Source organism: Coregonus lavaretus (assembly GCF_964263955.1).
Source record: "Coregonus lavaretus genome assembly, chromosome: 2".
Classification (NCBI taxonomy): domain Eukaryota; kingdom Metazoa; phylum Chordata; class Actinopteri; order Salmoniformes; family Salmonidae; genus Coregonus; species Coregonus lavaretus.
The window spans coordinates 9602273-9746451 of NC_139989.1; the positions used below are offsets into that span (position 1 = coordinate 9602273).

Consider the following 144179-nt stretch of genomic DNA (forward strand, 5'->3'; position numbering starts at 1 on the left):
GAGATATGAAAACATCTTACTAACTTTGATTTGGGGCTGAACTATCCCTTTAAATTTGTGGTCAATCTATTATATTACAGTGGGATATAGCCTTGTAGTTTGCTACACTCAGATGTATTTTTGAGGAACAGGCTGCAAGGGGACAATAGGGGGCAGTAGAGGACCATGAAGAAGTCAGAGTCACCAACTCAACAGCAGAGAAGGTCTACTCTGGACTATGACCTCATCTCTCTCTCTCCTGGATTGACATCATTGTGCCTGGCTGGCAGAAAAATCACATCTGATCTCATGGCTGAATTACTCAATACAATTAACTGGTGGTTAGAAGGCGCGGGGGCTGTGCAGCCTGTATCACTGAGTCACACAGCACCAATGTAGCTTTGGGCTGCAATAAACAAAAGCAAAAGAGGCAGAGGTCAATGTTGTGGTACATGGGGTAATGGTGACCTCAGCCTGTTTCTCTGCTGAATGCAGACCAGACCAGGGGACAGAATAGTGAGTGTCCATGTTTGGCAGTGGTGTAAAGTACTTAAGTAAAAATAATTTAAAGTACTACTTAAGTCATTTTTTGGGGTATCTACTTTACTATTTATATTTGACTACTTTTACTTTTACTTCACTACATTCGTTAAGAAAATATTGTACTTTTTACTCCATACGTTTTCCTTGACACCCAAAAGTACTCATTACATTTTGAATACTTAGCAGGACAGGAAAATAGTCAAATTCACGCACTTATCAACCGAACATCCCTGGTCATCCCTACTGCCTCACATGCTTTGTTTAAGCAATAAGGCCCGATATACACTGCTCAAAAAAATTAAGGGAACACTAAAATAACACATCCTAGATCTGAATGAATGAAATAATCCTATTAAATACTTTTTTCTTTACATAGTTGAGTGTGCTGACAACAAAATCACACAAAAATTATCAATGGAAATCAAATTTATCAACCCATGGAGGTCTGGATTTGGAGTCACCCTCAAAATTAAAGTGGAAAACCACACTACAGGCTGATCCAACTTTGATGTAATGTCCTTAAAACAAGTCAAAATGAGGCTCAGTAGTGTGTGTGGCCTCCACGTGCCTGTATGACCTCCCTACAACGCCTGGGCATGCTCCTGATGAGGTGGCGGATGGTCTCCTGAGGCATCTCCTCCCAGACCTGGACTAAAGCATCCGCCAACTCCTGGACAGTCTGTGGTGCAACGTGGCGTTGGTGGATGGAGCGAGACATGTCCCAGATGTGCTCAATTGGATTCAGGTCTGGGGAACGGGCGGGCCAGTCCATAGCATCAATGCCTTCCTCTTGCAGGAACTGCTGACACACTCCAGCCACATGAGGTCTAGCATTGTCTTGCATTAGGAGGAACCCAGGGCCAACCGCACCAGCATATGGTCTCACAAGGGGTCTGAGGATCTCATCTCGGTACCTAATGGCAGTCAGGCTACCTCTGGCGTGCACATGGAGGGCTGTGCGGCCCCCCAAAGAAATGCCACCCCACACCATGACTGACCCACCGCCAAACCGGTCATGCTGGAGGATGTTGCAGGCAGCAGAACGTTCTCCACGGCGTCTCCAGACTCTGTCACGTCTGTCACATGTGCTCAGTGTGAACCTGCTTTCATCTGTGAAGAGCACAGGGCGCCAGTGGCGAATTTGCCAATCTTGGTGTTCTCTGGCAAATGCCAAACGTCCTGTACGGTGTTGGGCTGTAAGCACAACCCCCACCTGTGGACGTCGGGCCCTCATACCACCCTCATGGAGTCTGTTTCTGACCGTTTGAGCAGACACATGCACATTTGTGGCCTGCTGGAGGTCATTTTGCAGGGCTCTGGCAGTGCTCCTCCTGCTCCTCCTTGCACAAAGGCGGAGGTAGCAGTCCTGCAGCTGGGTTGTTGCCCTCCTACGGCCTCCTCCACGTCTCCTGATGTACTGGCCTGTCTCCTGGTAGCGCCTCCATGCTCTGGACACTACGCTGACAGACACAGCAAACCTTCTTGCCACAGCTCGCATTGATGTGCCATCCTGGATGAGCTGCACTACCTGAGCCACTTGTGTGGGTTGTAGACTCCATCTCATGCTACCACTAGAGTGAAAGCACCGCCAGCATTCAAAAGTGACCAAAACATCAGCCAGGAAGCATAGGAACTGAGAAGTGGTCTGTGGTCACCACCTGCAAAACCAGTCCTTTATTGGGGGTGTCTTGCTAATTGCCTATAATTTCCACCTGTTGTCTATTCCATTTGCACAACAGCATGTGAAATTTATTGTCAATCAGTGTTGCTTCCTAAGTGGACAGTTTGATTTCACAGAAGTGTGATTGACTTGGAGTTACATTGTGTTGTTTAAGTGTTCCCTTTATTTTTTTGAGCAGTGTATTTTACATTTACATTTTTAGTCATTTAGCAGACGCTATTATCCAGAGCGACTTACAGTTAGTGAGTGCATACATTTTCATACTGGCCCCCCGTGGGAATCGAACCCACAACCCTGGCGTTGCAAACACCATGCTCTACCAACTGAGCTACACGGGACCACGTGTATATGACCAATATACCACGGCTAAGGGCTGTTCTTATGCACGACGCCATGCAGACTGCCTGGACACAGCCCTTAGCCGTGGTATATTGGTCATGTATCACAAACCCCCGAGGTGCCTTATTGCTATTATAAACTGGTTACCAATGTAATTAGAGCAGTAAAAATAAATGTTTTGTCATACCCATGGTATACGGTATATACCACAGCTGTCAGCCAAATCAGCATTCAGGGCTCGAACCACCCAGTTTATAATTGTATTTTACCTTTTTTTAACTAGGCAAGTCAGTTAAGTTAAGTCCAGCCAAACCCGGACAACGCTGGGACAATTGTGCGCCGCCCTATGGGACGCCCAATCACAGCCAGTTGTGATACAGCCTGGAATCGAACCAGGGGGTCTGTAGTGACGCCTCATGCACTGAGATGCAGTGCCTTAGACCACTGTGCCACTCAGGAGCCCAATAAATGATGTCTGAATGTTGTGCCCGTGGCTTTTTGTACATTTTAAAAACAAGAAAATGGTGCCATCCAGTTTGCTTAATATAAGGAATTTGAAATTATTTATACTTTTACTTTTGATACTTAAGTATATTTTAGCAATTACATTTACTTTTGATACTTAAGTATATTTTAAACCAAATACTTTTAGACTTTTGCTCAAGTAGAATTTTACTGGGTGACTTTTACTTGAGTCATTTTCTATTAAGGTATCTTTACTTTTACTCAAGTATGACAGTTGGGTACTTTTTCCACCACTGATGTTTGGAGCGAGAAGTCATGGCTGCTGGGCCAGACATTGTGTTTCATGTTCTAGCCCTGAACTAAGAAAACTGATATTACCAGTGTAAACCCTTAGCCAAGATAATTATTGGTTCCTTATTTTACTACTTGTTTTTTAGGTAATTTACCATTTACTTTCCATATCCTGCTAAGGCCAAAGGTAGACGTCACTGCACTGTGCAACATACCCACTGACCAGTACCCACAGCATCAATGATCAACTCTCTACTGTTGTCACTTCAGAGGGGAGGGGACTGAAATGCGTCACAAATTGAATGTTGAAATGTTTTGACTTGGAAAACAATCGTATGTCCATATATCTGTTGGGTTGTTGGTGTGGTATCTAGGTGATAGGTTTGTTGTGAAACCCTGGTATGTCACATGGGCCAGTCAGCATGTGTGTTTGTGGAAAAGGAACTCCCCCGTCGCTGTACTGGGGACAGAACACACACATACATACACAGTTATGGAACATACACACGACACACACAGGCATACAACCACACATGCCACACGTTCCTGTACACACGAGGGACTTGTAAGAGTTATCAGGGCGAACAGAGTTTTTTTCATGCTTTTTTTCATGCTTACAATGTGACACCACACTGCCAATGTTCCATTAATCGATCAAGGCTCACTGCCAGAGAGATGGGGAGGCAGGGAGACAAGCTGATCGGGAACAATCAGTTAGGGTAAAAATATTTACAAGAGGTCAGCCAACGTCACTGCATATTTAACAAATGAGCTATGTTTAATTATTGAGAAGCATAAATCTGCCAAAAGTGAATTGTGAGATTAAATGTGTGGTAACATACCCTTTTGACCCTCCAGAAAGTTAGCGCTTAAGCTCGTCAATTTGGCGTGTAAATAGGATCACTAGGCGTTCACACACACACCAGGGAAACCATTTTTAACATTCTTTAAGTGCAAACTTTTTGTTGCATGTTTTGTCCTACAAAACATTCACCTTGAAACACTAACCGTGGATACATTGGCAGTGGTATGATTCACAAAAAGGAGTCCCCTGAGTTGATAGCACGCACACAGGCACGCACACAGGCAGCAGGTAGCCTAGTGGTTAGAGTTGGGCCAGTAAGCAAAAGGTTGCTAGTTTGAATTCCCAAGCAGACTAGGTGAACAATCTGTGGACCTGCCCTTGAGCAATGCACTTAACCCTAATTGCGCCTGGGTTGCCGTCAATAATGGCTGATCCCTGGCCATGACCCCACTGTCTCAGTGGGATATACATAAAACATATTTCCATTTCACACCACACACTTGTGTGAAACAGGACAAATATTAGCACCCCCTATTTGACCTTTTACACACGAAGAACAGCATGAATACAAAGACAGAGGAGAATCCCCTTGCAATAAAAACATGTCAGTCCATCAGCCAGCCGGTGACAGTCTAATAATCCTTGCATCTGACTGTCACATTACACACATTCACACTGACCGTTTAAATCAGCAGGAGGGAGAGAACAAGCCTGCATGTACCACCACACAGGCCTTCAGTCTCTACTACTCTGCTCAGAGAGGAGGAAAAAGGACCTGTTGTCATTCTGAACCATCCCCCTCAAGTTATCACAGACACGCTTTTCTATTCTTCTGACCAAAGCAACTGGAGAAGTAACTGAAGACTACAACAGCCTACTACTGGATAGATACTGAGTGGCAAATAGAGAAAGAAAAATAATAGACACCCAACTAGAATAGAAAGACAGTAAAGGAGTTGTCAGATTTTAGATAGTGGTCTGTTTTTTCAGTCAGGCTAGCCGAAGACACTGACATGGCGGGGGAAGAGAAAAACCATACATTACATTTACATTTTAGTCATTTAGCAGACGCTCTTATCCAGAGCGACTTACAGTTAGCGCATACCTTGGAGCCCGAGAAGGGACAGACCCAGAAGGGACAGACCAATGGAGAGCCACACAGTCCCACAGACTCCCCCAGCCTGCGGAACATTGTACGCACCAAGCTGGAATGGGACGTGCCAATGAGTGTCCCTTTGCCCATCGAGGTCATCAGTGCTGACCAGCCTCTCCCATTCCTGGACACCACGCTGGCAGACTTGGGCATCAAAGAGCGAGTCCGCTAGGTTGCAGGTTTGAGTGTGTGTGTTGTTGACACGTGTACATGATCAGTGAGATGATCAGTGTGCACTCAAATGCTGCAGGACATTTGCTACCACATAATAACGCATAATATACATTCTGAGTATGTTGAGATGATGTTGATGTTGTCTGTGTGTATTTTCCTTTTTTTGGTTTAAATTGTGCTAGTGCTCAGATCCTCAGTGAAAGAGCGGGTGGTGTGGGTGGACACCAAGCAGACGCAGGTGAAGAACAAGGAAGGCAAACTGAAGGAGAAGGAGATCACCATCCTGGAGGTGCGGGTCAAGGCCCAGATCCCAGGACATAAGAAGACCCAGGAGGTCCTCTACAGCACTGTGACCCACACAGACCGCTCCTTCTGCCGGACCGGAGTTGACATCCTGCCCTGGAAAAGTCACATGCAGACAGGTCTGAGATACACCTCACGCTCTACACTCTCTCTTGTCAACAGCTGTACAGTTAGTCTGAAGGAACCAGATATGAGAAACATGGTGATGCCTCTACGTAGTCTTCATGAAGCTTCGGCTGTCTCGGTTTATACCTATCCAGTTCCTTCAGGATGTGTAAACACTGATGGAATAGGGCAATGGCAACATTGGTTTAGAACCAGGCATAGGCCTATGCTTTGTTGTCAAACTCAAGGCACCACTGTGTTCTCGATGGCCCCGAATCCGACCAAGTTAAGCGTGCATAAATGGAATGTAAATCCCTTTTTATGCACTCTTCTCTCTATGCTTTATTCTGGCCTTGAACTTAAGCATGATAATAGCATGCTATTTCACCCGCTTTTCGTTCGGGGTTTAGATCTAAGAAATGAAGGTGTGGCAGAGGTGTGTTTACAGATTCCCCGTATTCTGACCTTGATTTAATTGCCTCATAATTCCACCACCTTTATGCAAGAGGAAACCATGAATAAGGTCGAGCAAACCTGCCGGTTCCAAGTGGGAAAATAATCTACTTTCTTTTTCCGATAGAAATAACAGCATTCTCCATGCATTGTAATTTACAACTTGATAAGAGCTAGGTAAATGACTAATCCGTTTGGATAAGGGAATTGTAAATATAAATGACACTTGTTTTAGATCTATTTTATCTTATAAATCGCTGGAGACAAATGTGAAACCTGTCATATGGCAGCAAACTGAAGCATATCAACATATATTTCTATCATGTTAAATATTAGCCACTATCAGTATCGTCCATCAGTAGGCCTAATAACAACACATATTCAACTGCCAATTTACTGTTAGTTCCCTTCAGTTGGTATAGCCTACATGATCCTTCCATTTAATTCCATTGTTTCGTTTACCTTCATTTTCTTCCTCTGTAAACGCCTTCAAGGGCATGTGGTTGTTGCTAAGGATTATTAGTAACAGTTGATATATATATATATATATATATATATATATATATATATATATATATATATGACATATTGGCTAATTACAAGCCGAAGTTTGAACCCGACGCATGGCACAATACTTCGCTGTCATCACACATGGTTAGTGCAGGCAATAGAGAGTATAGCCTGCGATTGTACACTATTCTCCCTATTATAATTATATGTATACTAATCTTCCAACGTTACCATTGGTTAAATAACTGAATGTGGCAATTTTCTGAATGAATCAAACCATTGTATTTTTGATTCATCAATATATTTTGTGCATAAAGACTCTCCAAACAATTTTTACAAAAATGATTCATACATACTTTCCTAAACCTAAAATGTGCCTAAATAATCTACAAAATCAGAGTATTTTTAAATCTACCAAGCTGGTGTTGAAATGGCAAAAGGAAAAATAGGCTTTTTTTAAATTCTCCTTTTGATTTTGAAATGGTAAAACGATTAATTTTCTCGTTTGGCCTTGCCGAGATGAAAGGGAAATATGAATTATCCATAAGCACATGGACCCATATATTTAGATGGCTTTCTTTCATGGATCCCTATTTTCTGAATCCGCTCTCTCAATATATTCTAGTCTGTTGATAACATTCTAATTAAAAAAGGTACACAAAATTTAAAAGGATGGCTTAAGATAAATATAACGAAAACCCTATTGAATGAAAATTCTAATCGGCAAGTGGGAGGGTTTTCAGCAGTTGGATTACATTTATTCAGCACATACAACGGAACAACGCCTGCAAAGCCCTTTATATGTGGTCCTCTGTAGCTCAGCTGGTAGAGCACGGCGTTTGTAACGCCAAGGTAGTGGGTTCGATCCCTGGGACCACCCATACACAAAAAAAAATTTATGCACGCATGACTGTAAGTCGCTTTGGATAAAAGCATCTGCTAAATGGCTTATTATTATACACCTTCATAAAGTAAATCTGAATACCAACTACTGAGAAGTGCTTAGGAAAGGTGTGCTTAAGAAAGGCGTAATTTCCTAAATCATAATCGGGCCCAATATAAATGTCTCAATTTAACCATGCCACCTGTACCCCTTTGGCAGCCACCTGTACTATACTTTACTATTTATAATTTGACAACTTTTACTTCGCTACATTCCTATAGAAAATAATGTACTTTTTACTCCATACATTTTCCCTGACACCCAAAACTACTCTTACATTTTGAATGCTTAGCAGGACAGGAAAATGGCCCAATCCACACACTTATCAAGAGAAAATCCATGGGCATCCCTACTGCCTCTGATCTGGTGGACTCATTAAACACAAATGCTTCATTTGTAAATTATGTCTGCGTGTTTTGTGGTGGGCTATCCGTAAATAAAAAATGTAATAAAAAATGTGCTATCTGGTTTGCTTAATATAAGCAATTTGAAATGATTTATAAATTTTACTTTTGATACTTAAAAGTATATTTTTGCAATTACAGTTACTTTTGATACTTAAGTATATTTAAAACCAAATACCTTTAGACTTTTACTCAAGTAGTATTTTACTTGGTGACATTCACTTTTACTTGAGTAATTTTCTATTAAGGTATCTTTACTTTTACTCAAGTATTGTCCCACTCAGCATAGATATTTTCCATCATCGACTGCGGTTCCTTTTTGATATGAGCAAAAATGTTGCCCTCATACAACATTCCTTACATGGCAAAGCAAATTCCTCAAGACGACACCCAGGCGAACTCATAAATGTTTTTTAACTTAATGTATTGGCATGTCTGCAGTGAAGTCTTTTGTCTGTTTCAGTGGAGAATGGCTTCCAGCCAGTGGAGATGACCATGGCCTTGGACATCGAGTCACAGCCCAAAGAGGAGATTCGAGAGGTGCGAGGGAACACTTGGGATAATCGCCAGCAAAAGCAATAACATATTAAACATGGCTCAGCCACTACACTGCTGAATCAGACGTGCTCCAGTGATGTAACGTTTACTGTTGAAAAGTGATATCCCAAGTATAAATACAGTAAAAGTAAACACACTAATGGGTAAAAAATGTGTTTTCAGCAAAACTTCAAGGAGTAGGGCTTTCAAGGAGTTGGTTTGATGGGAAGTAGTTCTGTCTCCGGACTCTCCCCCCCCCCCCTTGGTTGAGGAACAATAGAGGAAAGGTCCCCCCACCCCCTGTGCTGTCATTACTTACCTGGACCACCTACTGAGATGTGCCTTTTAAGTAAATCAGGTGTTAAATGAGGTGAAAAGGAGACTGGAGTGCCTCTACGTAGACTCAATAGACTTGGTTTGTCCAGCTATTGCCGGTAATATGCACATGCAAGATGGTTTGAGTAGGTGATGTAACTAGTAGTAGTTACTGATTGTGGGCCAAAATAACTGTTGATAGAATGAAATAAATAATAATGATAAATGGGAAGATATGTTAGAAGATTTGATTGCTGAACCCAGCAGAAGCTGTTAAGCAAGTGTGTTGAGTGTTTATCTGCCAGAAAGCATATGATGCCAATTATGTCAGATGTAAATAAAATACGAATAAAAAAATGCTGCCTTTTCATGAGAGAATATATAATCCTGTAGTTTGGTCATAAAGGAAGAACGGGAGATGCTATGCAATACGCACCACACTGGAGTTCAGATGAGTGCATTGTGGCTGATTTGCCCCGATTCACAAAACCACCTTACTAATCACAAAACCACCTTACTAAGCACGATGGGGAGCTCTCTGAATGAGGGACAGCTGAGAGAGAAACAATTGTACCGGAAAAGGGGGGATTGTACGATGAGTGCAGGGAAAGGCAAAGAACAGTGCATGACACTGACAAGTCTGCAAAAAAGGCATTTATCATGAGTTCAGTTCATTGCTCCACACTCAATACTAGCCTAGCCAGAAGTTCATTAAATTTGTGGCAAAAGGGGGACAGCAGCAAATAGATAAGAGGCTCTCAGGTACAACAAGGGTAGCAAGTAGCAGACTAAAAAAAAGAACCCAACGACATACAGGTGATGCACACAAAATGAAATCTCATTAAAATAATAAAAACAGACCGTATAAATAAAAAAGTTAATACTGGGAACATAACCTCTGAATAATAATAGAATACTAATAATAGAATGGTTCAAGTGCCGTAGTTTGCAGGAGTTTGGCCAATTTGAATGTCCCAACTACGGTCCCATTTGTCATCTGTAGTTATAAAAAATAAAAATAAAAATAAAAAATAAAAAATCACTGGCGTGGAGTGGAAGAGTTGCTTGGTGTGGTGTGTTACGATTGGCTGACGGCTGCAGTCAGCTTCATCTTCTGCTCAGCAGGAAGTGACCTCACGGCGCCCTCAAATGCCTGGGAGTGGCGCTGAGCGATGTCTCGGAGCAGCATGACCAGGGTGTTCTGGGTTTCTGGATGACCAACATTGTCATAACGTTTCATATCTACATACGACAACTTAGCTACATGAAGAGGAAAGGAAACCTGTCACGATTTAAGGTTCTCTTACCTGCATCAAGGTCCTTCGTTCCCAGGACATGGCTAGAAGCAGATACTATTGGCTTAATTTGACTCACCACCTAAGGAGACAACACTTATTACTACTAAAATACAGATGAGTAGTTGACAGTTACTAGCCAACATTGTGGAATTACACAATTAGATATAAATTCTAGATCTGTGCGTATTACCATGGAAATGGACAATAAAGTATCATATGACATGATCAGTTTAAGAAAGCCAAACAGGCAAAATAAATGAGTGGGAACATACCATTGCAGGGTTCTGTGAGTAGAGCATGGCCAGGCAGCTGTACACAGTCTTATTCTCCTCCATGTCCTCCTTCAGAGGGAGGCAGGCCAGGAGGGCAGGGAACACCTAGGACAGAGATAAGAGGAGTTATCCATGTCAGCATCACTGAGGACACTCAGCTTTTCAACTCATGCGTCTGTCAATAAGCCTGTGGCACACTCACATTGTAAATCTAATATACAGCATTTGGGACATTGAAGAATTGGAGACAAGGCCATAGACACAGGTCACAGATATTCTCAGCGGACCCAAATCCTATCATCAGAGCAATTCAAAGTTGCACACAAATCTTCCAGAGTCATGCAAACACCTCGAGTTAGGCATTGAACCGGCATAAAATCCCATGCATGAAAATGCACAGACAGTACCTGTTCCAGAGGAACACCCTCCATGTTGCTCATGATCATCCTGCAGAGGGCAGCACACAGGTTGTCAATTACCCTCCTGTCCTGTTCTTTGGACAGCAGGTTGGAGAAGAGGGACAGCATCATGGGGTAGTCTCTGGGAGGGACAGGAGTTGAGGAAAAGACCCTGGCCTACTGGGAAAGTCAGTACCACAGTAATATAATCTAAATAATATGGTCAGTGCTGGTCAATGTGCCTAGCTACTCATGTGAACCATAGCATTGAGTTAAAGAGATTCTCCTGTATTTTGTATACTTTTTAGCCAGTAGTTCTTAGTCGCCAAAGTACCGGAGCATGTCTTTAACAATGCTCAAACACAATCACACACATACATATAGAGAGCATATAGACACACACAACCATTATTGAGAGGGATACTGAGCGACCAGTGGTCCAGCAGCTTGGGCTAGAGCTCCCAGTCCAAACACGCTGTTGTTGCGAACCTCGCTGTCGCTGTCTCTCACCCCGGCCACCAGCACAGGCAGCAGCCGATTGGACAGTTTACCAGCACAGGCCCTTCCCCCAGACACATTGACCAGGGATTGCAGGATCTCTCCGAGCGTGCCCACGGAGAAGGAACGGTCAGCCACCGTGCACGACGATTTCTACAGAGGAAGAGGAACAGATCCATCCTCATTCAATACATATCGAACTAAAAAGTTTATCCTTTCTTATGCTTTTGTACTTACGCTGACATTTTTCGCTAAATAAAAAAAATAAAAAACGGAGGAAATAGTACAATTTCAACACAAAATAAATTAGGAATCAGGTCTATTTCTATATTGTTAGATTATCAACTGGAGTAAATGACTTGGGTTATTTTAACCCGATGCTAAGGGTCTAGTGGGAGTTTGACTCACAGCCTTGTTCATGATGAGGGGCAGAAGCTCATTGAGATAGGGCTGGAAGGTGTCCGCTGGGACGGCAGAGGCCAGCAGAGGGATCCCCTCACCGGCAAACTCCTGGAGCATGGCGTCATACTCCGCCTAGAACACACACACACACACACACACAATGATCATATCATTTGTACCATACACTTGGAAGTACATCCAATCCTGCCAGTACTGGACAGTGTGAGAAAAGAAAAAGAGGAACTCCCACCTGCTGCTCATCATCTTCTGCCTCATCTCCTCCTCCGTCCTGACAGACAGTCTGTAGACCGACAGGGTAAGGGGAGGGTCAAAGAAATGTTATGCTAGGACACCCTTTAACCCCTTACATTTGTGGGAATTGGCCAATATGGATAGGGCCAAATTGAAATGTTTTAACAGAAGAACTGTAAAAAGCATATGCATGACTATGGTAGCAGTTGGAAGAGAACACTTGAGATTACAGGGAAATTATCAGACCAAAAGGTGAAGACAAGAGTTAAACCTGACAAGACTGAATCTAAACATTACATGTTTGATTTTATGCGCATTTTACATTTACTGCACTCTGGATACATGCAGTAACAGAATATTCATTGACATTTTGGAGTATGTGCAAGATAAGAAAAAACTATTACAAGGGTTTGAGTTGATAGGTCTAATTGGTGTCTCCAAGTGCCTACACCTCTCCAAACTGTGCACAGTTCTTAAGTAATTTGATTGCACTTTCATGACTCAAGGAAAGAGCCTTCAACTAAATTATAAGGTGCTCTTTTGAGCACTCCTAGCTTTGCCATTGAGGAACTGAAGCAAGCATGCTTGTAGTTTTCTGTTTGGAACGTAGCCCTGCGTCCCCACCATTACACAATTACTGTTGTTCACGTAATCAGGGCCTAAAATTAACACCCGCCACCCACCAAATGCAGATAGATTTTGGCATTGGTGTATATTTCACCAGCCACGTTGGCGGGTGGTCAGGGCTCCACATTGCGAGCCTTTCACTTGCACTTGTGAATAAAAAGTCAAGTATGATCACATTTATAGCAAAATAAATGCTGCAGTAGCGGTTTTCAAAGTATTTCTGCCTCGCGCTGCAACACTGCCTGGCTGGGGGCTGTCATGAAGCACATGAAGAGCTGAGTGACAAATTCATTTTTCGAAGCGCACAGGCATAGAAGTTGGTCTAATTTGCTTGAAACTAAAGTCTATTGAATTGAGACTGTCGTTGTGTTTCTTGGCCATTTACATTGTTATGTTCACAAGCTAGGTTGTTTTTCAATCTGTGTCAGGTAAGCATAATTTTAAAGCTTATTCTATTGCCAACATGGCTAGCTTAGTTATAAAATATGATCTCAGTGTTAGGCTTTCAAAAGGCACTTCTGACAAACAAATTGGACTCATGAGTGCATTCAAGTGCGTGCTCCGAGGCAAATGTTCTTCACAATACGACAAACATAAGCTCATTCTGTTCAGGACATCCCAGGGTATAACGCATGTCATCCTTGTAACTGTGGATCAAACATAGCAATCATAAATGTTGATCATGTAAATTACATTGTCAAATACGGAAATGTGATGTGCACATTTGGACTCGTGGATTGCTTGTATGACATCGAAGCACTATTTATTATAATTCTCAACGTTTCATTTTTCAGAACACCGACTCCTCTCAATTTTCAGCATTTCCATCACTCAGACAAAAGTATCCCAATTAGCGGGAGGGACGGGGGCATCTTCTTGTCGCGCGCAGCGCTGACGTCATCTATACCATGTTACTGTACAGCCACTGGGTTCCGATTTAGGCACTTATCAATGACAAAATCGGCCATTTTCAACCCGTTTATGGGATGACAGGGGCTGTGAGTGGAAAGAGCTACGTCCACACTAACACATATCCTGATATCAGATATCCTAAATGAATAAATGGGGGAAATCCTGTCTGAAGAGCACTCAGGCCCAGCTCAGCTTGGTTTGTGTCAGCTCACCCTCTTCTTGAGCACGTCTCGGATGGCCTGACTGATCTCCTGCAGGCGCCCGGGGCTCTGCAGCGCCTCCCCCTGGCAGGCCTTCAGCACAGCGTTCATGGCCTCTAGCACACCCATCACTACCTGGCGCTCACGCTCACTGCGCACCGCTTCCAAGAAGCTGGGAAGCACCACCCCCAGAAGCTTCTGCAGGGCTGAGGTACGGATGGAGGGAAGGAAGCTTAATTTTGTTTTAAGTTTTAGACAAGCCTGGCTAATTCCCAGAATGAATGTCTAAATTATTATCTAATTTGATACATTTAACAATCATCTTTGAAAAACTCTACAATAGAAATTCAAAGAGACAAAGCTCTGATGAGGTAGAGGTTGAGCGAGCGCGAGTTACCCTGGTGGTTGGTCTCAGTGGGATTCTCCTGCCACACTTTGTGTTGAGCTCGGCAGAACTGGCCCATGGCCCCGAAGGCAGCCCTGCGTACGTCCTCGTGGGGGAACTGAGGGGAGGACGCAACGCATGGTCAGAGATAGACAACACTAACCAACATACAAACTAGCCATTACACAGAGGGAGAGGGGGATAGATGAGCAGTGCTACAGTACTTACATCACGCAGCTCATAGACCTGCTGAAAGCTGGACTCCAGGAAGGGCTGGAAGGCAGCACTGAAGGGGTGAAAAGGATAAGGAGACATCAGTGACTGTGTAGGGACAACACAAACATTTGCATACTGGAAGACAGTGGAAGTTAAATGAGGAAAAGTTGCTGAGGAGTGAAATGATTGTATCGACATATATCAGGACTCTAGGCACAGAGAGGCCAACCGGAGTAGTGGCTAGCTGCAGATACCATGCAATGCTGAATGAATATAGAACCCAGATAGTCTGTGACATACAACACTCAAAATATCTGTATGCTCTTGAGTCTTTACCCGGTGTTGAAGGCAATCTCTCCCAGAGCGTCACAGGCGTCCTCCTTCTCGTCAATGTAGGCATTTTCCACACTGAACCTGGGGAATGGAGAGAGCACAGAGAATCAAATGGAGAAGGACAGAGGGAATCCCCATCCATCTAGCTCTGTAGGCACAAGGCTGACAAACAAAATGGCTTCCATTTGATTTAATTGACAACTTTTATGTCAGCTGCTTTGAATGCTGCTTTGTGTCCTTACTCCTGCCGTAAAAAAAAAACCCATTAAAAAGGTCATAAAATGTAAGATAATCAGATGAGACAAGTACCCGGCGGTGTCGGTCCCCTCGTCATCCAAAATGGCATCTCCCTCAGCGTCGTCATCATCATCATCGTCATCCAGCAGGACAAACGCCTTGTCCTCCTCAAGGTGAGCCTAAGGATGAATAGAATATACACTACCAGTCAAAAGTTTGGACACACCTACTCATTCAAGGGTTTTTCTTTATTTTTCCTATTTTCTACATTGTATAATAATAGTGAAGATATCAAAACTATGAAATAACACATGGAATCATATAGTAACCAAAAACGTGTTCAACAAATCTAAATACATTTTATATTTGAGATTCTTCAAATAGCCTTGATAACAGCTTTGCACACTCGCATTCTCTCAACCAGCTTCATGAGGTAGTCACCTGGAATGCATTTCAATTAACAAGTGTGCCTTCTTAAAAAAGTCCTTCTTAATGCGTTTGAGCCAATTAGTTGTGTTGTGACAAGGTAGGGGGGTATACACAGGATAGCCCTATTTGGTATAAGACCAAGTCCATATTATGGCAAGAACAGCTCAAATAAGCAAAGAGAAACGACAGTTTCAGTCAATAGTGAAAATTTCAAGAACTTTTAAAGTTTCTTCAAGTGCAGTCGCAAAAACCATCAAGCGCTATGATGAAACTGGCTCTCATGAGGACCGCCACAGGAATGGAAGACCCAGAGTTACCTCTGCTGAGTTACAGACCTCAGAAATTGCAGCCCAAATAAATGCTTCAGAGTTCAAGTAACCGACACATCTCAACATCAACTGTTCAGAGGAGACTGTGTGAATCAGGCCGTCATGGTCGAATTGCCGCAAAGAAACCACTACTAAAGGACACCAATAAGAAGAAGAGACTTGCTTGGGCCAAGAAACACAAGCAATGGACATTAGACTGGTGGAAATTTGTCCTTTGGTCTGGAGTCCAAATTGGAGATTTTTGGTTCCAACCGCCGTTTCTTTGTGAGATGCGGTGTGGGTGAACGGATGATCTCTGCATGTGTAGTTCCCACCGTAAAGCATGGAGGAGGTGTTATGGTGTGGGTTGTGCTTTGCTGGTGACACGGTCTGTGATTTATTTAGAATTCAAGGCACACTTAACAAGTATGGCTCCCACAGCCTTCTGCAGCGATAGGTCAATTTGTAAGTCGCTCTGGATAAGAGCGTCTGCTAAATGACGAAAATGTAAATGTCATCCCATCTGGTTTGGGCTTAGTGGGACTATCATTTGTTTTTCAACAGGACAATGACCCAACACACCTCCAGGTTGTGTAAGGGCTAGTTTACCAAGAAGGAGAGTGATGGAGTGCTGCATCAGATGACCTGGCCTCCACAAACCCCCAACCTCAACCCAATTGAGATGGTTAGGGATGAGTCGGACGGCAGAGTGAAGGAAAAGCAGCCAACAAGTGCTCAGCATGTGGGAACTCCTTCAAGACTGTTGGAAAAGCATTCCAAGTGAAGCTGGTTGAGAGATGCCAAGAGTGTGCAAAGCTGTCATCAAGGCAAAGGGTGGCTATTTGAAGAATCTCTAATATGACATATATTTTGATTACTACATGATTCCATGTGTGTCATTTCATAGTTTTGATGTCTTCACTATTATTCTACAATGTAGAAAATAGTACAAGTAAAGAAAAACCCTGGAATGAGTAGGTGTCCAAACTTTTGACTGGTAGTGTATATAATATATTTGTTGGTCTGATGTGATTAATAAGGAGCATCCAGATGCTGCACTTGATGAATTTATGAAATTGCTTCTACCAATTATTGATAAACATGCACATGTTAGGAAACTGACTGTTAGAACTGTTAAGGCTCCATGGATTGATGAGGAATTGAACAATTGTATAGTTGAAAGCGATGGGGCAAAAGGAGTGGCTAATAAGTCTGGCTGGTTGACTTACTGTAAATTGAGAAATTATGTGACTAAACTCAACAAAAAGAAGTAGAAACTGTATTATGAAGCCAAGATCAATGATATAAAGAATGATGGAAAAAAACTTTGGAGTACTTTAAATGAAATTATGGGTAGAAAGACAAATTAAACTCCATCTTTCATCGAATCAGATGGCTTATTCATCACAAAACCATTTGATGTTGCCAATTATTTTAATGATTATTTCATTGGCAAAGTGGGCAAACTTAGGCAGGAAATGCTAACAATGAACAGTGAGCCATCGTATTCATGCATTAAAAAAAACAAATAATGAATGAAAAGCATTGCAAGTTTGAATTTTTTTTAAAGTTAGTGTGGGAGAGGTGGAAAAATGAAGGAAGCCAAAGTAATTCCGCTACCCAAGAATGGTAAAGCGGCCTTTACTGGTTCTAACAGTAGACCTATAAGCTTGCTGCCAGCTCTTAGCAAACTGTTGGAAAAATACAATGCTATTTCTCTGTAAACAAATGAACAACAGACTTTCAACATGCTTATAGCGAAGGGCACTCAACATGTTCTGCACTGGCACAAATGACTGATGATTGGTTGAAAGAAATTGATAATAAGAAGATTGTGGGAGCTGTACTGTTAGATTTCAATGCAGCCTTTGATATTATTGACCATAACCTGTTGTTGAAAAAATGTATGTGTTATGGCTTTTCAACCTCTGCCATATTGTGGATTCAGAGCTACCTATCTAATAGAGTTTTCTTTAATGGAAGCTTCTCTAATGTCAAACATGTAAAGTGTGGTGTACCTCTACTCTTTTCTATGTTTACCAATGACCTGCCACTGGCATTAAACAAAGCATGTGTCCATGCATGCTGATGATTCAACCATATACGCATCAGCAACCACAGCTAATGAAGTCACCGAAACCCTTAACAAAGAGTTGCAGTCTGTTTTGGAATGGGTGTCCACTAATAAACTGGTCCTGAACATCTCTAAAACTAAGAGCATTGTACAGTGGGGAAAAAAAGTATTTAGTCAGCCACCAATTGGGCAAGTTCTCCCACTTAAAAAGATGAGAGGCCTGTAATTTTCATCATAGGTACACGTCAACTATGACAGACAAAATGAGGAAAAAAAATCCAGAAAATCACATTGTAGGATTTTTAATGAATTTATTTGCAAATTATGGTGGAAAATAAGTATTTGGTCACCTACAAACAAGCAAGATTTCTGTCTCTCACAGACCTGTAACTTCTTATTTAAGAGGCTCCTCTGTCCCCAACTCGTTACCTGTATTAATGGCACCTGTTTGAACTTGTTATCAGTATAAAAGACACCTGTCCACAACCTCAAACAGTCACACTCCAAACTCCACTATGGCCAAGACCAAAGAGCTGTCAAAGGACTCCAGAAACAAAATTGTAGACCTGCACCAGGCTGGGAAGACTGAATCTGCAATAGGTAAGCAGCTTGGTTTGAAGAAATCAACTGTGGGAGCAATTATTAGGAAATGGAAGACATACAAGACCACTGATAATCTCCCTCGATCTGGGGCTCCACGCAAGATCTCACCCCGTGGGGTCGAAATGATCACAAGAACGGTGAGCAAAAATCCCAGAACCACACGGGGGGACCTAGTGAATGACCTGCAGAGAGCTGGGACCAAAGTAACAAAGCCTACCATCAGTAACACACTACGCCGCCAGGGACTCAAATCCTGCAGTGCCAGACGTGTCCCCCTGCTTAAGCCAGTACATGTCCAGGCCCGTCTGAAGTTTGCTAGAGTGCATTTGGATGATCCAGAAGAGGATTGGTAGAATGTCATATGGTCAGATGAAACCAAAATAGAACTTTTTGGTAAAAACTCAACTCGTCGTGTTTGGAGGACAAAGAATGCTGAGTTGCATCCAAAGAACACCATACCTACTGTGAAGCATGGGGGTGGAAACATGCTTTGGGGCTGTTTTTCTGCAAAGGGACCAGGACGACTGATCCGTGTAAAGGAAAGAATGAATGGGGTCATGTATCGTGAGATTTTGAGTGAAAACCTCCTTCCATCAGCAAGGGCATTGAAGATGAAACGTGGCTGGGTTCGTAAGAAGCATTTCAAGGCCCTGGAGTGGCTTAGCCAGTCTCCAGATCTCAACCCCATAGAAAATCTTTGGAGGGAGTTGAAAGTCCGTGTTGCCCAGCGACAGCCCCAAAACATCACTGCTCTAGAGGAGATCTGCATGGAGGAATGGGCCAAAATACCAGCAACAGTGTGTGAAAACCTTGTGAAGACTTATAGAAAACATTTGACCTGTGTCATTGCCAACAAAGGGTATATAACAAAGTATTGAGAAACTTTTGTTAGTGACCAAATACTTATTTTCCACCATCATTTGCAAATAAATTCATGAAAAATCCTACAATGTGATTTTCTGGAAAAACAAATCTCATTTTGTCATAGTTGACGTGTACCTATGATGAAAATTACAGGCCTCTCTCATCTTTTTAAGTGGGAGAACTTGCACAATTGGTGGCTGACTAAATACTCCCCCCCCCCCCCCCCCACTGTATTTGGTACAAATCATTCCCTAAATTCTAGTCCTCAGCTGAATCTGGTAATGAATGGTGTGGCAGTTGAACAAGTTGAGGAGACTAAATTACTTGGCGTTACTTTAGATTGTAAACTATCATGGTCAAAACATATAGATTCAATGGTTGTAAAGATGGGGAGAGGTCAGTCTGTAATAAAGAGATGCTCTGCTTTTTTGACACCACACTCCAAAAAGCAAGTTCTGCAGGCTCTAGTTTTGTCTTATCTTGATTATTGTCCAGTCGTGTGGTCCAGTGCTGCAAGGAAAGACCTAGTTAAGCTGCAGCTGGCCCAAAACAGAGCAGCGTGTCTTGCTCTTCATTGTAATCAGAGGGCTGATATAAATACTATGCATGCCAGTCTCTCTTGGCTAAGAGTTGAGGAGAGACTGACTGCATCACTTCTTCTTATAAGTAACATTAATGTGTTGAAAATCACAAATTGTTTGCATAGTCAACTTACACACAGCTCTGACACACACACTTACCCCACCAGACATGCCACCAGGGGTCTTTTCACAGTCCCCAAATCCAGAACAAATTCAAGAAAGTGTACAGTATTATATAGAGCCATTATTGCATGGGTTCCATCTCAAATTGCTCAAATAAACAGCAAACCTGGTTTCAAAAAACAGATAAAGCAACATTTGACCCTATTTGACCTAGATAGTTTGTACAGTGGGGGGAAAAAAGTATTTAGTCAGCCACCAATTGTGCAAGTTCTCCCACTTAAAAAGATGAGAGAGGCCTGTAATTTTCATCTTAGGTACACGTCAACTATGACAGACAAAATTAGATTTTTTTCTCTCCAGAAAATCACATTGTAGGATTTTTAATGAATTTATTTGCAAATTATGGTGGAAAATAAGTATTTGGTTAATAACAAAAGTTTCTCAATACTTTGTTATATACCCTTTGTTGGCAATGACACAGGTCAAACGTTTTCTGTAAGTCTTCACAAGGTTTTCACACACTGTTGCTGGTATTTTGGCCCATTCCTCCATGCAGATCTCCTCTAGAGCAGTGATGTTTTGGGGCTGTCGCTGGGCAACACAGACTTTCAACTCCCTCCAAAGATTTTCTATGGGGTTGAGATCTGGAGACTGGCTAGGCCACTCCAGGACCTTGAAATGCTTCTTACGAAGCCACTCCTTCGTTGCCCGGGCGGTGTGTTTGGGATCATTGTCATGCTGAAAGACCCAGCCACGTTTCATCTTCAATGCCCTTGCTGATGGAAGGAGGTTTTCACTCAAAATCTCACGATACATGGCCCCATTCATTCTTTCCTTTACACGGATCAGTCGTCCTGGTCCCTTTGCAGAAAAACAGCCCCAAAGCATGATGTTTCCACCCCATGCTTCACAGTAGGTATGGTGTTCTTTGGATGCAACTCAGCATTCTTTGTCCTCCAAACACGACGAGTTGAGTTTTTACCAAAAAGTTCTATTTTGGTTTCATCTGACCATATGACATTCTCCCAATCCTCTTCTGGATCATCCAAATGCACTCTAGCAAACTTCAGACGGGCCTGGACATGTACTGGCTTAAGCAGGGGGACACGTCTGGCACTGCAGGATTTGAGTCCCTGGCGGCGTAGCGTGTTACAGATGGTAGGCTTTGTTACTTTGGTCCCAGCTCTCTGCAGGTCATTCACTAGGTCCCCCCGTGTGGTTGTGGGATTTTTGCTCACCGTTCTTGTGATCATTTTGACCTCACGGGGTGAGATCTTGCGTGGAGCCCCAGATCGAGGGAGATTATCAGTGGTCTTGTATGTCTTCCATTTCCTAATAATTGCTCCCACAGTTGATTTCTTCAAACCAAGCTGCTTACCTATTGCAGATTCAGTCTTCCCAGCCTGGTGCAGGTCTACAATTTTGTTTCTGGTGTCCTTTGACAGCTCTTTGGTCTTGGTCATAGTGGAGTTTGGAGTGTGACTGTTTGAGGTTGTGGACAGGTGTCTTTTATACTGATAACAAGTTCAAACAGGTGTCATTAATACAGGTAACGAGTGGAGGACAGAGGAGCCTCTTAAATAAGAAGTTACAGGTCTGTGAGAGCCAGAAATCTTGCTTGTTTGTAGGTGACCAAATACTTATTTTCCACCATAATTTGCAAATAAATTCAATAAAAATCCTACAATGTGATTTTCTGGAGAAGAAAAATCTTATTTTGTCTGTCATAGTTGACGTGTACCTATGATGAAAATTACAGGCCTCTCTCATCTTTTTAAGTGGGAGAACTTGCACAATTGGTGGCTGACTAAATACTTTTTTCCCCCACTGTATTGATATGTAGGCTACATGTGCCTTTAAAAAAGAAATGTATGTAGCTCTGTCCTTGAGCTGTTCTTGTCTATTAATGATCTGTATTATGTCATGTTTCATGTTTTGCGTGGACCCCAGAAAGAGTAGCTGCTGCTTTTGCAACAGCTAATGGGGATCCTAATAAAATACCAAATATGGAAACTATATTTTTCAGCAATTTCTCAGTGGTGTACGGGAATAGGACGTGAATATAATAGAATGTGAATAGGCGCTATAGCACAGTGTCTGTCAGACTGACCGTGACTCCCTCGGTGGACTTGAGGGACAACAGCATGATGGTGGTGATAGCTGTGAGGTGGGGGTTCAGACAGTCTGGACTCACTGTGGACACGGCCGAGAACAGGCTGTACCTGCACACAAAGAGAGACAGAAGGAGAGAGGGGGAGGAAAAACAGATGGGTTCAATACAAAGTCATCAAAATGTCAGAAAACAGCCATGCACTCTGAAAGCCAAACCCAATAGGCTGGCAGGACTTCTATTAGAGTGTGAGCATCTCAGACACATGCCCACTACATACGTGCAGCGGCGCAGGTCGGGGTCGTCGATGGCGTTGGTGAGGTTGAGTCCCAGCTGAACACACTCGGCAGCCAGGGGGCTGAACACATCCTTGCCTATGGTGCGGGCCAGCACTGACAGAGTGTCTGACAGAATAAAGGAAAACCCATTCACCATCTAGACGTGACTCAGGTTAAATGGATCTCTATGACGCAAGACAGGTTCTGATAGATCAGCTCCAAACTGTCAATAGTATTGACTACAAGTGTCTGCTGAATGACCACATCAAACTGACTAAGCCTTAGAGATAGTTAGCCTACCCAGAGCCTGTGTCTGCAGAGCCCTCATCTCATCCCTGGTGTCAGTGAGGAAGCCCTTCAGACTCTCAATGACAGGCGGGAAGTAAGGAACTAGCTTCTCTTTGGCTGCATTGGCTGAAAGGAAGAGAAGGGATGAAGGGTTAATACAGTTACAGTGATATACGCTCCAGTCTTTTAAAATGTCTAAAATGGACACTTGATGCATCTCAATAGTCTCAAGCGGCCTCCTCTCCTTGTGTCCTACCGATCTGCACTGATCTGAAAGATAGTTTTCAAAGCAACTGGGACTACTTTTGACTTTGTCCTTTCAGATAAGTGTGGATGAAGGAAGACAAGAGGAAGCCACCCTAAATTATTAAGTAACATGCTCTATTGAAAGGACTTGCAGTGTTACCTATAGCTCCTATGGCACTGACAGCCAGCTCTTTGAGCTTCAGGTTCTCTGCGTTGCTGAGGGCAGACAACATGGTCTCCATCAGAGTGGGCAGGTAGGGCTCAATCTCCAAACCTGATAGGGGATGGAACAGTTAATGAAAACATCAGCACAGAACAGAGGGGGTTGAAAAGATTCTTCCCCCAAATGACATTCAATCTCATCTTATATTATGGGTACCTTGAAAGTAGTCTAGGTGCGAGACTACAGAGCAAAAGAGAGTCAGTGGCTCAACATTTGTTTACCTAGCTACAGCTTAGCATTGTAGCATCCTCCAATTAGTATAGAATAGAACCAAACAGACTTGGGTTGAATATTGGAATGTATTTGGAAATACAGTAAAATACACAGACTATTTGAAAATACTTTCAAATCTCGAGTGGCGCAGTGGTCTAAGGCACTGCATCGCAGTGCTAGCTGTGCCACTAGAGATCCTGGTTCGAGTCCAGGCTCTGTAGCAGCCGGCCGCGACCGGGAGACCCATGGGGCGGCGCACAATTGGCCCAGCGTCGTCCAGGTTAGGGGAGGGATTGTCCCATCGCGCACTAGCGACTCCTGTGGCGGGCCGTGTGCAGTGCACACTGACACGATCGCCAGGTGTATGGTATTTCCTCCGACACATTGGTGCGGCTGGCATTAAGCGGGCATTGTGTCAAGAAGCAGTGCGGCTCGGCTGGGTTGTGTTTCAGAGGATGCACTGCTCTCGACCTTCGCCTCTCCCGAGTCCGTACGGGAGTTGCAGCGATGGGACAAGACTAACTACCAATTGGATACCACGAAATCGGCGAGAAAAAGGGGTAAAATAATAATACAAAATCAAATACAATTTGAAATACTATTTGTTTCAAATAAAAGTACTTGAAAACACTCAAAAACACAGAAGAAGTATTTAAAATAACAAATACACATTTTACTGAACCCAGGTCTGGAACCAAATAACAGCAAGACAGTTGGGTATGGATCAGGATGAGGTGAATGGGAGGACCCTCACCCAGGTTTTCCAGGAAGTTCTCCAGGGCGTAGAAGGCCTTGGTGACGTGTCCGATCTTGGCTTGGTTCAGACCCGACATGTAGCCCAGCAGAAGTGGCATCAGCTCGGCACAGTACTTACTGACCTCGGGCTGCAGGTGCTCTGAGAACTGGCCCAGGGCAAAGAGGCCGGCGCTGCGGACTACCTGATTATTGTCTGACAGACTCTGGCACACCGTCTGCAGCATGGAGGACAGCAACCTGACACAGACAGACGGACAGTGGGATTAGCAGGAAAAAAGACACTTCCATTTGAATGAGAGAAAATAAGACAAAAACATTCCTCTGGATTATTATAGCTACAAAACACACTAAAGGACTGGAGATTGACAAATGTAACAAATTAAATCAAATGGTTTTTGGACAGGGAGCCACTGAATAAGAGACATCAGAATGCAGCATTGACTCACTTGGTCCGTATGTGGTCGGCACAGCCCTCAGCCAGCACTGCCATACACATCAAGCCTGCCTTCCTCTCATAGGGGTTCTCACTGGCCAGGCACACCTGGATCAGGGGCATCTGATGGGCACGCCATGGGTCAGACATACTTACTAGAACCATTTGTACTTCTATGCATGGAAATGTGTGTACAACTCAGTATGCCTGCGAGTTATAAACACTGCAGCTACTACTTCTACTACTCCTAATACAATTATGGCTACATACCGCTGCATCACAGAGAGAACATCATGAAGTGACTGATTGAAAGGCAAATTATAGCATTCATATTTGAAGCGAGTGAGTGTGTTTACTAACCAGCTGCTGGAATAGTTTCTCAGGGGGCATGTGAAGAGCCATGGTGTCAATAACCTGCAGACAAACAGATTCTATTTTAGGCACAAAAAAACATCACAAAAATACACCCCTTCTGTTCTGTGCATGTGGTTATTTCTCAAGGGAAGTTAACCTGAGCAGCAAAGTGTTTAGGACTCTCGTTGTCGGTGTCGCCCTCGTCGCCGTTCTCCTCGTCCTCTGGGTCCTCCTCCCCAGGTGGGGGCGCTGCACTCAGCACAGGGAACACTGTCTGCAGGATGGGATTCAGCAGCTTCTGCTTTAGCACCGTCTGCAGGGGGCAGAGAGAGAGCACAGCATACATCACTGACAAGCGCCACATATTTTAACTGACAAAAGGATAAAAGGGCACAGTACTCGGGGTGCATCTCAAAAGTCTAAAATGGCTTTCTCTCCTTTGTCTTAATTGACCTGAAAACAAGGGTAGGCAATGGCAAAATGGGGGACGCCTAAGAATTTGTGCTCACCTGTCCATATATTTAATGTTCGTGCAGATGTAGGGCGGCAGGTAGCCTTGCAGTTAAGAGCGTTGGGCCAGTAACCGAAAGGTTCGCTGGTTCGTATCCGCGCGCAAACTAGGTGAAAAATCTGTTGATGTGCCCTTGAGCAAGGCACTTAACTCTAATTGCTCCTGTAAGTCTCTCTGGATAAGTTACTAAAATATGAATGTAAAATGTAGGAGAGGAATCTACTTTAAACTATTGAATGATACCTCAGTGTAAGGGCAAAAAGGCTTGAATGTAGGCCATGGCATCCATTTATAACTGGGTGACTTTACCTTGCTCTTGAGTCGGATGAGAAAAGCGATGCAGGAGAGAGCCTTTACACGCAGGGAGTCAGTCAGGGTGGTGTCTGCACTGACCTGAGACGAACATACACACATTTCATTGTCAACAAGACAACCCATCACATTCCCTGCAATGTAAGCAAAAAGTCATTAAATATTATTAGAAGCGCTGTTCTCACCTCCAAGCAGAAATTGACAATTTCAGCAATGTGTGGCACAATGATGGACACCTCACTCTCCATCAGCTCATCAAATACCTCCATGGCCTCACTGGCCTGACCCTGGTCAAGACATAGAAACACTCCAATCAAGGGACAATAGTGTTTGAAGCTCCATTTAATAGTCATCCCTGAAGACTGGTGCAATCATCAGTGCAATACAGCAGTGGTGCTAGAAGGGGCTGACATATTGAATTATCCCCTACCTGGTCTGCCTTGATGAGGTGTTTGAGAGAAATGATCAGTCTTGGGATGAGGGAGCGCATGAGGTTCTGAAAGACACAAGACATTTCTTTCAGCACAGCAATGAAGGATGATGGTAGACTACATTACTGTTCACTCCAAAAAGGCATAAAATAGATTGATTCTGGCCTCACCATCTCCTCTGTGCCAGTGTAGGCAGTCATAGCAGTGAGGGTGAGGATGCTGTAGTACATGGCTGTGGGGTTGTCCAGGTCTTGCAGCACGGTGCCAAACAGCTGCAGCAGTTGGCGGTAGTGGGGCTTGAAGGGCTCTGGGTTGGACTCCACCACTTTGCTGAGCAAGAGTAGACCCACCTGAGAGAGACAGGGGTATTTACTGATTGGCTGAGGGTACCTAAGATCCACATACTTAGAATGTATTCAAAATATTTTGATCTATGTGTATTCTGGCCAATCAGTGAGCAACCATCAAGAGCTCAAATCAAAGCCACATACTGCAAAACCTCTCTCTGTTCATGTACGACTGTAAGTCGCTTTGGATAAAAGCGTCTGCTAAATGGCATATTATTATATTATATTATGTACAACAAACACATCACTGTGTTTTAGTTATATCTATAAAAGCTGATACCTGTCTGTCCGTTGGGTTGTTGCTCTTGGTGGACTGGTTGAGGAGTGTGAATAGAGCAGGCCAGCGGTCTGGCGTCTCGTGTTTGACCATCACTGCACTGAGCTGCGAGAGGGAGTGGCGCACTGTGTGTCTGGAAACAGAGGAGGGTTATTGTCAAGTTCAGATTTAACAAGTTTAATTGGTGTGTTGGATGGGTTAGTGGTTATGGTCAGATAGGTTGTAGCTATAAAACTATTATAACCCATTGATATTCTAGTAGGCTATGCCTAGTTTTCCACCTCAAAAGCTACGTGACTGTGTTTTTATGTAAAGGATAAAAGATGCTTACTCTGTCTCCTGCTGAAAAGCTTGTAGTACCACTGCTTTCAGACTAAGAAGCAAGAAAAAAAATAAAAAATAAAAATACAATGGAAAATTATAACAACTAACACTCAGTGGGAATTCATTCAACAGTCCAATACATAAGACTGGGATATGGCTGATTGTGGGGGAATTAGACAACAAAGGGCAGCCAACCTCTCTCTGTGATCAGGGCTAATCTTCTTCCAATGCTTCTTTACTCTCATCCGCAACATCACTGCAGCTGACTGGCGGATCTGAAGGGAGAGAGGAAAAACAATGAATGCACTGATGAGAGCCGGCGATAAGCCGCACAAATAGAACACATAGAACCAAGTAGGGCAAACCCCTGGGTTACACATATACCTTCAGAAAGTATTAACTAGATAGAACTGCCAAAGGGGGCGGGGTTGCAATCTACTGTAGAGATAGCCTGCACCCATCATCACTGTCAAACGCTCCCTAAAACACTTCAGCGAGCAGGCCTTTCTAATTGACCTGGCCCGGGTATCCTGGATGGTGGTCCTCTGTAGCTCAATTGGTAGAGTATGGCGCTTGTAACGCCAGGGTAGTGGGTTCGATCCCCGGGACCACCCATACGTAAAAATGTATGCACACATGACTAAGTCGCTTTGGATAAAAGTGTCTGCTAAATGGCATATTATTATTATATTGACCTCAATCCGTCAGTAGAGGATGCCTGGATGTTCTTCAAAAGTGCTTTCCCCTCCATCTTAAATAAGCATGCCCCATTCAAAAAATGCAGAACTAAGAACAGATATAGCCCCTGGTACACCCCAGACTTGACTGCCCTTGACCAGCACAAAAACATCCTGTGGCATACTGCATTAGCATCGAACAGCCCCCGCGATATGCAACTTTTCAGGGAAGTCAGGAACCAATATACACAATCAGTTAGGAAAGCAAAGGCTAGCTTTTTCAAACAGAAATTTGCATCCTGTAGCACTAACTCCAAACAGTTTTGGGACACTGTAAAGTCCATGGAGAATAAGAGCACCTCCTCCAAGCTACCCACTGCACTGAGGCTAGGAAACACTGTCACCACCGATAAATGTACGATAATCGAGAATTTCAATAAGCATTTTGCTACGACTGGCCATGCTTTCCACATGGCTACCCCTACCCTGGCCACCAGCTCTGCACCCTCCGCTGCAACTTGCCCATGCCCCCCCCCGCCCCCCCCGCTTCTCCTTCACCCAAATTCAGATAGCTGATGTCCTGAAAGAGCTGCTAAATCTGGACCCCTACAAATCAGCAGGGCTAGACAATATGGACACTTTCTAAAATTAGCCGCCGAAATTGTCGCAACCACTATTACTAGCCTGTTCAACCTCTCTTTCGTATTGTCTGAGATCCCCAGAGATTGGAAAGCTGCCGCGGTCATCCCCCTCTTCAAAGGGGGTGACACTCTAGATCCAAACTGTTACAGACCTATATCCATCCTGCCCTGCCTTTCAAAAGTATTTGAAAGCCTTCAAAAAGAAAGGAGGACCAAGGCACTCTTCATATAATTAATTAAAATGCCTTTATTTGTATGGCATGTTCAATAGAAACAAGTTTTTTTTTTTTTTCTGACGCATTTCGGCTGCATGACCTTCGTCAGGGAGTACAAAGAAATAATACAATGTCCTCTATTTGAAAGCCTAGTTAACAAACAGTTCACCGAACATTTTGAATCCCACCGTACCTTCTCCGCTATGCAATCTGGTTTCCGAGCTGGTCATGGGTGCACCTCAGCCACGCTCAAGGTCCTAAATGATATAATAACCGCGATCGAGAAAAGACAGTACTGTGCAGCAGTCTTCATCGACCTGGCAAAGGCTTTTGACTCTGTCAATCACCGCATTCTTATTGGCAGACTAAATAGCCTTGGTTTCTCAAATGACTGCCTCGCTTGGTTCACCAACTACTTCTCAGATAGAGTTCAATGTGTCAAATCGGAGGGCCTGTTGTCTGGACCTCTGGCAGTCTATGGGGGTGCCACAGGGTTCAATTCTCGGGCCGACTCTATTCTCTGTATATATCAATGATGTCGCTCTTGCTGCTGGTGACTCGCAGATCCACCTCTACGCAGACGACACCATTTTGTATACATCTGGCCCTTCATTGGACACTGTGTTAACAAACCTCCAAACGAGCTTCAATGCCATACAACACTCCTTCCGTAGCCTCCAACTGCTCTTAAACGCTAGTAAAACTAAATGCATGCTCTTCAATCTAACGCTGCTTGCACCCACCCGCCCGACTAGAATCACTACTCTCGGCGGGTCTGACTTAGAATATGTAGACAACTACAAATACCTAGGTGTCTGGTTAGACCGTAAACTCTCCTTCCAGACTCACATTAAGCATCTCCAATCTAAATCTACAAATCGGCTTCCTATTTCGCAACAAAGCCTCCTTCACTCATGCTGCTAAAAATGCCCTTGTAAAACGGACTATCCTACTGATCCTTGACTTTGGCGATGTCATTTACAAAATAGCCTCCAACACTCTACTCAGCAAATTGGATGTAGTCTATCACAGTGCCATCCGTTTTGTCACCAAAGCCCCATATACTACCCACCATTGTGACCTGTACGCTCTCGTTGACTGGCCCTCACTACATATTCGTCGCCAAACCCACTGGCTCCAGGTCATCTATAAATCACTTCTAGGCAAATCCCCGCCTTATCTTAGCTCATTGGTCACCATAGCAACACCCACCCGTAGTATGCGCTCCAGCAGGTATATCTCACTGGTCATCCCCAAAGCCAACATCTCCTTTGGCCGCCATTCCTTCCAGTTCTCTGCTGCAAATAACTGGAACGAACTGCAAAAATCTCTGAAGCTGGAGACACTTATCTCCCTCACTAACTTTAAGCATCAGTTGTCAGAGCAGCTTACCGATCACTGCACCTGTACACAGCCCATCTGTAATTAGCCCACCCAACTACCTCATCCCCATATTGTTATTTACATTGTTATTTATTTTGCTAATTTGCACCCCAGTATCTCTATTTGCACATCATCTTCTGCACATCTATCACTCCAGTGTTAATACTAAATTGTAATTATTTTGCACTATTATTGCCTTACCTCCATAACTTACTACATTTGCACACACTGTATATAGATTTTCTATTTTGTTATTGACTGTACATTTTGTTTTTGTTTATTCCATATGTAACTCTGTGTTGTTGTTGTTTTTATCGCACAGCTTTGCTTTATCTTGGCCAGGTCGCAGTTGTAAATGAGAACTTGTTCTCAACTGGCTTACCTGGTTAAATAAAAAAATTATAACACCCCTTGACTTTTTCCACATTTCGTTGTGTTACAGCCTGAATTTAAAATTGATAAAATGTAGATGTTTTTGTCACTGGCCCCATAATATCAAAGTGGAATAAGTTTTATTTTAAAATTTCTACAAATGTATTAAAAAAGAAAATAAGTATTCAACCCCTTTGTTATGGCAAGTCACATAATAAGTTGCGTGGACTCACCGTGTGCAATAATAGTGTTTAACCAGATTTTTGAAATGACTACCTCATCTCTGTAACCCACACACGCAATTTCACACCGATTCAAACACAAAGACCAGGGAGGTTTTCCAATACCTCACAAAGAAAGGCACCTACTGGTAAATGGGTAAAAAAAAAAAAGCTGACATTGAATACCCCTTTGAGCATGGTGAAGTTATTAATTACAATTTGGATGGTGTATCAATACAGCCAGTCACTACAAAGATACAGGTGTAATTCCTAGCTCAGTTGCCTGAGAGGAAGGACACTGCTCAGGGATTTCACAATGAGGCAAATGGTGACTTTAAAACAGTTACAGAGTTTAATGACTGTGATAGCAGAAAACTTAGGATGGGTCAACAACATTTCATTTACATTGTAGTTACTAACCTAATTGACAGAGTGAAAAGGAAGCCTCTACAGAATAAAATATGCATCCTGTTTACAACAAGGCACTAAAGTAATATTGCAAAAATAAATTGGCAAAGCTATTTACTTTTTGTCCTGAATACAAAGTAAAAATAAAAAATAATATGCCATTTAGCTGACGCTTTTATCCAAAGCGACTTACAGTCATGCGTGCATACATTTTTGTATATGGGTGGTCCAGGGGATCGAACCCACTACCTTGGCGTTACAAGCGCCGTGCTCTACCAGCTGAGCTACAGAGGACCACCAAAGTGTTATGTTTGGGGCAAATCCAATACAACACTGAACACCACTCTCCATATTTTCAAGCATAGTGGTGGATCTGAAAATGGTTGTCTAGCAATGATCAACAACCAATTTGATAGAGCTTATAGAATTTTGAAAAGAATAATGGGCAAATGTTGCACACTCCAGGTGTGGAAAGCTCTTAGAGACTTAAGCAGAAAGACTCACAGCTGTAATCACTGCCAAAGGTGCTTCTACAAGGTATTGACTAAGGGGTGTGAATACTTATGTAAATTAGATATGTCTGTATTTTATTTACAATAAATTTGCTAAAATTTCTAAAAACATATTTTCACTAGGTTATTGTGTGTAGATGGGTGAGAGAAAAAAATAAATTTGATCCATTTGGAATTCAAGCTTTTGGAATAAGTCAAGGGGTATGAATACTTTCTGTATCTATCACACTGATGATAGGTATTTGTGTAACTAATATGTAGCCTAGTTACATACCTGTGGGTTCTGGGACCCAGTCATAACAGCACACAACGCTGGGATGATAGCTGGGTCTTTAAAAGCCAGCTTCAGCTGGGCGGTGGCCTGTAGGGGAGAAAAACACATGTTGGATATGGTGAATACTGACTGCAATAAAGAAAGCTAGCCAGCCAGGCAGGCAGCTTAAACGTTATCAAACTGTCAAGTTTATGAAGTGACAAAGAGTGTGTATGAAAAGCAGTGATCGTTAGCCACACTGGTTCGTGACGTCACATAATTTGGCTAGCAACAGGTGTCCATTTTCATTAACAGTTAGCTTAGTTAGTTCGTTAGCTAGCTAATGTTAGCTACCGGTGCTTGTTATCAAAGTATGTCAGGGTAAATCCCAAATTCATTAAGGAATCATTACCTGCTGAATAATCGCATTGTCAGGCTGCGTGAGTTGTAAGAGAATTTGTTCTAGTTCCCCAGACATCTTGGCTCTTCCAAAAATCTCAGTTTCTGAGAGTTTGTTATTATTCAAAATTATGCGCAAACTGTCACGCTAAAAGTTGCCCATTAACAGGACTAAACCGGGAGAGCGTCGTCTTAATTATCAAGTCTAGACAGTGAACTAACTCGACTCATATGACAAATTATCTCTAGCTAGTTAGCAACTTTGCTAGCTAGCGTATCAAAATCTTTATGGATACTTTTTTCCACCGGTTTAGTAAGCCAAATCGGCGGCGGTTGAGATTCGAGTGTCGCTCCCAGTCTGGTTCGATCCATCAAGTCACCACGTGGGACAGAATCATACACATTATAACCAGGGACAGAACCCTGGGAGTTCCACGTGAACCGCGTTGTTAAAGGGACCACATTGAAATACACATAAACACAGGCTGCACAAATGTACAGCGCCTGCTTTTGGACGGAGGGCAAATCATGATCAGTTATTGTTAGCGAACAAACAGTACAAACTACAATTCTTGCATGACTAATTCTAAACGTTTTCAAGTTCGTTGTTGTAGTTGAAAATGTTTCAATTGACATGCATAGTAGTATGGGGTGACAATCTGCACCTTCTTTAGGAAACAAAAGAGGGAGTACCTCGTCCCACACTGTGACACTAAAGACATCGATTACCTAAAAAACAACTTGCCTGACTGATCTTCCTGTTCCTAGCTGTTGTTTTCAAGGTGGACAATGCGAGGTCACTTACTTTCTTATTAAAGATGAAACATTTTCTGTCATCACAAATTCTCAAGTAAAGGTTTATCTACAATAATATTTGGTGCCACAGTCTAAACAGAATTATGATGTAGACCTTAATTAAAATGATTTGAAATGGGCTATCTATTTCCTAAGATACATATAATACGTATTTCTCCCTTCATTTATGAGGTAAAACAAAACAATACTTTTTTACAAACAAATAAAGAACTGCCCACGAATATATGCAACGTATGCCATATTCGTATGCCATAACATACACTTGTCCACGCATGTACATTTATCTGTGCATCTACAAAGGATACAAAATGCATTTAGTGTACAAATAGGCCTAGGATTTAGAATAAAATCGCATTTAGGATACTGGCTTAGCCCCCCCCCCAACATCAATTAAAATGTCAATGCAGCCAAGGAGGTGGACCACAAACAAGCATTTGAATGGTAATGCTTGGGCCAGTTTGTGAAAGCATTGCTACCGGGGTTGACCATACACCCGCATTTACATGTCCAGCCATTGTGCACGAATTGTGTTTGAGGAGGGGAAAGGCTCAAGTAGAAAGAGATCAGTGATCACCTCCCTTGTATTTGAGGTGTCCTAACAGCATGATCAACAACATGCTGTGAGAGACATGTAGATGTGGTTAGAATTTGCACGTTTAAACCAAACAACAAAGACACATTACAAGACCTATAGATTCAATAATGGAGTGATAATCACATCTAACCAAGATGAGTTGTCCCCTGACCCTGATCTATGTCTGGACAAAAACATTGTGAGTGTAAAGTAAAAGCATAGTCTTTAGGCTACATACTAAATTATTGTCCATTGCAATTTTGGAATTTAATTCCAAGAGCAAATTCAATACATTTCTGGAGGTTAAATTAATACATCTATTTCTACCATTCACAGCGATTTAGGCCACCATTGCTAAACACATTTTTGTAGGTAAAAGGAATCCATCTATTTCTACCACTCACAGCCACCACTATTGCTAAAAATGTTTTGTCTCTCTCCACAATTCAAGCATAATGCAATCCTTGGTTAGATAACTGTTAACTTGGTTGAATAACTGTTAAGGTCAGCACTACCCTGAGGGTACCTGAACCACAATGTGACAGATCTGAAGATAAACTTTATGGCACAGATGTGAGGGAATTAACATTATGGTCCAAGGAGAGATAAACATGTTTGATAAATTAATAAATGAGGCCTACATAGAAGTGATAGGCTATGACACTATGATTGATAGATATGTCAATTATAGTGATTACCCACTGGTCACAGACGTCAATTCAACATCTATTCCATGTTGGTTAAACATAATCTCATTGAAATGAAGTGAAAACAATGTTGATTCAACCAGTGTGTGCCCAGTGGGTACAATTCAAGAGTTGACAATAAAAAGGTCCTAAATGTTTTTAAAAATGAGATATGAGATAAGCAGACAGAGCACAACACTGTACTCATTAAACTTCATTACCACATTTAATCAAATGTAGTCTTCTCAAGGTGAAGAAAGGATCAAACTTATCAATCAAAATGGGAACACACAGTGGCACTGGCAACAATATTGTAAATAACTGTGGCTATTAAGTGTGCACTCTGCAATTAGCTAGTTCAATCTTTAAAAATCTAAATGGTGACAATTTTATGAATATCCGATATATATCCGATAAAGATTAATAAATTGCACCAAAATAAATAAACCATTCATTAAATTGTTTCTGCCAAATACTTTTTTTTAGCATCTTTCTGTAAAAACTATTTTGCTTGTACAAATTACTATTTAGTTAAAAATTTGGGTATACTGAAAATACAGTAAAACTTTTGGGAGTGATTTCTACTGAATGGACCGTTCCAAGGGGCGCGGCCTCACTGCCAAGATAACTGACTGGAAGACTGATTGGCTTCGACCTTGACCCACACCCATATAAACAGCACCCCAGATTTGATAGTTTTGTCAATTCTCTATAAAAGCTGTCACTGCTACAACTTAGTTGTTTTCGCTGAGTAGGTAAAGTAAATTTGCTAGCTAGCTACACCAAGTAGCGTTCAAACTTCTGGAAGGGTGGCTTCCGCGTTCTCGATCTTTGGGCTGCTGCGTGACAACTTGTTTGGACATTTATTGTTCACAAAGAAGAGGCCTAACTTTACAGTGGAAGATATGGCAGACTGGAAGGTACCAGTGAGCTACAACCCATCCTACCACGCTTTTGCCTATGGTCTCATGTACCAAGCAGGGGCTGAGCAAAATCATCCCAACTTCTCCAGCTGGGCAGAGGCCACATACAACTCTGGGGTCAGCGGCAGCTACTACTCACAAGCGCAGCATCATCAATCACCACCCTGGAGTCCTGAACAAAACAATGCTGGCACGAGCAATGGCCACTACCCGGGTTCTATGGTATATCTTGGTGACCCTCACAGCCATACCCAGAGTGGCCGCCTTTTCATTTCCCACAACCGGGCTCAGCATGATCCGCGGACGAAGGAGACCGAGCGGCCAAGTAGCGACACTCAGAGCGACTCGGAGACTCATACCTCACCAGGTAAATAGCTAGCCAAGTTACAAGTATGTAGCTAACATTAGCTAGTTCTTGTTTTGTGCTAGGTAATTGCCGAGTAAGTCTCTCCGTGTAACTGCGTTCTACCGTGCTCTAGGTAGTTAGTTTGTCTATGAAACGGGCTGTATCGCCGACATAGTGGTAGTTATTTCACTGTATTTGTTGGGTCTCTGGCTAAAGCTACGATCTCCCTCTCAAACGAGGCCCATGTGTTTGTATCCAACGCCATCTTGCTGGTTACATGTTCTTTGTTATGAACCGCCAAAAGTTCCCACTGGCGCGAGGGTGTACTTTTGGTCAGATTGCTTGGACAATGGCGCAACCATGTGGCTTGCTCGTGAATAACTTAAAATTAAACCAAGCCAAAAGCAGACTTCACATGCCAGCAAGTGTATATACTTTTCTCCTTTCCTCACTCAGATTCGTTGAGTTCAGGGAACGGCAGAGAGGAGTACAATCCTCAAGCCAACCCAGCCACCTGGGTGAGAAAGGAGTTGGATGAGGAGACAGACAGTGGAAGCCCAAATAGCAGTGAGCATGTCTCCAGTTCTCATCCAGAGGAGCTTACAAGTCTACAAGTTATGGGGAGTGAGGACTGCACCCTGCAGTCATTGCCCCCATCTCCTCCAGAGAAAGCGGACAAGAATACCCCCAAACAAAAAGCTCGGACTGCTTTCTCAACAGGCCAAATGGATGCCCTTACCCATAGGTTTAACATGCAGAAGTACCTCACCCCTGCTGAGATGAAGACCCTGGCTGGACTGACTGGGCTAACTTACAAACAGGTGAGTTGATATAAGGCTACTTGCTGTGTTATGAACAACTCGTGCTTCACAAATGTATCGAATCATACAGTTGGCTGGTATTTGCTTCTTATGATGTTGACTAATGTTTTTTCCTCTTTCAGGTAAAAACGTGGTTCCAGAATCGCAGGATGAAACTCAAGAGGCACCAGAAAGACGACAGCTGGGTATTACCTGGCTACCCCAACCCTGGATACCCCAACATGCCACAGCGCCCTCAGGTAAGTACAATTATAATGCTCTGTAACCTAATGTAGCAGGCGTTTAAAGATGCCTGAGCAGTGTCCCCACATGTTTTTCGGGGGAAACAGATGTTGGGTTGAAAATACTGTATCCCTTAACTGGAAACATCCACTTTCTGCGGACACTGTGGAGTGTATGCGCTCTAACCCTGTCCAATAGACATTTTCCATACCCAGTTAAGGCACTTGGCCTATTTTTTTTTTTGTTGCAATACTACATTTATAGTACACATTGCTCAACCAGTTGTCTAGCTTGTGCATCCTGTTGGTCAGTAACAGGGCGGCAATAGGCTTGGACATAGAGTGACTCGTCCACAATGGAGACCTGTCCCTAGTCTGGACAATGTCTTAAAGGCAGGACGATACATCACCACACAGCTGTGCTTTTGCTTCATGCTTTGCTTCATGCTGACCTTCTGTGATATTAACCACCTATTTTTATTTTATAGTTTCAGGGTGAACCTCAAGCACAGATCCAGGACCACACCAATGCTCAACAGTTTCGAGAAGCCATGTTAAGGAAGAGCCCTCAACAGAACCTGCCTTACTATGCTGGTGGGTACCCTCGGCCATCCTCTTCTCCCCCCCAGCCCCCTGCAAGGCCCCCGGGCAACTGGCCCCTGCCCCCAGCTGTGACTCACTATGAGTACCCCAATGGCTACAGCACCGTGAGGGGCTACAGCACGGGCAGTGTAAACCACAACACTAGCATAAACAGTGACGACGGGAACGCCATCAGCCCCATGCGCATGACCATGATGCATAACTCTAGCCAGTAACCAACAGGGGTATCATGTTAGCGGTCTTGGTGGTAAATTGACTGTTTTGTCAACTTGTGAAATTTATTTTTGTTTTGAAAGATTATTACAATTATTGTTGATATTCACACAGGCAATTCTCTATTTTGTGACTAGGTGTTGGCTAATCTTATCAATCCATTTTAACCATTCGCTGGTCCCGTTTGAAAACTGTTGCCCTTGTTCATATTCTTTAAAAAAAAAAATTTTAGGCTGACATTTTATACCTTCCAAAGTTCTTATCCGAGTATTTAAAATTGATGTGTTTGCTCCGTCTGCTTTTTGACACTCCAAACTCTGACAAAGCTTTGCTGTGTCTATGCTGGAAGTGGCACGCTTTTATTCATTCACTAGGCTATTTGATGAACTGATCTGTGCAAGGCACTGCTAGACATGTTCCTGTACTGAATGTTTGTCGGTCCATGCTGCACCAGATTTGTATCATATTGGGTGCTCTTAACATTACTGCCGTGTTTTTATGACCTCTATTTGTTGTACAGTGTTTGGTGATTCTTCTTGGCTAATTTCAAGTACCCCCCCCCCCCAATGTTTTTCCTACTTTGCGCCCACAGAACACTGACCATGTGTTCAAGTTCTGCCTATTTTTTTATTTTTTTATTTGTATAATTCACCCTATTGGTGCATAGTCTACCTGTAATAAAACAATGTGGGATTTACTTGTCTTGGATGATATACTCCTGACAGTTTGGGCAAATTGTTGATTTGTAGATTTAACTTCATTACACAGGTTTTTTTCTCTCCTTTTGAAGGCATAATTGTTTGACAAACCCAGCAACCTACCTGGTGTAAATATGTACATAATTCCACACTGAATGCTTTGACCAGGGTTTTTGGTAATAAATGTAATCTGTTACTGATATGTTGTCAGACTCTTGCATGGGGGAAGAAGGACTTGTAAACCATGTCTTAACAGGGCAAACGCTCATTCAAAATACTTAGTTTATGTAGTTGGACCTCTACAAAACAATTGTATGATTATTAGTTAAGGGGAGTGGTGTAGGTTAAAAGGTGAGCAAAGTAACTTCAGATGTAGGATTTCTGCATCATTTGTTTAGCTTGTGTTTATCCCCAAGCTATCCATGTAAAATGAGCGCCACGGGCAGTTAAGTAACCTTGCTCAAACCGGAATCACTCGTAGGTGCCTGCTGTTTCTGTAGCGTGAGGCAGCTTGACGTACAAGTGCACTCCATGGCCAGGATGCTAGTCTCAGGTTGGTGGCACCTTAATTGGGGAGAACGTGCTCGTTAATGAGTGGAGCGGATTGAGTGGCATGGTATCAAATGTGGTTTCCAAATGTTGGCCATTATGAGCTGTTCTCCCTCAGCAGCCTCCTGTGAATGAAATAATTCTGAGTAGAACTGTTAATACAGCTGTGTAACTCTTGAGCTAGCTCATCAGCATAAGTATGTTGTAATAAAGATGTCTTTATTGAAAATATTGTATATTTACACCGAAACTGCACGCCTGCGTCACATTGGCGCACACACACACACATTCACGCATTATTGCACAATACAACTTCACACACTCACAGGACACATTCATCCCTTTAAAGAGCCCCTTTTAGATAGTGACATTAAATCCATCAATCCCTTATTCAACCTCCTGGCAGTCTGTCATCCATATTTCTAGAAGACCCCTGGGTCCGCCTCTTTTTCCCCACAGGAGGCATGTACACTGACCCGTTCCAATTTGAAAATCCTCACTTCCTTGAGGCAACCACTGACCTGTATGTGATTGGCTAGGCAAATACATTATTCCACCAATCAAATCGACTAAATGAAAGGACACACTAAGACATTCAAACTGGGCCGTTATGTAAACGGCTGCACATTCCCTTAGTCCATCTTGAGGCTGCGGTAGATGTAGCGAATGAAGACCAGTGAGGCCCAGAAGGAGACAGTCCCCAGCATGAGTGAAAAGACCAGCGCTGTGAGGAGAGAGTAACCAAAGAACTCTGCGCTCTGCACCAGGCCGCTCATACTCGAACGATTACGGTAGTAAAACACAGAGTAGACGAAGATGAAGAGGCCTGTGGAACCTGTGCTCAGCACGCTGCGCCACCACCAGCGGTAGTCCTCGCCCGACAGCAGGAAGTAGGTGAGCGCCACCGAGATGCAGGCACCCACCGAGAGGAGGATGGCGAACACGCAGAGGAGGATGCCGTACAGGGTGTAATGCTCGCGGCCCCACACGGTGGCAAAGATGTAGTACAGCTCCACTGAGATGGCACTGAAGGAGGGAGAGAGGTTAGGGCAATGAGTAGGCTAGACACAATATACACACACTTTATGTATGAAAAAGTATGAAAAGTGTAAATGTCTGGGTGTTGGTCAACGTTCTGTGACATATTACTTTGAGCTAGCTGCTTAAATTTGCCCTGACATTGAGGGAGAGAAATTAGAATCATAAAATAAGACAGGAGTAGGACATACACACTAACGTTATAGATGCACTCTGTTTCTGGTTTTTGTTCTGTGACAAATGACTGAGCTACTAAAAGGCACGACCACAAATAAAATGTGATCGATTGGTTTTATACACAATGTCATTGCCACAGAAGGGCGATTATAGACTCTAGAGCAACAGCTGTTTAACTGAGATGGGAAAAGCACTGACTCATGACTCAGCAACGGGACTCCATTACCAAACACAGAGAGAAGCTCTCTGTTATATTGATATTGTTACACACTCACACACACCTGAAAGGCAGGAAGCCCCCAATGGCCATGTGCACAGCCGTGTGCTTGTACCAGGGCTGTGTGGGGATCTGGCGGGCGATGTTGCGTGTGCGACAGGGGGCCTGGAAGTTGCCTGCCCGGTTCTTGCCCACAATGCCCCCGATGACGGTGAGGGGGAAGCCCACCAGGACCCAGGCCCCCAGCAGCAGCAGCACTGTGGAGGCAGGCAGGGCCTGGGTGGAGCCGCTCCACCAGTGGACTGAGTTCACCACACTCCAAGTCAGGAACAGGGGAGCTGTGTGATCGAGGGAGGATGGTTGGAGGGAGGGAGGGAGGAGGGATAGGTGGGAGGGAGGGAATCAAGGAAGTAGGAAGAAATGGTGGGTAGCAGGGAGAGATGGGTGGAGAGAGGGAAGGAAGGGAGAAAGAGAGGTGAAAGTCAGGTTCAAGCAGAGACGGAGAGAAGAGACAGAAGCTTTATGGTAATTGAAACTCAACAGTTCGAGACACATCCTGCAGAAAAATGAATACACAGACTGTGTACATTTTAGATGTTCACAGAGTTTTATTGTAATTGAAACTCAACCAGACTTAACAAAAACAAATGACATTGACAATATATATGGAATATTTACGATATGTATCACATGAAAGACCAAATCTGTCCACTCACCTGAGAAGAGTGAGGAGGTGAGGATGATATTCCAGACCCAGCGCTGGCCATGTATCTGTGTGTAGAAGCTACAGGAACAGTATCCTGACACGCAGCTCGTCAACGCGTACAGCATGATGGCAGCCGAGTTGATGGCACCATGGCGATGCACATTAAACATTCCCAGCAGCGCCATGACGATGATCCCTACAGAAACCAGAGACACAGAGGTCAAATGGGAGAGCTTGGGGGAAGGAGCCTGTAGTGATAACCACATTTCTCAATTTCTCCACACTACTTTGTCACAGGCATGGTACATGTACATTCACACCCAAGTTATGTGTGTGTGCACGCTGATCAGATTTCTAGTTCTTGTCACACAGACATTCAATCCTCCTCCAATGGGGAGTAACAATGGGAAAGGAATGCGATGCATTTAATGAACGCTAGAACTAGGTGTCAAATGTCACACAACCATTCACAAATGGTCAAATTCAACCCTAATCTGCTCGTAGATTTTCCTGGATTGCGATTCTGTATTTTGAGCGGCAGTAATTGTAAGATTTAATTAATGTGTTCTGAGTGTTAAACCAGTATGTTGATGGTTACCTGTGGCCAGGGTTAGAAACTGAGCCCCCACTCCCAACACGGCACACAGCAGGCTTTTATAAGGGGGGAACCTAAAGACATCTGTGTGGATTATCTTCCAGCCATTATCCCCTTGGTCCAGATCATCACAGCCGCCCTCCTCCTCAACATTGTACCTACAGGAACAACCAGAAGAGAGAAAGATTTTGAGATATGGGAATGTCATTCCACACAATTTAGCTACCATTTCCACAAATAATCCAAATAAAACATGATATATAGCCACAAATAGACCTACTCTAATTATACCCAAACTCTCGCATGCCAATTTCAATGTGAGCTCTCCCGTAAAGCAGAACATCATTACAATGTCTAAACCTCCTCACTCCGTCCCCTCATTGGTCACCTGGCAAAGTCATTCTTGAGGACCCTCATGAGGATGATGATGACGAAGCCCAGCAGCAGTACTACCAGCACCAGGGAGTTGATGATAGACAGCCAGTGGATCTCCAGGGTCTTGGGGAAGAACGAGTAGTCCCTCAGCCTCTCAGCCCGCCGGGCATGGGTCAGAGGACTCTCGAACCAGTGCACACTGTAGGTGAAGGACAGTGCCAGCCCGCCGCCCGTCCCCACCGCCCCATGCCCGGCGCCACCGCCACCCTCCTCCAGGGGCACTGGCTTGGAGTCCTTCACCGAGACGTTGGCAAAGATCACAGAGTTGCCGTTGTACTCGATGTTGAAGTCCAGGTGTGTCCACAGCCCCACCTATACACACACATATCCATACATACATACATACATACATACATACATACATACATACATACATACATACATACATACATACATACACACACACACACAGAGACACGCACAGTCAATGCAGGTAGACATGTATTTGGGTTTTGCCATGAGGGAGAGAGAACTGAAGGAAGTCAGACTAACCCACCTTATGACTATGAGGCAGGAAGCCACTCTCCTCCATGTACCCCACAAAGCCCCAGATGGGAATGTCATCCAGGACAAACTCAAAGTAATACAGCTCCTCTATGGCCTCTCGGAGTTGGTCCACCTACAAGAAAGGAGCAATAAAGGAAAAACATCACCAACTAGGAATTAGTTACACCTTTCCATGATGAAATGTAATCAAATCAAATGTTATTTGTCACATGCGCCGAATACAACAGGTGTAGACCTTACAGTGAAATGCGTACTTACAAGCCCTTAACCAACAATGCAGTTTAAAGAAAAATAAGTGTACTGTGAAGTTGTGCGTATTTTGTCAGAATGCAAATACCTCTTTCTCTGTGAGGGTTAGCTGGCAGAGTGACTTCTTCTCTGTATTCTCTCTGAATTTGATTTCATACAGGGACTCTGCCATCCGATCCCCATCAAGCACTTCTCCTAGACTAAGGGACTTGTGGTGCACCTGGGGAAAAAAGGTTCTCAGACATGTTATGCCAAGTCTTAATAGAGTTATTATACACACTACTAACATGCATCTGAAGAGCCCTACAAGGATAAATCATTAGTCATATATTTGCATATTCACCAGTGGAGTCTGCCGAGGGGAGAACGGCTCATAATGGCTGGAACAGGACAAATGGAATGGCATCAAACACATGGAAAATATGTTTGATGTACTTGATACCATTCAACCTATTCCGCTCCAGCCATTGCCACGAGCCCATTCTCCCCAATTAAGGTCCCACCAACCTCCTGTGATATTCACATGTATTCACTGACCTCTTTAGGCCTGCAAACAGGCAACGTGTAGTAATGATACGTTTCCTGAGGGTTATGGTAAGGACCAACTTTGTTGACGTACAAGGTTACAGGATCCCCTTGCTTGTAGCTCACTTTAGCCCATGTTATCTGTGGCACGAGACACAGGACCAAGATGCAATAACCTATCATCTGGCAGACTCCTTGTTGGGTAGGATGTTCAAATTCAGCCATCATGGGCCCTGTTGAAAATGAATAGATTAATAAATTGGACAGGTCAAGTGTCAAAAAGCCTATAAGCATATTCAGTGATAGCAAACCATTGCATCATATGTTAATATAACACTACTTTACTATATCAACAACAGCCATCACCTACATAGCGCCTGTCCCTGGCTACCTGTGAAACAACAGCACATCGATTGCAGGAGTAAACTCTGCAAAGAGTCTACTGGCTACGTTATTATAGTTGAATAAACATGCACAATTACTTGCTTTCATCTAAAGCCCTCTAGCTACATCGAGCAACTAGTTATCGTACCGTGCATCTCGTTAGCTCTAAAACAGATCGTACCAAACCTGTCTGCCCGCTGGATTCCTCAGATTCCAGGCCCAATAATACTCGCCTCCTCAGCGATGTCCTGCTGGGATTGAATCTAAATATTGATAAACATTTTTAATATTCCAGTTAGTTTCAATTTTGGTACTTCGATTATATAGAAATCCAGATATGTATAATAATTGTAAAGACACATGAATCGGGATGAAGAAGGGGACCGACTCCACGTCACCTTAAAACATAAAAATAGCTAACGATGGCTGACTTTTCCGGAGTGGGCGGTGTGAAGAAGCAAAAACACACCTCCACGGTACCTATCTTCAAATTATTATTCATCAACCTCTTATATTTTACTATCTAAATAAAATATTATCCACATAATTATTTCGTTTTTGCATAGTAATTGTTGTGGTGTGTCCTCTGTTTACTGTTTAAATTAATAATGATATTTCTCTCGACCGGATTTCCCTTAATCTCACTAACCAATCAAATATGTTTATTTACTTCCTGTCAAAGACAGGCCTTTTAATCGGTTACGGGTCAATCGATGAACAATACTCGGAGAGTCCTGGATTGTAATGCCTTGATTGGGATTTCGCGCGAAATAGACGCATTTTCTTCGCGGCCGAAACAGCAGATTCCGCGAAAATGACACGAGAACAGTCGGTGAGTTGCATGTAAACAATGTTTTATTCTTATGTTAGTCATGATACGTCCTTATTTTATTCAATTCTATATTGTAGGAAATATTTACATTCTAAAATCGTTAAGGTGCTAAGGTTAGTTAGCTAGATAGCTGTCTAAACGCAAATATACATCGCACGCGATACAGTTTTGGAAACATTTGGAACTTTCATATAAGCTAGAAGTGATTTTTCAAATACAAAATATACATTTACTGTACGCAGTTTAGGAAAGTTGCACACGTCTGTGTTTTGAGAAACACATGCGATCCTGCCGGAAATATGGAATGGAATGGTCCAATGGAAATGCGAGCGCATGGTGAGAGGATGTGTCATAGTGTAAAAACAGCCGGGTGCAACTTTGCTAAACTGCTCACAGTAAGTGTACTGTTATATTTAGTGTTTGAAATATTTTTTCTCACTTATACTGTTTCCAAAACAGTATTGCTAGCTTGGATTAATAATGTTTCTAAACGTTAAAACAGAACGCCGGGATTGTAGTTCATTGATAGATCTGTGGTCCATATTTCAATTGAGAACTCAAGGCCTGGGTATAGCCTACACACTGGGGTTCTCGAGAGCTAATGTTCCTGCATGCCTGCTGATCTACATGTGTGCAATACACTAGAAAACCAAAAGTGTGTGGACACCTGCTTGTCGAACATCTCATTCCAAAATCGTGGGCATTAATATGGAGTTGATCCCCTCTTTGCTGCTCGAACAGCCTTTCACTCTTCTGGGTAGGCTTTCTACTAGATGTTGGAACATTGCTGCGGGGACTGGATTCCATTCCGCTGCAAGAGCCTTAGTGAGGTCGGGCACTGATGTTGGGCAATTAGGCCTGGCTCGCAGTCGCAATTCATCCCAAAGGTGTTCGATGGGGTTGAGGTCAGGGCTCTGTGCAGGTCAGTCAAGTTCTTCCACACCGATCTCGACAAACCATTTCTGTATGGACGTCGCTTTGTGCAGGGGGATTGTCATGCTTAAACAGGAAAGGGCCTTCCCCAAACTGTTGCCACAAAGTTGGAAGCGCAGAATCGTTTAGAATTTCATTGTATGCTGTAGCGTTAAGATTTCCCTTCACTGGAACTAAGAGGCCTAGCCCTAACCATGAAAAACAGCCCCAGACCATTATTCCTCCTCCACCAAACTTTACAGGTGGCACTATGCATTGGGTCAGGTATCGTTCTCCTAGTATCCGCCAAACCCAGATTCCTCTGTCGGACTGCCAGATGGTGAAGGGTGATTCATCACTCCAGAGAATGCGTTTCCACTGCTCCAGAGTCCAATGGCTACGAGCTTTACACCACTCCAGCGGACGCTTGGCATTGCGCATGGTGATCTTAGGCTTGTGTGCGGCTGCTAGGCCATGGAAACCCATTTCATGAAGCTCACAACAAAGTTATTGTGCTGACGTTGCTTCCAGAGGCAGTTTGGAACTCGGTAGTGAGTGTTGCAACTGAGGACAGACGATTTTTATGCGCTACTCGCTTCAGCACTCGGAGGTCCCGTCCTGTGAGTTTGTGTGGCTTACCACAACAGCACTTACAGTTGACCAGGGCAGCTCTAGCAGGGCAGAAATTTGATGAACTGACTTGTTGGAAAGGTGGCCTCCTATGACGGTGCTACGTTGAAAGTCACTGAGCTCTTCAGTAAGGCCATTCTACTGCCAATGTTTGTCTATGGAGATTGCATGGCTGTGTGCTCGATTTTATACACCTGTCAGCAACAGGTGTCTGAAATAGCCGAATCCACTAATTTGAAAGGGTGTCCACATACTTTTGTATATATAGTGTATGTCAACATGGAGTGAATGAATATACTTTCTATTTTATTCTAACCCATTCTAATATGATATTTTAATGTCTGTTAGTCATGTGATTTCTCTTGCATCTTAAGCCACCTCATGGGCACGTTTACCAGACCATCCGCATGCTGGAGCACGGGATCAAAGCTGTCTACGTGTTTGATGGCAAGCCCCCACAGCTGAAGTCAGGAGAGGTAAGGATGGGGGTCACATCAAGATCCTTCACAACTTTATTGCACCTCCTTGAGATGTTGATATGCATGGATGGATGGGCATTATGTATTTTTTCAAGTGTTGAACAATGTCTTAATCTAACCTCTCTCTCTCTGTGGTTTTAGCTGGAGAAGAGAGGAGGGCAGAGGCTGAAAAACTGCTGGCCCAGGTGCAGGAAACAGGTACAGGAAGTCACCAACGGCAAATAAACCTTTACACGATACGGAAATTACACCGACACGTGTGTAATGATGACCAATTTTTATATTCACCACCAGGGGAGCAGGAGAACATTGACAAGTTCAGTAAGCGTCTGGTGTAAGTTACCCGGCAGCACAACGACGAGTGCAAGAAGCTGCTCAACCTGATGGGGGTGCCATACATCAAGGTTTGTCTCAAGTTTTGTTCCTTTCCTTAGCCACCCATAACCTATCAATCTTCTGTGCACATAGTTACACCTCATACCATTCATTCAGTATTGAATGTATCTAAATGATCTTCCATCTCACCAACTAGGCTCCATGTGAGGCAGAGGCGAGCTGCTCTGGTTAAGGTGGGGAAGGTGGTCGCCACGGCAACAGACGATATGGACGGCCTGACATTTGGAACAGGGGTCCTACTGAGGCACCTCACCACCAGCGACGCAAAGTACTACTGCTGTTTCTATACCACCTTACCCATCTTTCATCCTATTTTATATGTGCAACATCCCAGTCATACAGTGTATCTAACAGTATTATAACAATATAAGCTGTGTATGTGTTTGATATTTGTTTTTGAGGTTTCTTGTAACATTTCTGTTTCTCTATTTTAGGAAGCTTCCTATTCAGGAGTTCCACTTCACCCGCCTTCTGCAGGACATTAATCTGACCCATGAGCAGGTATCTCCAACTGCAGCGTCTGTCAAGAACTGTCTGAATGTTTAGTCTTTTATTGTCATGTTGTGACTTTGGAACATGACTTTTTGCCAGTAGGTGTATAGTCTTTTATCTCTGCCACTCACTCTCCCCTCTGTATCACTCTCCCCTCTGTATCACTCTCCCCTCTGTATCACTCTCCCCTCTGTATCACTCTCCCCTCTGTATAGCCTCTGTCTCAGTTTATTGACCTGTGCATACTGCAGGGCTGTGACTATCCTGGTACCATCAAGGGAATTGTGCCCAAGAGAGCCATCGACCTGATCAGACAGCACGGCTCCATCGAGGAGGTTCTGGAGAACATCGACCCTTCTATGAGTTCACCTGTGCTGTGACTGTCAAACTTAATTTAAATACGCCGTTTGTAACCCCAATTCTCAGTTGTTTTAATTTGCTCCTCTTAAGCGCACACATGCACGACAGTCCCACATCATAAACAGTCCCTAGTTTGAGTTCCAAACAGTCACACAGCAGTTATCCCAGTCCCAGAAGTCAGTGTGAGTGTTTGACTCCTTGGCCCCTTGCAGAAGCACCCTGCCCCAAAGGACTGGCTGTATAAGGAGGCCAGAGGTCTGTTCCTGCAGCCTGACGTGATGGACTACTCCACCGTAGACCTCAAGTGGAGCGAGCCCGACGAGGACGCCCTCATCCAGTTCATGTGTGCAGAGAAACAGTTCGGGTACAGGATAGGATCGACATAATATAGCATCACTATGGTTATATTCCAAGCCTTATGGAGCCTCACTCTGATTTATGTGAGTAAAAAATGGCAGGGGTGAATCCTACTCCTCCCAATGAAGTCAATGCATGACTAAGGGGAAATTTGACTTAATGGTGGAAATACGAGAATATACGCTTCAGTCACACTTCTGTATTCTAAATAAGTCGATTTTATTTACATCATTTGAAGTGGCACTGTACTTTCCAACAATGGCAGTGCTTTTTCACGCTGTTGAAATCCCGCTCCACATCCACATGATGTTACGCCATGGTTGGTATGAGTGATAAAATGTATCATACTGTGAAGTGTGTTTGTGCTCTGTGTTCACAGTGAGGACTGCATCAAGAACGGCTGTAAGAAGATGATGAAGAGGCAGCACACAGGGACGACTGGACTCCTTATACACCATCACCGGCTCTCTGAGAGAGAGAGAAACCTGTACAAATTCTATGCATTTGAACAGGGTTTGGAAGTAGGTGCCAGGCACACCGGTTTGAGTGTGTCAAGAACTGCAAAGCTGCTGGGTTTTTCATGCTCAACAGTTTGCCATGTGTATCAAGAACGTCCAGCCAACTTGACACAACTGTGGGAAGCATTGGAGTCAACATGCAACTCAATATTAGGAAGTTGTCCTTAATGTTTAGTACACCCAGTGTATACCGTACCTCATCTATGTTTGATTAATGAAAAACATTGTCCACACCATACTGTATCCATATTAAACCATATTAAAATAATCCTCTACTTCCTCCTTTTTATTTAGGAACCTGAGATAAAGGGATCAGCCAACAAGAAATGGAAGACTGATGCAACCCCAGGCAAATTAAAAAAGGGTAAATGGACTTCAAAGAGGAAGTGAAGCAAGGAAAGAGGAAGTTGAGTGTGTGTGTGATAATCAGTCAACTACAATTACAGATACCTACAATTATAGTTACTCTGTATCTAACCAAGTCTGTTCTTCATGTTGAAAAATGTGAAAACCGGGTAGTGGTTAATGTACTCCAATTAAGCAAGTTTTATGAAAATACTTTTGTCTTGAATAAAAGTAATAATGGGTATTGTCTCTATTTGGAAGGTGTTCTTAATGTTTTGTGCACTCAGTGTATTTCCAGGCTGAGGTTGGAATAATACTGTGAAAATTGTGGTATTGCCCTTTTAATGTAAGAGCTTTATGAAAAGACTGCCTGAAATTTCTGTCTCCTTTGGTGGAATGGAGTTTTGGCCTGCCTGGTGACATCACCAGTCGGTAAACTACTTCAAATACCAATAAGAAAGAGAGTTCTAAACCTCTCTGCCAGTAACAGCTAGTTTTCAGTTTTCCCCTCCCAGACAGTCCTAGCAAAATTCTTGCATGAGAAATTGCTCTTGCTAAGAAGCTTTTTTCTTCTTCTTTTTGACCATTTTAATTGAAACCAATCACAGTAAGGTAGTTAATTGTAGTATGTCGCCCCTGGAGCAAAATCAGGTTAAGTGCCTTGCTCAAGGGCACATCGACAGATTTTTATATTTTATTTATATATTTTTTTATTTAGCAGACGCTTTTATCCAGAGCGACTTACAGGAGCAATTAGGGTTAAGTGCCTTGCTCAAGGGCACATCGGCAGATTTTTCACCTAGTCGGCTCGGGGATTAGAACCAGCGACCTTTCGGTTACTGGCACAACGCTCTTAACCACTAAGCTACCTGCCACCTTGTCAGCTCTGGTATTCTAACCAGCAACCGTTCGGTCGGCTTAGGAATTGGAAGTATGTCACTGATGGGACTCTTGAGATGACCCACTTGAATTGTAACACTTTTGTTAGTCAGAGCCCACTATGGGTGTATGATAGCTTCTCCTTTCCTGTGGACGGTTTTCATGATTGTAAGGTAAATGTTTGACTTTTTCATGATCTTATACACTGCTCAAAAAAATTAAGGGAACACTAAAATAACTTCCTAGATCTGAATTAATGAAATAATCTTATTAAATACTTTTTTTCTTTACATAGATGAATGTGCTGACAACAAAATCACACAAAAATTATCAATGGAAATCAAATGTATCAACCCATGGAGGTCTGGATTTGGAGTCACCCTCAAAATTAAAGTGGAAAACCACACTACAGGCTGATCCAACTTTGATGTAATGTCCTTAAAACAAGTCAAAATGAGGCTCAGTAGTGTGTGTGTGGCCTCCACGTGCCTGTATGACCTCCCTACAACGCCTGGGCATGCTCCTGATGAGGTGGCGGATGGTCTCCTGAGGGATCTCCTCCCAGACCTGGACTAAAGCATCCGCCAACTCCTGGACAGTCTGTGGTGCAACGTGGCGTTGGTGGATGGAGCGAGACATGATGTCCCAGATGTGCTCAATTGGATTCAGGTCTGGGGAACGGGCGGGCCAGTCCATAGCATCAATGCCTTCCTCTTGCAGGAACTGCTGACACACTCCAGCCACATGAGGTCTAGCATTGTCTTGCATTAGGAGGAACCCAGGGCCAACCGCACCAGCATATGGTCTCACAAGGGGTCTGAGGATCTCATCTCGGTACCTAATGGCAGTCAGGCTACCTCTGGCGAGCACATGGAGGGCTGTGCGGCCCCCCAAAGAAATGCCACCCCACACCATGACTGACCCACCGCCAAACCGGTCATGCTGGAGGATGTTGCAGGCAGCAGAATGTTCTCCACGGCGTCTCCAGACTCTGTCACGTCTGTCACATGTGCTCAGTGTGAACCTGCTTTCATCTGTGAAGAGCACAGGGCGCCAGTGGCGAATTTGCCAATCTTGGTGTTCTCTGGCAAATGCCAAACGTCCTGCACGGTGTTGGGCTGTAAGCACAACCCCCACCTGTGGACGTCTGGCCCTCATACCACCCACATGGAGTCTGTTTCTGACCGTTTGAGCAGACACATGCACATTTGTGGCCTGCTGGAGGTCATTTTGCAGGGCAGTGCTCCTCCTGCTCCTCCTTGCACAAAGGCGGAGGTAGCAGTCCTGCTGCTGGATTGTTGCCCTCCTACGGCCTCCTCCACGTCTCCTGATGTACTGGCCTGTCTCCTGGTAGCGCCTCCATGCTCTGGACACTACGCTGACAGACACAGCAAACCTTCTTGCCACAGCTCGCATTGATGTGCCATCCTGGATGAGCTGCACTACCTGAGCCACTTGTGTGGGTTGTAGACTCCGTCTCATGCTACCACTAGAGTGAAAGCACCGCCAGCATTCAAAAGTGACCAAAACATCAGCCAGGAAGCATAGGAACTGAGAAGTGGTCTGTGGTCACCACCTGCAAAACCAGTCTTTATTGGGGGGTGTCTTGCTAATTGCCTATAATTTCCACCTGTTGTCTATTCCATTTGCACAACAGCATGTGAGATTTATTGTCAATCAGTGTTGCTTCCTAAGTGGACAGTTTGATTTCACAGAAGTGTGATTGACTTGGAGTTACATTGTGTTGTTTAAGTGTTCCCTTTATTTTTTTTAGCAGTGTATTTTAATTTTAGTGTTCAAATTAAATGAAGGAAATTCATTACAAGTAATGAGATTCAAAATTTTCAAAGTACTGCTGTTAGTTCATGTATTTGCTTCACAACTGAAATAACTATTTGCTATTTGATATGGGCAATGGTGTAAAGTACTTAAGTAAAAATACTTTCAAGTTCTACTTAAAGTAGTTTTTTGGGGGTATCTACTTTACTATTTATATTTTTGACAACTTTTACTTAACTACATTCCTAAAGACAATAATGTACTTTTTACTCCATACATTTTCCCTGACAGGCAAAAGTACTTGTTCCATTTTGAATGCTTAGCAGGACAGGAAAATGTTCCATTTACGCACTTATCAAGAGAACATCCCTATTGCCTCTGATCTGGCAGACTCACGAAACACAAATGCTTTGTAAATGGTGTTGGAGTGTGCCCATGGCTATCTGTAAAGAAAAAAAACGAAACGTGTGTTGTCTGGTTTGCTTAATATAAGCAATTTGAAATTATTTATACTTTTACTGTTGATGCTTAGGTATATTTTTGCAATTACATTTACCTTTAATACTTTTAGACTTTTACTCAAGTATTTTACTGGGTGACTTTTACTTGAGTCATTTTCTATTAAGGTATCTTTACTTTTACTCATGTATGACAATTCGGTACTTTTTCCACCACTGGACAGTGGCGGCTCCTGAAAAAATTCTCAGGGGGGGCAATTTTTCTAATGATTTAGGTGACCTACACACATTTAAAAAAAGATATGTCCAGCAACAACATGAAGACAGGGGCAGCATATAAGTCAATACTGATATACACATTACTTGCTTCAAAAAGGCCTCATGGTTGAATTGGAAATATGTGCACCTGAGCATAATTCACAACAAGCAAGCAGGAGCTTTTGATAGAGGCTACTGAAAACATTGATGCAAGTTATTGGTAATAAGACATTTTTATAGACTTCCATATTCTGCCCTCTTGTATAGATTTGTGAAAATGAACAGTGATAGACATTTTGCCTGAAAACAGAATTTGAAAATAATTTCTAGAAAAGGTAAACACAGCTATCTGTATGGCTTTGTAAAAATGAACAACCATATTCTGGCCAATTGCATAGATTTGTAAATATGAACAACCATATTCTGGCCAATTGTATAGATTTGTAAAAATGAACATGAACAGATTTTTTTTTTTTTTTTACTTAAAAAAAGAAAGAAAAATAACTATTTTAAACAACATCAACTGTGAACTGATTTGGGCGTGTGTGTGTTAAAGAGACAGACAGGGAGGGACAAAGAGAGAGAGAGGCTACATTACTTGTACTGAAACTGTTCTCTTCTCTCTTTCAATGCAGCAAAGCGGTCAATGACTTTCTCATTGAAATCAGGCATGCTGAGGACTAGTTTACTAGTTACTTTTTTGATGCGAGAAGTAGCTTGCTGCATGATCAAATTCAGCTGATGCGCATAGCAATGCACGTAATGGACATTCTTGAAATGCTCACGCACCTTTTGCTGCACACCAGCCTTCTCTCGCCTCATCACACTGGCTCCATCGTAAGCTTGCGCAATGAGTTTGACTTTCTCGTCGTCGGCAAAAAGACCGTTCAGTCTCTCCAAAAGCACACTGGCGATTGAGACTGAGGTTGATTCCGAGATGGGAAGGAACTCAAAAAAGCGCTCCTGCACTTTGTGGTTGCTATCTATGTACCTCAGCACAAGCACCAGCTGTGTCTGTGTAGAAACGTCCGTGGTCTCGTCAGCTTGGATAGCTACGAAGTTCGCCGACTTCACCTCCTCCACAATATGTTCCCTCATGACCGCTAGCATACACTCCAGTAGCTCGTTTTGAATGGTCTTTGATGTGCCCTTGAAAACTTTAGCATTTTTAAGATGGTCATCAAACACCTCATCTAATTGTGCCACAAAGTTGACAAGTCCAAGAAAAATACCAGGGTTGGTGGAGCCCTCAGTTTCATCTTTGCCTCGCAAAGCTAGCCATCTTGACAGTAGTACGTGAAGTGATTGACGCTGCTACCCGCTCTTTTCTTAGTTATGTTCATGGTTACTTATGTTACGTATGACGAAAGCGCGTAAGTGCAAGCCCTCCCGGAACCCATAGAGATTGTATTGAAAGCTCTGATATTTGAAAAAAAAAAGATTTTACATGAGAGGCTATGAGAGACTTCTGGGCGATTTTCAACCTGACTGAAATCGCCCCAAAACGGGCGGGGCCATTTGAAGCACGACTTTAGCCTGATTGGACATTTAGTGGCAGATCAGACGTCTAGATTAGAACACTGATAACTACTGTTGCCGTGATATAATTGATTAGAAAAAAAGTCCCTTCCTTTTCCCGTTTGGCAGTGCGTCGCCCATATCGCCCTAATGAACACACCGCCCCTGCCACTGGATATTGGGATGGTTCAATGCAGTACACTCCCCTCCCTAATCCTGATAATGCCACGATTAAGAATGAATCATGAATAATGATGAGTGAGAAAGTTGGAGGCTACAACAAAACACCAACATGAAAAAATACTATAGTATTCACTGTAGTGTTTGCGCAGACTACTGTAGTATGTCATGTTTTTGCAGACTAAAGTCTTGAGGAAACCTACGGAGATCAACTGTTCCATAACCTGTTGGTCGGTAGGACTGGGATCTGAACAGATAGTACAGCACTTCTGCCCTTTTCTATAACCTGTAGAGAACACAATATATGGTCTATATTGACATGTTTTTTTATTTCACCTTTATTTAACCAGGTAAGCCAGTTGAGAACAAGTTCTCATTTACAACTGCGACCTGGCCAAGATAAAGCAAAGCAGTGCGATAAAAACAACAACACAGAGTTACATATGGGGTAAACAAAACATAAAGTCAAAAATACAACAGAAAATATATATACAGTGTGCGAATGTTATGGAGGTAAGGCAATAAATAGGCCATAGTGAAAAATAGTTACAATTTCGTATTAACACTGGTATGATAGATGTGCAAAAGATGATGTGCAAATAGAGATACTGGGGTGCAAAATAAATAACAATATGGGGATGAGGTAGTTGGGTGGACTAATTTCAGAATGGCTGTGTACAGGTGCAGTGATCGGTAAGCTGCTCTGACAACTGATGCTTAAAGTTAGTGAGGGAGATAAGAGTCTCCAGCTTCAGAGATTTTTGCAGTTCGTTCCAGTCATTGGCAGCAGAGAACTGGAAGGAATGGTGGCCAAAGGAGGTGTTGGCTTTGGGGATGACCAGTGAGATATACCTGCTGGAGCGCAGACTACAGGTGGGTGTTGCTATGGTGACCAGTGAGCTAAGGTAAGACGGGGATTTGCCTAGCAGTGATTTATAGATGACCTGGAGCCAGTGGGTTTGGCGACGAATATGTAGTGAGGGCCAGCCAACAAGAGCGTACAGGTCACAATGGTGGGTAGTATATGGGGCTTTGGTGACAAAACGGATGGCACTGTGATAGACTACATCCAATATGCTGAGTAGAGTGTTGGAGGCTATTTTGTAAATGACATCGCAGAAGTCAAGGATCGGTAGGATAGTCAGTTTTACGAGGGCATGTTTGGCAGCATGAGTGAAGGAGGTTTTGTTGCGAAATAGGAAGCCGATTCTAGATCTAACTTTTGATTGGAGATGCTTAATGTGAGTCTGGAAGCAGAGTTTACAGTCTAACCAGACACCTAGGTATTTGTAGTTGTCCACATACTCTAGGTCAGACCCGCCGAGAGTAGTGATTCTAGTCGGGCGGGTGCAAGCAGCATTCGGTTGAAGAGCATGCATTTAGTTTTACTAGTGTTTAAGAGCAGTTGGAGGCTACGGAAGGAGTGTTGTATGGCGTTGAAGCTTGTTTGGAGGTTTGTTAACACAGTGGCCAATGAAGGGCCAGATGTATACAAAATGGCGTCGTCCGCATAGAGGTGGATCCGAGCTTCACCAGCAGCAAGAGCGACATCATTGATATACACAGAGAATAGAGTCGGCCCGAGAATTGAACCCTGTGGCACCCCCATAGAGACGGCCAGAGGTCCAGACAACAGGCCGTCCGATTTGACACATTGAACTCTATCTGAGAAGTAGTTGGTAGAAAAATGAGGTGGTTGACAGAGTCGAAAGCCTTGGCCAGGTCGATGAAGACGGCTGCGCAGTACTGTCTTTTATTGATCGCGGTTATAATATCGTTTAGGACCTTGAGCGTGGCTGAGGTGCACCCATGACCAGCTCGGAAACCGGATTGCATAGCGGAGAAGGTACAGTGGGATTCGAAATGGTCGGTGATCTGTTTGTTAACTTGGCTTTCAAATACTTTCTAAAGGCAGGGCAGGATGGATATAGGTCTATAACAATTTGGATCTAGAGTGTCACCCCCTTTGAAGAGGGGGATGACCACGGCAGCTTTCCAATCTCTGGGGATCTCAGACGTTACGAAAGAGAGGTTGAACAGGCTAGTAATAGGGGTTGCGACAATTTCGGCAGCTAATTTTAGAAAGAAGGAGTCCAGATTGTCTAGCCCAGCTGATTTGTAGGGGTCCAGATTTTTCAGCTCTTTCAGAACATTAGCTGTCTGAATTTATGTGAAGGAGAAGCGGGGGGGGAATGGGCAAGTAGCAGCGGAGGGTGCAGAGCTGGTGGCCGGGGTATTGGTAGCCAGGTGGAGAGCATGGCCAGCCGTAGCAAAATGCTTGTTGAAATTCACGATTATTGTAGATTTATTGGTGGTGACAGTGTTTCCTAGCCTCAGTGCAGTGGGCAGTTGGGAGGAGGTGCTTTTATTTTACATGGACTTTACAGTGTCCCAAAACTTTTTGGAGTTAGTGCAACAGGATGCAAATTTCTGTTTGAAAAAGCTATCCTTTGCTTTCCTAACTGATTGTGTATATTGGTTCCTGACTTCCCTAAAAAGTTGCATATCGCGGGGGCTGTTCGATGCTAATGCAGTATGCCACAAGATGTTTTTGTGCTGGTCAAGGGCAGTCAAGTCTGAGGAGAACCAGGGGCTATATCTGTTCTTAGTTCTGAATTTTTTGAATGGGGCATGCTTATTTAAGATTGAGAGGAAAGCACTTTTAAAGAACAACCAGGCATCCTCTACTGACGGAATGAGGTCAATATCCATCTAGGATACCCGGGCCAGGTCAATTAGAAAGGTCTGCTCGCTAAAGTGTTTTAGGGAGTGTTTGACAGTGATGAGGGGTGGTCGTTTGACCGCGGACCCATTACGGACGCAGGCAATAAGGCAGTGATCGCTGAGATCCTGGTTGAAGACAGCGGAGGTGTATTTAGAGGGTCAATTCATCAGGTTGATATCTATGAGGGTGCCCATGTTTACAGATTTAGGGTTGTACCTGGTAGGTTCGTTGATCATTTGTGTGAGATTGAGGGCATCTAGTTTAGATTGTAGGTTGGCCGGGGTGTTAAGCATATCCCAGTTTAGGTCACCAAGCAGTACGAACTCTGAGGATAGATGGGGGGCAATCAGTTCACATATGGTGTCCAGGGCACAGCTCGGGGCTGAGGGGGGTCTGTAGCAAGCGGCAACAGTGAGAGACTTATTTCTGGAAAGGTGGATTTTTAGAAGTAGAAGGTAAAACTGTTTGGGCACAGACCTGGATAGTACGATAGAGCTCTGCAGGCTATCTCTACAGTAGATTGCAACCCCACCCCCTTTGGCAGTTCTATCGAGACGGAAAATGTTGTAGTTGGGGATGGACATTTCTGAATTTTTGGTGGCCTTCCTAAGCCAGGATTCAGACACTGCTAGAACATCAGGGTTGGCGGATTGTGCTAACGCAGTGAATAACTCAAACTTAGGGAGGAGGCTTCGGATGTTAACGTGCCAGAAACCAAGGCTTTTACGATTACAGAAGTCAACAAATGATAACGCCTGGGGAGTAGGAGTGATACTGGGGGTTACAGGGCCTGGGTTAACCTCTACATCACCAGAGGAACAGAGGAGGAGTAGAATAAGGATACGGCTAAAGGCTTTAAGTACTGGTCTTCTAGTGCGTTGGGTACAGAGAAAAAAAGGGGCAGGTTTCCGGGCATTGTAGAATAGAGTCAGGGCATTATGTACAGAAAAGGATATGGAAGAATATGAGTACAGTGGAGGTAAACCTAAGCGTTGGGTAACGATGAAAGAGATAGCATCACTGGAGGCACCGATTGAGTCGGTCCCCGCGTGTATGGGGGGTGGGACAAAGGAGCTATCTAAGGCAGGTTTAGCTGGGCTGGGAGATCTACAGTGAAATAGTACAATAAGAAATAACCGAAACAGCAATAATCAAGGCATATTGACATGGGAGAGAGGCATAAAGCAATCACAGGTGTAATTCGAGAGAGCTAAGACAACAGCTGGTAATGGCGACAAAGTTTGGGCTGAGGCTAAACATAAACAGGATGCGGTACCGTAAAAAGGAACAGTCCACCAGGCATCAGCTGTATAGCTGAGTTATCATAAGGTCCGGTGAACAGCAATAGGATAGTTCGGAGGTAGTTCGGGGGCTGCTATAGCACTAGCGAGCAAGAGGCCACGGCTAGCGTGTGCTAGCGGGCTGGGGCTAGCAGATGGATCTTCGTGGTCGACGTCGTAACGGGAAGCCTGTTGTAACCACATCAGACGATTTCATCGGCAGACAAGTCGTGTTGGATCAGCGGGGCTCCGTGTCAACACTAGGAGGTCCCGTCCGGTTGACAGAGAGGTAGATAGCCGGGAGATGGGCCTGGCTCAAGGCTAGCTCAGGGCTGATTAGCCAACCACAACGTCCATTTGGTTGCAGCTAGCTAGTAGCGAAGAATCCGGTGTTAAAGGTCCAGTGATTCAGTGATTCCGGCAGAAAAACCGATATGTTCTGGGTCGATAACGTGCTGTGCAGACAGTGCAGACTGGCCGAATAATAGTCCAGGCTAGAGCTGGCTGGTAGGTAGTGCAGGCCACGGCCACGGACAATGGTGAAGACCGCTAACGGTGGCTATTAGCAAGTACCTAGTTAGCTGGCTAGCGATGATCCGGTGTTAAGGTCCAGTGATCCAGTGGTTCTGTCAGAAAATCCGATATGCTCTGGCTCGATAGCGCGATGTGCAGACTGTGCAGACTGGCCGACAATTGTCCAAGCTAGAGCTGGCTGGTAGGTAGTGCAGGCCACGGACAATGGTGAAGACCGCTAACGGTGGCTAATAGCAAGTAGCTAGTTAGCTGGCTAGTTTCAGCTAGAGGTTCTGGATAAAAATGTATGAAGAAACAACAGAATCCATTCCACATTGGGTGAGGCGGGTTGCAGGAAAGTATATTTAGTTAAAGGATGGAAAGTGAGATTGAGAAATATATACGAAAAAGACAAAAAAAACAAAAAACTGGCTATTTACATGAGGATACTACAGAAAACACGACCGCACTGCTATGCCATCTTAATTAACCCTCTCCCTCAGTCTCTCCTAAAAACACCTCAGCCTCCCTCAGTCCAGCTGATCCAGTATTAGTGGGCAGTTGTGTGAATCTGACCTGCAGCAGTACAGCCAATCCTCCTGTGACAAACTTCACCTGGTTCCAGATCAGTGGGGGTGAACCAACACAGGTAGCATCTGGACAGACCTACACCCTCAATGTGACTGTTGGTGATGGAGGGCTGTACTACTGTGAAGCAAGAAATGATCACGGCCTTGAGAAGTCAATGAAAGTGCGGCTAGCTATCGAAGGTAAAACGGGCACATAGGGCACAGTCTTAGGTTAGATATACACTACATGACCAAAAGTATGTAGACACCTGCTAGTCGAATATCTCATCCCAAAATCACGGGCATTAATATGAAGTTGGTCCCCCCTTTGCTGCTATAACAGCCTCCACTCTTCTGGGAAGGCTTTCCACTAGATGTTGGAACATTGCTGCAGGGACTTGCTTCCATTCAGCTACAAGAGCATTAGTGAGGTCGGGCACTGATGTTGGGCGATTAGGCCTGGCTCGCAGTCGGCATTCCAATTCATCCCAAAGGTGTTCCATCGGGTTGAGGTCAGGGCTCTGTGCAGGCCAGTCAAGTTTTTCCACACCGATCTCGACAAACCATTTCTTGATGAACTTGATGCTTTTCACTTTCCCCACTGCGGTCTCGTCGATGTGGATGGTGGCGTGCTCCCTCTGCTGTCTCATGAAGTCCACGATCAGCTCCTTTGTTTTGTTGACGTTGAGGGAGAGGTTATTTTCCTGGCACCACTCCGCCAGGGCCCTCACCTTCTCCCTGTAGGCTGTCTCGTCATTGTTGGTAATCAGGCCTACTACTGTTGTGTCGTCTGCAAACTTGATGATTGAGTTAGAGGCTTGCGTGGCCACGCAGTCATGGGTGAACAGGGAGTACAGGAGGGGGCTGAGCATGCACCCTTGTGGGGCCCCTATGTTGAGGATCAGCGTAGTGGAGGTGTTGTTTCCTACCTTTACCACCTGGGGGCGGCCCGTCAGGAAGTCCAGGACCCAGTTGCACAGGGCGGGGTTCAGACCCAGGGCCCTGAGCTTAATGATGAGCTTGGATGGTACTATTGTGTTGAAGGCTGAGCTATAGTCAATGAACAGCATTCTTACATAGGTATTCCTCTTGTCCAGATGGGATAGGGGAGTGTGCAGTGCGATGGCGATTGCGTTGTCCGTGGATCTATTGGGGCGGTATGCAAATTGAAGTGGGTCCACAGTGTCAGGTAAGGTGGAGGTGATATGATCCTTAACTAGCCTCTCAAAGCACTTCATGATGACAGAAGTGAGTGCTACAGGGCAATAGTCATTTAGTTCAGTTACCTTTGCTTCCTTGGGTACAGGAACAGTGGTGGACATCCTGAAGCAAGTGGGGACAGCAGACTGGGATAGGGAGAGATTGAATATGTCCGTAAACACTCCAGCCAGCTGGTCTGCGCATGCTCTGAGGACACGGCTAGGGATGCCGTCTGGGCCGGCAGCCTTGCGAGGGTTAACACGCTTAAAATGTCTTACTCACGTCGGCCACAAAGAACGAGAGCCCACAGTCTTTGGGAGCGGGCCGCATCAGTGGCACTGTGTTATCCTCAAAGCGGGCGAAGAAGGTGTTTAGCTTGTCTGGGTTCAAGACGTCGGTGTCCGCGACGTGGCTGGTTTTCCCTTTGTAATCCGTGATTGTTTGTAGACCCTGCCACATACGTTTCCTGTCTGAGCCGTTGAATTGCGACTCCACTTTGTCTCTGTACTGATGTTTTGCCTGTTTGATTGCCTTACTGAGGGAATAACTACACTGTTTGTATTGTAGTGTCTAAAAGACACACCTTTGCTGGTCCATGCTGTGATGATAAGGAATCCGCCGACACTGTACTCTGTTTATAAAGGTTTATTATAACAAAGGGTATTCAGCATCGGAATTTTACAGATACCTGCAGATATCTGGGGACAGCAAGAGCCAAATTCTGTAATTCGCTATTCCCCTCTTCTATTGTTCAAGACATGGTTTTATATCATTTATGACGTAATATGGTGTGATTCTAAAAACCAATCCCTGGCCTTTTCTACATCTCTCTCCATATCATCTTTCCATGAACTTTAGTAATGATTTCCAGATGTTTTCAGCAAAGTAGAATACAGTTCATATGTTACACCATTTTGCCACATCAGCAAAATCTTAGAGCCAAGTTTCCTCTAACACACTTTCTGCAACGGCCAGCATATCCTAGACTCTAAGACACTACATATTTCCCCCCTTCGAGACTAATTAAGTCTCGAAAACAAAAAGAATAGGATTATGACAAATAACAATTCTTGTTCTTGAGTAACTTTAACAATAAACCAAAATTTATGGAGATTAAACACATGTTTATATAGACACATTTTTGTATGTAGTGTAAATACATTATTATGGAGTGTAAATAAATTGTTATGGAGTGTAAATAAATTGTTATGGAGTGTAAGAGCGAAAAACCTGTCTGGCAGCTTTCATTCCAAATATCCATCAGTCAGTCAAGACAGGAAAATTCTCTCACGGCCCCTCTGCCCTAGGCGACCACCTAAGTACTCCAGATCAATTCATACATCTTCATGAATACATTTTAAGCTGTGATGCAATTGAATACATATGAAAACCCCAGCAAACAAAATACAATCAAAATGTCCACATTCAGGCTGGTCGACCCATCGGACCCTCCTGTGGATTCTCTCTTTCCTTGCCTAGACCCCATATCCCTAAACTTCAACGAAATAAACAAAAACATCTGAGGTCCCCACATGTACCCAACAACAGAAAACATAATTCTTCAAAAATTTATACAGAAAGAATATAACACTGGAATGTAGTCCACTACACTTCATCTCCTCCACAGTGTCGACTTTCAATGCGACGTCGATGATGGAATCGGAACATTTCCACTCCTTCCTTGTTCCACTTCCTCCAGTCCATTCATATTGTCCATGTTTGAGTATTTGAGTCCCTCTACATATTCCCCCATATGCTTCTGGAAGAAAAGAAAATACCAAACAGTATCTTTTGCAAAACAACACATGCAAATTAAAACATCAATATCAGCAATAATATAAGAATGTATATTTAAGATTATATATAAAATGAATCACATTCCATTTCCCCCCTTTGATTCATCACAATAATATAATCATCCCACAATCAGATATTCCAAGTTTCCTAGAGTTATTTCAACCCTAGTTTTCATAACATTTTAGTCTGACTTTTTCCTATTTTTATTTTTCTCAAATTTTTTCAAAAACCATTTCACTGATTTATTCACAAAACTCTTTCCCATTTTCTGAGGATATTAAGTCGGGAAATTCCCACCTGCTTATGACTTCTTTACACAACAACTTTGCAACCGACTGAGCATATTTTAGCTTAGTTGAACATCTTATGCACCTCTTGGTATATGAATGTAACCAAGAATAACAGTCACACATTATTTTTCAAACAGATTGTGCACCTACCTATGACATAGTCAATCTATTCAAGAAAATATGGTTCCCAAAAATTCTACTCCTTTGTGATTATTCTAATCTCCCCTTTTGCAACATAAACTAACCCATAGCTTCCTAAATCATCATGGTTTCTCCAAAACAATAATTGATTGCTACTCTAACAATTTTTCTATTGTCTTCAAAACACTTGCTTTTGAAAGTCCTTCAATTCCTGGTTCAATCCCTTGGATTGCTTCATCTTTCAATGGATACTGATTCTTCCAAGGAGGTCTGCCTCCTCAACTTTCATCTCAATTGAGCTGATTTCACAAATCCAATATCAGTCCTACTTTGATATCTCAAACATTCTTGAACTTTTTTCAACATCTCTTCTTCCATAGATTCTCAATTCATCTTCACACTTCAAACAAATTAATTTGTCTTCCGTACAGTTTATGACTCTCCTTCATTTTCAGAAATTGCTGATCTTCACTCCTCCAAGTCCTTCTCATAATTAATTGATTTGACATCGTGAGATGTGTAACCTCTTCAGGCTGAACACAGATAAAAACCTTTCTGCTATCCATCATCACTTCCCATAGTCCATTGTTTATTTTCACTTCAATTGTTGGATCTTATTCCGGTCCTGATGCTACCAGTTGAAAACTCCTTTCGGATCTTCTAGGCACCTCTAGAGTCCTTGCTCCTTTCTCCTATAGGGTTCACCTAGAGGACAGGTGATCTTCACTTGCTCCTGTATCTTCCTCTGAAGTTCTTTCTTTCCAGAAACTATCTATGGATATGAAACAATTTATACCACTTGTTGTGGCTGGTATAATTGCATTTGACCTTGTTCAGTTGAAGCTGTAGCAGTGATTGTTGATTTGGTTCACACTGATTCTGCATAACCAAAGCTTCTCTTCTCCTTCTTCTTCTCCACCAGTTGTATTTGATTGAGTTTTCTGAGAGTTTCTTGGTCCTGTTCTTTCTGGTTGTGTTCCTTTTTCCGGTACAGATCCACTTGATGGGCTATATGATCTGTATAGACACCTTTTGTCATGCTCCCAAGTCCAACCACTTCTGCCAGTTTGCTTCTAACCGGTAAGGGCAGTCCCATCTGTAGTTTAGCTCTCAAGATTGACTGCTCAATTTGACTCACATCTGGATCATTTCCGGTAATATTTCTCCACACTTGATGAACTCTTGACACGTAGGCTCTCGGATTTTCTTGTTGTCCTAGTGGGTCAATCAGAATGTTGTCAGGATGCACATTTGTTGGAAACGTATCTTTCAGTGCTCTCCACAGCCGATTCCTGCTTGCAGCCAACAATTCAGGATCATTCACAGCAGTTCCCACATATCTATGAAGTCCAGCTCTCTGAAAAATTTCTTCCATGCCTGGAATCCCAAGGAGATTAGCCAAAAGTCTCTTAATGTCTCCTATGGCAGACTGTGTTCCCACCGTAATTTCATCCAACTGAAATCCAAGGATATGCTCCATCTTGAAGAGTAGGCAGCTTCTCAAGTATATCTGACATATCGGTGTTCTGCAAAGGCTTATATTCTAGGTTTTGTCCTCGAATGATCACCGGCATAATTTTCTTACTAGTGCCATCTTTCCTTGGCCTCAATGTATATTTCTTCTCAGATTCTTGGGATTCTTTTCTCAGCAGCTTCTTTTCCTTCGTCTTCAGCTTCTTGAGTCGTTCTTCCAGTTCTTTTACTTCTTCTAAATTAGTGGCCTTATACAGGTATGATACGCATCGGTCTATATCTCTTTCTATTTCTTCTGTGTTAGTCATTGGAGGATAAAATCCTCTTGAATATGAAGCACCTTTAGTCTCCAAATCTTCATCGTTGTCTCCATCTTCATTTTCACCAGCACTCGAATCACTTGTATTCTTCTTCTTCCAACTTCCATCACCCCTTCTTTCCGCTCTGGCCAACCTCTGTCTGATGACAGGGTCATATCCACCCATGATCTCTTCTGAATCACTCTGATCATCATCATCATCATCATCGTCATCATCAAGTTCCATCCTCCTTGACCTCACTCTACCCTTAGTTTCCAGACATCTCGTTTTGTTCCTGCTTTTGGAGTTTGGATTCATCTTTATGGTCGTTTCTGCTTGTCCTCTCTCTATTATTTGTTCATCTTCATCTCTGATGCAATAGTCACCCTCCTGAATGATCACTGGAAGCTGAGGATAAACGTCCTTAAACTTGGCTTCTTTCTCATAAGGTGGGGGTGTTTTTGCTGAATCCATATATGAGAAAGGTGTATTGACTTCTGCCATTAGCTTTTCTGTCACCTTCACCTCTTTTGCCATTTTCTCTGTACCTCTGTCTCTCTTATCTTTTGTATCTTTTATCAGTTTTTGTCCTTCATTTTCAAACAGCTTAAGAACACCCAGCTCTCTTTGTCTTTTTTCTTTACGAAGTTTTCCTTTCTTCCCCTTCTTTTGATCTGCCTTATACGTGGATACAAGCACTTGCATTATCTTGATGACGTCTGGGTTAAGAGTGCCTTCCGCTGGCCATGGTTGTTCAATGTCAGGCCAACGTTTATTCCATTTTTCAGATAATTTTGCTATACCATTAACTAGAGGATTACTATTCTGTACTACATGAAGAGGAGTAATTGCTTTTGTAGTTTTGATGTCCTTTTTCCCCATTGTAATGACTATGTTATGTGTTTCCCTCTTGTTTCCCTCCTTATTTTTTTTTTTTTTTTTTTTTTTTTTTATATAATTAAAAAATAATTAATCAATTAATCCAATCAATCAATTAACCAATTAAATCAATGAATCAATCAACTAATCCAATAAATCAACTAATCAAATCAATCAATCAATTACTAATCAAATCAATGAACTAATCAACTAATCCAATCAATCAACTAGTCAACTAATCCAATCAATCAACTAATCAATGAAATCAATCAACCAATCAACTAATCAATCAATCAACTAATCCAATCAATCAACTAATCAATGAAATCAATCAATCAATCAACCAATTTATTTCAATCAATCAATCAAGTAACTAAATCAATCAAACAATCAATCAATTACCAATCAATCAATCAATCAATTACTAATCAAATCAATCAATCAACTAATCAATCAAATCAATCAATCAATTACTAATCTGTGAATTTTATTTTACCAAATGATTGATTAGTGGCAGTCTTACCACATCCGATGAGGAAGAGTAAAGGAAAGTAGTCAGCTCCAGAGCAATTCAAAAATAAAAGACCTGTACCAGCAACACTACCCACAACTACTCACAACCCAATTGCTTAATAAGCACCTAATTACCTTAATTTTTACAGAATAATGTCAATGCTGGATTTCCAACACAACTCTAATCAAAACAAGTCATTGACAAAAACTCTAATGTGCAATTATCAATTACATCAATTCATCAGTCTGTTGCCAAGTTCCTGCGAAATGGTCACAACATGAAAAATTCTATGTAGACACAATGTATCAATTAAATCCTGTAAGGGAAAGTAGGTTTTGTGGATAAGTACAGTACTGGCCTTAATTTGGCTGGGTGGTTGTCATCGATGCCAGCTGATGTTAGCACCTCCTCTCTCTCTCTCTCTCTGTCTCCTCCTTCTCGTCTCTCATATGACAGAAAGACAAAAGAACAAACGAGAATTTAGTTCATTATTATTTATATATATATATATATTTTTCACATTCACGCTAAGAAATAAGCAAACAGCTTAACTCAGGAATATTATAAATAGCTCAATAACGTTTTATTTTATTCATTTATTTTATTATTATTATTTTTAATCCATCAATATATCTCTCATTCACCAACTCAACCGATTATCAACCAAACAGTTTTACAGTCAAGCAACAGTTAATTCAACAGAACATTTCACTTGTGTGCAAGATTCCCCCTCCCTTTTTCTTTTTGTCTGCTCTGAAACTGACTCTCCCATCAGTTCAGTGCAGGGGAGTGGCGAAACTCATAAAATCCTACGCGTGCGCAGTTCAGTCACCAATGTGATTTCAGAGTGAAAGGAGCTATAGACCCGCTGTTGCTCTGTTCTCTCCTCCCATAGACAATAACAAGACTCTACAGAACACACAAACAAACACGAAACACACAGAACACAAATCCCACTTCCAAGTTATGTTATCTTTCACTTATCCTAATTTGCAGATTGATAGTTATGCTGTTATCAATTACAAAACATCTCTATACACTCTTAAAAAGTCCTCCCTGTAGGGTCATGCTATTCTAATAGTTAATGAACATTCCCTTTTTATAGAGACTCATAAGGTTTTGACCTCAACTACCATATTTCCTTACAAAAGAGTAAACCCCTGTTGTCAGAGCCTTAGTCGACACACAGCTGGAAGTAATCAGAGACGCAGCCCCCCCCTTTTCTCTGGTTCACACAAACAGACAGAGAGACATTGGCTGTCTTTCTCTCACACACACACACATTTGAAGAGGAATGCATCCGTTTATACAAAGCATGCTTACCGCCGTTCCTAATTTTCTTTATATTCGTTTTGCTAAATTTCTGCTACCTTCAGGTTTTAGACATTCAAAAGAGAGGATTACGTCAGACAAACATTTCGTCAAATAGATTTCTGATCGGTAAACTTACAATTGAATATATTGCCTTAAACCAGCAGTTCCCAGAACTGACTTGAGAGTTAATCTAATAACTATCAAGATTTATGGCCATCATATTGATGCCTTGTTTTCAAGGGCTTCCTTAAATTTAACGGCGTCCTAAAGTATACTGTCTTCTATTCCTTCATGCCTTTCCTGGACACTCTCTCACACTTTTTCCAAGGCAAAATATGTGTCCTATTGGTGTGCCCTATAGACACTCCCCACTTTTTGCGTTGTTCTCAACGCAAACTAATTTAGAAAATTTAGAACGGAATTCCTATCACACAGCAAAAAAAAAAACCCAGCAAAACGCACGCACAGATTCTTTGACGGTACATCTTGAACGCACACACTCTCTGGACTCACAAAACGGCCAGCGCCCAATATTAGTGAAAAAAGCTCACCTTTTTTTGCCGGCTTCTTGAGCGGGAGTCACTTTGTAGCCCAGGAATGGAATGTTGAGAAAAGACGTAGCACGACCCAAAAAGAATAAAAATAAAACTACCTCGTCGCCATTAAATGTAGTGTCTAAAAGACACACCTTTGCTGGTCCATGCTGTGATGATAAGGAATCCGCCGACACTGTACTCTGTTTATAAAGGTTTATTATAACAAAGGGTATTCAGCATCGGAATTTTACAGATACCTGCAGATATCTGGGGACAGCAAGAGCCAAATTCTGTAATTCGCTATTCCCCTCTTCTATTGTTCAAGACATGGTTTTATATCATTTATGACGTAATATGGTGTGATTCTAAAAACCAATCCCTGGCCTTTTCTACATCTCTCCCCATATCATCTTTCCATGAACTTTAGTAATGATTTCCAGATGTTTTCAGCAAAGTAGAATACAGTTCATATGTTACACCATTTTGCCACATCAGCAAAATCTTAGAGCCAAGTTTCCTCTAACACACTTTCTGCAACGGCCAGCATATCCTAGACTCTAAGACACTACAGTATTCAACCATATTCCCAGTCACCTTGCCGTGGTTAAAAACAATGGTTTCAATTTTGTGCGAATGCTGCCATCTATCCAGGGTTTTTGGTTTGGGTAGGTTTTAATAGTCACAGTGGGAACAACATCCCCTATACACTTTCTGATGAACTCAGTCACATTGTCCATGGCTGCGTTTCAAACACATAAAAGACACACCGTCCTCCACTGACCCTCGCCTTATGCCCTTGGGGAATCCCTGCGGCCATCTTTGCTGTCGGTCCAAATAATTAGCCAAGCAAGGGAAGTTGGCAACGTAAGCCCCTCAGCCCTCATTTGTGATCAAGATTGCGAGTGTACATTTATGTTCAGTCCGGGGCCTGAAACGCCCCATAATTCAATTCGCGATGATTGTACATCCACTAAGAAAAGTCCACCAGAACGTAAAACCAACATCAACGGCCTCCCGAGTGGCGCAGCGATCTAAGGCATTGCATCGCAGTGTTGCGTCGTCACTACAGCCTGGGGTTCGATCCCAGGCTGTGTCATTACCGGCCGTGACTGGGAGTCACATAGGGCGGCGCACAGTTGGCCCAGCGTCGTCCGGGTTAGGGGAGGGTTTGGCTGGTGGGGCTTTACTTGGCTCATCGCGCTCTAGCGACTCCTTGTGGTGGGCCGGGTGCCTGCAGGCTGACTTCGGTCGTCAGTTGAGCGGAGTTTCCTCTGATGCATTGGTGCAGCTGGCTTCCGTGTTAAGCGAGCGAGTGTTAAAAAGTGCGGTTTGACGGATCATGTTTTGGAGGACGCATGACTCGACCTTTGCCTCTCCCGAGCCCGTTGGGGAGTTGCAGCGATGAGACAAGATCGTAATCACGAAAAAGGGGGTAAAAAAATTAAATAATTACATCAATATGGAGAAGTCAACATACAAGTGTAAGTAAAAACTAATGTAAATAGAAATTGTGCTACTAATGCACATGACAGCACAAACACGTATTGTAAAAGTAATGATGTTTTTGTTTGGTTAGCTTTTGGATACGTTAGCTAGCGCATACAACTTTCCCTGACATCACACTTATACAGTACATTGTAATTTTCGATTTACCTGATATCGTCGGATGGCTAGCATTCGATGTCTGTGGATGCGTTATCTTCTAGCCAAGATATGAAATGCAATCAAAATTGAAAGTAGCGCATATAAAGCTCACACAACAGCTACCGGTGGTTCCATGATGACTGAAAACACAACTGTGGGACGAACGAGTGACAAATTTCCGGCCAAGGGCGGTCCATTTAAAATTAATTAATTATTCCCTCGCCCTTTGCCCTGCAAACGTCAACTCATAATATGTCATGATAAGTCATCAGAAGCGTCCACTTAATTTGAGGGCTGAGGGTGTCTTTTATGCATTTGGAATGCAGCCACGTGTATATGTCAATGTTATTCTGAGGCAACCTGGATCATACAGTGGGGGAAAAAAGTATTTAGTCAGCCACCAATTGTGCAAGTTCTCCCACTTAAAAAGATGAGAGAGGCCTGTAATTTTCATCATAGGTACACGTCAACCATGACAGACAAATTGAGAAAAAAAAATCCTGAAAATCGCATTGTAGGATTTTTAATGAATTTATTTGCAAATTATGGTAGAAAATAAGTATTTGGTCACCTACAAACAAGCAAGATTTCTGGCTCTCACAGACCTGTAACTTCTTCTTTAAGAGGCTCCTCTGTCCTCCACTCGTTACCTGTATTAATGGCACCTGTTTGAACTTGTTATCAGTATAAAAGACACCTATCCACAACCTCAAACAGTCACACTCCAAACTCCACTATGGCCAAGACCAAAGAGCTGTCAAAGGACACCAGAAACAAAATTGTAGACCTGCACCAGGCTGGGAAGACTGAATCTGCAATAGGTAAGCAGCTTGGTTTGAAGAAATCAACTGTGGGAGCAATTATTAGGAAATGGAAGACATACAAGACCACTGATAATCTCCCTCGATCTGGGGCTCCACTCAAGATCTCACCCCGTGGGGTCAAAATGATCCCAAGAACGGTGAGCAAAAATCCCAGAACCACACGGGGGGACCTAGTGAATGACCTGCAGAGAGCTGGGACCAAAGTAACAAAGCCTACCATCAGTAACACACTACACCGCCAGGGACTCAAATCCTGCAGTGCCAGATGTGTCCCCCTGCTTAAGCCAGTACATGTCCAGGCCCGTCTAAAGTTTGCTAGAGTGCATTTGGATGATCCAGAAGAGGATTGGGAGAATGTCATATGGTCAGATGAAACCAAAATAGAACTTTTTGGTAAAAACTCAACTCGTCGTGTTTGGAGGACAAAGAATGCTGAGTTGCATCCAAAGAACACCATACCTACTGTGAAGCATGGGGGTGGAAACATCATGCTTTGGGGCTGTTTTTCTGCAAAGGGACCAGGACGACTGATCCGTGTAAAGGAAAGAATGAATGGGGCCATGTATCGTGAGATTTTGAGTGAAAACCTCCTTCCATCAGCAAGGGCATTGAAGATGAAACGTGGCTGGGTCTTTCAGCATGACAATGATCCCAAACACACCGCCCGGGCAACAAAGGAGTGGCTTCGTAAGAAGCATTTCAAGGTCCTGGAGTGGCCTAGCCAGTCTCCAGATCTCAACCCCATAGAAAATCTTTCGAGGGAGTTGAAAGTCTGTGTTGCCCAGCGACAGCCCCCAGACATCACTGCTCTAGAGGAGATCTGCATGGAGGAATGGGCCAAAATACCAGCAACAGTGGGTGAAAACCTTGTGAAGACTTACAGAAAACGTTTGACCTGTGTCATTGCCAACAAAGGGTATATAACAAAGTATTGAGACATTTTTGTTATTGACCAAATACTTATTTTCCACCATAATATGCAAATAAATTCATTAAAAATCCTACAATGTGATTTTCTGGATTTTATTTTCTCATTTTGTCTGTCATAGTTGACGTGTACCTATGATGAAAATTACAGGCCTCTCTCATCTTTTTAAGTGGGAGAACTTGCACAATTGGTGGCTGACTAAATACTTTTTTTCCCCACTGTATCCCAGTTCGCGTGATCAAAACAATCTTAAAGCATGGATTCCGATTGATCAGACCAGCGTTGAATAGACCTTAGCATGGGTACTTCCTGTTTGAGTTTCTGCCTATAGGAAGGGAGGAGCAGAAAAGAGTCGTGATCTGATTTGCTGAAGGGAGGGCGGGGGAGGGCCTTGTAGCCATCCCGGAAGGGAGAGTAACAATGGTCGAGAGTTTTTGAAGCACGAGTACTACAGGCAATGGGTTGATAGAACTTTGGTAGTGTTTTCCTCAAATTTGCTTTGTTAAAATACCCAGCTACAATAAATGCGGCATCAGGATATGTGGTTTCCAGTTTGCACAAAGTCCAGTGTAGTTCCTTGAGGGCCGTCATGGTATTGGCTTGAGGGGGAATATACACGGCTGTGACTATAACCGAAGAGAGTTCTCTTGGGAGGTAATACGGTCTGCATTTGATTGTGAGATATTCTAGGCCGGGTGAAGAAAAGGACTTGAGTTCCTGTACGTTATCACAATCTCACCATGAGTAGTTAATCATGAAACATACACCACTGCCTGTCTTCTTCCCGGAGAGTTCTTTATTCCTGTCTGCGCGATGTACTGAGAACCCAGCTGGCTGTATGGACGGGGACAGTATACCCGGAGAGAGCCATGATTCCGTGAAACAGAGTATGTTCCAATCCCTGATGTCTCTCTGTAAGGAGATCCTCACCCTGAGCTCGTCTACTTTATTGTCCAGGGACTGAACATTAGCGAGTAATATACTCGGAAGCGGTGGATGGTGTGCACGCCTCCTGAGTCGGACTAGAAGTCCACCGGCGGCATCTTGGAGCAGCCTCTGGGATAAGTTAAATTGCCCTGAGGTGTACGAACAAAGGATTCAATTCGGGAAAGTCGTATTTCTGGTCGTAATGCTGGTGAGTTACCGTCGCTCTGATATCCAATTTTTTATCCGGCTGTATGTAATAACACAAAATACGTTCTGGGCTAAGAATGTAAGAAATAACACACAAAAAAAAAAAAATACTGCAAAGTTGCTTAGGAGCTAGAAGCAGAGCTTCTATGTCTGTCGGCGCCATTCTAATAAATGTTTGTCTATGGAGATTGCATGGCTGTGTGCTTGATCTTATACACCTGTCAGCAACGGGTGTGGCTAAAATAGCCAAATCCACTAATTTGAAGGGGTGTCCACATACTTTTGTATATATAGTGTACTTTAGAGCTCTTTTTGTGAGAAATGACCATAATATATGCTGTATTTTCAGCGCAAGAAGAGCCTGTTAACCCAATGGTTTTGGGGATTGTAGGAGCAGGAGGAACCTTGGGAGTAATTTTGCTAATCATCCTGATCGCTTTCTTTGGATGGTAAAAACTATTCCTAGCCTCAATGCAAAACTGTGTATTTATCTTGTGTTTGTGCTTTTGTATATGAAATCCTTCTCAGTGCATTCAGAAGACCTTTCTAAATGTCTTCCAGGAGGAGAAAATCTACGTTCCCTGATGGACTTGAAAGGAAACAAAGTGCAATGAAGGCAGTACAAAAAAATAATTTCATATGAAGTTTAGGGTGATAAGACCACACTGATAGCAATGCCAAATCCTGTAAAAACAACAAATAATAACAGCATAGTTGTTGAACTTTGTACTTCTGTCAGTTTACAGCAATTGAAATCAGTATGTTACACATCCTATGTGTAATGTGTTGTATAACTTGATGCCTTTAAAATGATCAGCTCATTATTCTTACAAAGTATGGTTCCTGACACCTTTTCCTCTCTGTTCTCTCCACAGAACTCCCCAGTTGGGACGGTGCACACTAACCAGGCCACGGCTGGAGAGGAACCAGAAGAAGACCAGCCTGAAGAGATCTGTAGTGTCGAGAACGATGCTGAGATGCTGTGATAACAAGAAATCCGCTGACACTGTCCTCGATTATGATAGTTTATTACATCTTTACTTTCAGTGTCAATTTACAGATTTCTGCAGAAAATCCGGAGAACAACCAGCCCAATCTCTAATATGTTGTTTTCTCCCCGTCCTTTGTCCCAACCAAGGTATATTTATCCTATGTAACCTGATATGAGTGTTTTCCCCCTGTTAAGTTGCGTCAATTCAAATCTGGTATTAGGAACAAAAGAGGTCAATACACGTCTTCTAAAATAGACTAGTATTTTATTTAATGCAAAACACTTTAAATATAAATATGATGTTCGTATATACGGGTCCACTGAAATACCACGCAGGGCACTCAGAGAACTGATCCATTGTTCTAAGTTCTTCTTCAAATACTCTGACAGAGATAGATCCCTGCTGGGCCTATCAGAGTAGAGACTGAGCGTGGTTTAGACTTACTCAGCCTATCCGTTGGCGCACAGGCTGGTCCCAGCCCCTTGGCGCTCCACTGTTGCACACTGTTGCCAGGCATAAGTTGTTATCATCACAACCTGTAGAGTCAGCACCCATAGACACTGTTCCCCTGTACTCCTTGTACCTACGTCCTTGGATGGTTCACAGATCACAAAGAGGCAGTGTTCGTGTCTGTGAGAAATACAAGTCTTATCTCATCCTACCCCCTAACGTTCCTCACATGAATCACAGCTTGTTATGTGAAACAATTTATATCAGTACAGTACAAACCCATTATGTTTAATCATTAATGCATTCCTTCTAAGCTAGTCATCACATCTAGTTATGAGAAAATAGATCCCCACACCACACAGACCAATCCCAGGACGCCACATAACATACTTCCTCTGTTTTAGGGTGCCCCTATAGAAATGCTCTCCAGATGCTTCCTCAAGCTGAGTCAACTTCCTCTAACACACCATTTGCAAACATCAGCAAAGTCATAAATTGTCTAGATACTACAGATCCACTACGGTGAGATAGAGTTCTCCAAACTACAGCCCAATGAGACCCCAGCTGCAGCCCAGGACAGGGACCAGGGGCAAGAGAGTGAGTACGCTGAAGTCAGTGTGACCGGGAGAGGGGCCCAGGAACCTAGATGGGCTTTACGCTCAAGTGAATAAGAAAAATGCGTTTGAAGTATTTTGCCAATGGGTATTAAGTGTTTTTATGGACAGTATTGGTATTGGTATTTAGTTGTTACATTTATCATTTTGAGCTCTTTGATTATCTGCATATTTGTAGAATTTTCTGGGATGCAAAGTGTTTAACTTGGGCGGCAGGTAGCTTAGTGGTTAAGAGCGTTGTGCCAGTAACCGAAAGGTCGCTGGTTCTAATCCCCGAGCCGACTAGGTGAAAAATCTGTCGATGTGCCCTTGAGCAAGGCACTTAACCCTAATTGCTCCTGTAAGTCGCTCTGGATAAGAGCGTCTGCTAAATGACCAATTATTATTATTATTATTATTATTATTAACTATAACTACAGTGCTTTGCAAAGTATTCATCCCCCTTGGCGTTTATCCTATTTTGTTGCATTACAACCTGTAATTTAAACTGATTTTTATTTGGATTTCATGTAATGGACATACACGAAATAGTCCAAATTGGTGAAGAAAAAAAAACGTGTTAAAAAAAATTCTAAAAAATAAATAACGGAAAAGTGGTGCGTGCATATGTATTCACCCCCTTTACTATGAAGCCCCTAAATAAGATCTGGTGCAACCAATTACCTTCAGAAGTCACATCATTAGTTAAATAAAGTCAACCTGTGTGCAATCTAAGTGTCACATGATCTGTCACATGATCTCAGTATATATACACTTGTTCTGAAAGGCCCCAGAGTCTGCAACACCACTAAGCAAGGGGCACCACCAAGCAGAAACTTTGAACATCTCACGGAGCACCATTAAATCCATTATAAAAAAATTGAAAGAATATGGCACCACAACAAACCTGCCGAGAGAGGGCCGCCCACCAAAACTCACGGACCAGGCAAGGAGGGCATTAATCAGAGAGGCAACAAAGAGACCAAAGATAACCCTGAAGGAGATGCAAAGCTCCACAGCGGAGATTGGAGTATCTGTCCATAGGACCACTTTAAGCCGTACACTCCACAGAGCTGGGCTTTACAGAAGAGTGGCCAGAAAAAAGTAAGCAAACACGTTTGGTGTTCGCCAAAAGGCATGTGGGAGACTCCCCAAACATATGGAAGAAGGTACTCTGGTCAGATGAGACTAAAATTGAGCTTTTTAGCCATCAAGGAAAACGCTATGTCTGGCGCAAACCCAACACCTCTCATCACCCAGAGAACACCTTCCCCACAGTGAAGCATGGTGGTGGCAGCATCATGCTGTGGGACTGGGAAACTGGTCAGAATTGAAGGAATGATGGATGGTGCTAAATACAGGGAAATTCTTGAGGGAAAACTGTTTCAGTCTTCCAGAGATTTGAGACTGGGACGGAGGTTCACCTTCCAGCAGGACAATGACCCTATGCATACTGCTAAAGCAACACTCGAGTGGTTTGAGGGGAAACATTTAAATGTCTTGGAATGGCCTAGTCAAAGCCCAGACCTCAATCCAATTGAGAATCTGTGGTATGACTTAAAGATTGCTGTACACCAGCGGAACCCATCCAACTAGAAGGAGCTGGAGCAGTTTTGCCTTGAAGAATGGGCAAAAATCCCAGTGGCTAGATGTGCCAAGCTTATAGAGACATACCCCAAGAGACTTGCAGCTGTAATTGCTGCAAAAGGTGGCTCTACAAAGTATTGACTTGGGGGTGAATAGTTATGCACACTCAAGTTTCAGTTTTTTTGTCTTATTTCTTGTTTGTATGCAGTTGCCGGAATAACAATATTATTTATTTTTAATGTATATATCTATGTTGGACTTATCATGTCAGTTTTTATGTTGAGTGTTGAGCAAGAGAAGAAATTGAGGCTGTATTTGAAGTTGTTTATTAATTGCATTGTAATAAAAACCTTCACATTAAACGTCCATGAAATCTCTTGCTCTTATTGGTCCAACATTTCACATACAGTATCTCATGTCTAAACATAATATCATAATTAAACCATGTCATGATTAGAGATTATTCTTTGGGCGATAGCTTGTAAACATCCAATGCCTTTATACTTCATTACAAGATGTCAGTAAGGCAAGGCTACACGTTGGTTTTGCTCTATCACCTAATACCAACTCACATATCCACTGACAGTGTGTGGTGGCCTGACTGCATACAGTCATTTAAAGGGGAATTTCAGCCTGGGTGAATCTTGGCTTGTTTTCATCATGCCCGATGCATTTCTAGGACAGTGAGATGTGTTTCACACATAATTGCCCAGCAGAAACGCAGGTCTGGGCTTCGCACGCTGAATGATACACCCTATGACGGCTTCGGGTGTATTGATGGGGGGGGGGGGGGGGGAGAGATCTAAAAATAAATGTAATCCTGCTTTGTGGCATTTCACGATACTGTTCGCATTATACGTTTTTGTGCATGTAGATATGATTGTCCTTGTTCGGTAAGGCCATTGGACGTCTTTCAGCAATGTTCCTATCAGCGAATTCATTGCTAAATATGCAAGCAGACACATTTTTTCCAGTATCTGAAAGACTACAACTTGTGTTGGGCGGTGCTTCGTGCTCTTGCCCTGTCCCTCCCCCAAGGCAGTCTTTTTTGAAAAGGAGGCATACACCAACAACTCAATCCTTTGGGCAAAACTAAAATAACTGATCAGACACAATGACTTAAAGGGATTCCTCTCATCAACACAAATTCGACCATTGAGCATTTTTTTATGTTCTATTAACTACATGGTGACATTCAACCATACATGTTTCAACCAGAATATAGCGAAGAAGATTTCAAACCAAAAGTTGGATTTAGCTAACGTTAGAAGCTCAGCTACAGTCGATGCCAGCACCAAGAGGGCAGATGACAAATATCGTGCCTAGCTAAGTACTGTAAGATATTTTTCCTTTAAGCCACCTAACTGTTTGCTAACTTAGCTAGGTAGCTAAGTTAGCTACCCTAATGTTGATGTTATGCTTGCACAGTCCAACTGTCGTTCAAACTACAATAGAGTATATATTTTTATTTGTTTTTGTCTTGCAGACAATACCGTGGTGGGCTCTTCCTAGAGTGAATTCTAGATACAGAAACAGAATACCTTTGCCTGCGCGTGTCATTGTAGCAGAACTGTATCCCATGAACTGTATCCCTCTCCAGGGATTAGACATTATGCTGGATTTCAAGCAGATGACTCATGAGGAGCTGACTGGCAGTTTGATTATGACAACACTCCTCCCACAGCTTTACAAGTATTCCCTGACCTTTACTACACTGATCATACTGTCTTTTGTTACTGTATGACCACCTCTCCCATCATCTGCTGATCACCAGTTCTCTTAGCTACAGATTGTTACACCAGATAATGTGATTTAATCAAAGATTGTTGGTATCCATTACTGGGAGTTACAGGATAGGTACTGTTTGGTGTAGCACAGATACTTTTTTACCAACCTTAGCAATGCCTGCCTTTTTCTTCCTCAATTCGGGCAAACAGGAGTCTCATAAAATATCTGTGTCCAGTTGCAAGGGGTCAGTTTGAATCGAATTTAAAATAAATCGTTTTTTTTGCTCCATGAAGTAATCCAACAATGTGTACGCTGCCATCTTGTCTATTTCAAGTCTTCTCTCATTGATCGAGACAGGTCTCTGTCATCATGACATGCAGAACTTTGGGGTGGACACCCACTTGTCTCGATCAATGAGAGAAGACATGAAATAAACAAAATCTTTGGGTAAATCACATTATCTGGTGTAACAATCTGTAGCTACAGTTCTCTGCACTTATATGTCTCTACACCTGAGACACACTCGGACACACTGAACTGTACTACACTGTTCATAAAAAAAATAAAAGTGTATGTTAATTTTATCATATAAAATGTTTGTTGAATATACAGTTCTCTTGAGTTAGCATTAAATAGTGTCCTGTTTAGATTTGGACAATTAAACGTTATTTGGATATCTGAAGGTCTAGCATCTGTTTGATGCTACAGAGCCCTTGACAGCTTATATAAATATACTCTGTGACTCCATAAATGCAGAAAAATGTAGAAGATTGATAGAAAATATCCATATTTATTTTATGGTGGCTACATCAGGGCTCTCCAACCCTGTTCCTGGAGAGCTACCGCCCTGTAGGTTTTCACTCCAACCCTAATCTAGCACACCTGATTCTAATAATTAGCTGGTTGATAAGATGAACCAGGTTAGTTACTGGGGTTGGAGTGAAAACTTACAGGAGGGTAGCTCTCCAGGAAGAGGGTGGGAGACCACTGTTCTACATGGTCTTATGCTGAGCCAGACTAGCTGCGTTTACACAGGCAGCCCAATTCTGATTTTTTTCCCACTAATTGTTCTTAATATAGATGATTTTCAAGTACATATGTTGTAGAATTAAACACCTATATGCCTTAAAATGTTTATGGATTGAGAACCAGTTGAAGGGTTAATACAGAGCAGAGACATTTATGTGTTTTTCATAACTCCCTGCAGCTGGTCTGGGTATGTCAATGACATGTGATGGAGATACAACTCCTCGTGGTGGCTGTGTGGAGATTGGAGTAACAATGGAACTAGTGTTAACATTTGTTTGTGCTTATGACCTGACGCATAGCCACATGCACATAATCTCAAGGGCCAGGGAGGATGGTAAATGATAAATGCTTAAATGTATGTGGTTGAGAATGGGTTATGGATGACATGTTTAAACCATGTTTAAGTATTAATTGATATGTTTTATAATGTGTTATGAAATGATAAAGGTAAAACAGAATGAACATGATTGATACTTTGTACTTCAGATATATGTCTGGATAGTGAATATAGTCAATACAGAGTGTGATTGTTCTTTAATGTACGTATGTACATACTTTTTTGAGTCACGCCACTAAAAAGATACAGAGGCCCCATTTAGAGAAGCGCAAGTAGCCCTCGTGAGTAGCCAACATGTGATACTGAAATATGTTATTCATTCACATAGAGAGGAGTGACTATGTATGTTGTATCAGTGTGACTATGCATTTGTGTCTGTTTAAAAGGACAGCTCCGGTTCAGGGCAAGCAGTTGCTCCATGGAGCAAGCTCGGCTTTGTTATGCAAATAATAAAAGTCAAATTTTTGAATTCACAAGTTCCAGTCTCTTGAGAAATATTTTTAAGTTGACTACTTTTTGAGTCAAATATTTCTACGACATTAACCACGTCAGATATTTTTCAGAACTGATCTGATTGGTCAAAAGACCAATTAGTGAAAAGAATATCAGAATTGGGCTGCCTGTGTAAACGCAGCCATAGTCCTTGATCCGGCTTCGGTACACTGGCAATGGTTTTCGGCATGGTGGGCTGGGGAAGCTGAGACTCTTTGTGCTTACGGCGAATGGTCTTGTCCTGTCTGCGGTGAACGGCCAGCTGGATAAGACTGACAAAAATGGTGTAGAGCTTCTTAACCACTAACTGTTTGGTCCTCTTGCAGAAGATTTGCAGGTACTGCACATCCCCTGGAAAGACATGGTTGTCCTGTTAGCATTTTACACTTTTTGTGGAAGGGACGTAGGGCAACACGCCTTTGTTGGTAATCAACCGAACGGGACCGGCTAGCGTATTGTTTAGGGACAATGAGAGGACATCGGGAGCTGCTTTTGAGAGGAAAGATCAGTCAACAAAGAGAATGGGCTTGGCGGCTGCAGAAGGTGTGAAAAGTCTTAGGAGGGCAGTTCTTACACAGTATGAATTGTTGTGTATAGGAGATTGAGGAGAAATGGCACCTCAATTGCTCTCATACACAACAATACATTTACTGTCTAAGCCAACGTTTCCCAAACTCGGTCCTGAGGACCCCAAGAGGTGCACGTTTTGTTTTTTGGGCTAGAACTACACAGCTTGATGAAGAGTTCATTATTTGAATCAGCTGTGTAGTGCTAGGGCAAAAACCAAAATGTGCACCCCTTGGGGTCCCCAGGACTGAATTTTGGATACGCTGGCTTAGACAGTAAATGTATTGTTGTGTATGAGAGCAATTGAGGTGCCATTTCTCCTCAATCTCCCAAACGCTGGTCTAACACAACCCTGCACAACCGTAACCCCCTTCCTCATCTCAAAGTACTGTCTATAAACCTCCCCCAGCCCATTGACTTTGACAAATCATTCTTGTCAATAGTAGCCCTTTGCAGGGGCTTTTTGTAGACATATCTGTGTTGTTTTTTGAGAATCTGCAGAGAGAAGAATGAGGTGGTTGTGTCATTACTGTTGTAGTCTTGATTTTATACCTTTCAGTGTCCCTTGCTGGTTTCTGTCCCACAATCTTGTTGTGCTCCATAACTACAAGGTGTGTCCACTCCCTCATGCTTGTGTACCCAAAATTCCGCCACTGGGGTGTTCTTCAGCAGGGCACTGTGGAATGACTCCAGATAACCAGAGTTTTACAAAGAGAAAAGGTCAAAAGAGAAGAGGGGTAAACTAAATTGATTACATGGTCTGGAAGGTACTCCGTGGTCCTCAGGCTACCTCGAACCACCTGTAACCCCATAACACAAACACAAACCATACAAACACTACCCAATTCATGTTTATACAATGCTTACTGTAAATTGAACTTTCTTAGCCGTCAGCTTGTAAATATTTTTCCCAAATCACCTTCACCTTGTGCAGAGCTAGGGGTTGGAAGCGCATGTTGGTGGAATCAGATTCTGTACCACCTACAACAAAATACAGAACAATACAACATTTATCCACCCCACTTGTATTGATATCTATTACACTGGCTAGCTTACCATACCTAACATGGACATTTTAATACTGTCTGCTTGCTGTTAGCTAACTAGGGTGACTAATTTGGCTGAGACTGGCTGAGAAGCAACTAACCAACCATAGACGATTCATACTCATTTTCGCGCTTGTTTGTAATTAGCACAGCCAGGCACAGAACACCACACAGGCATGAAGATAAACATTAGTGAAAAACAAACATTGTCCAAAAACATCTTGTCTACAGAAGTTCTGAGATTGCTATGTGTTGTTCATTCGAAGTACACAATGCCGTCGTCCAAGTTTGTGGGCATGCCCCATCTACCTTAGCGGGTGGTATCTGCATTCGCTATGAATGCTGGACTGTGATTCACTATGAGCAGAAACTTCCCGATTCTACCAGTGAAATGAAAATGTTCTAGATTGTGGTTTGGATAATTGTGATGTTTTTGATTAAAACGTAATGTTTTTAATATAGTAATGACTATATGCTGTGGCAGAGCCAGGGTGAAATTCCCCTTTAATTGTATTTTCTTACATTTTAGAATCTTTAGTTTACATATACCTACATATGCACAATGCAGTTTCCACAAAACTGCAATGAGCTTGTCAGTCACTGTTTTTGTCAGACCCATCCTAACCCCATCATATTGCAGCATGAGCATAATGTAGTGTCGAATAGTCCTAGCTTTCTCTCTTCAAACATCCCTGTCTGATTCAATTATTTTCCATTCCTGACCCTGTCCTCCAGAGCCTTCAGCTCTCCCTCTAGCTAAGCCTTCAGCTTCCTCCACCTAAAATTGGGGCACTATGTTCAAAAAGTGCTGTCATTTCTAAAAGGTTCACCCGATATGGATGAAATACACTCAAATTAAAGCTGACATTCTGCACTAACCTCATAGTCATTGTTTGATATCAAATCCAATGTTTTGAAGTATAGAGCCAAAATAATAAAAAATGCTTCACTGTCCCAATAATTATGGAGGGCACTGTAATGTAACATTCAACCTCATAATGACACATCCATGGCCACATTTTGAGGTTACTGTAACTATACATTTCTTCTTATTTAATCATATAAAGTGTGCACTTTGAACATAGCATGCTGATATGAAGAGTGTTTGATCCAATATTATAAAGATTGTAAATTTTATGAGAGAGCGAGGAAAGCCATGTGTTAGTGGTATCACGAGTGAGGAGCAGAGGGTTGGTGTGCCAAGATAGATTGGGGGCCACTAGTGCTAATCTTAGGATTGGTGCGTGATGGAATGGCCTGGCTAGGGTGAGATATGACACCAAGGAGAGGAATGATATGTGGGAAGTGAGTGGCAGCTAGTAATAGTTAGGCAACTGGGTAGGATAAAAGTAGACTGGAAGAGCACTATATAGGCTTAGAGAGAGTCTATGTAATTCAGTCATATGATAAGAGGCAAAGCACGTTAATCTTATTATGTGATCCAGTACTGAATTACATTTACATTTACGTCATTTAGCAGACGCTCTTATCCAGAGCGACTTACAGTTAGTGAATGCATACATGTTTTGTTTTTTTAAATATATATTTTTTAATTGTTATATATATATATATATATATATATATATATATATATATTATTTATTTATTTATTTTTTCATACTGGCCCCCCGTGGGAAACGAACCCACATCCCTGCCGGCCAAACCCTCCCCTACCTTGGACGACGCTGGACCAATTGTGCGCCGCCCATGGGTCTCCCGGTCGCGGCCGGCTGCGACAGAGCCTGGACTCGAACCAGGATCTCTAATGGCACCACTGTGCCACTCGGGAGTCAATACATGTAAATAAATGTAAATCAAACTTCCATCTGAGTGTCTGCTGCTTTCTCTTACATCCTGCACTTCTTCATACCAGAAACCCATCATAACACATGCATAGGCCGTTGCAGGTCTGTGGAGAGCTTCACAATTGCTGTATTAATCTGTGCAGAATTTCGAATGGCATTGATCAATTGCACCATATACTTTTAATGTAATCTCAACTGCAATCCAGATAATTTGGTTCTGCTATTAGAGGAAGAACAGTCATAACACATTAATCTGTTGTATAACTACAGTAAATAAAATATCTGACATTGTATTTCCATTTGTTAGATATTTGGGTGACAGTGATAGACATTTGCGTGACAACTAAACCCAAATCAGACATTGTTTTTTCCATTGAAATGTTGTTGTGCTTTTAGATGGTTCAAATCATTGTGATAACACATTGGAAATTCAATTGACTTTTTGGCTGTCTTTTTGAGTGGGTGAATATAGGTTGTAATGTCATTGATCAACATCTCAACCAAATATTACCCAATTAACGATGTTGAAATGATGTGGTGTGCCCAGTGGGTAGACTTCAAAGAGGAAGTAAAGCAAGGGAAGAGGACGTGGGTGCAGGAGAAGTTGAGGAATGTGTGAGAATCAGTCAGCCACAATGACAGTTACTCTGTATTTTTTTTAGTAGGTATTTTATTTTTGGCAGTAATTAAATGTATACAGTAGGCCCTATAAAGCTGTTGATTCAGTGGCTAACACACATTTTGCGTAAAAAATCAGTCAGTGGGCAGCTGGGGCCCATTTCATTTGAAACTGGTGAAACATGGCTAGCTAAGGCCACCTCTACAATGAATCAAGTGACTGAAACAAATTGTGGAAGGTTCATTAGAAAAGGGAACGCTTTAGCACTTACATTTGCATACAATGTTTGCCCAACTGATTGGGGCACCCAGCTCATAGACTTTTCTAGCATCCTGTTAAATTAATGCTGTAGTATTCTTTTAAAACAATTTCTCATTAATTTCTCATTAATTTGTTGGGCCCTCAAAATTGTCAAAGACTCCAGCCACCCTAGTCATAGACTGTTCTCTCTGCTACCGCACGGCAAGGTCCAAAAGACTTCTCAACAGCTTCTACCCCCAAGCCATAAGACTCCTGAACAGCTAATCATGGCTACCCGGACTATTTGCACTGCACCCCCACCCCATCCTTTTTACGCTGCTGCTACTCTGTTAATTATTTATGCATAGTCACTTTAACTCTACCCACATGTACATATTACCTCAACTACCTCAACTAGCCGGTGCCCCCGCACATTGACTCTGCAATGGTACCCCCCTGTATATATAGCCTCCCTACTGTTACTTTATTTTACTTCTGCTCTTTTTTTCTCAACACTTTTTTTGTTGTTGTTTTATTTTAACTTTTTTTGTTAAAAATAAATGCACTGTTGGTTAAGGGCTGTAAGTAAGCATTTCACTGTAATGTGTCTGCACCTGTTGTATTCGGCGCATGTGACCAATACAATTTGATTTGATTTGATTTGATTTAATTTGAAGTAAGGAAAGTATTCAGATCCCTTGACTTTTTCCACATTTTGCTACGTTACAGCCTTGTTCTAAAATAGATTTTTTTTTAAATAAATCATCAGCAATCTACACACAATACCCCATAATGACAAAGTGGAAACAGGTTGAGAAGTTTTTGCAAAGTAAAAAAAAATAAAAATAAAAAAATAACGTATTTACATAAGTATTCAGGCCCTTTGCTATGAGACTCGAAATTGAGCTCAGGTGTATCCTGTTTCCATTGATCATCCTTGAGATGTGTGATGTGGTTATTTGAAGGAGTCAGGCACAGGAGGGTAAATCACAGAATAACAGGATTTATTCCGGAATACAGAGTTACGCAATAAAGCGTCAAAAGAGTCCAGTGCGCCAAATAGGCGCACTGAAACCAAGAAGGCACACAGGGAAAATAACCCGGTGATACAAAATATAAGGAGCTCCACCGAGCTTCACTAATCTCACAATATACAATCACACACAAAGACAAGGGGGCAGAGGGAACACTTATACAGGTACTGATGAAGGGATATGATCCAGGTGTGTGTAATAAACAAGACAAAACAAATGGAATGAGGAGCGGCAGTGGCTAGAAGGCCGGTGACGACGAATGCCAAAGCCTGCCTGAACAAGGAGAGGAGGCAGCCTCGGAGGAAGTCGTGACAAGATGTTTCTACAACTTGATTGGAGTCCACCTGTGGTAAATTCAATTGATTGGACATGATTTGGAAAGGCACACACCTGTCTATGTAAGGTCCCACAGTTAACAGTGCATGTCAGAGCAAAAACCAAGCCATGAGGTCGAAGGAATTGTCCGTAGAGCTCTGAGACAGGATTGTTTCGAGGCTCAGATCTGGGGAAGGGTACCAAAAGAGTTCAGCAGCATTGAAGGTCCCCAAGAACACAGTGGCCTCCATCATTCTTAAATGGAAGAAGTTTGGAACCACCAAAACTCTTGCTACAGCTGGCCGCCTGGCCAAACTGAGCAATCGGGGGAGAAGGGCCTTGGTCAGGGAGGTGACCAAGAACCTGATGGTCACTCTGACAGAGCTCTTGAGTTCCTCTGTGGAGATGGGAGAACCTTCTAGAAGGACAACCATCTCTGCAGCACTCCACCAATCAGGCCTTTATGGTAAAGTGGCCATGGGGGTGGCAGCATCATGCTGTGGGTGTTTTTCAGCGGCAGGGACTGGGAGACTAGACAGGATCGAGGGAAAGATGAACAGAGCAAAGAACAGAGAGATCCTTGTTGAAAACCTGCTCCAGAGCGCTCAGGACCTCAGACTGGGGCAAACGTTCACCTTCCAACAGGACAACGACCCTAAGCACACAGCCAAGACAACGCAGGAGTGGCTTCAGGACAAGTCTCTGGTTGTCCTTGAGTGGCCCAGCCAGAGCCCGGACTTGAACCTGATCGAACATCTCTGGAGAGACCTGATATAGCTGTGCAGCAACGCTCCCCATCCCACCTAACAGAGCTTGAGAGGATCTGCTGAGAAGAATGGGAGAAAGTCCCCAAATAAAGGCGTGCCAAGCTTGTAGCGTCATACCCAAGAAGACTCAAGGCTGTAATTGCTGCAAAAGGTCCTTCAATAAGTAGTAAAGGGTCTGAATACTTATGTAAATGTCATATTTCCATTGATTTATTCTCATAAATTTGCAAACATTTCTACAAACCTGTTTTTGCTTTGTCATTATGGGGTATTGTTTGTAAACAATTTAATCCATTTCAGAATAAGGCTGTAACCTAACAAAATGTGGAAAAAGTAAATGGGTCTGAATACATTCCGAAGGCACTGTATGTCACTGATGAGATGTGAGATGTGACACATGAATTTCAGAACTTTAGTTTGTCAGAGCACAGTATGGGTGTGTGGTAGTCTTTCCTGTGGACCGTTTACATGATTGTAAGGCAAGTGTCCACTTCTACACTATTTTTAATTTACATTTTAAATCTTTAGACTACATTTTTTTCCAATCAGACATGCTCACAATGATTTTAACCTAAAGTCCACAGTTACTTTTTTTATGCAACAAAAGACACATCAAACCACACGTGCAATTTCAATACAGGACTAAGATACAGGACTAAGATCGAATCGTATTACACTGGCTCTGACGCTCGTCGGATGTGGCAGGCTTGCAAACTATTACAGACTACAAAGGAAAGCACAACCGCGAGCTGCCCAGTGACACGAGCCTACACGATGAGCTAAATTACTTCTATGCTCGCTTCGAGGCAAGTAACAATGAAACATGCATGAGAGCATCAGCTGTTCCGGACGACTGTGTGATCACGCTCTCTGTAGCCGATGTGAGTAAGACCTTTAAACAGGTCAACATTCACAAGGCCGCAGGGCCAGACGAATTACCAGGACGTGTACTACGAGCATGCGCTGACCAACTGGCAAGTGTCTTCACTGACATTTTCAACCTCTCCCTGTCTGAGTCTGTAATACCAACATGTTTCAAGCAGACCACCATAGTCCCTGTGTCCAAGAACACTAAGGTAACCTGCATAAATGACTACCGACCCGTAGTACTCACGTCTGTAGCCATGAAGTGATTTGAAAGGCTGGTCAAGGCTCACATCAACACCATTATCCCAGAAACCCTAGACCCACTCCAATTTACATACCGCCCCAACAGATCCACAGATGATGCAATCTCTTTTACGCTCCACACTGCCCTTTCACACCTGGACAAAAGGAACACCTATGTGAGAATGCTATTCATTGACTACAGCTCAGTGTTCAACACCATAGTCCCCTCAAAGCTCATCACTAAGCTAAGGACCCTGGGACTAAACACCTCCCTCCGCAACTGGATCCTGGACTTCCTGATGGGCCGCCCCCAGGTGGTAAGGGTAGGTAACGACACATCCGCCACGCTGATCCTCAACACGGGCCCTTCAGGGGTGCGTACTCAGTCCCCTCCTGTACTCACTGTTCACTCATGACTGCATGGCCAGGCACAACTCCAACACCATCATTAAGTTTGCCGATGACACAACAGTGGTAGGCCTGATCATCAACAACGACGAGACAGCCTATAGGGAGGAGGTCAGAGACCTGGCCGTGTGGTGCCAGGACAACAACCTCTCCCTCAACATGATCAAGACAAAGGAGATGATTGTGGACTACAGGAAAAAGAAGAGGACCGAGCACGCCCCCATTCTCATCGACGGGGCTGTAGTGGAGCAGGTTGAGAGCTTCAAGTTCCTTGGTGTCCACATCACCAACAAACAAACATGGTCCAAGTACACCAAGACAGTCGTGAAGAGGGCACAAAAAACCTATTCCCCCTAAGAAGACGGAAAAGATGTGGTATGGGTCCTCAGATCCTCAAAAGGTTCTACAGCTGCACCATCGAGAGCATCCTGACTGGTTGCATCACTGCCTGGTATGGCAACTGCTCGGCCTCCGACCGCAAGGCACTACAGAGGGTAGTGCGTACGGCTCAGTACAAGCTTCCTGCCATCCAGGACCTCTATACCAGGCGGTGTCAGAGGAAGGCCCTAAAAATTGTCAAAGACTCCAGCCACCATAGTCATAGAATGTTCTCTCTGCTACCGCATGGCAAGCGATAGCGGAGTGCCAAGTCTAGGTCCAAGAGGCTTCTGAAAAGCTCTACCCCCAAGCCATAAGACTCCTGAACATCTAATGAAATGGCTACCCAGACTATTTGCATTTCCCCCCCTCCCCCACTCTTTTACGCTGCTGCTACTCTGTTTATTATCTATGCATAGTCACTTTAATAACTCTACCCACATATTACCTCAATTACCTCAACTAACCGGTGCCCCCGCACATTGACTCGGTACCGGTACCCCCTTTAATTATTTGTTACTTTTATCTTGTATTATTTTATATTGTTTATTTTTGTGTGATTTATTTTGGTATTCTTTCTTAACTGCATTGTTGGTTAAGGGCTTGTAAGTAAGGATTTCACTGTTGTATTCGGATCATTGTGACAAATAAAATAGGTGCAATAACTGGGCTACTGTATGTGCAATATTTGGATTATGTGTTTTACAACTAAAATATGATCAGGTCCAATAGCAATGAGTGTCATGTGCAATGTCTTGACTTCTGTATTGAAACACGTCTGTTTGTCCTGACTTTGTTTTTTTTACATGTCTGACAAAACATTAGGAACACCTGCTCTTTCCATTACATAGACTGACTGGGTGAATCCAGGTGAAAGCTATGACTCCTTATTGATGTCACTTGTTAAATCTACTTCAATCAGTGTAGATGAAGGGGTGGAGACAGGTTAAATAGACATGGATTGAGACATGGATTGTGTATGTGTTCCATTCAGAGGGTGAATGGGCAAGACAAAATATTTAAGTGCCTTTGAACAGGGTATGGTAGTAGGTGCCAGGCACACCGGTTTGTGTCAAGAACTGCAGCGCTGTTGGGTTTTTCACGCTCAACAGTTTCCCGTGTGTATCAAGAATGGTCCACCACTCAAAGGACATCCAGCCAACTTGAGACAACTGTGGGGAGCTTTGTAGTCAACATGGGCCAGCATCCCTGTGGAACACTTTCGACACCTTGTAGAGTCCATGCCCAGACGAATTGAGACTGTTCTGAGGGCAAAAGGGGGGGGGGGGGGTTGCAACTCAATATTAGGAAGATGTCCTTAATGTTTTGTATGTTGTCTGTTTGTATGTGTTCATGTTTTCACGTGCCTGGGGACTGCAGATGGAAATGAGCTGTTAGCTAAATCTGGTGCAACACACCTCCTCTCTCTGTTCTGAGAAGTATGTTTTTGTTATACAGTACATTGTCCCTGTACAAATAAAAAATACGAATAAAATTCAAGGAAATTCATAACAAGTAATGAGATTCAACATTTTTTAAGTACTTCAATAGTTCATGTCTTACCTTCACAGCTGAAATACCTACAGTTGAAGTCGGAAGTTTACATACACTTAGGTTGAAGTCATTAAAACTTGTTTTTCAACCACTCCACAAATGTCTTGTTAACAAACTATAGTTTTGGCAAGTCGGTTAGGACATCTACTTTGTGCATGACACAAGTAATTTTTCCAACAATTGTTTACAGACAGATTATTTCACTTATAATTCACTGTATCACAATTCCAGTGGGTCAGAAGTTTACATACACTAAGTTGACTGTGCCTTTAAACAGCTTTGAAAATTCCAGAAAATTATGTCATGGCTTTAGAAGCTTCTGATAGGCTAATTGACATCATTTGAGTCAATTGGAGGTGTACCTGTGGATGTATTTCAAGGCCTACCTTCAAACTCAGTGCCTCTTTGCTTGACATCATGGGAAAAGACCTCAGAAAAAAAATTGTAGACCTCCACAAGTCTGGTTCATCCTTGGGAGCAATTTCCAAACGCCTGAAGGTACCACGTTCAACTGTACAAACAATAGTACGCAAGTATAAACACCATGGGACCACGCAGCCGTCATATCGCTCAGGAATGAGACGCGTTCTGTCTCCTAGAGATGAACGTACTTTGGTGTGAAAAATGCAAATCAATCCCAGAACAACAGTAAAGTACCTTGTGAAGATGCTGGAGGAAACAGGTACAAAAGTATCTATATCCACAGTAAAACGAGTCCTATATCGACATAACCTGAAAGGCCGCTCAGCAAGTGTTATGAGAATTTTTTACTCTCAATGGTTGAACTCAACTATTTCAGTGTCTCTGTGCATCTCCCAAAAGGTTGTAAGGCTTTTGGATCAAGAAACGGACAGAGCTCCCAGTTGCAATAGTCAGAGATCTTTATTCATTGAGAATTCTGTTATCACAATTTCAGAGTCCATCTTTTATACACACACGTCATTCAAAATCCCAGCCCGTTTTAGGCGGGTTGTAGTTTTCCACTTGAAAACTGCTCTCCTGACCATCAGGTCACACACACACACACACATACACACACACACACATACACATACACATGTTCTTATTATAGTCTCTCTCCTCCCTAAATTGGGAGGCCTCTTTATCTTGGTTTCCCAGTTGTCTGTAGACAGTTCTCCTTGTCCTTTGTTGTCTTGTCTAACTCCTACTCACATTGCTAAATAGTAACACAATGTCATAATCTTTACTGGTCCTACACTCACACATTAGCAGATAGTAGATTCTAACACATCTCACACAGTTTCGGAGTGTAATAATTAGTCACTACTAAGAAAGTACTAATCATACTTAAAACAAGAACATTTCACAACTATATTTAAGGGAGGAACATTTAGTCATTACTTTTAACCTGTATATATTTTAATTTCTATATCAATCCACCCTTTGACTAAATTATCCACACTTTGATACACAGAAAATCATTACAATTACTTTTAAACTAGAGATTTATAGTTCTAGGAAAACATCCAGTTACAGTTCTCCGTTAGATTTTCACTGCAACCTTCACACATTAGAACTAAGAAAAGTTTCATCCAGTCTCAAACTATCTGAATCGTCGTCCTCCTCCACCAAGCCTGGTGGGTCATATTCTTCATTCCTTAGGTCGGAGTCCGGGATTGGGCCGTATCTCACCATCTGCTGTGATACTGCATTCTCCAACGCCTTGCTCACCAACCCTCAGACACAGGGAATAAGACAACATCCATAAAGAACAAGCATACCCATAGAAGCTATAGCTGCACCCAGAATAGTTGCAACAATTGCTTTCCATTTTCCAAACAACCAGTCATTGATGTATTCACCCCCCAGTTCTCAGCCCATTCTTTACTCAATGCAGTGAGACCCTCCAGTGCTCTAGTTACTGTACCATCTGGGGCTGTATTGTTGGGGATAAACGTACAACAATGACCTCCCACCATCTTGCAAACTCCCGCCCTTCTCTGCTAAAAGCATATCGAGAGCCAACCTATTCTGCGGTCATGAGTGAGGTGGCGGATAGTTGGTCTGAGATTCTCTTCACTGCATCCCTTGTCTAATAAACTAACCTTTGTAGATGTAATTAATCCAGTCAACATTTTTATCAATTGTAACCCACCAGAAAAACGTTGTTGTAAACCCTTCTCCAATTTGATCTGTGATTCGCATTACTTTGGTGTCTATAACATTCATAATCTCCGGGGGTCATGGTGAATTGGGGTGCCTTAGTATTATCCTTTTTAAGAGTGGTTATTTTAATATCAGAACAATTAGGTGAGGTTTGGTTTGATCCCAAATCTATCACACAAGAGAACATGGTCTGAGGCATAGGTGCAGTTAGAAGGGTTGGCCTACCTGTTGAACAGGCATAACAATTAGCTTGACCCAACGCCCTAGATGTGTATTTCATCCACCTTACCCAGAAGTTCTCATTTGAAATTCCTTCTACTTCTCCTTGGCTCATTTCCTGCAAGAGGAAATATTCTACCCTTGGTGGTTTAGTGCTATTTAGGATTCCTTCTGAGGGCCTTCCAAGGGGTATTAGATTATTTTTTGATACCGCTGGTGATAACATTAGATCTACCTGCTGTTCTGTGTCGGGGATGGAAGATTAATTTCACTCCTGAAAAATGAGCCTCACACATGTATTTGCCCCGACATCATCAACACAGACCCAATAGTTCCTTGCTATGTCATCATAATTGACTTTACCGTTATTACCAGTTCCGTTTTACATTTATCATGGGTTTGTTTAATTCCCCATCGGTGTGCTGAGTCCATTCCATTCTCATAGTATGTTCCCCAGGTATGTTTAAACACCCGTGCCCAAGGACATGAGCGTTCCCCAGTGCAAATGTATTTACCATACCTTCTAGGACCTAACTTTCTTGTACACGCCCCCTTCTTACCAAAGCCCCCAAAACCTCCTATCTCTTCATGGGAGAAGTCGAATGGTATCTTGAATCCCCCATCTTGTTCTAAACTGACTTTAACTATAAAATAATCATTCCCCCAATAGTCTTTCTTGGTTTCAGTATTTCTACGAAATCGAATCAGTGCCTTGGCATTATTTTGTTCATCATTTCCCTGTTTAGGTTGACCTGGATTAATCCATAATATGGTTAACACGATGATGCAGCTCAGAGTCCCCCAAAATCCCAAAAACCGCCATCCCAATCATGTCCCTGACCCACCTGCCTGGTACTTCCCCATACCCACACCTCTATAAACACCCCACAGTGATGAAAGGTTGGGGTAGGGTTTCTTCGTTAACAGAGTTTACCCCCGAACCCTAGTGGTTCAGTTCTTCTCTTTAACTCTGTGTGTGTTCAACGGGGTTGGTATGTGGGCCTACCTTTTTGCAGTGGGTAACGTGGACCCAAGTGGCTCTCTCAGCTATTCTTATAGCGAAGGCAGTTACCAATAGGACTTGGTATGGTCCCTCCCAGCGTGGCTGCTTTCGATCCTTTTTCCTCAACGATTGGATCCACACCCAGTCTCCAGGTTGTATACTATGAGTCACCTTCTCCTTTAATTCTCCTGTAGGACACAAATTCTTAGACATACGGGTATGGTTAACGAACAATTTTCTCATGTGTTCTGCTAGTGTATTCTCTAGTTCTATGTCTGTCTGTTCTGGTCCTGCCAACTGTGGCATTCTGTAAGGTCTTTCAAACACTTTCTCAAAGGGGGACAACCCAATTTATCTAATAATAAAAAAAATAATATGCCATTTAGCAGACGCTTTTATCCAAAGCGACTTACAGTCATGCGTGCATACATTTTAGGTGTTACCCTAATCGTCATTAATACTATCGGTAGACATTGTACCCAATTTCTTCCTTTCACTCCGTGATAACTCTATAAAATCAATTTCCAATTGCTGGACTGGATATTTTGACAGGGGGATATTCCCCCTGGGGTGCTCTCTGTCTATCTTGGTGATTATTTTGCACACAGATGACACATCTGGAACCCAAACATTTTTATTTTTTTTAGTAATTCATTATACCATAGGCCACAAAGTGTTTCCTAACCTTCTCCACCATCTAACCTGCTCTACCATCTAACCTGCTCTACCATTCCCCCTATTGACACATTGTTTTACCCATGTGTCAATATTTCCGCATATCAAAACAGTGACTTTAATAAATTTAATAATTTATCCTTCTGCCAGACATTATCTCGTAGGATTGCCCCTTTCTTTACAGTATGAAAATGTATGCACTCACTAACTGTAAGTTGCTCCGGATAAGAGCGTCTGCCAAATGGCCAAAATGCTAAATGTAATCAAGAACATAGGAAATATCTGTTTCCTCATATATTGTTCCTGTCACCCTTCTTAATGTCATATTTCACTCATTTGTCAATATAATCCCTCACTTCATATAAGTAAGCAGTGATATTTTATTCCAGGTATCTATTTAAAAAAATGTTTGATACGTTGTCTCCTACTGTCCCTTAACATATACTGTAGGGGATTTTCCTCAGTCCTGGGAGGAACTCCCCCCTCAGAACACATCGGATAACTCCATGTTTCATTAAATTCACAAACATATAAATAACAAGCCCATAACCACCTTCCGGTAATCTACTGATTTAAACCTGTTGCATTCATTTATTAAGATATAAACCTATTGTTTACTTTGGGGCCCTAGTTCCACTTCCACTGCTGCGTGGGAGTTGTCATAGTGAAACCATTTTAGTGCTACAGTTCTTTCTGTGGTTTTAAATAGTGCTTCCTCATAGATTGAATCTGGACCTGGGTGTTGGTTATACCAGAGAGTACAGTGTAGGTCATCGGGGGACATTTTAGTGGGGCCTGGTACCACATCATCAGCAAGTTCCATTAAGGTTCGGGGAATATCAGTTATTCCCCATCATAACAAGTCTTGACTATACCAATAACATGGTTCCCCTTCCCCACAGACCACCATATTGTCTCTGACTATGTGTGCTTTCATTCCCCTCTCAGTGGAAATGACGGCCACATTCAATTTAGTCATTACATCACGTCCTAGTAAATTTACCGGACACAGCTTAGATATCAGGACAGGTATGGTTGCCTCTCCTCCTGATTGGTCATGTTTTAGGGTAATTGGGGCTAATAACCTTTCAATAAATTGATGACCAGAGGCAGAACGCACTATGATTTTCTCCCCATCAATCCTCACTCCCTTTGGTTTGTCTGCTGAACAGATTGCTGTCCTGCAAGCCCTTGTATCGCATAGGAATTTAATTTTCTTACCCATTACTGTCAATGTCAAATTAGGTTTCTGTTCCTGTTGAAGTGCGTGGTCAATAGTAGCCAATTCAAACACCTCCCAACTTGGATCAATGGTCTCCTCAGTCTCTTCCTCACTAGAATCTACTCCCAGCAGAACTGACAAAAAAAACAAAAACGACTGTGATTTCCAGGACACTGCTCCTTTGATCTGGCCTCACTATCTCTCCGAGAGTTGGCACTCCCTTAAGGTCTCTCTTACTCCTATTTTCTCTCCCAATCTGCTCTTGGTAAACTGCATACCTTTAACCTCAACTAGCGGTGCCGTTCTCCACCCTATCAAAGTATTTTTAATGGTCCTGCTTATCTCTGGTCTCATTCCACTGAGGAACGCTATATTTTTAATTGCTGATGATAGGGCGTATCATTCCCCTGTCTCTGGTGTGGCTCGGGTTTGCCATTGTTTGCGTTAAACACATCTTTAAGCCTCTCTAAGTACTGGCTAATAGTCTCACTATTCTCTTGTTTACACATGACGATGGTAATGTTCTCTGAGGCTATTACACAATTCAGTTATTTTCCCAACATACTCTCCGTGATCGGCCCATGGCAAAAGTGCCCTCTGGGCATCCCTGAAACCCACTGCCCTCTAACGGCAGCCCAAACCTTACTATTCCTGTTTTGGGGTGGGTCATTCCTTCTACTGCTCGGGACACGTCCCTCTGTGTTCATGGCCTGTATACATCTAAGGTTGCTGGGGCCCCTTCATTCCCTGCCAATAGATTAGGTAAGGCTATCAGTGGGTACTGGCCCCCTCCTACTCTCTCATCTCCTGACTCATACTGACTCCCTCCTGAGCTCAGCTCCTAACTGGACTTTTGATGTGGGGTTCAAGTCTCCTCAGGGACCTGGGTCTTCCACCCTTCGGTCCCTTGACCCCCCTATTGTACCCTAGTACTCTAGTTACTTTCTTAGCCTTCTCTTTCTGGCTTTCTGCTCTTTAACTTCCTTTTTCTGTCTCTTCTTCTCCCTTTCTCTTGGCCTCAGCCATGTACCTCTCTAGCTTTCTCCTTGTCTCGTATTTCTCTCTTTTCAACTCCTGTCTGACTTTCTCTGCCCTTGTCCTGTACTCCTCTACCTTTTTCTCTTCCTCACCTTGGTCTTCCCTTCCTCCTCCAGCCCCTCCTTCCTCATAGGGAGGTGGGGCTGGTGGGGGGGCGACGTTGTTCCCCTGCACTCTCCTTCTCCTCACTACGTACTCATCATCTGGATTTTCTCCCCATGCCTGGTCTGCCAAGTTTGGATATACCCTTTCTTGCTTAGCTTTTAAAGGGGCTGGCAAGATCTTAAACTCTTCTTCACTGCTCTTCCTACCCCCTTCTATTTTCTTGCTGCCTTATTCCCGCTTTCTAGCTTCTGCTAGCCATATCCTGGCTGTTTCTAAGCCCTCTCTTTTCTGTTTCTTTAGATCAGTACCACAATTTACATGCATTTGTTTAATCATGGATTCCAGTTTAATTACATCAAGACGCCCAATAAATCCATATTTCTTTCTCCAAATAGGTCCATAATACACATTCCGTTTGTCTCGCATTTCCATACATTTCTCGTCCCCAGTTAATTCTGGAACCTCTTGTGAGGATTTGCCTCCCATGGCTGGTACTGTTAAAAATCCCTTAGCCACCTTTTTTATATAACAAGTTATTCAAAACAGTTTCACACAACAATTGGAATCACCCCTTCCTGTATAGGTAGTCTTGACTAGTCCCCCAGAATTATCTCATACTGTTACCGAGGAATTTATCCCCTCAATTGTAATGTTGACAATTCCGTCAGTCTCATACAACAGAAATGGGTTCTCCCTCCTCTAGCCACCTCTTCTATATAACAAGTTATTCAAAACAGTTTCACACCACACCTGGAATCACCCCTTCCTGTATAGGTAGCCTTGACTAGTCCCCCAGAATTATCTCATACTCTACGGAGGAATTTATCCCCACAATGTAATCTTGATAATTCCTGACTGTCTCATACAACAGGAATGGGTTCTCCCTTTCCTGGTGATCTTAACCATCCAAATTTACTCAATTATATCCTCTCTTTTTGTATTTGTTTAACCCAGATTATTTGTTGGACATCACTGTTCTATAATCTACTACAGGTTCCATCCCTTAGGTGTACTTTTAATAGTTCCTTCTATTTCAACACCGGGTAGTTTCTTTTGGTAATGGCCTATTACCGTGAATCGTTACGGACCCACCAACATTTCACTTTAAATTGGCTACGCATTGATCAATTTGCTACTTTAAATTATGACGTTTAACCTTCAGTCAATATTTTAGCAAGTTCTCAAATCAATTTCCCCAATTAATGAATAAAGACTACCGACCTTTTCCTTGCAGCCGAGATTCAATGTAGGTTTGGATTCCGTCTCCGTCTCTGTCATTAATCAGGTGTCCTCTGGCCTGTTTTAACCCTTAATGCCAAAGGGCAGGTCTTTCTATTTACGAATGTATCATTCGCCCGTCGACGGTTTTCAGAGTTACCTGGAATGACAGAGGCAGGTATTGGAATCTGTCTCGTAAGGACCAAGTTGTTATGAGAATTTTTTACTCTCAATGGTTGATCTCAACTATTTCAGTGTCTCTGTGCGTCTCCCAAAAGGTTGTAAGGCTTTTGGATCAAGAAACGGACAGAGCTCCCAGTTGCAATAGTCAGAGATCTTTATTCATTGAGAATTCTGTTATCACAATTTCAGAGTCCATCTTTTATACACACACGTCATACAAAATCCCACCCCGCTTTAGGCGGGTTGTAGTTTTCCACTTTAAAACTGCTCTCCTGACCATCAGGTCACACACACACACACACACACACACACACACATACATATGTTCTTATCATAGTCTCTCTCCTCCCTAAATTGGGAGGCCTCTTTATCTTGGTTTCTCAGTTGTCTGTAGACAGTTCTCCTTGTCCTTTGTTGTCTGGTCTAACTCCTACTCACATTGCTAAATAGTAACACAATGTCATAATCTTTACTGGTCCTACACTCACACATTACCAGGTAGTAGATTCTAACACATCTCACACAGTTTCGGAGTGTAATAATTAGTCACTACTAAGAAAGTACTAATCATACTTAAAACAATAACATTTCACAACTATATTTAAGGGTGGAACATTTAGTCATTACTTTTAACCTGTATATATTTGAATTTCTATATCAGCAAGGAAGAAGCCACTGCTCCAAAACCACCATAAAAAAGCTAGACTATGGTTTGCAACTGCACATGGGGACAAAGATCGTACTTTTTGGAGAAATGTCCTCTGGTCTGATGAAACAAAAATAGAACTGTTTTGCCATAATAACCATTGTTATGTTTGGAGGAAAAAGGGGGACGCTTGCAAGCCGAAGAACACCATCCCAACCGTGAAGCACGTGGGAGGCAGCATCATGCTGTGGGGGTGCTTTGCTGCAGGAGAGACTGGTGCACTTCACAAAATAGATGGCATCATGAGGAAGGCAAATTATGTGGATATATTGAAGCAACATCTCAAGACATCAGTCAGGAAGTTAAAGCTTGGTCACAAATGGGTCTTCCAAATGGACAATGACCCCAAGCATACTTCCAAAGTTGTGGCAAAATGGCTTAAGGACAACAAAGTCAAGGTATTGGAGTGGCCATCACATAGCCCTGACCTCAATCCTATAGAACATTTGTGGCCAGAACTAAAAAAGCGTGTGTGAGCAAGGAGGCCTACAAACCTGACTCAGTTACACCAGCTCTGTCAGGAGGAATGGGCCAAAATTCTGCCAACGTATTGTGGGAAGCTTGTGGAAGGCTACCCAAAACATTTGACCCAAGTTAAACAATTTAAAGGCAATGCTACCAAAAACTAATTGAGTGTATGTAAACTTCTCACCCACTGGGAATGTGATGAAAGAAATAAAAAGCTGAAATAAATAATTCTCTCTACTATTATTCTGACATTTCACATTCTTAAAATAAAGTGGTGATCCTAACTGACCTAAGACAGGGAATTTGTACTAGGATTAAATGTCAGGAATTGTGAAAAACTGAGTTGAAATGTATTCGGCTAAGGTGTATGTAAACTTCTGACTTCAACTGTATGTGATTTCTTTAGTGTATCATACTTCTGTCAGTGCCATCACACATAATTTAAAAGCTCACTTCATAGAGAATGTTACAAACTGGGACTATATGTAGTAAGTTACTTTGAAGAGATGGTGATTAGGTCTAAATAGGCGTTTGGTGATTGGTAGGCTAAATTCCTTTTACTTCTCTTTAACTGCCATTTCCCAAAAGTTAGAGGTTGCGTTCCCCTGCTCAGACATTGCATGCATCAACCAATGGTTGCTTACCACATCATCGACTGTGCCGTCGGGCACCAGATTGCTACAATATATGTGGTTAGCTGATACGTAAAATACCTATCCAGGCGGTATAAGATCTGGCATGCATCTGCAACGCCTGAGCAAAGGATATCTCTTCCCACACGCCAACAAATAATTTATCTCAGCTTTAAAACATCTAAATTCACCAAAGTTTGTGTGGTTATCCTTAGATATATTATCCAGACTTTTACTGAGGGAATTGTTGATATGTCGTCAATTTAATTTTTCTAGATAACATTTTATTTGGAAAAATGTGGCCAAAATTAGTATTTTAGAGATAGAAAGATGAACAAGTATTTATCCATAATCTGCTCTGTAAAAGTCAGGTCCTAAAGTGTCTTAACAAAATGAACATAATATTTAGATTGACTTCTTCCAGTGTCCAGAAAGATGGATTTGCAGTATATGCGCATAGTGAATGCATTTCTACCTAATTTGCATATTGTTATGTAATATTTCAACAACAAAAATCATTTAGAAAAGTATTACATTTGTGTTCACATTCAACTGGTAAAAGCTGAATGTGATGTGATTAAGGGAAAAAAATGACTCTATTAGGGTATGGTGTTTGACCTTAGTCTGAATTCAAATACTATTATTATTTGCTCCAGATATGTGTATGCTCCAGTCTAGGGCATGCAGTCACGACAAATCATGAATCACCCGTACATTGAAATAAATTCATATTTTGGGCTGCAGAGGCAGGTTATTGGGGGAGACTGTACTGAAAGATCACATAACCTCAGGATATGACCCAGATGCAGACACTGGAGGTGTATGGTTCGGTTCTCGGAATATTTATTATCACAAAGGGCCAGGCAAACAGGCAGGTCGAGGGCAAGCAGAGGTTCACAATCCAAGGGAGAGTCAACAAGGGACAGAACGGCGATCAGGGCAGGCAGAAAGGTCGGAACAGGGAAGACTACAAAACAAAACTAGAGCGACGGTCACACATGGAAAACACGCTGGGATGACTTGACAAGACGAACTGGCAACAGACAAACAGAAATCGCAGGTATAAATACACAGGGGACAATGGGGAAAAATAGGAGACACCTGGTGGGGGGTGGAGACAAGCACAAGACAGGTGAAACAGATCAGGGTGTGACACCTCCCTGATGTTGACCTTGATGTTGCAGGTGTTTTGGCCTGTTTTGGCCAAAGACATTTGATCACCACAATGCCAGAGAAATTGGATGTACTGAGTGGCTCCTGTGTGAAAATCCCATGTGCATTTGATGTTCCTCAAAATCGCTATACATTTAACAGCACAATACTTACCCCCGGAGTGAGGATTAAAGAATCACCGTACTTTGGTGTCAGTCCGGACAATGTGATATTTAACAATAGTAAGACAGACAACAGCTGTCAAGGGAAGATAACTGGAAACATGTCCCAGAACAACTGCACCATGGTCTTCTTCAATGTAACCACCAGTTACACTAATAGCTACTTCTTCATAATTGAGAGTAAACCATTCAATGCAACGGACCATGAAAATTCTGTTCGTATAGCTGTCAGGGGTAAGAGACAATTTAAAAATGTGTCAACTATTTTTTCCAGTTTAGATTCCAGTCCTTGCATCAAATTATAAAAGTATGATAAGAACAAGTGGACAGTTTGGCTGTCAGTATGAAATATGTTTACAGTATGTGCAGTGTATTACAGATTTGCCTCCAAGTCCCATCATTACTGTCTCAGGTGAGGTGAAGGAAGGGACCCTAGTCAGTTTGAACTGCTCTGCTGTCGCATCTTGTCCCGACTTGGACTGTCCCAACCCTCTTTACACCTGAGCACCAACTGCAGGAGAATCCAGACCAAACCAAATCAGTTTTATCCACGGTGACCTTCACTCCTTCACACCTTCATCAGGAGAAGAAAATCACTTGTACTGCAGTCTATCCAGTAGGGGCAAGCTACAAGACATCTGAACATACCATGACGCTTCACGTTTTATGTAAGATTTATGTCATTGTCAGTGGGTGCTGTAGGTGGGTGTGGTGCAGGAATCAGGCGCAGGACGCAGAAACTTAGTCCAAAAGACTTTAGTGAACACTCACTCATAACACGAGCCAAAAGCCCGGAGGCGAGAAAATACGCACACAGGCGTAAAACAAAATGCGCACTAACATGTGCGAGAACCCTCCCTAACAGAGGAGGAAAACAACGAAGCACAGACAACCAACAGTAGCGCACAAACACGACAGCAAGTACAATCACACACAACACCTGACAAACACAACGAGAACTTATAGGACACTAATGAGCGCTAAACGAAAACAGGTGTACAACATCAAGACAAAACCAAACGAACATCGAAACATACAACGGTGGCAGCTAGTACTCCGGAGACGACGACCGCCGAAGCCTGCCCGAGCAAGGAAGAGAGGCAGCCTCGGCCGAAACCGTGACAGTACCCCCCCCCCTTGATGCGCGGCTCCAGACGTGCGCCGACTCCGGCCTCGGGGACGACCAGGAGGAACTACGGTGGAATTCTGTCAGGAGAGACGGTCCAAAATGTCTCTCCTCGGCACCCAGCACCGTTCCTCCGGGCCGTACCCCTCCCACTCCACGAGATATTGGAGACCCCCCATCCGACATCTCGAATCCAAGATGGACCGCACGGAGTACGCCGGTGCCCCCTCGATGTCCAATGGGGGCGGAGGAGTCTCTCTGATTTCATCTTCCTGGAGTGGACCAGCTACCACCGGCCTGAGAAGAGACACATGGAACGAGGGGTTAATATTCTTATAATCAATAGGCAGTTGTAATCTGTAACACACCTCGTTCAATCTTCTCAGGACTTTAAACGGCCCCACAAACCGCCGACCCAGTTTCCGGCAGGGCAGGCGGAGGGGCAGGTTTCTGGTAGAGAGCCAGACTCGATCACCAGGTGCGTACACCGGCCCCTCACTGCGGTGGAGATCGGCGCTCGCCTTCTGACGACGGAGGGCCCGCTGCAGGTGGACGTGTGCAGCGTTCCACGTCTCCTCCGAGCACCGCACCCACTCATCCACCGCAGGAGCCTCGATCTGGCTCTGCTGCCATGGTGCCAGAACCGGCTGGTAACCTAACACACATTGGAAAGGGGTTAGGTTAGTTGAGGAATGGCGTAGGGAATTCTGGGCCATTTCTGCCCAGGGAACGTACCGTGCCCACTCCTCCGGCTGGTCCTGGCAGTACGATCTAAGAAACCTACCCACATCCTGGTTCACACGTTCCACCTGCCCATTACTCTCAGGATGGTAACCCGAGGTGAGGCTCACCAAGACCCCCAAACGCTCCATAAACGCTCTCCAGACTGGAGGTGAACTGGGGACCTCGATCAGACACAATATCCTCGGGTACCCCGTAGTGCCGGAAAACGTGGGTGAATAGAGCTTCGGCGGTCTATAGGGCAGTAGGAAGGCCCGGCATAGGGAGCAAACGACAGGCCTTAGAGAACCGGTCCACAACGACCAGTATAGTAGTATTCCCCTGCGAGGGGGGAAGGTCAGTGACGAAGTCCACCGAGAGGTGAGACCATGGTCGTTGTGGAATGGGCAGGGGTTGTAACTTAATAATAATAATGTCTAGGCGCCTTACACTGGGCGCACACCGAGCGGGAGGAGACATAAACCCTCACATCCCTCGCTAACGTGGGCCACCAGTACTTAGCACTAAGGCAGTGCACTGTCCGGCCAATACCAGGATGTCCAGAGGAGGGTGACGTGTGAGCCCAATAGATCAATCGATCCCGAACCTCGAGCGGGACGTACACCCGACCCTCCGGGCATTGAGGAGGACTAGGGTCGGTGCGCAACGCCCGCTCGATCTCAGCATCGACCTCCCACACTACCGGTGCCACCAGACAAGACTCCGGCAGTATGGGAGTGGGATCCACGGACCTCTCCTCCGTGTCATACCGCCGAGACAGTGCGTCTGCCTTACCGTTCTGTGACCCAGGGATGTACGTGATCTTAAATACGAACCGGGCCAAAAACATGTTCCACCGCGCCAGGCGAGGGTTCAGTCTCCTAGCTGTATGTACTCCAGGTTACAGTGGTCAGTCAAAATGAGAAAAGGGTGTTGAGCCCCCTCAAGCCAATGCCTCCACACCTTTAGGGCCTGTACCACGGCTAACAGCTCCCTGTCCCCTACGTCATAATTTCGCTCCGCCGGACTGAGCTTTTTGGAATAAAAAGCACAGGGGCGGAGTTTAGGTGGCGTGCCGGACCGTTGCGAAAGCACGGCCCCTATACCGGCCTCTGACGCGTCCACCTCTACCTGAAATGGTAAAGAGGGATCCGGATGCGCCAGCACCGGAGCCGAAGTAAACAGGTCCTTCAGCCTCCCAAAAGCCCTGTCCGCCTCGGCTGACCACTGCAAACGCACCGGACCCCCCTTCAAAAGAGACGTTATGGGAGCTGCCACCTGTCCAAAACCCCGGATAAACCTCCGGTAGTAATTTGCAAACCCCAAAAACTGCTGCACCTCTTTAACAGTGGTTGGAGTCTGCCAATTACGCACGGCTGACACCCGGTCAACCTCCATCTTCACCCCTGACGCAGACAACTGATAACCCAAAAAGGAGATCGACTCCTGGAAAAACAGACATTTCTCTGCCTTGACATACAGATCGTGCTCCAACAGCCTCCTCAACACTCGGCGCACCAGGGCCACATGTTCGACTCGGGTAGACGAGTACACGAGAATGTCATCTATGTACACGACCACCCCCTGCCCCTGCATGTCCCTGAAGATCTCATCCACGAATGATTGGAAAACTGAAGGAGCGTTCATCAACCCGTATGGCATGACAAGATACTCGTAATGACCCGAGGTGGTACTAAACGCTGTCTTCCATTCATCGCCCTCTCTAATGCGTACCAAGTTGTAAGCGCTCCTGAGATCTAATTTTGTGAAAAAACGCGCCCCGTGCAATGACTCCGTCATGGTCGCAATCAGAGGAAGTGGATAACTGTACTTCACCGTGATCTGATTGAGACTACGGTAATCAATGCACGGGCGTAACCCTCCATCCTTCTTCTTCACAAAAAAGAAACTCGAGGACGCAGGGGAAGTGGATGGCCGTATGTATCCTTGTCTCAGAGATTCGTCTATGTAAGTCTCCATAGCTCTCTTCTCCTCTTGAGACAGAGGATACACATGGCTCCGTGGGAGCGCAGCTCCTGCCTGGAGGTCTATCGCACAATCTCCCTGCCTATGAGGAGGTAACTGCGTCGCCCTCGACTTACTGAACACAATAGCCAAATCCTCATACTCGGGGGGAATGTGCAATGCGGGCACCTGGTTTGGACTCACCACCGAGGTAGCCCCCACGGAAACACCTAAACATCGCCCCACACACTGGGCAGACCACTCCATCAGAGCCCTCTCCTGCCACGAAATAGACGGATTATGGATACTCAACCAGGGCATTCCCAGCACCACTGGATACGCAGGAGAGTCGATCAGATAAAGCTGGATAATCTCCTCATGACCCCCCAGCGTACACATCCTAAGTGGTGCTGTGACTTCCCTGATCAAGCCCGATCCCAACGGACGGCTATCTAGGGCATGAACGGGGAATGGGACGTCAACAGGAAGAAGGGGAATCCCTAATTCTAAACAAAATTTACTATCAACAAAATTCCCAGCCGCGCCTGAATCTACTAGCGCCTTATGCTGGGAATGAGGTGCAACCTGTGGAAATCGCACAGGTATACAGAAGTGCGCAACAGAGAGCTCTGGGTAAGTGGGGCGCCTACTCACCTGGAAGGACTCCCCAGTGCGGAGCCTGTCGTCTTCTCCCCTAGGAGACCCTCCCCAGCACCTAGCTGCGGTGTGTCCTCCACGGCCACAGTTGGTGCAGAGGACGCCCCCCCTCGTGCTCCGACCCCTCCTCTCTCTAGCGCCAGCACCCCCGAGCTCCATAGGGCTCGGCTCGGAGGTGCTGGAGGATGGAATGGACGGACCCCCCTCGGAACGTCCGCGGGTAGCCAGCAGGGTGTCCAGCCTGATGGACATGTCCACTAACTGATCGAAAGAGAGGCTGGTATCCCTGCAGGCCAGCTCCCGACGGACGTCCTCTCGTAGACTACAGTGGTAGTGATCGATGAGGGCCCGCTCATTCCACCCTGCATCTGCCGCTAGAGTTCGGAATTCTAAAGCGAACTCCTGGGCGCTCCTCCTCCCCTGCCGGAGGTAGAACAGACGCTCCCCCGCCGCTTTCCCCTCAGGTGGATGGTCAAACACAGCCCTGAAGCGGCGGGAGAACTCAGAGTAGGTGATGGTGGAGGCGTCTATTCTCCTCCACTCGGCGTTGGCCCATTCCAACGCCTTGCCGGTAAGACAGGAGATGAGGGCGGACACGCTCTCGTGTCCCGAGGGCGCCGGGTGTACGGTGGCCAGGTATAGGAAGCCCTGACACCCGGCAGCGGTCCCATCATAGGCCCTCGGGAGCGAGAGCCGAATTCCCCTGGGTTCCGGAGCTTGAATGGGCTGACTGGCCGATGGTGATGGCACGGGAGGTGGAGTTGTGGGTGTCCCTCTGGTCTCCCAGCGTTGAAGGGTGTTAATCACGTCCTGAAGGGCGGTCCCAATACGAAGGATCTGATCGTTCTGCTCACGGACCCTATCCTCCAGAGACTCAGGTGCTGCTGCGGCTCCTGCTGATTCCATCCTTATGGTGTGTGATTCTGTCAGTGGGTGCTGTAGGTGGGTGTGGTGCAGGAATCAGGCGCAGGACGCAGAAACTTAGTCCAAAAGACTTTAGTGAACACTCACTCATAACACGAGCCAAAAGCCCGGAGGCGAGAAAATACGCACACAGGCGTAAAACAAAATGCGCACTAACATGTGCGAGAACCCTCCCTAACAGAGGAGGAAAACAACGAAGCACAGACAACCAACAGTAGCGCACAAACACGACAGCAAGTACAATCACACACAACACCTGACAAACACAACGAGTACTTATAGGACACTAATGAGCGCTAAACGAAAACAGGTGTACAACATCAAGACAAAACCAAACGAACATCGAAACATACAACGGTGGCAGCTAGTACTCCGGAGACGACGACCGCCGAAGCCTGCCCGAGCAAGGAAGAGAGGCAGCCTCGGCCGAAACCGTGACTGTCATAGCTTAGTTTATTAGCATCCCCATTAGCTACAGCATATGTAGCAGCTACTCTTCCGGGGGTCAACATAAAACGTACAAATAAATGACAAAGTACAGAACAGTAATAGACAAGAACAACATAAGACATTATATTAAAGAAAAAAAATTACAAATGTAAAAAAATACGAGTTCTACATATAGGAAAGACACAGAGACAACAAAAATACTATATACAGTACAGTTAAATGAGATCATGAGAAAGAGGAGAGGCGCTGTGATACAATATGTTTTTTATCTGTTTTTTAAAGCTAAACTTGCTTTTTGCCTGAGTAACCTCTTGTGGCAGAGCATTCCACAATGACATGGCTCTATACATAACTGAACTATGCATTAAATCTGTTTTTGGTTTTGGTGTATGGTGGGGTGTCTGGTGTGGTCTGTTTGAAGTGTATGCAAATAGATTATACAAGTGGTCAGCCATTTTCAACACACAAATGTTTCTTAAAAAGACTAGAAAATAAGTAGTGAATTTCTCCTCAACCCTCAACCATGAAAGACTATCATGCATGTTGTTGATGTTAGTTCTGTGTGTACAGTTAAGGGCAAGGCGTGCTGCTTTGTTTTGAGCCAGTTGCAGCTTTGCTAGGTCTTTCTTTGCTGCACCTGACCATATTACCGGACAGTAATCAAGATGGGTTAAGATCAAAACCTGAACAACTAGTACACTTTGTTGAAGCACCTTTGGCAGCAATTACAGCCTCGAGTCTTCTTTGGTATGACGCTACAAGCTTGGCACACCTGAGTTTCTCCCATTATTCTCTGCAGAACCTCTCAAGCTCTGTCAGGTTGGATGGGGAGCGTTGCTGCACAGCTATTTTCAGGTCTCTCCAGAGATGTTAGATCGAGTGCAAGTCCGGGCTCTGGCTGGGCCACTCAAGGACATTCAGAGACTTGTCCCGAAGCCACTCCTGCGTTGTCTTGGCTGTGTGCTTAGGGTGCGTCTTTCTTTTTCCCAACGCAGTTAAGCCAAAACCATGCCCCGTTATTCAGAGGGGCGTTCTACAACGCTTTGAGCGCTCTCCAAGTCTCCAAGTCTGGAAGTGAATATCACGTAGCACGAAATTTCAGTCACTGATTAATAACATTTGCCCTTGTATTTCAAGATTGAAAAATATTTCAGTCACTGATTAATAACATTTGCCTAAATCCTTAATACATACCTATTTTTTAAATGCCAGTGGCTAACCACTCCCCTTGAGCATTTTGTATTTTATTGAGACAGTAGGAACTTCAAGGGGAACATAATTTTACTTAATGTGCTTTATTCACTTTGGGTGAGAACTATTTGCATACACTGAGTCAGACAACTTGTGATGTCTAATTTCTGAATGCCTTTTCCTTTTAGCATGTGAACAGTATGGGTGCTCAGAGCCACTATTCTGGCCTTTTGGTCATCCAGTCGTGAGACACCGTTTTGTACCAGCCTTGGTGGAACGACGGGCATCAGCTGTAGGCTGACAGGAAATCATAGGGCCTGGTCGTCTGGCAGCTCTTCAGAGTGCTACTGCGCTGTTGGCCACTGGGCTGATGTGAGACTTCCCAAAGCAATGGATGGCTGACACAAGCCTTGATGGATTGCCTTTAATTGCATGAAATTGCTTCGCCATTGCCACCAGTGCCTCTCTGAAGTTGTCATCGATACTCAGCCTGTTGAGGTCATCCAGCATTCCAGCAACCAGGTCAGTTGGTGATAATTCAAAGGATATGTCTGTAAAATAAACAAACATATTTTTTTGTGCAATGTAAAAGTCTAGTAATTCATCCCTTTGTTAGGGGACAGACAACTGAAATTACAGAAAATGTGTCACTGTCAAAGTAATTTCAGTGCTGAATGTGAACGGCTTAGATGTACAATTCACTTACCCTCATCATTGTCACTGGGCACAGGCTGTTCGTCAGTAGCACTTTGTTCCTCCAAGCAGGTGGCCATGCCTGCAAGTGAACATAGAAACTACTAAGATACGACAACTAAGGTACAATGAAGGTTGTATATTTGGATGGTTCAACTGCACTCAATATGGATGACAACACCATATACCATTATTTGAAAACAACAGTGGAAAACGATAACCCAAACAGAATACAAGTGCCAGTCTAAATACTTTTCCTGTATTAATTCATGAAGTGCAGATGTACTGAACATTGATGTTTTATGCTTCATACCTTTTACTGGTGAGCTTGAATCCTCAAGTTGTTGATTGGAATGAGCTGTAGGTAATAGTTAGAATCATGCTGGTAAATGATATGACAATCTATTTTAGTGGTTGTGGTCAGGGGCGGTGTGTTCAATAGGGCGATATGGGTGACGCACTGCCAAACGGGAAAAGGAAGGGATTTTTTTTCTAATCAATTATATCACGGCAACAGTAGTTATCAGTGTTCTAATCTGATCTGACTGCCACTAAATGTCCAATCAGGCTAAAGTCGTGCTTCAAATGCCCCCCCCCCCTTTTGGGGCGATTTCAGTCAGGTTGAAAATCGCCCAGAAGTCTGTCATAGACTCCCATGTAAAATCTTTTTTTTTCAAATTTCAGAGCTTTCAATACAATCTCTATGGGTTTCTGAGGGCTTGCACTTACGCGCTTTCGTCATACGTAACGTAACCATGAACGTAACTAAGAAAATAGCGGGTAGCAGCGTCTCTGTTGCGACCTGCAGTGTGGCGTTATCTTATGTTTTTAATTTGTACACTTAGTGGCGTTATTTTATGTTTTTAATTTGTACACTTAGTTTACAAACATTCTGCCAACCATGGATTTCCAGTGGTGGGTTTTGGACTGATCTTGTTGATCGTGTACATACCCGCTACGAACGGACTAAATAATGAAAACGCTGCTGGCAGCGGAATCCAATACAGCAGAACAAACTTCCCTTACCCACCACCTTGCTGATTAATGCCCAGTCACTGAGGGGGAAAGCGGATGAGTTGTCAGCGAATCTGCGCTTCCAACACGAATATCGGGAGGCCTGTTTGCTGGCATTTACTGAGACTTGGCTGGATGACAGAGTCCCGGACAGAGAAGTGGAGCCGGCCGGCTTCACCCTGGTCAGAGCGGACCGCGATCTGACAGTCACAGGGAAAATCGATCCTGGTAAGAGAGCGACTCTGTACCCCCGACATTGAACTGCTTTCTGTGTCACTGCGACCTTACTATCTGCCCCGTGAGTTCCCCCAATTGTTTGTTACCGTTGTGTACATTCAACCAAAAGCTAATATAACAAAGGCATCAGAGATTATTTATAATCTGTCACAGAAACTGGAATCCATCTCCCCAGATCAGTCAATAAATGCTTCTGGTATTGACTTATATGCTGCCCCTGTCTTCATGTTGTTGCTGGACATATCTTTTTTAAAATGTGTGTAGGTCACCTAAATCATCAGAAAAATTGCCCCCCCTGAGAATTTTTTCAGGAGCCGCCACTGGTTGTGGTATGTCTGTGAAACAGTGTAAGTACATGTTGAGTACAGGCATGTTACCTGTGTCTGACTTACCTCTTAGTTGATTTTGCTGACTTTTGTCCCTCAGGGGTTGCAGGAACTCCCGGAAAATATTAGCTATAACAGGTATTCAAAGTACATACAATGAACACTGATGCATGTATTTATGTACATTAACAGTACATTAATTTCATGTTGTGTTTTATAATGTTTTGTTGGCACTGTATTACCTCCTGATGTTATTTTAAAGAGCTCAGCCCGCATCTCCGGTGTTATGGGAAGGAAGTTGCTGGAGAAGCATCCAAAGTTCTGCATCACTGCAGCCTGGTGCTTACATGGTGCTGCTGTATGGCCTACTGGGCAGGTACACAGCTCCACCTCCATATCAACTGTGTAGACAGTGTCTGGAGTGGTGCCCTTCACACTAAACTTCTTCTCTTCAATCTAGGATATGATATCAAAATGTATATGAGAAGATATCAATCAAATTTGGTAAGATATGTATAAGGCCTGTGATAGTTATATGCTTTTATTTACCTGGCAGATGGCTGACCGTTGAAGATTGCTCTACAAAGCAAGGAATCTAGACTTATGGAAAGCCTCCCAACGTCCAAGTGCCACGTCTGTCACCTTGGCTTCATAGTAGGTCTCCAAGCGGGATGTGAGGAGATCAAACAGCTGCGGCAGGTTGAAGGCTTTGGTCCTCTGAAGGATTTTGTCTTTCAGGACTCTCATGGCAGCTTCCACGTAGTTGTTGGTGTCATTCCCACGGGTAAGCATGTCCTCTCTGAAACTCAGGGCCCAACACTCCCTATGACCATAGAGTTTCTCCAGGTAAGCCAGGAATTTGCTGTACCTGCAATTGTTCAATGAACACACATAAAACAACTGACATGTATTGCCTCACTGTTAACATTTGTGCGGGTAAAACAATTCTGTTCTGTGAATACCAGTATTGAAGAGTTTACTTTTGTTACATCGTGTGAGGAGGACAATTGTTCTTGTTATTCTACGCTGAACACTGACATAACTTTACTCTACACTGACCTGACTGCAACTGGGTTGACAAGGGCCAGATGATGGAGTTGTTTCACCTTGTCCATATCCCTAGCATAAAGCATGTCCTTGACAATGCTAAAGAGGGCCTGCCTGTCCTTCATCTCAATGCCAGGTGAAAAACACAGAGGGAAGGCCTAATGCTCCTCTCTCTGAGAGGCCCTGCCTGACTTCTCCCAGCAAATGCATCCTCCGCCAACATCTCCTTCAGGAGCTGAAGGCCCTCAAAAATGGTGGCCTCATCTTCTGACTGGGCGAAGATGATCCCAAGAGGAAGACCACCTGCACATGTGTGCATCAATAGTAAAAACACTCTGCAGTTTTCTCTGTCCATGTTTCCGGATGAATCAATGAACCATAGTTCCCCACTGTGTTTGAGCTGATGGACCTGCTTCATAAGGGGGAGCATATGGCCACGAGAGGAGTTCCACCTGAAGATGTTGCTATCTTAGCACAGGTGCTGCTGCATTTTAGATTGTACTCCTCTATCTGCCTCTCTAGTGCTGACATAATGGAAGGCCCACTCTGCTCTCCGTACTCTTTCCTAAAGACTTTCTGATACAATCTGTGCCAAAAACATGGTGAAAATGTCAAATAAACCTTGTTTCTAAAAATATATTCTACAGAAGCGTATTTTATTTTATTTTGGCTCTGTAGTCTCCCAAGATTTGCAATCTTACACTGTATATGATATGAAAATACACCGTTATAGCCACTTTCCTAAACACAGATAATATATGAGATGTATGTGGGTGAGACCAATGTATCTGAAACGTGTGTATCTTGTATGGCTTTGATCATTTCTCTAGGGAGCAGCGTTTCTTACACACTGGATCATCCCCTGTGAGTCCACAGCAAAAACACTTACATTGGTCTCACTCACATATTGTCACACCCTGGCTCTGGGACTCATTATGTTGAGCCAGGGTGTGTTCATTCTATGTGTTCTGTTTCTATGTTGGGTGTTCTAGGTTGTTTATTTCTATGTTTGACTGAGTGACTCCCAATCAGAGGCAACGAGTGTCAGCTGTGTGCTGGTTGTCTCTGATTGGGAGCCATATTTAACTGTCTGTGTTTCACTTTGTGTTTGTGGGTTTTTGTTCCGTGTTTGGTCATTGTCACTGAGGACTTTACGAGTCGTTTATTGTTTTGTTATTTCGTGTGTATGCTTTAATTAAATAAAGCAAGTATGTTCGCAACTAACGCTGCGCTTTGGTCCACTCCTTCATACGACGTTCGTGACAGAAAAACCCACCATAAAAGGACCAAGCAGCGTGTCCAGGAGCAGGCAGACTGGACATGGGAGGAAGCGCCAGGAAAGGAGATGGAGAGGCTGGCGATGGCCCAGGTGGGCAAATCGTGGTCCTGGGAGGACATGCTCGGGGGCAAGGGACCTTGGGGTAGGATTAAGGCCCTGGCGAGAGAGGAGCAGCGGCGTCAGCAGGGCCATCGTCGGACGGACGAGAGGCACCCCCAATAATTTTTTAGGGGGGGGCACACGGCATGGGCGACTGGGCAGCAGGAGGCTGCCACAGGGCGAAATGGGAGACGAGGAGAGAAGGCCACCGGGTTACGGGAGCCATTGGCGAGAGGAGGGAAGGAAGTTGTAGAGGCACGGTGAGAGGTACTGAGGTGTATTGCCAGTCCGGTCCGGCCCGTTCCTGATCCCCGTTTAAGGCCAGTGGTGTGTGTTCCCAGTACGGTCCGGCCTGTTCCTGCTCCACGCACCAAGCCTACGGTGTGCGTCGCCAGCCCAGCCCGGCCTGTCCCTGCTCCACGCACCAAGCCTACGGTGTGCGTCGACAGCCCAGCCCGGCCTGTTCCTGCTCCACGCACCAAGCCTACGGTGTGCGTCGCCAGTCCAGTCCGGCCTGTCCCTGCTCCACGCACCAAGCCTACGGTGTGCGTCGACAGCCCAGCCCGGCCTGTTCCTGCTCCACGCACCAAGCCTACGGTGTGCGTCGCCAGCCCAGCCCGGCCTGTTCCTGCTCCACGCACCAAGCCTACGGTGTGCGTCGCCAGCCCAGCCCGGCCTGTTCCTGCTCCACGCACCAAGCCTACGGTGTGCGTCGCCAGCCCAGCCCGGCCTGTCCCTGCTCCACGCACCAAGCCTACGGTGTGCGTCGACAGCCCAGCCCGGCCTGTTCCTGCTCCACGCACCAAGCCTACGGTGTGCGTCGCCAGTCCAGTCCGGCCTGTCCCTGCTCCACGCACCAAGCCTACGGTGTGCGTCGACAGCCCAGCCCGGCCTGTTCCTGCTCCACGCACCAAGCCTACGGTGTGCGTCGCCAGCCCAGCCCGGCCTGTTCCTGCTCCACGCACCAAGCCTACGGGGTGCGTCGCCAGCCCAGCCCGGCCTGTCCCTGCTCCACGCACCAAGCCTACGGTGTGCGTCGCCAGCCCAGCCCGGCCTGTCCCTGCTCCACGCACCAAGCCTACGGTGTGCGTCGCCAGCCCAGCCCGGCCTGTCCCTGCTCCACGCACCAAGCCTACGGTGTGCGTCGTCAGCCTGGTCCAGCCCGTTCCTGCCACTCGCACCAAGCCAGGGGTGCGAGTCGTCAGCCTGGTTCAGCCCGTTCCTGCCACTCGCACCAAGCCAGGGGTGCGAGTCGTCAGCCTGGTCCAGCCCGTTCCTGCCACTCGCACCAAGTCAGGGGTGCGAGTCGTCAGCCTGGTTCAGCCCGTTCCTGCCACTCGCACCAAGTCAGGGGTGCGAGTCGTCAGCCTGGTTCAGCCCGTTCCTGCTACTCGCACCAAGCCCGGGGTGCGAGTTGTCAGCCAGGTCCGGCCCGTCGCTGCTCCACGCACCAAGCCAAGGGTGCGAGTCGTCAGTCCGGTGAGGCCCGTTCCGGCTCCACGCACCAAGCCAGGGGTGCGTATCGTCAGCCCGGTCCGGTCCGTTGCTGCTCCACGCACCAAGCCAGGGGGGCGCATCGTCAGCCAGGTCCGGTCCGTTCCTGCCTCACGCGCCAAGCCAGGGGTGCGCGTCGTCAGTCCGGTGCCTGATCAGGTACCGGTCAGCTGCTCCACAACGGAGCGTAAGCAATCCGCTCCGTCGATGTCCAGTCCAGATCCAGCCAGCGGGGTCAGACCGGACCAGGGGCGCTACGGGGGAATTATGGAAGGGTGGTGGTCAAGCCCGGAGCCGGAGCCGCCTCCGAGGAGGAATGCCCACCCAGCCCTCCCCTGTTTGGGTTTTGTTGAGGCGCGGTCGCAGTCCGCGCCTTTAGGGGGGGGTACTGTCACACCCTGGCTCTGGGACTCATTATGTTGAGCCAGGGTGTGTTCATTCTATGTGTTCTGTTTCTATGTTGGGTGTTCTAGGTTGTTTATTTCTATGTTTGACTGAGTGACTCCCAATCAGAGGCAACGAGTGTCAGCTGTGTGCTGGTTGTCTCTGATTGGGAGCCATATTTAACTGTCTGTGTTTCACTTTGTGTTTGTGGGTTTTTGTTCCGTGTTCGGTCATTGTCACTGAGGACTTCACGAGTCGTTTATTGTTTTGTTATTTCGTGTGTATGCTTTAATTAAATAAAGCAAGTATGTTCGCAACTAACGCTGCGCTTTGGTCCACTCCTTCATACGACGTTCGTGACACATATGTCTCATATAGTACTGTATCTGTGTAAAAACAGTTACCACTGTCATAGTGTACACACAGGTCAATCTGAATTACCTTAAATATGTTTAAGAAAGAGAGAAGATGATGTTGGTGCTGGGAATAAGGCATACGTACCAGTAACAGAACTTCAGGTCTGAACAGAGAGCTCTATTTGCAGAGACAAATATGTAATTCTCCCCATGTTCCATCTGCAGATCACTTTTTAGCACATCCAAAGCTGATGAAGGGGAGTGCCCAATCTCAAATAGCCTTGACAAGGTCTCTGTGGCTTCGGCCCCAACATCCCGGAGTTTAAGTGCATCAGCCACAAAGAGATTGTGGTTGTGGACATTGGACACTAGAACAAACATGTTATTGTCTTCAGCTAAATCAAAGTTAGAGAACAATTAACCACAATGGGCAGGCTTGTATATGTAAATAAACCATTCACACACCTGCTCAGCCTCCCCTTTCCGGTGACACAGCGTATCAGAGTGATACTCATTTTGGATGGACAGCAAGTGTTTTTTGATGTTCCCTTGTTGTCCGCACTGGGGGATCTACTGTAAATATTGTGTTAACACCTGTAATCAGCCTAAACAGAAGGTGTATTGTATTTATTATCTGAATGTCTGCATGCCTTACATTTGCTCTATCCCACTGACGAAATATCATTTTACCCAAATAATTGTAAATACCTTTAAAATACCGAGCTAGTAAAGTTAAGTAGCCTAGGTTAACTTAGCTGACCTTCAATTGATGGAATTCAGCAGAGTTCTCTGAGACATTTTTACAACTCATTGAAACTCTGAAAATAAATACATGTGCAAATGTTACCAAACATGCCAATAATAGGCCTGTATTACGGTAGGCAGCGAATTGTCTCTCAGGGGTGTGCGTTCATCCATGTCTCTCAACAGGCTGTGAGGCAACAGCTGTCGCGAGCCCTGTGAGGCAACAGCTGTAGCGAGCCAACAAACGCTAGCGTAGTAGAACGCGTGGTTTTGGCTTAACTGCGTTGGGAAAAAGAAAGACGCGAAATGCCCAATTACAATCGCCCACTCTCCTCCCCTTAACAGTCGTCACTTCTGGTTCTCGGTGCATGTTCAGTTTGAGTTTTCCAATAATCACTCTATTGCGGCATTGCCTTATCAGTTGTTAGTTGAATATTACACTTTACAATCAAGGTATAGACACATATAATGCCTCATAGTGAATAGCACCCCCCCCCCCCATGTACACTACCGGTCAAAAGTTTTAGAACACCTACTCATTCAAGGGTTTTTCTTTATTTTTTACTATTTTCTACATTGTAGAATAATAGTGAAGACATCAAAAATATGAAATAACACATATGGAATCATATAGTAACTAAAAAAGTGTTAAACAAATCAAAATATATTTAAATAGCCACCCTTTGCCTTGATGACAGCTTTGCACACTCTTGGCATTCTCTCAACCAGCTTCATGAGGTAGTCACCTGGAATGCACTTCAATTAACAGGTGTGCCTTCTTAAAAGTTAATTTGTGGATTTTCGTTCCTTCTTAATGCGTTTGAGCCAATCTGTTGTGTTTTGAAAAGGTAGGGGGGGTATACAGCAGATAGCCCTATTTGGTAAAAGACCACGTCCATATTATGGCAAGAACAGCTAAAATAAGCAAAGAGAAACGATAGTCCATCATTACTTTAAGACATGAAGGTCAGTCAATACAGAACATTTCAAGAACTGAACGTTTCTTCAAGTGCAGTCGCAAAAACCATCAAGCACTATGATTAAACTGGCTCTCATGAGGACCACCACAGGAATGGAAGACCCAGAGTTCCCTCTGCTGCAGAGGATAAGTTCATTAGAGTTACCAGCCTCAGAAATTTCAGCCCAAATAAATGTTTCACAGAGTTCAAGTAACAGACACATCTCAACATTGACTGTTCAGAGGAGACTGTGTGAATCAGGCCTTCATGGTCGAATTGCTGCAAAGAAACCACTACTAAAGGACACCAATACAAAGAAGAGACTTGCTTGGGCCAAGAAACACGAGCAATGGACATTAGACCGGTGGAAATGTGTCCTTTGGTCTGGAGTCCAAATTGGAGATTTTGGGTTCCAACCGCCGTGTCTTTGTGAGACGCGGTGTGGGTAAACGGATGATCTCTGCATGTGTATTTCCCACCGTAAAGCATGGAGGAGGAGATGTTATGGTGTAGGGGTGCTTTGCTGGTGACACTGTCTGTGATCTATTTAGAATTCAAGGCACACATAACCAGCATGGCTACCACAGCATTTTGCAGCGATACGCCATCCCATCTGGTTTGGGCTAAGTGGGACTATCATTTGTTTTTCGACAGGACAATGACCCAACACACCTCCAGGATATGTGTAAGGGCTATTTTACCAAAAAGGAGAGTGATGGAGTGCTGCATCAGATGACCTGGCCTCCACAATCCCCCGACCTCAACCCAATTGAGATGGTTTGGGATGAGTCGGACCGCAGAATGAAGGAAAAGCAGCCAACAAGTGCTCAGCATATGTGGGAACTACTTCAAGACTGTTGGAAAAGCATTCCAGGTGAAGCTGGTTGAGAGAATGCCAAGAGTGTGCAAAGCTGTCATCAAGGCAAAGGGTGGCTATTTGAAGAATCTCAAATATAAAATATATTTTGATTTGTTTAACACTTTTTTGGTTACTACATGATTCCATGTGTGTTATTTCATAGTTTTGATGTCTTCACTATTATTATACAATGTAGAAAATAGTAAAAATAAAGAAAACCTTTGAATGAGTATGTGTTCTAAAACTTTTGACCGGAAGTGTATAGCGAACAAAAGTCAATACATGGGCATCTCGGCCCTCACAGCTAACATCCATTTGGAGAGCATAAGCTGGGGAGTTTTTTAGTCGTTCAGTCAGTATCCTCTTGATTGCTAGCAATAGCATACATTCTTTGCTTAAGTGTTATCTGACAAAGTTATTGATGTGAGATTCTGTGCATCTGCTCTTCACGCATTGTTTTCACCATATCAATTGTGGTCGGTAAAATATCAAAGTCTCTGTAATAGTGTGTGGTTTCATATTGCAGCGTACTTAGCCATTCACCGTGGGAATGATTCAAGTTATGCAACACACCATCACACCACCAGCACCATGCTTGACCTTTGGTATGATGTTCTTACTGTGGAATGCAGTGTTTGGTTTTCGCCAGGCATTACTGGAACCATGTCGTCCAAAAAGTTACAGTGGGGGAAAAAAGTATTTAGTCAGCCACCAATTGTGCAAGTTCTCCCACTCAAAAAGATGAGAGAGGCCTGTAATTTTCATCATAGGTACACGTCAACTATGACAGACAAATTGAGAAAGAAAAAAATCCAGAAAATCACATTGTAGGATTTTTAATGAATTTATTTGCAAATTATGGTGGAAAGTAAGTATTTGGTCACCTACAAACAAGCAAGATTTCTGGCTCTCACAGACCTGTAACTTCTTCTTTAAGAGGCTCATCTGTCCTCCACTCATTACCTGTATTAATGGCACCTGTTTGAACTTGTTATCAGTATAAAAGACACCTGTCCACAACCTCAAACAGTCACACTCCAAACTCCACTATGGCCAAGACCAAAGAGCTGTCAAAGGACACCAGAAACAAAATTGTAGACCTGCACCAGGCTGGGAAGACTGAATCTGCAATAGGTAAGCAGCTTGGTTTGAAGAAATCAACTGTGGGAGCAATTATTAGGAAATGGAAGACATACAAGACCACTGATAATCTCCCTCGATCTGGGGCTCCACGCAAGATCTCACCCGGTGGGGTCAAAATGATCACAAGAACGGTGAGCAAAAATCCCAGAACCACACGGGGGGACCTAGTGAATGACCTGCAGAGAGCTGGGACCAAAGTAACAAAGCCTACCATCAGTAACACACTACGCCGCCAGGGACTCAAATCCTGCAGTGCCAGACGTGTCCCCCTGCTTAAGCCAGTACATGTCCAGGCCCGTCTGAAGTTTGCTAGAGTGCATTTGGATAATCCAGAAGAGGATTGGGAGAATGTCATATGGTCAGATGAAACCAAAATATAACTTTTTGGTAAAAACTCAACTCGTCGTGTTTGGAGGACAAAGAATGCTGAGTTGCATCCAAAGAACACCATACCTACTGTGAAGCATGGGGGTGGAAACATCATGCTTTGGGGCTGTTTTTCTGCAAAGGGACCAGGACGACTGATCCGTGTAAAGGAAAGAATGAATGGTGCCATGTATCGTGAGATTTTGAGTGAAAACCTCCTTCCATCAGCAAGGGCATTGAAGATGAAACGTGGCTGGGTCTTTCAGCATGACAATGATCCCAAACACACCGCCCGGGCAACAAAGGAGTGGCTTCGTAAGAAGCATTTCAAGGTCCTGGAGTGGCCTAGCCAGTCTCCAGATCTCAACCCCATAGAAAATCTTTGGAGGGAGTTGAAAGTCCGTGTTGCCCAGCGACAGCCCCAAAACATCACTGCTCTAGAGGAGATCTGCATGGAGGAATGGGCCAAAATACCAGCAACAGTGTGTGAAAACCTTGTGAAGACTTACAGAAAACGTTCGCAACGAGCTACAGCTGCCTCTGATTGGGAACCACACCGGCCAACATAGAAATACACATAATAGAACACCAACATAGAAATACCCAACATAGAACATACACACCCTGACTCAACATTTAAGCGTCCCCTGAGTCAGGGCGTGACAGTACCCCCCCCCCCCCCCCCCCAAAGGTGCGGACTCTGACCGCACAACATAAACATAACAGGGTAGGGGCCGGGTGGGCATTCACCGATTCTCCGCCTCCCTGTTGCGCCCCTGGTCTGGTCTGGACCGGACTAGGAACACGTACCACTGGCTTGATGCGAGGAGCAGGAACGGGCCGGGCTGGGCTGGCGACGCGCACCACTGGCTTGGTGCGAGGAGCAGGAACAGGCCGGGCCGGACTGGCGACGCGCACCACTGGCTTGATGCGAGGAGCATGAACGGGCCTGGCCGGGCGGGCGACGCGCACCACTGGCTTGGTGCGAGGAGCAGGAACAGGCCGGGCCGGACTGGCGACGCGCACCACTGGCTTGATGCGAGGAGCAGGAACGGGCCGGGCCGGGCTGGCGACGCGCACCACTGGCTTGGTGCAAGGAGCAGGAACAGGCCGGGCCGGGCTGGGAACACGCACCACTGGTTTGGTGCGAGGAGCAGGAACGGGCCGGACCGGACTGCGAAGGCGGACTGGAGGTCTGGAGCGGAGAGCTGGCACAACCCGTCCTGGCTGGCAGCCCACTTTCGCACTACACATGCGGGGCGCTGGCACAGGACGCACTGGGCTGTGCACGCGCACTGGCGATACAGCTCGTAGAACAGGCGCAGGATATGCGGGACCGAGGAGGCGTACTGGAGACCAGGAGCGTTGAGCACGCACACCCCGTCCTGGCTGAATGCCCATCTTCGCACGACACGTGCATGGTGCTAGCACAGGACGTACAGGACTGTGCCGGCACACTGGCGACACAGTACGTAGCTCCGCATAACACGGAGCCTGCCCAGTCACACGCTTCCTCGCTTCCTTTGGTTGGAGTCATTGCAGCTAAAGGTGGCACAACCAGTTATTGAGTGTAAGGGGGCAATTACTTTTTCACACAGGGAAATTGGGTGTTGCATAACTTTGTTTATGAAATAAATGAAATAAATATGTAATTGTTGTGTTATTTGTTCACTTATGTTCCCTTTATCTAATATTAGGTTTTGGTTGAAGATCTGATGACATTCAGTATCACAAATATGCAAAAGTAGAGAAAATTAGAAAGGGGGCAAATACTTTTTCATAGCAATGTATATTTTGGGGTGGGATTTAGAAAATTCTCCCGCGACTCCATATTTTTATTTCAGGCGAACCCCACTTTGGGAACGCTGGGCAAGTGATTTCGCTGGTCGTTACTCATCTTGTTGGCTGAGGAAAAGTAAATGTGGGCAGTTATTTTAACATAGGCGGCGCGTGGGTTTCAAATTTGGGGAAGATAATTTTCACCATAAAAATGCACCTTTACAGTATAAATAAAGCATTCCATCCATCCTCGCATTTGCAGACTTACGTAAGATAGCCTACTATTCCTAATGTGATGATTAGATTGGATAGTCATCATTTAGGCTAATAATATAACTCAATCACTGTTCCCAAAAATACTTCAGTGAAGAGCGTAGTGGCTTAGAGTAGGCCTAGGCTATAGGCTATAGACTATATCAGATAGCCTACATTTCTTCTCCGTTCTTTGCACAGGAAAATGTTGACTTTTATAAACACATTTCATGCAATTCAACTACACTTTATATCAGAGGCATGGGTGGGCCTGGGTAGGCATGGGGATCCAGGCCCTGCTAGGCCCAACCACCCAATCAAAACTACTCCTTAGCACCCCCACCCGTCCCGATGCCTACGAAAAGGGGAGACACAAATACAATATAACGTCCATCTAACGGACTAGGAAATTATTATCCAAAAACAAACAAAAGTGGCACTGACCCAATTATATAAAGACACATACAGTGGGGGAAAAAAGTATTTAGTCAGCCACCAATTGTGCAAGTTCTCCCACTTAAAAAGATGAGAGAGGCCTGTAATTTTCATCATAGGTACACGTCAACTATGACAGACAAAATGAGAAAATAAATTCCAGAAAATCACATTGTAGGATTTTTAATGAATTTATTTGCAAATTATGGTGGAAAATAAGTATTTGGTCACCTACAAACAAGCAAGATTTCTGGCTCTCACAGACCTGTAACTTCTTCTTTAAGAGGCTCCTCTGTCCTCCACTCGTTACCTGTATTAATGGCACCTGTTTGAACTTGTTATCAGTATAAAAGACACCTGTCCACAACCTCAAACAGTCACACTCCAAACTCCACTATGGCCAAGACCAAAGAGCTGTCAAAGGACACCAGAAACAAAATTGTAGACCTGCACCAGGCTGGGAAGACTGAATCTGCAATAGGTAAGCAGCTTGGTTTGAAGAAATCAACTGTGGGAGCAATTATTAGGAAATGGAAGACTCGTCGTGTTTGGAGGACAAAGAATGCTGAGTTGCATCCAACGAACACCATACCTACTGTGAAGCATGGGGGTGGAAACATCATGCTTTGGGGCTGTTTTTCTGCAAAGGGACCAGGACGACTGATCCGTGTAAAGGAAAGAATGAATGGGGCCATGTATCGTGAGATTTTGAGTGAAAACCTCCTTCCATCAGCAAGGGCATTGAAGATGAAACGTGGCTGGGTCTTTCAGCATGACAATGATCCCAAACACACCGCCCAGGCAACGAAGGAGTGGCTTCGTAAGAAGCATTTCAAGGTCCTGTAGTGGCCTAGCCAGTCTCCAGATCTCAACCCCATAGAAAATCTTTGGAGGGAGTTGAAAGTCCGTGTTGCCCAGCGACAGCCCCAAAACATCACTGCTCTAGAGGAGATCTGCATGGAGGAATGGGCCAAAATACCAGCAACAGTGTGTGAAAACCTTGTGAAGACTTACAGAAAACGTTTGACCTGTGTCATTGCCAACAAAGGGTATATAATAAAGTATTGAGAAACTTTTGTTATTGACCAAATACTTATTTTCCACCATAATTTGCAAATAAATTCATAAAAAATCCTACAATGTGATTTTCTGGATATTTTTTCTCATTTTGTCTGTCATGACGTGTACCTATGATGAAAATTACAGGCCTCTCTCATCTTTTTAAGTGGGAGAACTTGCACAATTGGTGGCTGACTAAATACTTTTTTCCCCCACTGTATATGCCTGGCTGGGTCTCTCTGCTTTTCACTGACAGTCGCAACTCAACAATCATTAGTTTGATATTTGCCATGCGCTCTGCCCATATTTCGGGCCCTTCTGGTGAGGTCGTCGGGTAAGTTTGGCTTCATACATAGTTTATACATAGTTTGAGCTTTGTCGAGTAAGGCTTAAACTATGTATTTAGATTGTAGTTAGGTATTGTAGGTAGTTATCGTGGGTTGTTGTATGTAATTATTGTAGGTTAGTATTGTATTCGGCTGAGCCTGGTGAAGCACGAAGCTAGCTGGCTAACCCACTACCTGGACTAGCTGGCGGGTGGCTACTGGCAACTATTAGCAACGGTATAGTTGTTTCACGCCTGAGAGTGCCTGTAATTACGCCAGCTGGCTGCCTACAATAATTACATACAATAATTGCCTACCATTCAGCTGTTTTCTAACCTCATTGTCTGGACCGTTAACGTTAGGTAGTAAGTGGCTACTGTGCTTGAAATTTAGCTAGCTTGTTGCTACCTGGATAGCAACTAGTAAACAATAGCTGGAACGACCTAGCGAACTGGCTGAGTCAATTCAGTGGCTAGCTTTGCACTTGGCTAGCTAACAGTAGCTGTTAGGGGTAAGTCATAACCTACATTTGTGTTTTGTTTTTACATATTGGTAGCCAGAGTCGTTCAAGGAATTCGGGACATGGGTGACTAGTTAACGTTAGTTTGGCTCTCTCTGTGTGTTCGTGCCGTGAAAGGAGGGGTTTCTTCTTTGTCTGAAAGCAATGGCTAGCTAGTATGCTAACTATTCTAGCTAACTAACTGGCTGAATAAGTTGACGACGGACTCGCTCAAGCTGTCGGGACTAACCCACAACGTTAGACACGGACATGAACGATCTGCTTGGCGTGTTGACACACTGGTGGTTTGTTGTGGCCGAGTATTGGTGCTAAACCGTGTTGTTGGAGTCCGGCATGCTAGCTGGCTGTGGCGTCTTATGACTAGGTGCCCTGGACGATTTTCACGGAAGAATACTGTACCTAGTTAGCTAGCTGAATAAACTAAGTTAGTCTATTCCTAGAAAACATTGAACTGCTGTAGTTTACAACAATGATAGTTTCTGAGGTGGAAGTTGGGAGAGTTATATTTGGGTGTTGTGGTGAGGGAGGCCCCGCTCTCTCCTTTCCCAGATGTTTAGTTCATTTTATTCCGATCTCCTTTGCATTATTGTAGCCATTTTCTGCAGCCTGTCAACTATGCCTCTGTCTATCCCTGTTCTCTCCTCTCCGCACAGGCTATACAAACGCCTCACACCGCGTGGTTGCTGCCTCTCTAACCTGGTGGTCCCTGCACGCACCACCCACGTGGAGTTCCAGGTCTCAGGCAGCCTCTGGAACTGCCGTTCTGCTGCCAACAAGGCAGAGTTCATCTCAGCCTATGCTACCCTCCAGTCCCTCGACTTCTTGGCGCTGACGGAAACATTACATTTACATTTTACATTTTAGTCATTTAGCAGACGCTCTTATCCAGAGCGACTTACAGTTAGTGAATACCCCAAAAAAATTATACTGGCCCCCCGTGGGAATCGAACCCACAACCCTGGCGTTGCAAACGCCATGCTCTATCAACTGAGCTACATCCCTGCCGGCCATTCCCTCCCCTACCCTGGACAACGCTGGGCCAATTGTGCGCCGTCCATGAGTCTCCCGGTCGCGGCCGGCTGCGACAGAGCCTGGATTTGAACCAGGATCTCTAGTGGCACAGTTAGCACTGCGATGCAGTGCCTTAGACCACTGCGCCACTCAGGAGCATGGATTACCACTGAAAACACTGCTACTCCTACTGCTCTCTCCTCGTCTGACCATGTGTTCTCGCATACCCCGAGAGCATCTGGTCAGCGGGGTGGTGGCACAGGAATCCTCATCTCTCCCAAGTGGACATTCTCTATTTTTCCCCTGAACCATCTGTCTATCTCCTCATTTGAATTCCATGCTGTCACAGTCACTAGCCCATTTAAGCTTAATATCCTTGTCATCTATCGCCCTCCAGGTTCCCTTGGAGAGTTCATCAATGAGCTTGACGCCTTGATAAGTTCCTTTCCTGAGGATGGTTCACCCCTCACAGTTCTGGGGGACTTTAACCTCCCTACATCTACCTTTGACTCATTTCTCTCTGCCTCCTTCTTTCCACTCCTCTCCTCTTTTGACCTCACCCTCTCACCGTCCCCCCCTACTCACAAGGTAGGCAATACGCTTGACCTCATCTTTACTAGATGCTGTTCTTCTACTAATCTCGCTGCAACTCCCCTCCATGTCTCCGACCACTACTTTGTATCCTTTTCTCTCTCGCTCTCCTCCAAAACTACTCACTCTGCCCCTACTCAGATGGTAATGCGCTGTCGCAACCTTTGCTCTCTCTCTCCCGCTACTCTCTCCTCTTCCATCCTATCATCTCTTCCCTCTGCTCAATCCTTCTCCCTCCAATCTCCTGATTCTGCCTCCTCAACCCTCCTCTCCTCCCTTTCTGCATCCTTTGACTCTCTATGTCCCCTATCCTCCCGGCCGGCTCGGTCCTCCCCTCCAGCTCCGTGGCTTGATGACTCATTGCGAGCTCACAGAACAGGGCTCCGGGCAGCCGAGCGGAAATGGAGGAAAACTAGACTCCCTGCGGACCTGGCATCTTTTCACTCCCTCCTCTCTACATTTTCTTCATCTGCTTCTGCTGCTAAGGCCACTTTCTACCATTCTAAATTCCAAGCATCTGCCTCTAACCCTAGGATGCTCTTTGCCACCTTCTCCTCCCTGCTGAATCCTCCTCCCCCTCCCCCCCCCCCTCCTCCCTCTCTGTGGATGACTTCGTCAACCATTTTGAAAAGAAGGTTGACGACATCCGATCCTCGTTTGTTAAGTCAAATGACACTGCTGGTCCTGCTCACACTGCCCTACCCTATGCTTTGACATCTTTCTCCCCTCTCTCTCCAGATAAAATCTTGCGACTTGTGACGGCCGGCCGCCCAACAACCTGCCCGCTTGACCCTGTCCCCTCCTCTCTTCTCCAGACCATCTCCGGTGACCTTCTCCCTTACCTCACCTTGCTGATCAACTCATCCTTGACCGCTGGCTATGTCCCTTCCGTCTTCAAGAGAGCGAGAGTTGCACCCCTTCTCAAAAAACCAACACTCGATCCCTCTGATGTCAACAACTACAGACCAGTATCCCTTCTTTCTTTTCTCTCCAAAACTATTGAGCGTGCCGTCTTTAGCCAACTCTCTTGCTATCTCTCTCAGAATGACCTTCTTGATCCAAACCAGTCAGGTTTCAAGACTGGTCATTCAACTGAGACTGCTCTTCTCTGTGTCACGGAGGCTCTCCGCACTGCTAAAGCTAACTCTCTCTCCTCTGCTCTTGTCCTTCTAGACCTGTCTGCTGCCTTTGATACTGTGAACCATCAGATCCTCCTCTCCACCCTCTCCGAGCTGGGCATCTCCGGCGCGGCTCACTCTTGGATTGCGTCCTACCTGACCGGTCGCTCCTATCAAGTGGCGTGGCGAGAAGCTGTCTCCGCACCACGTGCTCTCACCACTGGTGTCCCCCAGGGCTCAGTTCTAGGCCCCCTCCTATTCTCGCTATACACCAAGTCACTTGGCTCTGTCATATCCTCACATGGCCTCTCCTATCATTGCTACGCAGACGACACACAACTAATCTTCTCCTTTCCCCCTTCTGATAACCAGGTGGCGAATCGCATCTCTGCATGTCTGGCAGACATATCAGTATGGATGACGGATCACCACCTCAAGCTGAACCTTGGCAAGACGGAGCTGCTCTTCCTCCCGGGGAAGGACTGCCCGTTCCATGATCTCGCCATCACGGTTGACAACTCCATTGTGTCCTCCTCCCAGAGTGCGAAGAGCCTTGGCGTGACCCTGGACAACACCCTGTCGTTCTCCGCTAACATCAAGGCGGTGACCCGATCCTGTAGGTTCATGCTCTACAACATTCGCAGTAAACGACCCTGCCTTACACAGGAAGCGGCACAGGTCCTAATCCAGGCACTTGTCATCTCCCGTCTGGATTACTGCAACTCGCTGTTGGCTGGGCTCCCTGCCTGTGCCATTAAACCCCTACAACTCATCCAGAATGCCGCAGCCCGTCTGGTGTTCAACCTTCCCAAGTTCTGTCACGTCACCCCGCTCCTCCGCACACTCCACTGGCTTCCAGTTGAAGCTCGCATCTGCTACAAGACCATGGTGCTTGCCTACGGAGCTGTGAGGGGAACGGCACCTCCGTACCTTCAGGCTCTGATCAGTCCCTACACCCAAACGAGGGCATTACGTTCATCCACCTCTGGCCTGCTGGCTCCCCTACCTCTGCTGAAGCACAGTTCCCGCTCAGCCCAGTCAAAACTGTTCGCTGCTCTGGCACCCCAATGGTGGAACAAGCTCCCTCACGACGCCAGGACAGCGGAGTCACTCACCACCTTCCGGAGACATTTGAAACCCCACCTCTTTAAGGAATACCTGGGATAGGGACATGTTGAAAATGTCAGTGAAGACACTTGCCAGTTGGTCAGCGCTTGCTCGGAGTCCACATCCTGTTAATCCATCTGGCCCTGCGGCCTTGTGAATGTTGACCTGCTTAAAAGTCTTACTCACATCGGCTATGGAGAGCGTGATCACATAGTCATCCGGAACAGCTGATGCTCTCATGCATGCTTCAGTGTTGCTTGCCTCGAAGCGAGCATAGAAGTGATTTAGCTTGTCTGGTAGGCTTGTGTCACTGGGCAGCTCGCGGCTGTGCTTCCCTTTGTAGTCTGTAATAGTTTTCAAGCCCTGCCACATTCGACGAGCGTCAGAGCCGGTGTAGTACGATTCAATCTTAGTCCTGTATTAACTCTTTGCCTGTTTGATGGTTCGTCGGAGGGCGTAGCGGGATTTCTTATAAGCGTCCAGGTTAGAGTCCCGCTCTTTGAAAGCGGCAGCTCTACCCTTTAGCTCAGTGCGGATGTTGCCTGTAATCCATGGCTTCTGGTTGGGGTGTGTACGTACGGTCACTGTGGGGACAACGTCATCGATGCACTTATTGATGAAGCCAGTGACTGATGTGGTGTACTCCTCAATGCTATCGGAAGAATCCCGGAACATATTCCAGTCTTTGCTAGCAAAACAGTCCTGTAGCTTAGCATCTGCGTCATCTGACCACTTCCTTATTAACCGAGTTACTGGTGCTTCCTGCTTTAGTTTTTGCTTATAAGCAGGAATCAGGAGGATAGAGTTATGGTCAGATTTGCCAAATGGAGGGCGAGGGAGAGCTTTGTATGCGTCTCTGTGTCACGGTTTCGGCCGAGGCGGCTCCTCCTCCTTGTTCGGGCAGGTTTCGCCGGTCGTCGTCTCCGGAGTTCTAGCTGCCACCGCTCTATGTTTCTTGTTTGTTTGGTTTTGTCTGTTAGTCACACCTGTTTTGTGTTAGGTCTCATTTAGCACCCTATTTAGTTTCCTTGTTGTTAGGTTAGTGTTGTGTGTAATTGTTCGTGTCGTGGTTGCGCTACCCGTGTCGGTACGCTATTTTCCTTAGCTTCCTCCTTGTTGTGTTAGGAGAGTTTTACGCACCTGTGTGTGCGCTTGCATTTACGCCTGTGTGCGTCTTTTTGCCTCCGGGCTGTTTTGGATTATTTTTGTGTTTAAGTAAAGTCTTGTTGGACTTACCCTCTGCTGCCTGCGCCTGATTCTACACCACACCTATACACAGCATCGTGACAGAATTACACACCTCGTAATGGAATCAGCAGGAGCACCCGTCGACACCATGGAGGAGCGTCTCCTTGGTCAAGAGCACCGGATCAACCGAATCGGGCACGCCTTGGAGGGCGTCATGGACACCCTTCGTCGATGGGAGACCAGCGGGGTTCCCACAGCCCCACCTATCGCACCATCACCACCGGACAGCCAGCCCGTCCATCGACCGGAACCCAGTGGGATTCGGCTCTCGCTCCCGAGGGCGTACGACGGCACCGCTGCCGGGTGTCAGGGGTTCCTCTTACAAGTGGAGCTCTACATTGCCACCATACACCCGGCGCCCTCGGGATACGAGAGCGTTTCCGCCCTCATCTCCTGTCTCACCGGCAAGGCGTTGGAGTGGGCCAACGCCGAATGGAGGGGAATAGACGCCGCCACAGTCACCTATGCGGAGTTCTCCCGTCGCTTCCGTGCGGTCTTCGACCATCCACCAGAGGGGAGAGCGGCGGGGGAACGTCTATTCCATCTCCGACAGGGGATGAGGAGCGCTCAGGCGTTTGCACTGGAGTTCCGGACTCTAGCGGCTGATGCGGGGTGGAATGAGAGGGCCCTCATAGACCACTTCAGATGTAGCCTTCGGGAGGACGTCCGCAGGGAGTTAGCCTGCAGGGACACTACACTAACATTTGACCAGCTGGTGGACATGGCCATTCGACTGGACAACCTGCTGGCGACCCGCGGACGTCCCAGGTGGGGGCCCCCCATTCCACCCTCCAGCGCCTCCGAGCAGTGTCCGATGGAGCTTGGAGGTGCTGGCGCTAGAGGGAGAGGAGGTAGGAGCCCGAGGGGGGCAGTCTCCTGCACCAAGTGTGGGCGCGGAGGGCACACCGCGGCTAGGTGCTGGGGAGGGTCCCCTGGTGAGGGAGAGAGCAGGTCATACAGTGGGGAGTCCACCCAGGTGAGTAGGCGCCCTACTTACCCAGAGCTTTCTGTCGTACACATTACCTTACCTGTTTGTTTCCCACAGGTTGCACCTCGGTCCCAGCATAAGGCGCTAGTCGATTGAGGCGCAGCTGGGAATTTTGTAGACCGGAGATTCTGTGTTAAGTTAGGGATTCCCCTCCTTCCAGTCGAAAAACCCTTTCCTGTACATGCCCTAGATAGTCGTCCGTTAGGATCTGGGTTGATTGGGGAGGTCACAGCGCCACTTAGGATGATGACGCAGGGGGGTCATGAGGAGACGATTCAACTCTATCTGATCGACTCTCCTGCGTATCCGGTGGTACTGGGGCTTCCCTGGTTGATGACCCATGATCCTACTATTTCGTGGCGAGAGAAGGCTCTTAAAGGGTGGTCTGCTCAGTGTGAGGGGTTATGTCTGGGTGTTTCCGTAGGGGCGACCTCGGTGGAGAGTCCGAACCAGATGCCAGCACTGCACATTCCTCCTGAGTATGAGGATTTGGCGCTCGTGTTCAGTAAGACCAGAGCGGCACAGTTGCCACCTCATAGACAAGGGGATTGTGCGATAGACCTCCAGACAGGAGCAGCGCTTCCGCGGAGCCATGTGTATCCTTTGTCACAGGAGGAGAAAAGGGCAATGGAGACTTACATTGCCGAGTCTCTGAGACAGGGATACATACGGGCCTCCACTTCTCCCGCGTCCTCGAGCTTCTTTTTTGTGAAGAAAAAGGATGGAGGTTTGCGTCCGTGTATTGATTACCGCGGTCTCAATCAGGTGACGGTGAAGTACAGCTATCCACTTCCTCTGATTGGGACCATGACGGAGTCCTTACACGGGGCAAGGTTCTTCACAAAATTGGATCTCAGGAGCGCATATAACTTGGTGCGCATTAGGGAGGGCGATGAGTGGAAGACAGCATTTAGTACTACCTCCGGCCATTACGAGTATCTCGTCATGCCATATGGGTTAATGAATGCTCCATCAGTCTTCCAATCGTTTGTAGACGAACTTTTCCGGGACATGCAGGCGCAGGGAGTAGTGGTGTACATAGATGATATTCTTGTGTACAGTGCTACTCGGGCCGAGCATGTAGCCCTGGTGCGCAGGGTATTGAGGAGACTGTTGGAGCATGACCTGTATGTCAAAGCTGAGAAATGTCTGTTCTTCCAGGAGTCAGTTTCCTTTTTGGGTTACCAGTTGTCTGCGTCAGGGGTGAGAATGGAGGTGGACCGAGTGTCCGCCGTGCGTAATTGGCAAACCCCAACTACGGTTAAAGAGGTGCAGCGGTTCTTGGGTTTTGCGAATTACTACCGAAGGTTTATCCGGGGTTTTGGACAGGTGGCAGCTCCCATAACGTCTCTTCTGAAGGGGGGTCCGGTGCGCTTGCAGTGGTCAGCTGAGGCGGACAGGGCCTTTGGGAGACTGAAGGACCTGTTTACCTCGGCTCCGGTGTTGGCGCACCCGGATCCCACTTTACCCTTCCAAGTTGAGGTGGACGCGTCTGAGGCCGGTATCGGGGCAGTTCTTTCTCAACGATCCGGTACACCACCTAAGCTCCGCCCCTGTGCTTTTTATTCTAAGAAGCTCAGTCCGGCGGAGCGGAATTATGACGTAGGGGACAGGGAGCTGTTAGCCGTAGTACAGGCCCTAAAGGTGTGGAGGCATTGGCTTGAGGGGGCTCAGCACCCTTTCCTCATTCTGACCGACCATCGTAACCTGGAATACATTCGGGCAGCTAGGAGACTGAATCTTCGCCAGGCTCGATGGACTATGTTTCTCGCCCGGTTTGTGTTCAAGATCACTTACATCCCTGGGTCCCAGAACGGGAAGGCAGATGCTCTGTCCCGTCGGTATGACACGGAGGAGAGGTGCGTGGAGTCCATTCCCATACTACCGGAGTCTTGTCTGGTGGCACCGGTGGTGTGGGAGGTCGATGCGGAGATCGAGCGGGCGTTACGCACCGAGCCTAGTCCTCCACAGTGTCCGGTGGGTCGGGTGTACGTCCCGCTCGAGGTCCGGGATCGGCTGATTTATTGGGCTCACACGTCCCCCTCCTCTGGACATCCGGGTATTGGCCGGACGGTGCACTGCCTTAGTACGAAGTACTGGTGGCCAACGTTAGCCAGGGATGTGAGGGTTTATGTCTCCTCCTGCTCAGTGTGTGCCCAGTGTAAGGCGCCCAGACACTTGCCCAGGGGTAAATTACAGCCCCTGCCCGTTCCACAACGACCCTGGTCTCACCTCTCGGTGGATTTTGTTACCGATCTTCCCTCCTCACAGGGGAATACCACCATCCTGGTCGTTGTGGATCGGTTCTCGAAGGCCTGTCGTCTCCTTCCCATGCCGGGTCTTCCTACGGCCCTACAGACCGCTGAGGCTCTATTTACTCACGTCTTCCGGCATTACGGGGTGCCCGAGGATATAGTGTCCGATCGAGGCCCCCAGTTTACCTCCAGAGTCTGGAGAGCATTTATGGAACGTTTGGGGGTCTCGGTGAGCCTTACCTCGGGTTACCACCCGGAGAGTAATGGGCAGGTTGAACGAGTCAACCAGGATGTGGGTAGGTTTCTGAGGTCATATTGTCAGGGCCGGCCGGAGGAGTGGGCGAGATATGTGCCCTGGGCCGAGATGGCACAGAACTCTCTCCGCCACTCCTCCACCCAACTAACCCCTTTTCAGTGTGTATTAGGGTACCAGCCGGTTCTGGCACCATGGCATGAGAGCCAGATCGAGGCCCCCGCTGTGGATGAGTGGGTGCGGCGCTCGGAGGAGACGTGGGACGCTGCACACGTCCATCTGCAGCGTGCCATACGTCGACAGAAGACGAGCGCCGACCTACACCGCAGTGAGGGGCCAGTGTACGCACCTGGAGATCGAGTCTGGCTCTCAACCAGAAACCTGCCCCTCCGCCTGCCCTGCCGGAAGCTGGGTCGGCGGTTTGTGGGGCCTTTTAAAGTCCTGAGGAGATTGAACGAGGTGAGTTACAGGTTAGAACTACCTATTGATTACAAGAATATTAACCCCTCGTTCCATGTGTCTCTCCTCAGTCCGGTGGTAGCTGGTCCACTCCAGGACTTTGAGATTGAGGAGACTCCTCCGCCCCCGTTGGACATCGAGGGGGCTCCGGCGTACACGGTTCGGACCATCCTGGATTCGAGACGCCGGATGGGGGGTCTCCAATATCTCGTGGAGTGGGAGGGGTACGGTCCGGAGGAGCGGTGCTGGGTGCCAAGGAGGGACATTCTGGATCCGTCCCTGATGACCGAATTCCATCGTGGTCATCCTACGCGCCCTGCTCCGCGTCCCCCTGGTCGTCCCCGAGGCCGGAGGCGGCGCGCGGCTGGAGCCGCGCGTCAAGGGGGGGGTACTGTCACGGTTTCGGCCGAGGCGGCTCCTCCTCCTTGTTCGGGCAGGTTTCGCCGGTCGTCGTCTCCGGAGTTCTAGCTGCCACCGCTCTATGTTTCTTGTTTGTTTGGTTTTGTCTGTTAGTCACACCTGTTTTGTGTTAGGTCTCATTTAGCACCCTATTTAGTTTCCTTGTTGTTAGGTTAGTGTTGTGTGTAATTGTTCGTGTCGTGGTTGCGCTACCCGTGTCGGTACGCTATTTTCCTTAGCTTCCTCCTTGTTGTGTTAGGAGAGTTTTACGCACCTGTGTGTGCGCTTGCATTTACGCCTGTGTGCGTCTTTTTGCCTCCGGGCTGTTTTTGATTATTTTTGTGTTTAAGTAAAGTCTTGTTGGACTTACCCTCTGCTGCCTGCGCCTGATTCTACACCACACCTATACACAGCATCGTGACACTCTGTGTGTGGAGTAAAGGTGGTCTAGAGTTTTTTTTCCTCTGGTTGCACATTTAACATGCTGGTAGAAATTAGGTAGAACGGATTTAAGTTTCCCTGCATTAAAGTCCCCGGCCACTAGGAGCACTGCCTCTGGATGAGCGTTTTCCTGTTTACTTATGGCCTTATACAGCTCATTGAGTGCAATATTAGTGCCAGCATCGGTTTGTGGTGGTAAATAGACAGCTACGAAAAATATAGATGAAAACTCTCTTGGTAAATAGTGTGGTCTACAGCTTATCATGAGATACTCTACCTCAGGCAAGCAAAACCTTGAGACTTCCTTAGTATTAGATTTTATGCACCAGCTGTTGTTTACAAATATACACAGACCACCACCCCTTGTCTTACCGGAGTCAGCCGTTCTATCCTGCCGATGTAGCGTATATCCCGCCAGCTGTATGTTATCCATGTCGTCGTTCAGCCACGACTCGGTGAAACATAAGATATTTCAGTTTTTAATGTCCCTTTGGTAGGATAACCTTAATCTTAGGTCGTCCAATTTATTTTCAAATGATTGAACATTGGCTAATAGGATTGATGGAAGAGGCAGTTTACTTGTGTTATGAACAGAGTGGACTACGTTTTGTAGACTTTACCCTTTGCCAAAGTTTCAGAAAATTGCGTTGTTTAGAAGGAGTGTAAGGGCGAATTGAGTTATTGCACACGCGCACTTCACAGAGTAGGCGTTCCATAACATAAATATGCAAATACATGTTAGAACGCGCCAATAGGATCTCGCTAGCTCGTGCTTGGCTCTGCCCACTTCCTTGCTTGTTCTGCCCACTATGATCAATTTGCTCCCATTTTGCTCCCAGGCTGTGGTCTATCTTGGGTTAGTTATAAAAAATCTTTGCTTCGACTGAGCCTGCAACACTGCTGGCTTCCTAGGGAAGTGGAATCCCATCAGGCAGGGTTTCGTAAACTCTATCCTGGGGTCCCCTCTGGGTGCACGTTTTTGTTTTTGCCCTAGCACTACACAGCTGATTCAAATAACCAACTCATCATCAAGATTTGATTATTTGAATCAGCTGTGTAGTCCTAGGGCAACAGCCAAAACGTGCACCCAGGGGGGACCCCAAGACCGAGTTTGGAAACTGCCATAAGGCACTGCTTTATTTTTGGAGTTTGCACAATTTTGCAAGACAGGAAAAACATCCCCACATATGTAATTACACTGTAACAAGTATTGTAATTCATTGTAATAATACATAGTTATTAACTGGTGGTAATTGCAGTCTGTAATTACAGACGTGTAACAACGAATGCTTGTTACCATACTTGTTACAAATGTTAAAGTTTCCGATAGCATCCCAACCAATATCCCAATGCACCATATTTCAGTCTGCACATTTCAGCCTGCACAAACCCATAGCCGCGGCAAGTAGGGGTGCAGAACCCCCTGAAAAATCTGAAAGAAAAAAAATATATATATATAGAGTACCAGTCAAAAGCTTGGACATACCTACTCATTCCAGGGTTTTTCTTTATTTTTACTATTTTCTACATTGTAGAATAATAGTGAAGAAATCACAACTATGAAATAACACATATGGAATCATGTAGTAACCAACAAAGTGTTAAACAAATCAAAATATATTTTATATTTGAGATTCTTCAAATAGCCACCCTTTGCCTTGATGACAGCTTTGCACACTCTTGGCATTCTGTCAACCAGCTTCACCTGGAATGCTTTGCCAACAGTCTTGAAGGAGTTCCCACATATGCTGAGCACTTGTTGGCTGCTTTTCCTATTCCTGGCCTATTTATTTATGTTGTGTTTGTGCTTTGTATATTAAAACCTTCTCAGTGCATTCAGAAGACCTTTTCTTCCAGGAGAAAATCTAGGACGTTTAGGGTGATGTGACCACACCAATAGCAATGCCACATCCTGTAAGAACATCGAATGATAACAGCATAGTTATACTGTATCTTCTTTGACTATTAAGCATTTAGATTGTAGCTCATTTATTAGCAAAATGCCAGTCAAGAATGTAATTCTCTGCTTCTGTCAAATTTAATTGACATTTTTATTAACATACCCTCAGCATGTGTTGTATAACCTGCTGTAAGGACCTTAGAGCTTTACAAATGAATGAGCATAGAGCTTTGCACTTAGAGCTCATTGTTCTTACAAAGTATGGTTCCTGACACCTGTTCCGCTCTCTGTGTTCTCTCCACAGAACTCCCCAGTTGGGACGGTGCACACTAACCAGGCCACGGCCAGAGAGGAACCAGAGGAACCTGCAGAAGACCAGCCTGAGGAGATCCATGATGGTGAGGAACCAGAGGAACCTGCAGATGACCAGCCTGAGGAGATCCATGACGGTGAAGAACCTGCAGAAGACCAGCCTGAGGAGATCCATTACGGTGAGATAGACTTCTCCAAATTACGTCCCAAAGAGACCCCAGCTGCAGCCCAGGACAGGAACCTGGGTCAGGAGAGTGAGTACGCTGAAATCAATGGGCCAGCAGAGGGGCCAAGGAACCTCCAGTTAACATCCTAGATGGGCTTTACTCACAAGTAAATAAGAAAAGTGAATTTTAAGTATCTTTGGTATGTACAGTATGTATTGAGTATTTGCTTTCTATTGGCAGATTTTTTATTTATAAGTTTGTGCTACTCAATTATTTGCATATTTGTTGAATTTTCTGGTATGTGTGGGTTCCACTAGCAATGGCGGAACCACCTGATTGTACAACTGAAGGCAGTTTAAGGCCATATAAAGTCAACGATGACTGCATTGCTTGCTCTCTGGGGTTTTAGGGTTGGTTTCTGTATATAGTGCCTTCGGAAAGTATTCAGACCCCTTGACTTTTTACAGCCTTATTCTAAAATTGATTAAATAGTTTTTCCCCCTCATCAATCTACACACAATACCCCATAATGACAAAGCAAAACACTTGTTTTTAGAAATTTTTGCAAATGTATTAAAAATTAAAATACGTTAATATCACATTTACATAAGTATTCAGACCCTTTACTCAGTACTTTGTTGAAGCACCTTTGGCAGCGATTACAGCATCGAGTCTTCTTGGGTATGACGCTACAAGCTTGGCACACCTGTATTTGGGGAGATTCTCCCATTCTTCTCTGTAGATCCTCTCAAGCTCTGTCAGGTTGGATGAGGAGCGTTGCCGCACAGCTATTTTCAGTTCTCTCCAGAGATGTTCGATCGGGTTCAAGTCCGGGCTCTGGCTGGGCCACTCAAGGACATTTAAAGACTTGTCCCGAAGCCACTCCTGTTTTGTCTTGGCTGTGTGCTTAGGGTCGTTGTCCTGTTGGAAGGTGAACCTTCGCCCCAGTCTGAGGTCCTGAGCGCTCTGGAGCAGGTATTCATCAAGTATCTCGCTGTACTTTGCTCAGTTCATCTTTGCTTCGATCCTGACTAGTCTCCCAGTCCCTGCCGCTGAAAAACATCCCCACAGCATGATGCTGCCACCACCATGCTTCACCGTAGGGATGGTGCCAGGTTTCCTCCAGACGTGACGCTTGGCATTCATGCCAAAGAGTTCAATCTTGGTTTCATCAGACCAGAGAATCTTGTTTCTCATGGTCTGAGAGTCTTTACCTTTTGGCAAACACCAAGCAGGCTGTCATGTGCCTTTTACTGAGGAGTGGCTTCTGTCTGGCCACTCTACCATAAAGGCCTGATTGGTGGAGTGCTGCAGAGATGGTTGTACTTCTGGAGGTTTCTCCCATCTCCACAGATCTGTGCCTCGACACAATCCTGTCTCGGAGCTCTACGGACAATTCCTTCAACGTCATGGCTTTGTTTTTGCTCTGACATGCACTGTCAACTGTGGGACCTTATATAGACAGGTGTGTGCCTTTCCAAATCATGTCCAATCAATTGAATTTACCACAGGTGGACTCCAATCAAGTTGTAGAAACATCTCAAGGATGATCAATGGGAACAGGATGCACCGGAGCTCAATTTCGAGTATCAAAGCAAACGGTCTGAATACTTATGTAAATAAGGTATTTCTGTTTTTGATTTTTAATACATTTGTTAACATTTCTAAAAAACAGTTTTCGCTTTGTCATTATGGGATTTTCAAAAAATTTATCAATTTTAGAATAAGGCTGTAATGTAACAAAATGTGGAAAAAGTCAAGGGGTCTGAATACTTTCCGAAGGCACTGTAAGCACTTGTGACAACTGCTGTTGTAAAAAGGGCTCTATAAATACATTTGATGGATTGATTGAGGAAAGAAGACACAAGGGTTTGTAACAAGACAGGAAGTTGGTCAAGTAAGTGTAAATAGCCAGACTGATGATCAAATCTACTGGTCACTGTTCCCCTTTTCTTTAATACAGTTATCTTTATAATGATATTGTATACAGTCCATGTATCTTTTTAGGAGTTATCATGTCCGTTTTTATGTTGTGTTGATCAAAAGACACAATTGAGGCTGATTGAGGTTGTTTATTAATTGCATTGTAATAAAAACCTTTAAATTCAATTTCCATTCAATCTCTTGCTCTTATTGGTTCAACATTTAACATTTCTTAAACATTATATCATAATCATGCATTTTTAATGGAAACAATACAAGTTGCCAAAAAATGCGAATGAATCTTTCCCCCAATGGAATTCAGTTAAAATGTTTTGGTTTCCCTGAGCCAATCAGATGTATTTCCTCCACATGTTCCAAGCCAATGGCCATTCAGTAATCCCAGTGACTAGTGAGAGGCCAGCAGAGCATTTCAAAAGATGTTAATATTCTGCAAAATGTTACAATTAATATGGATATTAAACCTTGTTATGATCATAGATGATTATTTGGGCTATAGCTTGTAAACAAACATCCAACGCCTTTATTGCAAGATGTCAGTAAGGCACTACTACACATTGATTCTACTCACATATCCATTGACAGTGAGTGACGACTGATCTGCATTCGTCAGTGATGCAGTCGCATCATATCATTGTATTTTCTTACAATTTAGAACCTTTGCTTTACATCTACCCACATATACTCAATGCAGTTTCCACCAAACTGCAATCAGTTGGTCAGTCACTTTTTCTTACCCCCCACCCTACCCATCCCCACCATATTGCAACATCAGTGTAGTCCAATAGTCTAAACTTTCTCTCTTCAACTCTGAGTCATCTGGGCCTCCGCCTCTCCATTCCTGACCCTGTCCTCCAGAGCCTTCAGCTCTCCCTCCACCTGTTGGGGGAGGTCTGCTCCCACCTGCTGGGTAAAGTATGCCCGCAGCTCCTGGGTCTCCTTCTCCCAGAAGGCCTTGGGCAGGTCGAAGAGGGCCCCCATGTCCACATTGCTGCCCAGGCCATGCAGGTTGATGGCTCCCTCCTGTGGCACCCAGCCCACCATGCTCTTCTTTGCTGCCTCGTCCTCCCTCTCGCGGCCGCAGCGTTTGAAGATCCACTCCAGCACGCGGGCATTGTCCCCGAAGCCTGGCCAGAGGAAGGAGCCCGACGTGGGGTCCTTACGGAACCAGTTGACGTGGAAGATCTTGGGCAGGTGGGTGGGGCCCTTGCGGGTCTCCATGCTGAGCCAGTGGGCCAGGTAGTCGCCGAAGTTGTAGCCGAAGAAGGGGCGCATGGCGAAGGGATCATGCATGATGACCTTGCCTGGGGGAAAAAAAGCATTTTAATGAAAAGGTCATTGCTTTATACATTGTCACTGCTGGAGAGGAATCAGGGAATACAGTATACCACCAAATCAGGTGATATTAGTCCTAGATATGTTTTTACTGTTCTATTCTATTATTTTATTTTGTACTCTATAGACAGCTCATATCCATTTAAATTACGTTATAACTAATGTAATTCTCTTTAATGAGGTTTATGAGGTACTGTACCTTTGTACTCAGCAGCTGCTGTTGCCTCAGACCTCATAGAAGCTCCCACAAACACACCGTGCCGCCAGCTAAACGACTCGTACACCAGAGGGACACCTGGGAAAAAGAGAGGTCAGAGGTCAGGACATGGCCAACAGTGTGACATGGAGTGTCCCACAGTGACACACTGGGAGCAAGAATATTAGAACATACAATTTCAAAACAGTTATAATACAGAATCATTTATATTCCAGTTACATCAACCAAACTGAAGCCCCGTAGCCCCGTGTAGCTCAGTTGGTAGAGCATGGCGCTTGCAACGCCAGGGTTGTGGGTTCATTTCCCACGGGGGGCCAGTATGAAAAAATGAATGCACTCACTAACTGTAAGTCGCTCTGGATAAGAGCGTCTGCTAAATGACTAAAATGTCAAATGTAAACTGTATAATTTGTAACACTGGATATACCACCAGAGGCTTGCTGTATAGGAGTGTCTGCTACATGAATAAAATGACAATATAATATTATTATTGTGGTAAATGACAATAAACCAGTATTTTAGTAATTGGATCAGTAGATGGCACTCACCCTCTGGCCTTCTACCCCCGAAGATGATGGCATCGATGGGCACTCCCTCGTCACTCTCCCACTGTGGGTCGATAATGGGGCACTGGGCCGCCGGGGTACAGAACCTGGAGTTGGGGTGGGCACACGGGGCAGAGTCTCCTGTGGAAGAAGAGAAAGAGGGTGAATACTATTAACAGAATAAAACATTATGACAGTATAGAAATTAGTACATTAACATTTCTACAACATTTGATTTGATGGTATGCATATAAATAACTTAGAAACATGATTACATTGTTATTAATGCTACTAGACTCATGTATAAATGCTATGTAGTGATTTACTAAGTAGTTTATGAGCAGATGTTATACTTAAGTGTTACTGTGTACTTTCTCTACCCAATGACAACAAAAGGACAGTGTCACACCATGTCACCAGGTGGCACTAGTGAGTCACCTCTACCTGCCCACTATTAACACAATTCTTAAATTTTTTAATTTATTTAACCTTTATTTAACTAGGCAAGTCAGTTAAGAACAAATTCTTATTTAGAATGACGACCTACCAAAAGGCAAAAGGCCTCCTGCAGGGACAGGGGCTGGGATTAAAAATATAGGACAAAACACACATCACGACAAGAGAGACACCACAACACTACATAAAGAGAGACCTAAGACAACAACATAGCATGGCAGCAACACATGACAACACAGCATGGTAGCAACACCACATGGCAGCAGCACAACATGGTAGCAGCACAGAACATGGTACAAACATTATTGGGCACAGACAACAGCACAAAGGCAAGAAGGTAGAGACAACAATACATCACGCGAAGCAGCCACAACTGTCAGTAAGAGTGTCCATGATTGAGTCTTTGAATGAAGAGATGGATATTAAACTGTGGGTCAACTACAGTGAGTCAACTCTACCTGCCCACAGCCCACTGTTTACACTACAGTGAGTCAACTCTACCTGCCCACTATTAACACTACAGTGAGTCAACTCTACCTGCTTTCCAGGATTTGCCATGCCAGTCAGTCAGGGAGACCCCTGCGGCAGGGGGGTCCAGTCCCTCCCACCATACCCCTCCGTCGCTGGTCTCTCCCACGTTGGTGAACACTGTGTTTTTGGCGATGGTCGCCATGGCGTGAGGGTTGGTCTTCAGGGACGTGCCGGGAGCCACGCCGAAGAAGCCGTTCTCTGGGTTGATGGCCCTGAGTTTACCTGAGGAGAAAGTGACAAGGTGAGTCACAGAGATACATTAAAGGATTTGTTCCTTGAAGGAAGTGATGTTCTCAACTTAATAATTTCCTCTCTAAGAAAAGGAGGGGAAAGGACTTGACAAGTGGGAGTTGCTGGTTATAGTTGCAATGGGTTGTACAATTTGTCTGGCCATGAAATGAATAACATGAGTGTGAAGCTCTAGTATGTTACTGTTTGAGTCTTTACTAGTCGGTCATTGTCTTTACTCTACAGAAGCTCTGAGTCTCAGAGTGTGTTGAGCGTGTATCCCTCCTTTCACCCTGGCTGTCAAACTTCATCCAGGCGATGTCGTCTCCCACACACTCCACAGTCCAGCCAGGCAGCGCAGGCTTCATCATGGCCAGGTTGGTTTTCCCACAGGCACTTGGGAACGCCGCCGCCACGTAACGCTTCACTCCCCAAGGATTGGTGATGCCCAGGATCTGGTGGGGGAGGAGTGACAGAAAAGAGAGAAAGAGGGAGATATTTTCAGAGAGGGTGGGTGTTGCATTGACTGGGCAGTTTCTCCGGTAATGTAGGAACATCAGAAGGAACTAACTAACTACTCACTGCTACTGTATGAGGCACTGACTGTGTCACATATGCTAAGATCTGAATCTTGCAACCCATCTCCTGATATTGCAGGTCAGCACAGAAATCACTATTTTACTCACTATGATCCCTGTCTTTGACCCCCGTCTGCTCTTCATGTCTAAGATACAGTATTCCTGTTGGAACCACTCCAAAAAAGGGAATACAGTCCTGTCTGTGCACCCCTATCGGGTCCCTGTTCTCACCAGCATGTGTTCAGCCAGCCAGCCCTCATCCTTGGCGATGCGCGAGGCGATCCGCAGAGCGAAGCACTTCTTGCCCAGCAGGGAGTTGCCTCCGTAGCCGCTGCCGAACGACAGGATCTGCCTGGTGTCTGGCAGGTGGGAGATCAGCACCTTCTCTGGGTTACACGGCCACGAGTTGACCAGGGGAGCTGGGAGGAGAGGAGGAGGAGGTGGGGAGCATGGGAGGAAGATGGTGATGGAGGGGTGACTATGGAAGCAAGGGATGGAACGAGGTGAGGCAAATGATGCTTGAACGGCATGTATGGCATACTGCTGAACATGTTAAATTATAATTATGTATAATTATGTAGGAGATGTGATATGCAACAATGTTGTTGTTTTCTAAGTTTATGATATAACTTACAAGATGGAGATAGAGAGACAGTCTCTGGGCAGTGGTACCTTTCAGTGGGAGAGGTTGCCCGAGGGAGTGCTGGCAGCGCACAAACTCTGCCCCCTGTGCCAGCTTGTCCATGACTGGGGTGCCCATGCGTGTCATGATGCCCATGCTGGCCACCACGTAGGGCGAGTCCGTCACCTGCACGCCAAACTTAGACAGCGGAGAGCCCACCGGGCCCATACTGAAAGGGATCACATACATGGTTCGACCTGAGGAAGAATGAGGAAATTAAGTAATTAAAATGAACATTGAGAGTTAGACATTATTTCCCATTACAGACAACTCTCAGTTGGCTAGTTGAAAGCCTTGGTGTCTCAATAGAATTTGACCCTTTCAGAGAATCATTTAACCCCACACTTTATTCCTAAACTCTACCATTTGATACGTAATGACTCTTGGCCCTCTTACTGTCTAAGTTGTCTAATTAGTCCAAATTGGACTTCAGTAGTGTAACATTATAACACTTGACACAACGATGATAGTCAACTACAACACTTGCCACTGACGTCTTAGCTAGTTATTTTGGAGGTTTAGGCCCAGTTTTCTGTTAGGCAAAAAAAGGCATTTAAAAAAGTGATAAACCCAATTTGAATGAAGACTGACACTCCATTACAGACAACTGATACAGACAGCTGAAACTATAGAGGGGTTGTGTTAGCCTCTTGTCTGAAAGCCCCAGAGTAGAAAAGTGTGTTGTGTACAGTACAGTACCTGCCATGCAGCCTGGGAAGCGGTCCTTTCTGGCCTTCTGGAAGTCACCCTCACTCATCCAGCTGCCCAGCTGGCTCTTAGCCCCCCCATCGGGGATGGGGATGGTGTCCCTCTGGTTCTTGGTGACGATCACTGTCTTACTCTCCACGCGAGCCACATCCTTGGGGTCTGTGCGTGCCAGCCAGCTGCCCAGAGAGAAAAGCCATAAACAGACTATTAATTACCTTATCATTCTTTATGGCAGTGAGTATAACAGGCCTGGAGTCTTTCGTTGATCTCCAGGGCCACAGTGGAAAAAGTGACCCAAGAGATTCTTTGATGTATGACTGATATTGTTTCAGATTAATATTACCGAGCCATACAGATTACTTTGTTTGACAGACTTACTCTCAATAACGTACATTCAATTTAAGAATTCTTCACTAACCAGAATAATATTAATGTATTCTGCTCTACATTAACTTAGCTCGCTAGCTAACTTAACCTGCTTTGTGACATAAAGACCCAGATTCCTACTGTTCACAAAGATCACAGCAGCACTCACCAGTTCTCATACTTCGGTAGCTTCTTCACCATGCCCCCTTTCTCCAAGCCAGCTAGGATGTGAGCCGACTCTTCTGCAGTCCCCGTCACCACATGCACATTGGCCGGCTTGCACTCATCCATCGCCCCCTTCACGAAGTCAGCCACCGCTGGGGGCAGAGAGGGGATCGAGGCCAGGGAGCGGACCCCCACGGATGCCCCAACGCCACCCCGTCTGTACCAAGACACAGGGTGGTAACAGTGGGTGTGTTACGGAGGCTTACAGGGAGGGAACTGTATTCAAACATACTGTATCATACAGACATGATATTAGGTTGCTGGCTGATATCAGCTGTAAGAGGAGCAATACTATGATAATTTAGCAACTCGCAGTTATCAAATAAGATGTGCTCCAAATGGATATCAAATTTAAATCTGGTGTTAAAATAGGCAACACAATAGGAACAACATTTAAACACTAGGTAGCAAGATGCACAATGGTAGCAAGATACACAATGGTAGCAAGATACACAATCAACCTCTTCAGTATGGTTTCAGGGATGCAATTCTATGGAGAGCAGATTAAAGGAAAAAGTGTCACTACATTCCTACTATTACTGCTAGTATTAGAGCAATCCACACGTAAATAATGCATTGGTGTAATCTACTAATGTAGTGTCACTGAGGAGTAGACTTCGGTTCTTCTCCAATCGCATTCTTGGGAATTTTGTTTTACCTAAACCACGGCAAGCACTGTGAATGTGTTACTTCTGAACATAATCTAGAATAACATTTCATTATCAGATGTATAGTTAGAAACAAATAATATCCATACATGTTCACTATTATTCAATCATCTGCGCGAGACACAGACATCACTATGACCTAAAACTCAAATGACTTTTAAGAGGAAAGGCCATCGACAGACCAGATATATCCCAAACCAGCTTGGTTTTCCTGCTCTTCCTTGGGCTCCTTAATTATATAAATGAGTGGCAGGAAGTTGCCATTGGGATGCAAACTACAGCCTAGGGCACTGCAACCTGAGACTTCAGCTCAGAGCTCTTTATAATGTTGGGGGCACATAGGGGGGCTTTCTTTTGTTTGTTAACAGCACAGTGTTCACAAACAAGGGCAAAACACAATCAGTTACAACATGTGTTAGCGCTCCGACTAGCTGACTAGAAACACCAGGCACGATGGTCAATGGTTTGACTCCAAAAAACTCTGAGGAGGATTCTGTGTCCTCAGATGCACTCTTCAATTGAAACTTTGTTTTTAAAAAATAAAAAATACTCCTTATACTGACGTGTCTAGGAACCTCTGGAACTGGTTTGGCTACCTCTTTGTCTCTAGGAGCTGCATTATAATTTGACTCACATTCCAACTCATGGCTAGGTCTATTGACTAATTTGGCTATGAATTTAAATCACACTATTCTACCTTGGTAGCTAGTTGAAAGACAGGTTCCGTTAAAAGTGCTGACAAAGTCTGTCCCAATTGGCTGCATTGTGGGTGTCATTAAACTTCCCGTGTACACAACAACTGCCATTTCTAAAGGAAGGGGTAAAGGCTGCCCAGTGTCCTATTTGCAAACTGAGAATATAGATTGTTGTTGATGGGAAAATGCCCAATGTCACAGGGAACAAGTATTGTTTAAACACTGTTTAACCATTTATGTTATGAGAAGTCATCTTAGATCTTCTCCAGTTTATGAAGTCTATTATAAGTGACACATTTCTGCATGTAGTCGACCAGATGTGTGTATTGAGAAACTTCAGACTGGGAGGGAGGGAGAGAGAGACCTTTTGCCCACAAAGTACTGGGCAGGAAAAGAGAGAGCAAGCAAGCTGACAGAAAATGAACCAGGAGAGGAGAA

General features: G+C 44.5%; 5 protein-coding genes and 1 pseudogene across 12 annotated transcripts in view; 3 read left to right on the plus strand and 3 right to left on the minus strand.

Annotated features, from left to right (window-relative positions):
* Positions 1-5326: 5326 nt before the first annotated feature.
* LOC311100029 (uncharacterized protein) lies at positions 5327-8828 on the plus strand (the record flags this gene model as incomplete). Its single annotated transcript, XM_084140760.1, has 3 exons — positions 5327-5415; positions 5620-5852; positions 8612-8828. 3 exons carry the CDS (start codon positions 5327-5329, stop codon positions 8728-8730), a joined length of 441 nt encoding a protein of 146 aa, XP_083996886.1. The 3' UTR covers positions 8731-8828.
* An 811-nt stretch (positions 8829-9639) lies between these two features.
* LOC311104938 (importin-4-like) lies at positions 9640-32619 on the minus strand. Its single transcript, XM_084146924.1, has 29 exons — positions 32210-32619; positions 31819-31905; positions 27311-27390; positions 27123-27164; positions 26795-26924; positions 26338-26517; positions 26167-26232; positions 25922-26023; positions 25734-25817; positions 25071-25226; positions 24920-24973; positions 24573-24682; positions 24125-24363; positions 23095-23208; positions 22701-22814; positions 22403-22526; positions 22123-22234; positions 15103-15209; positions 14797-14874; positions 14473-14530; positions 14257-14362; positions 13872-14065; positions 12119-12169; positions 11875-12000; positions 11393-11619; positions 10978-11110; positions 10571-10675; positions 10308-10377; positions 9640-10209 (listed from the first exon to the last, which is right to left on the minus strand). The coding sequence occupies exons 1-29, from the start codon at positions 32273-32275 to the stop codon at positions 10079-10081; spliced, it is 3246 nt and encodes a 1081-aa protein (XP_084003050.1). The 5' UTR covers positions 32276-32619; the 3' UTR covers positions 9640-10078.
* A 2558-nt stretch (positions 32620-35177) lies between these two features.
* On the plus strand, positions 35178-37401 carry LOC311100034 (uncharacterized protein; the record flags this gene model as incomplete). Its single annotated transcript, XM_084140772.1, has 4 exons — positions 35178-35562; positions 35998-36362; positions 36485-36601; positions 37072-37401. 4 exons carry the CDS (start codon positions 35178-35180, stop codon positions 37399-37401), a joined length of 1197 nt encoding a protein of 398 aa, XP_083996898.1.
* A 1443-nt stretch (positions 37402-38844) lies between these two features.
* LOC311105727 (transmembrane 9 superfamily member 1-like) lies at positions 38845-44627 on the minus strand. Of its 7 annotated transcripts, none has more exons than XM_084147940.1 (10): positions 44539-44627; positions 43661-43742; positions 43108-43328; positions 42659-42790; positions 42311-42433; positions 41768-42126; positions 41383-41537; positions 40795-40980; positions 40143-40416; positions 38845-39672 (listed from the first exon to the last, which is right to left on the minus strand). In XM_084147940.1, exons 3-10 carry the CDS (start codon positions 43321-43323, stop codon positions 39279-39281), a joined length of 1839 nt encoding a protein of 612 aa, XP_084004066.1. In that variant the 5' UTR covers positions 43324-43328; positions 43661-43742; positions 44539-44627; the 3' UTR covers positions 38845-39278. The 7 variants fall into 7 exon arrangements, with proteins under 7 accessions (XP_084004066.1, XP_084004067.1, XP_084004061.1 ...); XM_084147941.1 differs by having other exon boundaries at positions 44550-44601; XM_084147935.1 differs by lacking the exon at positions 44539-44627 and adding an exon at positions 43878-43948 and having other exon boundaries at positions 43666-43742.
* On the plus strand, positions 44220-49052 carry LOC311105778 (flap endonuclease 1-like; annotated as a pseudogene). The gene is made up of 8 exons (XR_014615210.1): positions 44220-44311; positions 46228-46329; positions 46474-46530; positions 46627-46736; positions 46865-46996; positions 47163-47229; positions 47436-48020; positions 48317-49052. The product of XR_014615210.1 is annotated as a flap endonuclease 1-like (transcript).
* An 87571-nt stretch (positions 49053-136623) lies between these two features.
* LOC311104467 (phosphoenolpyruvate carboxykinase, cytosolic [GTP]-like) overlaps positions 136624-144179 on the minus strand; it is a 13505-nt gene continuing 5949 nt past the window's right edge. The window contains exons 2-10 of the mRNA XM_084146312.1: positions 142323-142535; positions 141779-141963; positions 141070-141276; positions 140629-140816; positions 140112-140274; positions 139598-139813; positions 138608-138745; positions 138042-138137; positions 136624-137811 (exon numbers count right to left, since the gene is read on the minus strand). Of these exons, the coding sequence (XP_084002438.1) occupies positions 137312-137811; positions 138042-138137; positions 138608-138745; positions 139598-139813; positions 140112-140274; positions 140629-140816; positions 141070-141276; positions 141779-141963; positions 142323-142535 (1906 nt within the window). The 3' untranslated portion in view covers positions 136624-137311. The remainder of the gene's footprint in view (positions 137812-138041; positions 138138-138607; positions 138746-139597; positions 139814-140111; positions 140275-140628; positions 140817-141069; positions 141277-141778; positions 141964-142322; positions 142536-144179) is intronic.

What these genes read in the sequence shown, in the direction of transcription:
- LOC311105727 (XM_084147936.1), bottom strand. An exon ending in CTCAAGAATGACTTTGCCAG is followed by an intron (nt 41,538 to 41,767) that starts GTGACCAATGAG and finishes TTGTTCCTGTAG; the next exon opens with GTACAATGTTGAGGAGGAGG. An exon ending in CACCTCCTCACTCTTCTCAG is followed by an intron (nt 40,417 to 40,794) that starts GTGAGTGGACAG and finishes TCGATCACACAG; the next exon opens with CTCCCCTGTTCCTGACTTGG.
- LOC311104938 (XM_084146924.1), bottom strand. Translation starts at nt 32,275, where the DNA reads ATGTCTGGGGAACTAGAACAAATTCTCTTACAACTCACGCAGCCTGAC. An exon ending in GAGACGTGCTCAAGAAGAGG is followed by an intron (nt 12,170 to 13,871) that starts GTGAGCTGACAC and finishes GTCGGTCTACAG; the next exon opens with ACTGTCTGTCAGGACGGAGG. An exon ending in CCCTCATCATGAACAAGGCT is followed by an intron (nt 11,620 to 11,874) that starts GTGAGTCAAACT and finishes CTTCCTCTGTAG; the next exon opens with AAATCGTCGTGCACGGTGGC.